Raw genomic sequence first — 142,263 nt, 5'->3', positions numbered from 1 at the left:
GAGAATTGCATACAGAAATTAAACTTTCATAAATACAGACTTCAATTACACGATGGGGCTCCTTCCAAAGCAGATAAGGTTGCATACAGAAGACAATTGAACTAAATCTTCATAAATACAGACTTCAAGCATGCCAAGAAAGTAAAAAATGACCCCAATGAATATAACTTTCAAAGACAATAGCATAAGCCCTTACCTTCCTTCACCAAATTTAATCAAGTTCACAGCCTCCTCATCAATTTACTCAAAGCAATTTACTCAAAGCAAAACTCAATCAGTGTGTGCGGCTATGACGGTGAAGGTGAAGAAACTAGGGTTTCTTCGACTGCCTTAAGATTGTTGGGTATTTGGGCCGTGAGAGTGTGAAGTGTAAACTGCCGGAGATGAACGTGTTCTACCAGCCGGATTGGAGGAGAACGGATGGGATTGAAAGAGGGCCGCCGGTTTCAGTGAGAGGATGAAGAAGAGAGAGTTGGGTTAGGGTTTAGTCGAGCGGGATTTGGGAAATGAAGTATTGTATCAGGAATTCAGGATTCACTTTCAGGATGAGGAAAAGAACCAAATCCCTTCTTTATCCGGCGACGTGGCACAATCTTGACCACTGATAAGATATTACCATTATAAATCCAACGGCTTAAACCCGTGTGCTATCAATATAACCAATAACATTTTATCATCAAATTGGACAATTATATGATTATATCTAAAATAATTTATTTGAGTAATATAAATATTTTATATCAAATATTAAATATTTTTTATTATTGAATTTGGTCAAATTACATAATTTAGGCTATTTAATTCAAAGTAACAAAAAAGGTGGAGTACTACACTAGTTTCATTTACTATAATCTATAATAGATCGAATTATGATAAGTGAACTTTGAATTACGAATCTACGATCGATTATTAATAATAGCCTATAAATTACTTTAGAGTTTAGAGTATTCAAGATCAATAATAACTAATAACTAATAGTAATAAGTAATAACATTGAGTTAACAGTCAAATGTCAATGATAGTCTATAAGTCTATAACTATAACTCTATAAGTATAACTCTATAAGATAGTTTGTATTAGTTTTATTCACTCCAATAGATATAGTTCCAAACATTATTAAGCTTTAAATTACATACGAATATACGATCAATTATTAGTGTAATAGATTTATTATTTTAAAGTATTCATGGTCACTAATAAGTATAAATACATAATATCATATAAAATGGTTATGATTACTATTAATCTAATTCACTTTATTATATATAATAAGTTTCAATTATCAAACTTAGAAATACAATCGATTATTAGTGTAATAGAGTAATGTATATTCTAATAGCTTATACTCCCTCTAATTAAAAAACAAATGTCTCATTTGGAATTTGCATAAATTCTCCTCTAGTAATATATTCTAAATTTCTAATAGGTTAATTACAAGCCTAAAAAGAAATCGAGATAATTACTCTGAATTGAAGAGACTATTAGTTTATACTTTAGAGTACTCAATAAGACAATAAGTCAATAACGCTAATAAGTCTAAGTACGTAACTAATAGCCTACGAGATAGTTTAGATTATTCTTATTCATTCAAACAAATCGAGTTTCGATTATTGAGTTTTAATATTCAACCAATTATCAAAAGTAGCAACATGATGCATTATTAAATAAAAGTCTCATATATATATATATATATATATATATATATATATATATATATATATATATATATATATATATATATATATATATATATATATATATATATATATATATATATATATATATATATATATATATATATATATATATATATATATATATATATATATATATATATATATATATATATATATATATATATAAACTAATTGAAATAAATTGATCTGCCATAAAATGAGCATACATCAATTAAAAATCCGACTATTAACTTATTTCGATATTGACCCGATCGATAGTTGTCCGTAACCGATAACTACTCGAAAAATAAAGCTCGAACCCGATCTGTACCCGAAAAAACCGAACCAATTAGTAATCGATGACAACCCGAGACCGATTGACACTCGACACGAACTTCAACCGACACCGAACTGATGCTAACCCGATAGCTTGAATAACCAATCTCCAACCGAACCGTGACTAACCGACTCGACCCGCGTGTGACCCGTTGTAACACACAGCCGAAAAATAACCGATTTGAAATGCAACCGAACCGAATAACACCCGTCCGAAACCGACCCGATCAACCGAATGAACACCTCTATATATGATTAACATTTGATGATCTCTATTTATCTTATAAGAGACATAAATAATTTCCTATAAATAACAAAAAGATATATTACAAAACTAAAAGATATTAACATTAAGAAAATAATTAACTCTAATAATTTTATTTCTATTTTATCTTATTTTCTAACTCGGGATACAAGAATTTGACTACGTACATCACGTCTACATATATTTTATTTCTTAATCTATCATTTTTTCATTTTTGTTTAAAAAAAATCAAGTCGCAAAATGTGCAACTATACCTACGCAGTGTTTTGTGCATTCCCACTTATTTTGAGTCTCTCATTTTATACATTCGTACATAGGTTCAATCACATATTTTATACAATTCCTTTTATTTTTTGTGTTTATTAGAGAGTTTTTTGTTCCACAAAATGTAAAAAATTTCCAAATCAAAATCGTCCAAATATCAAAAGGCAATAAAAAAATAACGACCTATAGTAGTGACCTAACTCTTTTTTATGTGACATATTTTTGAACGAAAAATTGGACAAAAATGCTTTCTAAAACATACAAAAATGAGAAAAAAAAAGTTGAGTCCAATCTCACACTTTTTAAAAATTAGGTACAATTTTTATATTTTTAATTATTATACTCCATTCAATTCGTATCAATTGCCCTATTTAGTTGTGATATTTAATTCAATGCACTAATTTAATTCTAAGAATATCTAATTATACATAATTAAAAACTATAAAAATTTCATACAAATAAATTTACATTGAAACAAATTAAATAAGATCTCATTTGACTAAGAGACGTTTCTTTTAAAAAATAAAATTTTGTAAGCTCGCTTTGAAAATGTTTTAAAAAACCTTATTTTATTCAAATTTTCGTACGTAGAACCTACGGATCCATAAATGTTGGCTAATCTTACATGATCCATACAGTAACACATGAAGAAAACACGAAAATTTGAAGAAAATAAGTCTATTTGGGATAAGCTTTTAAAAATTTATTTTTCAAAATAAGCACTTTCTATTTTAATTTGGTTGTGTTTATTGTTATTAACAGCGAGCTATTACTAAAGCTGAATTAACAAAAGTCAGGCAAAAGAATCGCCCACTGTTAGAAACAGCGGGCCATACACAAACAAAAGCCAAGATTAAAGTATATGGGAAAACAATGGTTGGTTGTTATTAATAGTGGGTCATTAATGTCTAAAGTCAATAACAGTAAAAAAGTCAACAAAAGTCAATCTAATCGCCCCTTGTTAGTAAGAGCGGACGATTACTTGACTAATTTTTTTGACTTAGTTTAAGTAATTGCCCACTGTCAGTAACAACGAACACAACCAAACCTTAACATTGGACTAGAAGACACTTATTTTGGGAAATAAGTTTTCCCTAAGCTAAGAAAATCCTAATCAATGGATCACCATAAAAATAAAAAAAAATTAATAATAAAATAAATAAAACAAGAAAAAGAAAAAACAAAACACCAAAAATCCCCCCAATAAAATTAGGCCACATAGTGGTAATTTATCATTTCTCCAAATAATCGTGATTTACTAAGACTCTTTCCCCGAAACTTATTTTGAGAATTGTTTTCCCAAATAAGCTTATTTTCTTCAAACTTTCAAAAAATAGAAGTACAAAGTTATCTATACAGCTAGAGGTGTAAATAATTTGGTGAAAAATCGAACACCGAACCAAACCAAATCGAATAAGTAATTTGGTTTGACTACATTTTAAATTTGGTTTGGTTTGGACTGAATTTTAATTATAATTTAGTGTTCGATTTGGACTCGGTCTAGGGCCAACAAAACCAAAAAAATTGAAAAAACCGAAATATTGAAGGCATGTTATATCTTCCATTTGATTTGTTTGAATTTTTTCCCTTATTTTTAGATTTTTTAAAAAAGTTTTTACTTATTTAAATTAAAAACTCTAAAATTATTAATATCTATTTAGGAGCTTTAGAAAGAATAAGTTTGAAACAATACATACAAATTTGATCTTCGTGCAAAATATACAAATCGGTTCAATTCGGTCTATTCGGTTCAATTTGAATTAGTATTTTAAAATTCAATTCGACTCAATTTAAATTATAAATATTATAATTTGAATTTAAACTGAAAATATCAAAATCAAATTTTATTCAATTTAATTTAAATTTATATTAAATCCAAACCAAAAACCAAATTTTCACCCCATATAGAAGCCATCATTACAAATGAGTATTAAAGTAGATGTGGTGCGTAATCACTTGAAACTTCGATACATCCTCAACACTCAACACTAGCTAGTAGGTGTCAGCAACACAAACCAAACACGTTGGAAATTTATACTCTAACTAAACGCTTGCATCTACCGGTCAAAACCATGAGTTTGGTGCAATTCCACTACTTATTAGACAAAACTAAACAAGGGATTCTTATTTCTTCTATTAGCTAGCTTGGAAATGGAAGAGATAGTATTGAAATGGTACAGTATAGTATCAGTGTGGATAGTATTCTTATCAGTAGTTGGGTCAGTGTATGTGTTGTGGAAGAAGGAATGTAATCATGTTTCATCTGCTGCAGAATTACTAGGCAATCAAGTACCTTTACTTGATCAACATCAAAATGATGATTTCCAAGAGGTTTATAGTTGTGGGTCCCAATCCCAGTCCCACTCCCAGCAGTTGTGGACTAGCTGTTGGCGTGGGTTGCACCCTGGCTTCTTGCTTTTGGTTCGGTTACTGTCACTTTTTGTTCTTACTTTCTTCTTGTCCTGGGATTTACATCAATGGGGTGCTTCCATCTTTATCTATTACACTGAGTATGCTCCTATTTACTCCTCTAGTAGTTTAAATTAATGGCTATAATTCTTTATTCACACTATTATATGCTATATTTTGATCCTTACTATCTTATACGAGTCAATATTATATTATGAAAGTGGGTATGCATTGAGACAAATCTGTTAGAAAAATAACCCACGTATAATTTTATATTGCAGAATTGAAAAATTAGAGAGATGTTGGCTAAATTTGATAAACTACTCATCCTATTACCAATTGATTTTAAGATGAACCTCAACGAATTTCCTCTTATGCCCAATAGCAAATTTATAAAAATCAAACTTAATCCATCTTGAATCTTGATTATGATTTTTTTAATATTAGGAGTAAATGTATTAATAGATAAATGAAGGCGGAGAATATATATCAAATTGATTGTTTTTAGCTCAATAGTATTAGATAAGAACAATAGAGTATATTTTTTGTTAACAATCAATTTATTTTGATTTATGAAAGTTATCATATTACTAAAATAGCTAAAATGGTGAATTGTGGATTTACATGTAATATTTGGTGGGTAATTTTTATAAAAACATATGATTTTTGAAAGGAATGAATCTGTGTGTACGCAAATTAAGTCTTAGTTACCGCGGGTCTAATCCCACAGGTGCCCTATGGATTTGATGAAGACATGGTCTGAAAACTGTGCACCCGATTGTACTGTGGTTTTGCAAATTGTACTATTCCAAAACTCAAAACCTTGAACATTTATGTTATTGGGGTCTAATTTCCATTTTTGCTACTTTACTAGAAGGGATGTTTTTGGTGAATCCTCTGCTGTATTTTTTAACAAAGACGGTTTACAATTTTCTAACTTAAAACTATTGTGTTTAGTAACTTGTAAGAATCCATCAATGATTAGATTATATAAAACATCTTTTAAGCCTCCACTATCACCATAAGCTTTTGGTTAAGTTGATTTCTCGATATCGTAGTAGAATCCAACGTAACAAAAGGTCAGGAGCTAAGAATCTAATCCACCCTAGCTCCTTTCGAGTGGAATTAACATTTCTAACCCAACGGATTCTCATCTAAGAGGCATGATTGAGTATATAAATATATATAAAAGTTTAAACTTTTGGTTGAGTTGGTTCTTTGTTAATTTACTCATCACTCAGCACATGCAATTTTCCTCTTTTAGATGAAAGTACATACTTTATCATAGATGATTCTACTTCATCATAGTAATTTTTTCCGACTTGTTCAGTCTAACTAATACCTTTGGTGTATGATTGAGATGCAGGTGGACTTATGCATTAGTTATGGTCTATTTTGCGGTACGCACCAATTTGTATCGTATTTACTACTTCTATACGTAACTATACTTTGGACCAACGATATCTATACTCGTGTACTTAAGTCATGTAGTATAGATTGATCAATTACTAACATGACGGTGTCTTCGAGCAGATAGGCAGTGTTGTATCTGCTCATGGTTGCTGGTTATACCATACACATATTATTACTCACTCAAGAAACATAGACGAATCTCCAGGAAAGGGCGACTTAGAAGATAACTCTGCTAATATAACCCGGTTAATCACAAAGAAGGATTCTGATAGGGAATCTGTTAAGTTTCAAAGACAGTATTACCAAGAACAGGACATTCAAAAGGCTGGATTTTGGGGTTTTCTTATGCAAATTTCATTCCAGGTTAGTCTCGAGGATATTATAGTTGGCACCTATGTTACTTGGATTCGAGTACTGATGTCGGATACTGGTATGTGTCCAAGAGTCGGATACTGGTATGTGTCCAAGTGTCGGATACGTCTAAATATCCAATTTTACATCTTGAATGAAGTGTCTAAGTGCCATACCAATGTCCAACCATCAAGGATCAAATAATCAGTGCAGGCGCCGCAATATTGACTGATATCATATTTTGGTGCATTATAGTCCCATTTGTATCAAATGCGCATCTTGGATTGAACCTCGTAATCACTCTGCTTCCTTTAACCTGATAGAATATTTTAACATATTTTGGGGCAACAACCTTCTGCTTAAGCTTTTAGTTGAGTTAGTACCTGATGGCTGTAGGCCCCGGATATGTTATATTATATACTTTGTGGTCAGGTATTCTAAGTAACACAGATTACATTTGATACTATGCTGCATATACTCTGTCTTACAGTTGATGGGCTGCATGCATACAGTGAATATCGTCTTTCTGCTTCTAGACACTTCCATTAATCGCCTTGTAAGTTGTTTTCGACAAGCACCAATATATGTTCTATACTCTATATTACTTAGTTGACGATCTTTGTATGGGATTCTATATGTCCACCAATATATGAATTGCGACGCGCCTATGTAAGATGTTGACACCGGTTATGTGATTTGATATTGTTTAGCCATTTCCTTGGTTTCGGCTTGCCTATTTTGTGCTATGGAGCGCTCTATACGTGATCTTTCAATGGATTATCCATCTTTGCGGTTTCACTTGGTGAGCACTCTAGACTCCTTAAGTAATTCATTTCGTCTTTTCGTATGATCCTTACAAATACTATCATGGCTAAACCTTCGTAACTATCAGGTGGCCATATCCTTTTCTCGAGCTGTCGACCCCATCGGCCCCTTTGTGGTATAATTTCAGTACTTAGTATCATACATACAAATTAACCAAATGATTATTGCATTTGAAATTGTTTCATATAACCTTGCAGGTACTTAGTCCTGGCTGCATTTCACATTGCTTGTTATGGAATGTATGCACTCATTGTGAAAGTTAAGGATTTACTCTTCTCCAAATTGTTTACTCGTTCATACGTGAGGTCGTATTAAGCCTTTTATTGTTGTTCCAATTTGCTCTTTATCAATGCCAACAGAAATATTCATAAATGTGATTGTCGATTTTGTGTTGAATTAATCTCAGTTCGATGATTATTTAGAGTACCCGAAAGGAAGCAATTTAGCTAATATACCAAAATGCACCGGTTATGAGTATGATGTTTTCGGGTTTAAGACGAACAAAAGAAATCAAGGAAAGGATACGAACTTTCCAATCCTTGTTTTAACTTGCAAGATTTGCACCAAATGTAGACGTTCTTTGGAATACATAGCTTTGCTCACAATGGCTTTCAATTCGAGTACACATAAGTATTACACGACTCGTTGAATCGTGAAACAAACCCTCGTAGATAAGTGTAAACAACGACTCATCGCTTCCAAGCACTAAGTCGATATTGGTTTATTCAAGATTTCATTATTATTGTTGCGTTGGTCGGCACTTGGTCTCGTTTTTAGATTGGCGTCGAGTGACGAGTAAGTCTTTGAATGATATCGAGTCGACATGATTTAGGCCGATTGCAGGATGCCAATTTCGTACTTCAACCAACATAGCTATCAACCCCAATCTTGAAATCCTTTTTTTTTTGTTTGCTTTGTCCAAAGTTAACATATTTGAGCCCTCCCTTGGTGGGGTTGAATCATGAACATACGTTTCAATTAAACTAGTTGGCGGTTGATGGTAGTATTAAATGTTGATAGTGATATGAAAATAATTTATATGTAAATTTTCATAAAATATATTATGTTACTTTTATGGTGATATGATTTTGATTATAAAAAATTTTTCTTGTAGTGTTTTTTCATTATCATTTAATATCATCTTTTTTGTTGATAATACATTATAATAAATTTTGTAAAAAATATAAAATGATTAAAGTCGAACAAGCATGAAAATTAAACTCGTAAAGAAAAATTTCTAATAAATTATTTTAATTTTTCATTATTATTTCTACTATTTAATACCATTCTCTATATTTAGTAATCAATTCATCACAACTCAATTTTGGTGTTTGATTCTATTCGATCTAATTCAATGCATATCTTTTGGGCCTTGTCAATTCACCTTAGCTTGATTAAACTGACTTCAAATATTTTATTATTTTATTATTTTCTACACTATTATTTTATTGTTTACTTTTTACTAAATTAAAGTTAATTTATTATTTGTTACACTATTAATTGTTATTAGAATGTTGCATACATTTTAATAATTTATATCCTATTTAGATAGGTGGCAAACTTAAAAAATAATAGTTCCTCCGATTTTTCTTAGTAGTCTTATTTACCTTTTTCATACTTGCCGAGTTAATATTTTAACTCTTAATATATATCTAATTATGCATAATTAAACATTATGAAAACTCAATATTAATAATCTTTGTATTTGAGAACAATGAAACAAGATTTTCATTTGAATATATTTTGTTGATGACATGAGCATCTAAAATTAAAAACATAAAATTGTGAAAATTTATTAAAAAAGAAAATATAAGAAGAAAATATAAGAAGAAATTAAGGAGAATGCTAACGACATAAGTACTAATAGAATAATTCAGAGAAATTTGAGAAGCAAAATGGAAAGAAGGAATTATGGAAAAGTTTAAGATGAAAACATAAGATTATTACATGTATGACATGGGGTGGTGACATAAGCACCAATGATTTAAAATTTCGGAAAAAGAAAATATTTTTAAAATGACTAGTGATATAAGCACAGTCCACAAGATGATATGTTACAGATGAATAGTAGCTGGAAGACACTTGGTAATAAGAATACCAGCAAAAAACATAAGAAGACGAATGCACTTTGATGACAAGGGACAATTGGTGATATAGGTGTCAGATTAGAAAACCCAAGATACGAGATTGCAAGTGTGGGTGACAAGGGCATCAACAATAAATTAAGGTGTTTTTTATTACTAGGAGTATTGAAATAATAAAAAAACAAAATAACTGGTATCTAGAATAATCTAGCATCAAATGCTAGATAGAACAATCTAGTACTTCCTTTTTTTTCTTGCACCCAAGGATAGTTTTACGCGTCTTAATGCACTAATTCAATCGTTAGTATCTCTAATTATACGCCATTGAAAAATTATAGAAACTGAAAATTAATAAAATTCACATTGAAACGATTTTAACAAGATCCTACATAACTATGATTTAACCTATAAATTAACGACAATATGAAATTTAAGTGGCATTAATAAATAGTGTCAAATTATGTTTAGGTACAACTAAATAGAAACGGAGGAATTGTGTTGTAAATAGAAACGGAGGAATTGTGTTGTAAATGTCGGCAATAGCATGGCAAAAGAATTGCACCGATTTACGCTAGCTATAAATATGTGTTGTATATCATTTGTTAAAATATAGACATAGAAAGCAAACACAACAAATACAAAAAAGTTAAGCCACTATCCCATAATAATACGATATGAGTGTTAATTAAAATTTGTGAGTTATTAGAGATAAATGAGACATGAATTCACATAAATATATAAGTGAAGACTGTATCGGTACGAAGTAAGAGTCCCACCAATATTCTTGTACAATTTATGATGTAATTAGATATTTGTATTTAGTTAATGTAATATAATATTTAATTTGATCCAACTACAATTTCACGTGCGCTTCAAAACTTTTATCAATTTTAACTTATAGATTAAAAATAAAATTCAAATTAAGAGCAATAAGTTGATAGTAACCAGAAAATATATCTGACTTGTAGCAAGAATACAAGAAGTAGAATATTAGTATTACAGTGAGAATTTTACTAAAATGAGTTTTTCTTTTTAAATAAAACCTATTTTTTCAGTTATTCATTTCTCTTGCATTAAACTTTAAACTTATTATTACTAAACCAAAATTTATTTTATTGATTAAATTTATTTTTACTGAAATTATTGGATTGAGATGAGTAAAAAAAAATTCAAAGATGTATTTTCATAGCTTATAATGTGGTACTGGACTTATTTTCATTGAGCTTCTTGAATTATTTTTGATGCTTACAGTATAACTAAAAAGAAGAATCGAGAAAAATCTAGGAGAATTTGGGATGAGCAGATTAAAATTGACCTGCACAAGTTACACCTCTTTGTGGACCTGACCCGGGATAGGGGTAGTTGGAGGTGCCTTATCCATGCGTTAGATTAGACTACTCATTTGCTCTTTACTTAATAGTAGGTGTTCTTATTCTTTGGCTTTTATTCGCTCTATTATTATTATTATTATTATTGTTGTTGTTGTTGTTGTTGTTGTTGTTGTTGTTGTTGTTTCATTTTAATTGTTACTTTTACTTTATTTTATTTATATTTGAATTGTATTTATCTTTTTATGTTTAAGGGCCACGCTTGGGTAATACGACGCAAACCTGCGGAGTCAGCTTCAGCCTCACTCGCACCTAGCCGTTGCAGAAACTGCTTCTATTCTCTCTCGAGTCAAGGGACTCTTTGGCCGCGCTCTTCTTTATGGGTATGAGTTGCCGCCATCCTTCCCTCCCCAGACCCCGTCCATAATTTTTTATGGGCTGAATACACTGAGTATGATGATGGGTGTTTGGCATATGGAAATGAGGTTGAAATTTGTTTATGGGAAATGGCATTAGACTTTTAAATGTCAAATCTCCAAGTTTTACCTTTGAATGTCTTAGAGGGTAGGAGTCTAGGAGGACATTTATGGTGAGACTTAAATTTATTAGAAAATAATATTTTTACCATTAATGAAATAAAAAGGACAAATATATAATAAGGGTAAATTGATAACTTTGTAACTACTTTTAATTATTTTCCTTTCTATTTTAAAATTTTACCAAACAAAAATATAAGATATTTTTATAGTCGCATTCTAAGTTTCATCTCAAATCTCACATATAAATCTCAGAATTATAATTCCCATACATCAAACATTCACAAGAATTGCTTAAGTTTGCTACAATTTTTATTAGATATTCTTGCTTTCTATATAACACTCCCTTTATTCCACCAAAGGGGTATTGGAATGTTACAATTACATCACCTACTAGATTACCCTACCAAACCCCACCAACCACTCAGTCCTCACCAACACTTTCCCTACAAACACATAGCTTCATAGGAATAGAACCTGCAAGTACACACAAAACATCATCAAATACTATTGGTTTGTTCATTTATTGGTCCCACTACTCAGTTTTACCTTAAACAACTCCCTCTTTCTCATCTCACTTAATGCATTGAACAGATTCAATGCCCAAAACGTTGGAGCTGAGAAGATGCAGAATTCAACAGAAAAAGAGGTGGGTATTAGTCTTGATTATTGGATGAAATGGCAAGTCCCTGTTTGTGCCTTCATAATTCTAGTCCCTGCTTGTGTTTCTATCTATTTGATCAAGAATAAGTCCAGAATTCCTGAAGCACAGAATTCCAGTGAGTTATTATGGGTTCCTAGCTGGAGAAAGCTGAGCCCCAAATGGCTTCTATTTTACAGAGCTTTAGCTTTCCTTATTATGGCTTTTCTTCTCTTCCAGATGATTCTTTTTTCTGGTCTTTTTGCTTTCTATTTTTATACCCAGTAAGTATTCTTCTTTGCTTTCTTTTTACTCTTTCTTTTCCATTTTTATGTCAATTTTTACTTTGCATTTTTTTTCGCGACCTACAGACTTATTGGGATGATGATGATAATTTCATTTCATTTTTCTGCTTCACAATTTGGTTTTAATTTTTACTCTGAATGGAAAGTTTCCAAATTTTCATGATTGAAATTAAGTTCAGTTTCTGAAAACTGAAATTTAGTTCAATTTTGGTGTCTGAACCCTGAAATTGACTTCAATTTTGGTGTCTGTAATTGAAATCAACTTAAAGTAAAGAGCTTTGGTTGGTGAAAATATAAATAAATTTTTGTGTTAATTATCAAAAGACCAACTCAATCAAAAGTTTAAGTATGGTTAAAATCGTAAAATATATTATATAATCTATCACGTTTCGTTTGAGTGCCCTCTAAATTAGAATTATAAATACAACACATGTCTCCTCATATATGATGCTACATATTCTAGTTGCATCAAGGAGTGGATGAGATTTTATGTGAGGTGGCTTCTGATACGATGTTTAAAAACCTAAGTATACTTATAGTTTAATTTAACTGTTGAAGTCCCGTAATATATTTTATTGTCTATTAATAATTTGATTGAATTTCACCATGTAAATCCATGATAATAGAGCTCTTATGCTCAAACCAATATTTTCTTCATAAAAATATTTATTACAATCTAATACCAGGTCGTTTTCAAGTACTAATGAAATATGGTGATTAGTATTGAACAAGTGTACTATAACTTTTATATTTTCTTTACTATTTAATATCAACTAACAAGCAACTATAAAGCAATTACATTTATTGATGTTCACATCATCTTATAACACTAAAAAATTCTCTATTAGTTACTATTATGTCTAGTAATTTAGATCCCGTTTATTTTTTACATGAAGATTAAAAACTAGATATAGTATTTTAACGTAGTAGAATATTTAGAAACAAAATAGAATATCGAGAGTCAAAGTTGTGATCTCATATCCAAAATAACAATGAGATAAATTCATTTGGACAAACTAAAATGAAAAATTATGTAAATTGAGTGAGACAAAAAAAATATTAATTTGGCTCAACTATGACATTCCATGGGTTTGAATATACTAAACTCTAGTAAAGTTTCCGAGGACCCATCAATATTTTTATGATCAGTGTCGGTTTAACTTGCATAACATATAACACCACTCTTAAAACTCATGATTTCTATTCTTTAGGCTTTATGTTGTGTTGAAGCTTATAATTAATAGATTTCGTTGACTGTTTTTACAGGTGGACTTTTACTTTGGTTATGGTGTATTTTGGGGTATGTCCTGCATCATTCTTTGTGTATAGTTTGATTCACTATTCTTTTCAGTCTATTGAACCATTTGCTGAATAAAAAAGGTCACCTTAATCACGGGAATCTAGGTCTGGGCTTACCTTGCCCATATCCCGGGTCATTTTGATTATAAACCTATTAATATTATACAGTGCAACATATAACACTAATAAATGATAGCCGGATTTCTGTACACATATAGAGGTGAATATTTGGCTCATTATCTATCAGTATCCTAAATTTTCCCGTTGCCTGAATCTCTTTTCAAATGTTATCTTGTGCCTGTAGATTGGGACCATTATTTCAGCCCAAGGATGCTTTAAGTCTTCCAATAAAGCCCATCAAGGCGCAGGACTTTTGGGGACTCTTATGTTAGTCATTTATCAGGTGAGTTTACCGCGTGCTGCCTCTTTTCCAACAGCCAAAGCAAGTCGCAGTCTTGAGTTATTACCTATTACCCATAATATAATCTCGACTGATTCATTGTCTTATCTTCCGATCCATCAGACTTCTGCAGCTGCTTCCGTGCTCACAGACTTGGTTTTTTGGGTCATACTGGTGCCCATGATGGCCGGAAAACAATTTGAGCTGACCTTGGTATGTTACGTCTTAGCAATGTTATACGCAATAAACTCGCCCAAACATGATTGTTAACAACGTGCAATACTCCCCGCAGTTAATAGGATGTATTCACTCGCTCAATGCTGTCTTCCTTCTTATCGATTCTCTTCTTAACGCTCTTGTAAGTGATCAACCGAACTTATCCTGTGCACACACCCTTCTAAACGATTATTAAGCTAATGAAATCGTTTTCTTACTCTCGTAGCCTTTTCAATGGTTCGGCTTCAACTATTTCATACTTTATAGTATCATCTATGTGACATTCCAATGGATTCTTCATGTTAGTGGTTCCAATTGGTAATCTAATTCTTCTGCTTTCGGGATTATACACAAGTAGTTCAGTCATTTACCGATGTGTTTGTCGCAGGTGGCCTTATCCGTTCCTTGAGTTAGCAACCCCAACCGCTCCTCTATGGTAAATCACGAGCTATTTATTAACCTTAGCTTATTTGTGTTAAACCGCAATCTCTGATGATCAAACTACTGAAATTTGTAGGTATCTTGGACTGGCTGTCGTCCATGTTCCATGCTACGCGGTATACCTATGGTTCGTACGAGGAAAAAACTGGATGTTTTCGAAGTTGTTTCAGCAAGCATTCGTGACCAGGTCGTTATAGCTTGGTTGATCGTATCTTAATATAGAAACTTTATCGGTACTTGCTAGAAAACGAGATGGTTCAGTTCCCGCAAGTCATGATCGTTATGTTTCTTATAAAACAACTGGTGTTTTACAGATCACAGCAGCAGAAAACTTCCTAATGTGGTGGAATGGTGAAGATATTGGGAAGGCAGATAACAAAGAACAACATATGGTTTCCAACTTTTGCTTTACATGTTCTTGGCTATTGACACTATAAAGAGACTAATCCTAGCTTTTAAATTTGGTGTGTCCAATAATTGGATTCAAATACTGATTACTTATTTGTTATCCACGTCTAAAAAAAAAAAAGAATATATATAAATTAATAAATTAGAGGAGTAATTCCTATTATTACCAATTAGTTTTAGTAGGAAACTTCTTTGAATTTGTAAGTGGATCACCTCTTCTCCTTTTTATTTGGGTTGCCTACATCTATTGTCTAAATTCTACTCCCTCTGTTCCTTACCTTAATAAAGTTCCCACAAGGAACGTTCACGGGAATTAAGAAAAATAAAATCTCTTACAAGTGGATATATTATTTTGTTGAATAGTAGATTTGATAAATGAAAAATGAAAATAATAAACAATAAAAAAATTTTTAAAAAAGTAATGGTAAAAATACGGGGACACAACTAATATATTTTTTTTATAAAGTTAATGAGAATCATATGAGGACATAAGGAATATAAACATATTAAAATAAAATTAATGAATATATGTGAGGACTAAAAATATTATTAAAATATTAAAAAAAGAATAAATAATGTAATTTTTTTAAAAATTTGTGATATAAATAAAAAAATTTTATAAGAACAATTGAAACATTTTAAAATAATATAGGAGAACTTTTGTAAAAACGGAGGGAGTATTATTTTAATATAAGGCTATTGCTAGCTTTTAAATTTGGTGTGTCCAATCATCGTATTTAAGTATTAATGCAAAGGAGTTTAGAAAGTTGAATTTTTGAAAAAGGTGAGTGAAAAAAAAAAAAAATTAATTGAATAATCTATTATTCAAACTTTTTCCAAAACTAAGCGTGAAAACTGAAAACCCCAGACCTATGATTTGGAGCTGTTCGCAGTTAGTAACTGCGAACAGGTCAAAAAAAGACAAAATAGCTGTTCGCAGTTAGTAACTGCGAACAAAAAAAAAAAAAAATTTTTTTTTTAGGTCAAATCGCTGTTCACAGTTAGTAACTGCGAACAGCTATTTTGTCTTTTTGCTGTTCACAGTTAGTAATTGCGAACAGCTATTTTGTCTTTTTTGACCTGTTCGCAGTTAGTAACTACGAACAGCTCCAAACCATAGGTCTAGAGTTTTCACGCTTAGTTTTGGAAAAAGTTTGAATAATAGTTTATTCAATTAATTTATTTTTTTTTCGCTCACCTTTTTCAAAAATTCTAGAAAGTTCTATTCGTTATTTTGTATTTCCACTAATAAAAGTGAATCTAATTGTTTGACAATGTCCATTTTAATCAAAGATTAATTTTCGGGTCCAATAGAATTTGTAGGTATATGAAGAGTTGAAGACCTTTTATCAATCACAAATTGTTAAGAGAGACATACTTTAAATAACTAATTCATATACCCTAAAAACCTACCTAAAAACTTAAGTGTAATTTTATTTGTATTATTTTTAAATTTGATTTTGAGATGTAAACATTATTAAATTCATGATTAAATCTTCTATATCTATTGTAGTTGATAATTGATTAGAAATAAATGTTGAAAAAATAAATTGAGAACAAATGTAGAGAGAGGTTTTGCATGACAAAGGAAAAAAATTATTTTGAAAATCGTATGCATAAAGAAAGTTTGTCTACAACAATTTTCAAAAAGAAAGAATATTCTTTTTCCAAAAATTTACATAAAATTAGAAAATAGCGATGCAAAATAAATATAGGGCTTCACTAAATGTCGCCTCCCTTTTCATAATATCGTCATCATAAATACATTAAATTTTCAATATTGACCTTGACAATTTTCATAATATATAAAAGGTGGCGATACAATAAAAAAGGTAACGACATTTGTAAGACTCATAATTTAATGTGGTGGAAAAAATTAATACACAGTGAAAATATAATTCAATTGGAAGAAGATGGTTTAAATAGTGATGCTCATTAGTCATTACCTAAAATAAAATAGGAAAATTCAATACTGATAATTTAATCTTTCACCCAGTGAATAATCACATTTTTCTTTTATTCTTACTTTGCTGTTAGCATATTAATAGGGTATGCTAATAGCAAACTAAGGACAAAACTTGATTTATTATAAATAAAATGTTATACTGCCAGCAAACTAAAGAAAAATATTAAATTATTAAAAATAATTCAAAAATAAAAATATTTATAGCGAATAGGTAAAATGTTGCATTATTAGTATCAATTTTTCCTTGTTAAAAGAGATAAATACAAATAAAAATTAGGGCCAAATCACACAAAAACCGAGCATAAACCGAAACTAGTACAACTTATATGCAGGGAAGTTAGCGGAGAGCCGGAGAGGAGAGTATGTTCCTTAGCCAGCCCTAGTTCGGACTCCAGAACATAAACCGACACGAATAGTCCAGTTTCATTACCAGCGGTGCCAATCGCCATTTCAGCTTTCGGCTTTCTTAACCATTGCAAAGAAGGTAGATACACCGGCTACAATGGAGACTCATTGCCAATTTTGGTTACCCAAGAAGAACAGATTCTGTGCCAACACCCCTCTCAATCTGTCTCAGTAAGTATTACATATATCTTCATTAACATCCTTTTTCCTTTCTTGCCTGATTTTTATTTCATGAATTAATCCTAATAACGAAGCTACTATTATCAATCCTAGATTCTGCGGGAATCATACTACGAGGTCCAATGTCAAATGGGTTCCTTGCCCAATTGACCCTTCCCAGTAATCATTTCTTTCCTTGTCTCTTTTTTCTTGCATTACTACCAATTCATGATCTTTAATGTCCCACTTATATGTATCTGTATTGTTTGATCATGTGTTAAAGCTCTGTGCTTGATGAAAACATGGAGGGACACATTAAAAAATGCCCATTATTGAAGCAAACACAGATTTTATCTGTTCAGCCTTATTACCAGAAGGGTATTAATCAAGGCAGAGATGATTCTGCACCAGACACACTTGAACAGGAATCTGACTTTACTTCTGAGAATAAGAGGAATTGGGTTTATAATATGACTGTTCCTCAGTTTTCTGAGTTACTCTCCAAGATCAGGTCACTTCACTGTTCCATTTGTAAGGATATTGGGTTTTCTTATAGGATGCCTCATGCCTGTGATCTTTGGATTAAGAGACAAATTGACAGGTGTGTGATTCTATGAATTCTTTTTGCTACTTGCATATTTCAGTGTTTTTGAAATTGGGTTTCCAATTTTGCAAGCAATATTTATTTTATGTTACTTGGACCTGTATTATGTTCAAGTGTTTGATTTGATATTACAATGAAAAACTGGATGCTTTTATCCTAAAATGATCCCACATATTGTCTACCTGCCGTGAATATTCCCTACTATTCATTATTCGATATAATCCAACCTTTTTATAATTTTGCTGACAGTACCCTCGCCACATTTTTACCGGCTATTATAGGTACCTTATACTCACTTCTTCCTCCTTATGCTTTTTTGTTGATCTACCCCTACTGTTGTTTGATGGTAGGAACCAATAGTAGCCGATTAAATTGTGGCAAGGGGCGCTATCAACAAAAAGACTACAAAAGTTGGATTATTTAGAATTAATTAATAGTAAGGATTTTTCCACAACAAATGAGCACTAAGTGGGATTATTCATGATAAATTTTTTTGAACTTTTTTATGATCAAAGATTCATTACATGAATGACTTGGTACATTTCACGAAAATTTACATCACAGATCATTTTCATTATCACCATTTATAATACCAACTCCCAAGAATCAACGGGCCGTTAGGGTAATGCTTTGTCAAATGCTTGTAGGAAACTGCCATACCAAGAGAAGCATGTCCTGCAACAGGCATCAATTCTCGGTAACTTGGAGGATTTGGGGGGCTTGAGTAGTTTGACTCAAGCTGTGTCCGATGAACAATGTGATACTTCTGCTGTTGTTGAGTTTGGAGCTGGGAGGGGTTACTTGACACAGATACTAGCTGATTCATATGGGATTAGAAAGGTCTTCTTGGTTGAGCGCAAGTCATACAAGCTGAAGGTGAGCACAAGTAAGTTTGTCGGGACATTCATCATGCATAATGCACTATAATAATATCAGATATCAGTGCTCCAAGCCAATTTTCAGATATGATATTAACCTTGAGAAATTTAACACTTCTAGGCTGATCGAAGTTTACGACAGAAAGAAAACATGGAATTGGAGCGATTAAGAATTGACAGTAAGATTTTCTGAATCCTTATATTTGATTCCTTCCGCCCAATGTTGTGCAATTTATGGAAATTTTCGGTTTCTTAGTTTGGGTGATTTGCAAAAACTTTTATGTTGTCCTGGTAAAGGTGTATGTAACTTTTTCTTGTTAACAAGTTTACCTTTGTCTTTCTCATCATGCTAATCAAGACCGCAATTATCTTATGTGGTTCAAAGACATTCAAGTAACAACTAGGTAGATCTCCGGTCCATTATCTCCATAGATGGAGCATTTTCAACTTGAGACAGCTTAACTTTATGATTAATTGTTAAAGAATGATCGCCAATTCACCATGTTAATTGTGCTTGAAAGTTGAATCTTGCCTTTAAATTGTCTTTTGACACATATTGGTGTTCATTGATGCAGTTGAAGATTTGAATCTGAATGCTGTTGAGTCATTGAATGGTATGCCGTACTTGGCTATCGGTAAACATCTTTGTGGACCAGCCACAGGTGCATAATTTGTTTTCTATTGTAAAATTGCCATCAATGACCATGTATCTTTTTAATCAAGTTCCTATTACTTTTTTATACTTCCAAACAAATAATAAAAAGGGAAATAGGACTGCTGTGATTTATGACTAAAAAGAGTTAAACTCAAGTAGGTTTACTTGTGTATGGCACAGTGCAGATCTGACCCTTAGATGTTGTCTTGGTGGGAATTACGGTGAAAAGAGTATTACAGAGCAGAGTACTCATCCTCGTCTCGTAAGCATTGCAGTGGCAACCTGCTGCCACCACCTCTGTCAATGGAAACACTACACTAGTAAGTTATAATGTTTCTCGATACCTTTTGAGCTAAATTATACGTCTCCTTGACTCCTTCATCCATGAATCACTGAGTGGTGACTGTAAAACTTTGCCTTTCCTCACACGTGCAGATAAACGATACTTAGAGAAGCTAGGGATCACTAAAGAAGATTTCCATGCTATTACATGGTTTACCAGTTGGGCAGTAGATGCTGATCATGGATCAGATCTTACTATTGATGTTTCTTTGCAATCTACAGTGCTACCAAGGTAAATTGTGTATACAATCGTTCAATATTTTGGGAATGTTTTGTTTAATGGAGAACATTTTCAGCTTGAAAAGCGAATTGAACTTGGTTTTTTTGTTTGGTTTTGATGGAAAAGTATTAAACTTGGGGAAAAATTGCCCATCTCCAACCAAACTACGGAAAATTGGAAAATGTGTTTGCCTTCGAATCAATCACCCTATCGGTTAACTTGACCCCCTCCTACGCTTCTTTGTAGCTCTATATTTTCTACTAAATCCTCAAGTTTCCCTTTATTTTCTCTATTTTTTCTGATGATTAATCTCTGCTCTTATAGTAATAACGATGAGTGTCGTAGAAATACTCTTGGAGTTGAAGGTATCATAAAGAATATGAAAGCAGCGGACAGAGCAACATTAGGGTTTATGTGCAAGGACATCATTGACATGGGTAGATTAATGTGGATTAAGGAACGCGGACTTGAAGCTAAACTTGTCAAATATGTTCCAACAGACATTTCCCCTGAAAATCGCTTACTGGTTGCGAAGGCAACAACACCAGCAGTGTCTATACCAACGAGCTAACATGGGAGCATACAGAAACACCAATTAAATGCAATGGAATAAATCACACCAGCAGTGTTCATGTACTATTACTCATTGTGTATGCTAACAATGTGAAGTTATGGCTCACTGAGAATTACATCTTCCCTCTTCAGGATCGTGTGCTTGAAATGTCTATGTTTACCGGTTCATGCTTGTGTACCCATGTTTACAACCATTTGGCTTAGTGTACGGATTTTCTATCCAAGAAGTTCGAAGGAAAGGAGTGTAAGCAAGTTCGGTATAACAATTTCTCGTTTAGGCCAATTCTCTTTATGAAACTTATAGGCATGATTATACCCGTTTCTCATTTCATGTCAAACTCGATTTTTGAGTATAAAATCTGTCAGTCCCATCTTTGAACCAGTTAATTTTGTTGCAAGAGATCTCGTAAGTTAAAAATTGAGTTTTATTCAGTTGGAGAACAAGTAAAATAATTATGGTGGCATTCTATACATGGTGTTGATATGCAGGTGTGAACATGAATATGTTTTTGAAGATTTTTACCCAAATAAGACCACATCAGAAGACATAATTGGATATGGACAAAATTTAGATCCTCGCATTTGCAGGGCACATTCCAAAAAATTGATGCGGTAGAGGTATGATATGTAAGTTTGTGGCTGGTCTCTTGCTTTTAAAGTCAAAAACTCGGAAATCTTAATCTTGTAATAGATAAAGTATAACCAAGAAATTAGAATCGTACAAAATTTTTTCACTAAAAAGTATGCCCAACTACTCAGTTCTATCCTTTGAAATTACTATACTAAGTATTTATTTAGCTTATCTCTTTTGATTTGTTATACTACCTCCTATTCAACTCATTAGTCCTATTTAATTTTTTACACTTGTTGAGGTAATATTTTAACATTAATAATTTTTTATTCTTAATTAAAAATTATAAAAAAATAATATTAATAATCTTTGTATTGAGACGAATTAAATAAGATCTTACATGACTATGTTTTAACTTATAGACTAAGAATAAAATACAAATTAAGAGTAATAAGTGAATAGGGAAAAAAAATAAATGGGACTAATGGGTAGAATAGGAGGGAGTAATTTTCTAATTTGCTTTTAATTTTCTTTTAATATTATACTTACATTTGAAAGCACCCTTTCAATTTTTAAAGTTTGTGTCAAATGCCCATTTTGTAATTTCAAACGGATCGAGATAGTAGTCGAGGAATCTTATGGCATTTTGTTTGATTTTCGTGTCATTAATATTTTTATGTCTCTTTTGAGATTGCTAGTGATAGTAATATTTTTTTTTCCTCACAATATGTCACTATTAATGGTAATATCAAAAAGAAAAAAAAATTTTAGACTCATTTTCACAACCCAACACCAGATATAATATTTTAGACAGTAATTATTCAAAATCCTTACAAGGCTTGTCAGTCCAACATGATCATGCACGATACAAAAGAATTATTCAACTGAAATAGAAATAAATATGCGAAGAGTCAAACAAACTCAATGTCACTTTCTATTAATAACAATAATTTCAAAGTGTTAATCCTAATAATATATAATCGATCGGATAAATGAAAAAATAAAAATGTAAATTTTGGTTTATAAGAATTAATCTATATATTACTCGCATAAAACATACACTAAACAAACAAGAATCCAATATGACTAAGAAGCCATTATGAGATGAAATTCCATTGCAACGTCACCTCTTACGCATCACATCATTATCACAAAGTTCACAATTACACGATCACAAGATAAGCCGATAGTACACTATAAATACCCCCAAAACATTATCCATTACAAACCATCATTCAACAAATTACAGTTTACACTACTACTACACTATCTCATTAGTCAAAGCCCGACCCGAATGGAATCCCCACCCACTGTCACCGGAACCATCATCTTCTCCACCGTCGGCCGAACCGACTACGGTTTCGATATCTTCTCTCTACCTCTCTCCAACCCTTCCAAATCAACCGAACACCGTCTCACTGATGGCATTTCCATCAATTTTAACGGTCACTTCCTTGATGACAACCAAACCCTTGTATTCATCTCCGAACGAACCGGGTCTCCTCAAGTTTACTTAACCCGACCCAACTCCTCTACCCTACCGGACCTACCGGATCCGCTCCCGTCTATTCCGGGTAGTCTCTTCCATGACCGTCCAATACTCCATGGAAATCATCTCATATTCGTTTCAGCTCATGAACAACCTTCTGGTTCCCTTTACAAAAGCTGGTCAGCTGTTTATTCCACCATTATTGATAAAAATCAAAAACCAGAATTTAACCGGTTAACCCCTGTTGGGGAAGCTGATTTTAGTCCTGCTATTTCACCTTCTGGAAACTTCCTTGCAGTTTCTTCTTATGGTTCTAAACCTTGGGGTGGTGAATTTCATGAACTTAATACACAAATTGTTGTATTCCCTCTTTCTGACCCATCTAAACGCACCGTTTTGGTTGAACGTGGTGGGTGGCCCACTTGGGGTTCTGATAACACCGTTTACTTCCACCGTCAATCTGATGACGGTTGGTGGAGTATTTACCGAGTTGATTTCAATTCTACTGAGTCATTCTACCGAGTCACTCCACCGGGTGTTCACGTCTTCACTCCTGCTGCGATCCGAGATGGTAAAACTAAAAGAATCGCTGTTGCTACTCGGAGAAAAGGTACGATTTACCGTCATATTGAAATTTTTGATACTGAGTCAGGCGAATTTCACCCGGTCACCGAGTTAATCAACCCGGGTCTCCACCATTATAACCCGTTTGTCTCACCCGGATCTAAGTTCATCGGGTACCACCGCTTTCGGGGATTGTCACAAGGAGTCAAATTAATCCCGAATCTCGAACCTGTTAACTCTGCATTCAACTCTCTGAAAATGATGAGAATCAACGGCTCATTTCCTTCCTTCTCATCTGATGGTAAATTCATTGCATATAATCATGATTTTGATGGAAACGGAGGGTTGGAGATCATGAAATCAGACGGTTCAAAAAGATGGACATTAATCAAAGGGCGAGTAGCTTTCTACAATTCATGGGCTCCATTAACATCCGATAAGAACAAGCACGTCATATTTACATCATTAGGATCCATTTTCCAACCAGCCCAAGTATCCGTCCAGGTTGCTCGGGTCAGTTTTCCCATTTCCAGTCTTAATCTTCAAACCAAAGAGATTGAGAATGTACAGATAAAAATCATGACAAAACCAGAAACAGGGAATAATGGTTTTCCGGCGTGTTCTCCTGACGGAAAACAAGTGGTATTCCGGTCAGGTAGGTCGGGTTACAAGAATCTTTACTTGATGGATTCTGTTGACGGAGAAGATAACCATATTCATCAGTTGACGGATGGTCCATGGACCGATACCATGCCCAGTTGGTCACCGGATGGAAAATGGATAGCGTTTTCCTCCAACCGTCATGACCCAAACAATCCGGTTACATTTGGGATATACATGATCCGACCCGATGGATCCGACTTGAGAAGAGTACATATTGACGGGTCCAATGATGCAGCAATGGAGAGGATTAACCATGTATGTTTTAGCCCGAATGGAGAATGGTTGTTGTTCACGACGAATATGGGCGGAGTAACGGCGGAGCCGGTGAGTTTTCCGAACCAATTTCAGCCGTATGGTGATTTGTTTATAGTTAAGGTGGATGGAAGTGGGTTGAGAAGATTGACATGGAATGGGTATGAGAATGGTACACCTGCTTGGCATGGTAATGGAGGAATTGATGTTGATTTTGAGAAATTGTGTTTAAATGGAGATGATGAGTTAGATTGTGATGAGTTGAAAGGTGAATTCATTGAACCATTGTGGATTACATGTAATTTTTAATACTTATAGTTTGATTGGATATTGTGTAATAGGACTGAGTAAGACTTTGTATTTGTATTTGTGATGTTCTTCTAAAGTCTCTTCGGTGTTGGTATTGAATCAAAGAAAAAGAGAATGATTTTAATGAAGTAAAAAAATCGGCCTAATGTGTATATTGATTCATTAAATTTGTTGAGATTAATAGTGATTTGAGTGTACTAATTGATTTGTGCATTTATGTGTAAATTATTTAATGAAGGTAATGAAGAAGTGCACTAATTGAAGGTAATGAAGTATGACTTATTTAATGAAGAAGTGCAAAAGAGTTTGTAGATGCTCTACAATGTTTAGTCGAGTAAAGTTGTCCCTGTACCTCGCTTGACCAAGGCGCTCGATCGAACGGGTTCTTGGATGGGTCGAGCAGATAGTCAGAATACTTCTAGTAGCCTCCTGTGCCTCGCTCGATTGAGCGGCTCTCTATTTTGGTTGAGCAGACCTTTTGATGTTCCTAGGATTCTGTTTTGACTCTTCAAGTTTTTAGAGCTTTTCAAAGTTATTAATTTATAGCTTTAATGTATTAAATGTTGATTAGTGTAATTTCACTTATAAATAGGAAACTCATTTATCCATCCAAACACATCAAACATAAACCCTTAAGCCTAAACACACGACCTTTGTTTTATCTCTTATTCAATTGTAATACTTCATTTGTAAGAGTTGTTTAACTCCATTGAAATAGTATAAACAAGAAGCTACGCACCACGGAGGACGTAGTCATCACTGGGTGAAACTCCTTAAATCAGTGTCAATTTTGCATTTTATGTTTCTTTCAAACGTTGTTAAATTCATTAAAACTCGTTATCGTTCATCAAGGTACTTCAAACTTTATCGATCTTAGCTGACATTTTAAAATGTTAAGGGTTGAAAACATTGGGGAAAGAGTTCCATACAAAGTTATTTAGAGATACTACTCCGGTATCCCATCTAGCAGGTAGGTGAACAACACAATTCCCACTTCGACAAAGATGATTACAATTTACATCTAAAGCTATTGAAATTAGACTTTAAACTAGTAATGCGATCATAAAAAAGAAAAACAGGAGCAAGACCATAGACTTGGTTAGAGATAAGAGTTTATGACCACCATAGCATTACCCTCTAGAACGATATCTGTAATTAAATCCCACAGGAACAGCCACTTTCACCGCAAAAGTTGCTGATGCCGCTATAGTCATTTCTATTTTTAACATCCCTATTCCCTATTTGTTTGACACCTCCTAGTACCCACTACCCACAGCCAGAAGCTTACCCTCCTCATCGCAAATAGCCAAACCAAGACCACGAACCATACCTTCACCAATGTGCGCATCAAAAATTACCTTGACCCATCCTTGGGGAGAAGGAGACCATCTGCGGCTGCTTTGTTGAATGGGCACGCAGTCGGATCCTATACACTTTAGCTGCATAAGTCTGGTAATCGTGGATAAGCTTTGAGAAACCAATAGCCACTTGCATAATATCTATTTACTCATTACCTAGGACTTGTTTGTTCCAAATGAACCAAGCTTCCCATAAAGTGGAAACCGAGGGATTGATTTCTCTTTAGTAGCATGGTCCCATAACCACATCAGTATGTAAACACCTAAAGTTAGTAATTGGGGCCTGATTTAACAGGTTTATGGCCGGATGCGATCTCCAAATACTTTCACAGTCGGGCACTGGATAAGAGCATGAATAAGAGATTTGCTAACTACCTCGCATCTGGTGCAATTATGGGTTGGGAAATTAGGAAAACACTTTCAACAGTTGGGCATTGTATTCAAACTAAAAAACACTTGACGTTTCCCAAATGTTTTTTCAGCTAGTCTCTTGAGATATCTTTAAGAGACATATTTCAATCCTAACCAATTAAAGATTGATGCCTATTTACTGTATTTTTAATGTCTATTTATATTATCCTTAATACTTACTTACTGTATCCTTAATGCTTACAACTGTATCCTTAATGCTTACTTTCAATATCGTAAATATCTACTTACATCATTCTTAATGCATACTTAAATCTATAATGGCTGGTCCAATTAGAAATGTTTTTTAATAAAAAAGATTACTCAGGTTTATTTGGGTAAACCTCAATGTTATAAAGTGAATGTTTAAAAAACTTTGTCTACCATGTGAAATATTTCATACCTTTAATCACATAGAATTCTAAAAACAATTATTTTAATATACAATATAAAAGGTGAAAAGTGACTTGAATTAAGTGGATAGAATTGATAATTTATTTACAAAATTTAAAAGGTTGAAAATACAATTGAATAAAGAGAAAAAATACATTGTGCAATTAAAATAGACATTGTCAATTGAAAATAACATGTAATAGTTGTACTAAAATAGTTTGTTAAGGAATGTGGCTCATGTGCCAAAATGCAATCAATAATCACCCACCATGAAAATTTGAAACCTAACCCATTTAGTAATTAATATTGATAGCATATATGCTCTCTATATTAAAATTTCTAGACCTACCCATTCATTTCATCCATACACAACATTCTATTATTCATGGATGAAACTAAAAACACCCTCCAACAACCCCTCCTTCCCACCTCAGTAACCCATGCAACCACCACAGAAACAACCACATCCAGCCATGACACGATCACCTCATCGAACTACGCTTTATCGGTCCGGCTCCTTATGTTCATATCCATCGGAGCCATGTCTGTATGGGCGAGCCATGAGGCCTCAAAAGGGTTCATGATCACAGTCAAAAACAGCATGATAAACACTTCTCTAGGGCAGAAATTTAACCTCTTTTATGTCTCCAACGACGAAGCTATACGTTTAGTGCAAAATTCCTCGAGTTTTGCTGCGAAAATTCTTTTTCCTGCTGATCATAGCAGGATACTCGAAAAGCTTATCGAGGTAGAGGTTCAATTTGTTAGTGATCATAGTTTAACAAATTATATTAACTCTTTTGAACAAAAGGGTAAGTATATAATTTTCATAGACTCTTATATAATGGAATTTAAGGATTTTAAGTATAGGATTAAGAAGGAAATTATGAAAAAGATGGGTGAAATATTGTTGATTAATTTAAGAAATAAAGTTCCTAATACTTTGTTAGATGGAATGGTTGAATATATAAATGATTTGGCTGGTTTTGGTGATCATTTAGAGGAGAATGTAATTAAGTTAAGAAACAATAATAGGGTAATTAAGAAGTGTTGGGAGGATAATGATTCAAGATTAGTGGCAAAGTTTTTGGGTTATGCTGATGAGGAGAAATGTGAAGGATTTGTTGGGAGATTGAATCAAGAAATGGGTAAAAATGGTTGGTTTGAGGAAATAATGGATAAATTACTTGGAATGGAGGCTATTCAACTGTGTTCATCCTTCCATGATTCCATGATTAAGAGTCAACTAGCTAGTTAAGATATGATACTATCTGTATGATGTACGATTTTAATATTTTTTAATGTTTATAAATTTAGATAATAAATTTTTAAGAAGTGAATTGTTAGTTTCTAAATTACAAATCTTTAAGATAGTGCAGGAATTGATGCATGCATGTTAAAAGTATCATGTATGTTTCAAATTTGTTGATGTAGTAAAATAAAGTATTTTTATTTTTAGTTTTTTGATTAAAAAAATTAGTGATTTCTATACTATAAGAGTTAATAATGACATTATTACATGAATTTGGTGGGAAAATTTTATGTGACAATGTGATACCTTTGCTGTTTTGAAAGTGGATGATGTAAGCAAAGTTTCTAGTTTAGTGTTATTTATTTATAGATTTTTGTTCTCAACCAATAAAATCATCTTATAAAGATGGAAAATCAATCCAATTTGACCTTACTTCAATTCTTTCTAATATAATAATATATGTTCTTTTGAAATTAAAAGTTATACATAGAAATTCAAAGTTTAGTAAGCTCTGAATGACAGGACAATAATTATAAATATATCCGATTGCTTGAAAAAGTCTTATTACTTGAGTCTTGAAGAGGACGGTTGAGGCTTAAGTTTAAGATTAATAACTCGTACTTAATTAACAAAATAAATTTTAAAATTTATCATATATATAATTATTTTTTCATTTTTAAATTTTAATTTTTAATTAAAAAGTTTTGAATTTTTAAAGTTATAGATATTTCATACTTATATAATATATCTCTTAGAGCATATATCAACCTTCCAATCTTTATTTTTTCGGGCTCATTGATATATGTTGCACAACACCAATGCATTTGAATGTAATCAAACAAAAAAAATGAGATTATTGCCATACGGTGCTGAAAATTTTGCACTACTGGTGCTTGAGTTTGTCCAACGATGATATTATTTCTCGTCCCCCTTTCTTTCTTATTTTTGGACTCTTAAAGTTTGAACCCTATGCAATCTTGAATAAATTTAAACCCAATCATACCAATAGATAGATAACTGAAAACTAACATTTTGTAAAGTTTCGGCTCATAGTTGATCTTGACACGTTCTTGATGGTTTATGTAGACGTGTTCTCAGGGTTTTTACATTTTTTTTTTCAATTTTATATTATGAGCAAACAGTGCGAGCTTTTTATGCAATTCTTTTGGAGATGACTCTATATACCTTGATGTTTATCCTACAAAATAATTTTTTTGAGAATGTCTGCTAATTAGCTTTTGTAGATAGCTTATAGCTTTCATAAAAGTATTTAGTTTTAAAAATAATTTAAGCTATTTTTTATGTTTGGTAAAAATAAATGTTACAAATAGGCTATAGGGATTCCTATTCTACCCCCGAATAAAATAATTATAAGATGGCGAAAACAGTCTTAGCTAGGTCTGTCAAATAAAATAGGTTGGCTTATGTACTTATTTTGGTAATTTATATACGAGTTGAAAATAATTTAGTTAAATTTGAACCTAACTCGTATAATTAATTGAGTTTAAAGTTACAACCTTAATACAGATTAAATCAATCTAATTACAATCCACTTAACCCATAAGATATTCAAAAAGGTTGTGTTGACATGTTTGTTTTAGGTCAATACAACACAATAATGATTTTTTTGGTTAACAAATTAAGCAGATAACAAGTCATAGATCATAGTACTTATTTTAGTAAATCACATATATTCGGCAAATGTTTAGATTTGAACTTGCAATTCATATATCGAACTCAACAAATGTTCACAATCTAAAATATAAACTAAGAAATCAGTATATGGTTTAGTTGACATCACAATTAATCACTTAATCATCACAATTTTAGGTCATACGGATCAACCTAAATCGAAATTAACTTGTTTAATTAAATCAGTTATACAAATTTTTTTTCAAGTTTAAAATTTTAACTTTAACCTAATCCATCAAATCGAGTCACTTATTTACTTAATTAGGTCAAAAATTTCAATTAAAAATTACTTATTTCTAATTTATAAATTAATAAATTTATATCAGATTAGTGGGTCGAGTCAGATTTTGTGGGTCTACTCTTAGCCCAACAATGCACAAGCTTGGCGCCCACGTCAAAAAAGTTGGTCTTTCTTCCTAGCACGGACACCATACATGACCGTCAAACATTAAATATAAAAAATAAAAATAAAAAAGCGGACAATTAGAGAATACGAATAAACCGGAATAATTAAATTAAATAAATTCTTGGCTCTTAAATTTCCTCTTTCCCTTTCATCTTCCTCCTCTGTCTTCCTGCATCCACGAACCCTAAAACTCAAAACCTCAAACTCTCCAAATCCTTAATTTTGTGATTTGCCCCTTTTTGATCTACCTAAAATCTTTGTAAATTCGTCGAATTTCTCAATTCTCAATTTCAGATGGATGATAGTTGTGCGGTATGTGCGGATACCCTAGAATGGGTTGCATATGGACCATGTGGACACCGCGAAGTCTGCTCAACTTGCGTCGCTCGACTTCGATTTATCTGTGATGATCGTCGCTGTTGTATTTGCAAATCCGATTGTAATGTCGTTTTTGTCACCAAGGTTTAACTCAATTTCATCTTTTTGTTACGTTTTTGGTCAATTTGTTATTTCTGATCATGTAAAATTTGGGGGGTTTTTGTTGGTTAGGCATTGGGAGATTATACAAGGGCAGTGAATGACTTTTCGACGTTTCCTGCGCAAGTGAAGGAGGGCAAGGTGGAAAACTATTGGTATCATGAAGATACACAAGCGTTTTTCGACGATGCTGAACATTACAAGATGATAAGGGCAATGTGCAGGCTTTCTTGTAGTATTTGTGATAAAGAGGAACACCCGCAGCATAAGAGGCAAAGATTTAGGAATATTGGTCAGCTTAAGCGTCATTTGAGCTATGATCATGGACTTCGTATGTGTGACCTTTGTTTAGAAGGCAGAAAGGTTTACCCTCTTATTTATTTTTTGTTTCCTTTTGTTTCTTAAGGTTAAGAAGTTGCTGTCGTTGTTGCTAAATTATGAAATGATGCTAATATGTTACAGTCAATTAAATGTTTCTATATATTTTGTGCTGATGTATAAGTATATGTTTCACGTTTTTCTAATGTAGTGTTACCATATTCACTAACCCCCATGTGAGTTTAAAGGCTGTGTTGGGAAACTGTTGATCCATATAGCAACTTACATAACGATTCTGTAACTTCAATGCTATGTTTTGATGGAAGGAAATGAGCGAAAGGAAGGGAAGGGGAGAGAATTGGAAAAAAGACTGGAAGATTCCTTCACAGTTTGTACCAAATAAATTCTTCAACATCAAAAAGATTTGGAAGTAAAAAACATCAACCCTTCCCCTTTCCATCCTTTCCCTTCCTTTCTTTCCTAAAATGTTATCCAAACACACTCTAACGGATAATAATAATTTCTTTGTGCAATTTTATTGCCACTTAAATGTTCTTTTTAAAGTAGCTTCTTTTGAGTGATTTGCCTGGAGTGCAATTTAATTTTATGACACTGCACTTTCAATATCATCTCCATTATTACTTCAAGATATCTTATGTCTATATGAATTTGTGTGGTTGGATTCTTGCCACATTTCTCACGAAAACGAATTCGTTTCGCAGGTTGGTTTCTGCTTTTGAGCATGTATAGAAGTTTCCCTTGTTGAGCACATTGGTGTTTCATTTATCAACCCCACTTTTCAAGATAGAAAAAGATTAAGATTTTTTCTTCTTGACCCAGCATAAAGGAACTTTTGCATGTTTTGCTTGTCATCATTCTCCGATACTATAGCTCTTCCTCATACACCTCCTTCACCCCCTTATTTGTGATCTTGTTTATTGATATTTTTTCAAATGGGTGTAAATGGAAAAGTTCTGTTTTATGTTCATAACACCATGAGGGCTATTGATGTCCATCTTTAATGTAGGATTGATTCATAGGACTGAGGCAAGGATCTGTTTGTTATAAATGTACGTGTTTCAAGGATGAACGGTATATTTCTAGGTTTGACTTGCAAACAGGTTATGTATAGTTTAACCTTAAAGTGTGTTGCCGATTGGCAGTTGGCACAAAACCTTCTGTTTCAAATCTGCCCCTTGTATTTAAGGAATTTTTAAATTTGTTTTTAGCACACAACCAGGAATTTTAGATTTACACGAGAAAGTATGTCATGAAAAATTGTATCTTGTTGTTTGAACATTTGTTGTCTTGCATTGATACTCATCAAAATTAAACATTAGGCTTTCTCTCCATTCTGAAATTATTCTGTTTATAGAGCCCAGGGTCGCGCTGAGTTGGGGGCTTAGATATGGCTGTTTGAGGCAAATTGTTAAGGCAAGCGCCTTAGAGCTCTTTTCAGTGCCTAAGTCAAACGCTTTAGAGCGCTTTGAGCGCCTTTTGTTCTTAGTCCTAGAAGGAGCCCATTTGAGGCACCCACCAAGTAGATTTTCTTTTATCTCTTTTATTTATTCTCTTTTTTTATTTCACTTCTAGGTTTTTTCTTTTTTTTTGAGTTTTTAATTTCTTTTTTTCCTGGATTTTGGGTCGCCTCACACCCTGTCCCCTAAGGATCGTCTGTGCCTAGAGCCTAAACTATAGGGACCCTTAGAGCCTTAAGGCACCTCTCGTCTTTTAAATTAAGGGGTCTTTTTGTGTTGTCGATTGTTTCTTATGCAAAAAAATTAAATGAAACAGGTATTTATTTGTGAGCAAAAACTCTATACTAGAGCACAGTTGAATCAGCACATGAAAAGAGGTGATTCAGAGGTGGATGGAACTGAAAGTGAAAGAGGAGGGTTTACTGGGCATCCTATGTGTGAGTTTTGCCGATCCTCATTCTATGGAGAAAATGAACTCTATTCTCACATGTCAACTGAACACTTTACTTGTCACATTTGTCAAAGGTGAGATAGGTCTTATTTTATGATATTACAAGTGTTATTTATTTAGATGGCCACAATATTATGAGGAAAGCTGATTGAGGAATGGACCTGTTAACATTTATGGTTCATTTTTTGCAGGAGAAATCCTGGGCAGTATGAATATTTTAAGGATTATGACGACTTGGAGGCAAGTAATTTTCCTCCTCAGTGGGTTTGATAATCCTTGTGTAGTTTCTGTTGATGTCTAAAATGTACTGTCCTGTTTGCAACAGACTCACTTTCGTCATGACCATTTCTTGTGTGAAGATGAAGCATGTCTTGTAAAAAAGTTCATTGTATTTCAAACAGAAGCTGAACTGAAGGTGATCTCTCTAGCATTCTTGTCAGATGTAATGGCTACTCATTTATTCCTCTAGAAAGTTACATTTTGTCCGTAATTCTGCAGAGACATAATGCTTTGGAACATGGGGGCCGCATGTCTAGGTCAAAGCGTAATGCTGTTCTGCAGGTAATGCAAATATTATCACACAAGAGTTCTAGTATTCTGCATTAATCTCTTATGTCCAACTGTGTCATATTTTCTTTCATGCAGATACCAACTAGCTTTAGATATCGAAGCGGTAATGAGTCGAGTGGGCATCATCGTGGACGGAGAAGATCTTTTCATCGTGAATTATCTCCTGATCATGAACTAAGTATGGCGATTGAAGCCAGTCTTGATAGAGTTAATACAAGTCATCGGGTTAGTGGCTCGTCAGCAGCATCCATCGCTGAACCGCTGAGTCATGTTGGGGCAGACTCAAGCGACATTGATTCTCTTCTGCAGCCATTTGACTCCTTGAATGCTTCTGATTCGGAACCAGCTTCTAGATACCGCCAGGCTGTGTCTCAGACTAATGTGTCTCTAAGAGAATCTTTTTTTCCGCCTCTTTCAACTGCCCCCAGCAGCAGCCAACAGAATTCTCAACAAGAATCCCAGAGTACTATGGCAGCTCGCCTACGTCGTAAAAACAATGCCACTGTTCTTAACGTTGCTCAGCCTAGGCCAGCTGGTAACCGTGGACCTGCTCCGTCCTCTTCAGCTGGTTGGCCTGCTCCTTCAGCTGCTCGGGTTGCTTCAGCTGTACCCGCTCCACCTACTTCATCCACTAGGCCTGCTTCGGCTAATGCTACTGCTAATACAGCTGCTTGGCCTGTTCCTGCTGCAGCTACTTCAGTAGCTAAGCCTGCTCCTTCTCTTGTTCCTTCTTCTGCTTCTGGTCAAATCAAGCCGTTGAACGTCAGTGGTTCTGGATCATCTAGTTATGCTAGGTCTTTGCATGCCCAGCCTATGGCTGAACCAGCCCTCGGAGGGGGAGCTTCATGGGGCTCAAAAAATGTGGGTAGTAGCCGTATGTTGAACCACTCATTCTCTGCTCCTAACCTCACTGAAAGTAGATCATTTGATCCAGTATCTGATTTTCCACCAGTGTCGGCAGTTCAACCCAACAGGACGCTTAATACTAATGTGCAAACAGCAAATAAATCATTGGTAGAGCGAATGCGAGCTGCCCTTGATTATGATGAAAACAAATATAGTGCCTTCAAGGAAATCTCGCAGGAGTACCGTCAGGGCTTGATTGGCACATGGGAATATCTTGATTATGTTAAGCAGTTTGAGTTAACACACCTTGTTCCGGACTTGGCTAGATTATGTCCTGATACCCAGAAGCAAAAAGAGCTCATTGAGGCCTATAATGTTTCTTGTAAGAGTAATGGTACACAAGAATCATCCAGTAGTTCAAAGGCCAAAGGTAAGAAGGTAATAAATGCTGAGAGCCACAGCTCAGGGGTGGCGATAGCAGATAATGTCATTGCTACGCTGAAGAATTTGCATTCTCAAATGACGCCGTCTGATGGAGAGATAGAGGTTTTAGAAAAGGATGGCTATCGTCATAGCAAGGGGAAAACAACTGTTGCAGCAGGTGAACTAAATGGCAGCAACGAGCTTCCCCCTTTCCAAGTAACTAAAAGTACAACTGGTAACACTTCAGCAGAAACAGGAAGCAAGCAGAAAAAGAAGACTTCAAAATTTCACAGAATTCGCTTAGGTGATAACTCTGCTGCAGCCGTTTTAGATGTCAGAAACTCTTCCAATCATAATTCAGCTGAGACCACTTCAAGTCTGCCAAAACCATCAGAAGGGTCATCTGCACCTAATGTTTGGCGCAACGGAAGTGGTCAGAGACTATTTGGAAAATGATAGATATTTCTGGCTAACCAACTATTTTTGAGACTTGAAAGGTGGTTCTTAAGTAGAAGTGCCTTCTTTTCAGGTTTGTATGCTGATAATCTGCATAGATACATTTTGACCTCTTTTGCTTCATGTCTTTTGGTGATGAAGATCAATTCCTCCTTGTGCCTATTAAATTTGAGCTCGTGGAGAAGGTTTGGCACAATACTACATAGTGGTGTATACATAAATCAATAGTACTGTGCGGTTTTTGGTTGTTTATGACAAGTGCAATTGGCAAGCGAAAGTCATATCGTTTTCATTTTGTGCGGAGTTTAAAGATATCTTGTAGTGTCTCAACGCCAAGCAAAGAGTGGATTCTTTTTGAAGAATATTGCTCTTTTAAATAAAAAAAATTCTTCATTATATATTTTTGGTGCTTTCATTATTTTGATGATGTTCTCTTTCATTATATATATATATATTAAAAAAAATTCAAAATTTAAAATTTGAAGCTTGACTTTAATTTTCTTGACGATAAATTTAGAAATTAAAGAGAAATTAGTACCTTCTCGATGAGGAGACAGAGAGGGAAATGGAGGAATTCAATGGAGAGAACCCTAGAGGAAGGAAATGTTGACGGTACATTGACGGCAGTTGTCATTAATGGTATTCTGTGCTAACGGACGTAAACTCAATGGTATATGGTGAATTAAAACATTTCATGTGGTATATGGTGAATTTCGAAGAAACTCAGTGGTATATTATGAAATATCTGTTGTTTTAAACTTAGATTAGAAGATGAAAATGAATGGAAGTAGTATCAGATCAGATTACTAGAACAAAAGAATTGGGTTTTTCCCTTGTGTCTTTTCTTGAAATGTAGTAATGACGATAAGGGGGAATGACTTGGTTCTTTGTTCACGTGATGTTGATGATTTAAGTTTCCTATTTCCCTTTTTTTTATTTTTTTTAATACTTATACACATTGCTATATTATTATTATTATTATTATTATTATTATTATTATTATTATTATTATTATTATTTATAATATTACTAGTCTAGTATTGTTACTATTATTACTTTCACAAGAGAAAAGATAAACTAAAAATTGACCTTAATATTAAAGAGTACTGCTTTATTTTTTTTTTCAACTGAATAATTTTTTTGTCATTTATTTTCATAATTTTATAAATACACATAATATGACCTCACTGTAAAATAATTTAAACCAAATAATCATTTCTTCAATTAATAATTTAAATGGTAAGTAAAAAAAAGTAATTTGAAACGTTAATTTTATTCATAAATTTTTAATAATTTTTGTTTAAATTGGTAGACAAAAAGCTTAAAATCGCACCTATTACAGTTAATCAATAGGTGGAAATATTGTAGGAAAATCATAAAAATGTTAGATTATTCTAAGTAATTTTTCCTAAATTTTATTATTCTCAAATTTTTATAATTTTTACTCAAGCACAATCAGAAATATTTCAGATTGAAACGTGTATTGACAAATGTATCATAACCAAATGGAACATCTAAAGAGAATAGAGGGTATATTCATAGTTCCTAGTCAATCACAGTGATTTGTAAATACAAATCACCACAAAAACACAAAGAAAATAAATAAAATATAAAATTAAAATAAAATATCAATATCTCTTCCCTATCAAATCATGTCACATAAAGGTGATTTATTAAGTTAACAAATAAACGTGATTTACCTAGACAAAATATTCACAAAATTGGATTTTTAATATCAATAATTGTATATAATTGAATTTTTTTAGAATAAATGATAAGTATATATTAAAAGTTATGAAAAGTTGACAATCAAGTCATATTGAAACATATATTTTTTTGAAATTTGAGTCAATTACAATCCACACTAAAAATCTATAGCCTATTAAAAATATAAAACATTGATATTATGAAAATATGTAAAACTAATAAAAATCAATTATAAAAATTAACTTGGCAATCCTAGTTAATTGATAATTATTTAATACAATAAACTAGTTATTTTATTCATATTTTTTATATGAATAGTTGTTTATTATTGAAATTTAAGAATAAATGATGATTATTTATTAAAAGTTATAAAAAGTTAAAAAAATGAGTCTTATTTCAATTAAAGCATAAATAAATTTTTTCTGGAAGTATATAACCTAGCAAAAATATAAAAAATTAATATTATGAAATTATAAAATCGGACGAACTAAACAAAATATTCCTTAAACTAATAAAAATCAATTAAAGAATGTTTAATCAAATTCAAAATGAGCTAAACAAACTACTTTATAATCCTATTATCTTAGTTCACTTGTAAATGTTGTGATTTATTTTATCATTATTATCATTATATTTAGTGTATCCCGATTATAAGAAACTATGATCAGGGTCTGAAAAGGAAAGAAAGACGACATCTCATAGCCAAAAAAGAGAATGTGATCAAAGAATCTCTTGGTTCGAGAAAGATCATTATAATGATAAGTTCAAGATAGATCGATTTAATTTTTTTTTTAAAAAGTAAATATTTATAATTTTCATAAATTGAAAAAATGCGATAAGCATAGATCAAACACGCAACCTTGAAATCTTCAATCTCATGCTCTCCCAACTGAGCTATCCCCACTAATTAATAATTATTGATACAATTAACTAATTATTTTATATAGATTTTTTAAATCAATAGATGTATATAATTGAAAATTTTAATCTATTAAAAATTATAAAAAATTGGTTCTAAAAAAATATATAAAAAGTTGACAATGAGTTTTACTTTAAGAAAACTATATATATCATTTGTTTTTGGAATATGATTTAATCTCAGCCTACGCTTATACGTTTGTAACCTGTTAAAATTCTAAAAGATTGATATTATGAAAATATATAATAAGATGGTTCTGGTCATGGTTATCATCTCAGTGTCCCGCATATAGTATTTAGGGTGAGAGCTAGAAATAGCGGAGAGTTCATAATCGTACCCTCATTAGAGAAAGGGCAAAAGAAATGCACACAATCCCGAAAATCCCCATATAATGAGACCCCTACAAAAAGAGAGATGATAGCACCAAGATGTCGTAGGAAAAATTACTAGAAAACACATACAACAAGATGGATTAGGGTAGGATTATTAGGTAGATAATCAACACCACATAGGGAAGAAAGAGGAAGGTGAAAGGAGACTATCCAATTACTTCTATCGATCGTGAGGTCCTCTGAGAGGTGCAACTCACACAATTCGATTTTTAATTATTCTTCCCATGTTCTCTTAGGTATATTCCGATTTTGGTTACCCTCTACTATGAGACTTTCCACCAATCCCATGGGTGCATCAGCTGTCTTTCTCTTCACATTTCCAAATCACCTCAACCTATTTTTGTGCAACTTTGCAGAGATAATAGGGTAACTCTAGCCTCTCTCTCACTTCCTGATTCCTTGTCCTATTCATCCTCGTAAGCCCACACATCCACCTCAACATTCGCATCTTTGCTACATCCATCTTTTGTTCCAACAACTTCTTAAGAGGCTAGTATTCCGTCCCATATAACAAAGTTGGTCTGCTTGCAACTCGGTAAAATTTACCGTTTAATCTTGTGGAAGACTATCTATCACACAACACTCCAGAAGCCGCTCTCCACTTAAACCAACCTATTGAGTCCGATGAGTTACATCCTTGCTGATCTCGCCCGTTACTTTGTACTTCCTCCGTTCTATGTTACTCGTTACATTACAAGTTAGTGCACTATTCATTCATCACTTTTAATTTGTGATTAGTTTTTAATCTATAAGTTAAAACATAGTCAGTTGGGATCTTGTTTGATTCGTCTCAATGCAAAGATTATTAATATCAAAGTTTTATAATTTTTTAATATTCATAATTAGAGATATTAAAGATTGATTTGGTGTATTGGCCTGCGTGAAAAGTCAAATGGTGCAAGTATTTTGGAACGAAGGAAGTATAATGGATTCTAAGTATTTAAACTTGATCCTACAAGCTACTACATTTTGTCCAATGGTCATCTCTTGGTCACTTTTCTGTGTATCCCACTGAAGTTGCATTTCAAATATTTTGTTTTAGTACAACTTATACACAACTCTTTGCTCTCAAGGATTGTCCTCCCCTCCTCTAATTTTTTGTTAGCTTCCTCGCTAGGTTCAGTTATTATCACAATATCATTAGCAAATAGCATGCACTACAGAATAAATTCTCATATAGATTCGGAAAAGCTCATCAATAATGATGGCTAAAATGAACGGGCTTAGTGCCGAACCTTGGTGTAGGCTTTACTTTTACTGAGAAAGTATCTGTCGACCCAACCGGTGTTTGGATGTTGATCTTAGCTCCATTATACATGTCTCGTATGACCTTAACATACGTTTGTAAAATACCCTTAGCCTCTAGGCTATTCCAAATGATGTTACGTAGTACACTATCATTAGTCTTCTCGACATCAAGAAACATCATATGCAAATCCTTTATAAAAACTTATATCACTTTAACTAATGAAAATCAATTATAAAAGTTTTATCAAATTCAAAATGGGCAAAACAAACTACTTCATAAAAAGATTTACTGTGGTGAGCATGGATCAAACACGCGACCTTCAAATCTTCAGTTGAACTCTCCCAACTTGGTCTATCCCCCTAATTCATAAAAAGATTTACTGTGGTGAGCTCTGGGCTGGAGGCGCTTACATTTGGAAATAAGTTGAAATATAGTTTAATGTATGTTTTTTTTTTTTTGATAATTTTACTAATCTATTTCAAAAATTCACGAAGCAATTGAATCCACCCGTTAATTTAGAAAAACAAAATGGAGGCTAAGTGTACAATCATACGTACAAATAAAAATATTGAAAAATGACAAATAACATCTTTAGGGAGTCTTGACAATTATACATAGTAATAAAAATGTTAAGAAATAACAAATGTCATCTTTATGGAGTCTCGACAAATGGAATTATTTTAGTGGATAACAATGTTTACCTAATTTAGAATCTAATTTTTTTAATTAAACTTAAATTAGGTAAAATATTTATATAATTATTATAACAATTCTATATACATAACATAGAATTTGATATATTTAATCAAATGAAAAAGTGATGTATTCGATAAATAATTTTTTAAAAAGCGGTATTTAATTTTTGTGTTAAAAACATCACGTATTCGATAAAATTAATTACGATAATATATACCTGCAACTTACATTATTCTTTGAAGTTATATTTTTATATATTTTATACTCATAAATTCGTATATTATAGAGATTTCTACATTAGTATACAATACAAACTTAAACTTAATGCGTCAACGGGTCAACAGGTATCCATTATAAATGGAGTAGTAAATAAGCTTGTGGGCCATAATCCAACCCGATTAAGGCGAGTTGCGCTCAACCCGCAACATATTTTTTAAAATTTCATGACCGGGTTTAGGAGAACAATACGAAGTATGGAGATTGGAGAGTGAATTGTGGGCAGTAACCTTGGAGAAATCTCAGGCTCTCAGCTCTTTTTGTTTCCTTCGCCTTCCCTCTCACTTCTCTACACTTCTTTATCTTCTTGCTGATACTTCTCCGTTTCTATGTCTTTATTCATCTCTTTCATTTTTGATCTTTTGCATGTTCTGATGTTGAACGTACTTAATGCTTGTATATACTTTTATTACTATCATTTAGCTTCTTCAATGAAGTTCCTTCTTTTAGGGTTTAATCGCTTTTGGAGAATATTAATTGCAATTTTGTATTTCATTGCAAAATAATGGGATAATATTATGTGCAAAAGTTTTTTGTTTTGTTTTTTATGATCAATAGCCAATTGTGATAGTTAATTAGGGGATTTGAATAGAAGAGAGGAAGACCAAAAATGATCCGGAGAGTAGGAACGGAAATGGGTATGAAAAAACCTTTATTTAGGGGTTGAGATGGTAGATAATCTAATGAATGTTGAAGTAGAATATATGTAGAAACCATTAGGACTGATTTTTGAGTTGTGTAACCAACCTCAATCTTTTGGGATCAAGGTTATGTCAATGTCGTTGTAATTGTTGTGACTTCCTTGTGATACTTGTTCATTGGTATCTTGAGGATGATTCCAGGAATTAGTAGCTTAATAGAATATTTACATCTTCCTATGGTAAGAAAATGCGAGTGTTTTCAAGTTCAAGGTATTGTTCTCTTACGAGTTCGAAATTGACAACGATTACTATAGAGCACTACAAGACTTGAATGTAAATTACAAATGAACAAATACACTTTAAGAAGAAATTCTAAGAGAACGATACAAACCAAAATAAAAGTAGGAACCTAGAAAACAAGAAGGACAAAGAAATGATTATAGAATATTGGTGCGTCGAGAAAGAGTCCCTGTCTTAAGAACGTATTTTGGGTGTATCTCCAATTCACAAAATAACACACTACATTCCCAAAGGTTAACACACCATCCCTTCTTGTGCGTGCTTACTATGATACCCCGGATTGAGATTTGGCTAGGATTGATAGACTACTCATATTAATAAGGTGCATCTTCTTTTCATGGGAGCCCATTTGCTAAGAACTCCACAGTTAGCGTGCTTAATGGGGAGCAATCTTAAGATGAGTGACCTCTTGGGAAGTTTACCTAGGTGCGCACGAGTGAGGTCAAAGTGTGCTGAAAAGACTTGTAGGGCCTGTCTACAGTCTCCATGAGTAGTCACTAGTGGTCTGAGGGGCCGGGGTGTTACACTTACTCAAGAAGGATTGGAGCAATCAACACAATAACCAAGTCGAATATAAAAAAATGTTCTAGAAATAATAAGAGAAAGAGTATAGATGAGTATATAGAATGTGTAGTAGGAAAAAGATATATGAGAATTGCCAATCTTGTAAACTTGAAAACTCTTTATATAGAGTATTCCCAACAACTATAAAACATCAATATAAATGTGTAATTAAAATGAAATCAAGGCTAATTACTCAAAGAAATAAAGGGGAAGTTTATAAAAGGATGAAAGAACAATTAAGAGAGATAAATAGCCATTGAATGCTCCTCCAACCCTTAAACTATCTTTATAATATAACAGGTATTTCAACTGTGACTGTCTCCTATTGGTTTGCTTTCTGTAGCTGCGGTCTAAAGCATAATGCAAAGCATCAGTCGCATTGTAAAGGTGACTGTTGTTTTCTTTTTGTTTTCTAATGTTTTGAATTAACTTCATTTGCAAAGTGCATGTTGTTCACTACAACTTGATTTTTACTTTCTGTGGGAATGATTAAATATTTTATTGTTCTTAGAAATGTAGTTCAACTTTTTTACCCGAAATTTGCTTTGTGCTGTCATCTTACAGTAGTGTGAATGTGTGATGAAAGACTCAGGTATAATCATGGAGATGGAACTAAAACTACCCTGTGATGCACATGATAATGATTGGAAATATCTAGCTGTTACTGCTTTTCGGTTAATGTTCTATGTCAAGGTGAGTTAATTTGATGGCTGCTACATTCGTACTTAAATAATACCCAATTGATGAATCTGTGACATTGTTTTATCTGCTTTCAGGTTTTCTGTCTGTTTTGTGTAGTGGCTTGCTCTGATGCTACCCTCACACTGCGTGCCCTTTTGATCTTCCTTTTCGTTATTGATCATAAACCTTATGCCAACCAGTTGAATTAACTCTTTAGATCTGTAGGTTTGTTTTATTCAATGTAGATTTAGCTGAAACCTTTGAAATTCTTTAGTGAAACCTGTGAGGTTGTGATTATAGCTTTGAAGAATTCAGCAAGATGAAACCTCTTTCCAATAATTTTCATGTAACACAACTTAGTGAAGCATAACAATTGGGATTCTTTTTATACACATAATGTAAGTTAAATATAGGAAACTTAAGATCATTACAAATATCTTCATGTGGCTTATCATGATTGCTATGGAAAATACTAAGGTGGAGAAAGACATATCTTTAGCCCATGGTCCATTGGCAAAATACTTCAAACTTGGACTTCTACTGTAGAGCTAGTCAGTGGGACATCAACAATCTGGAAATGAGGTTCAAAGAAACATAAAAATCCGTCAGAATTTGTTTACACGTGACTTCTGGTTTCATCCCAACATTGAGACGTCGCTTCCTGTTTCTCGTCTTATATTTCTTACGTTTTATACAGAACCATTATCAGATTGTTGTGACTGGTGGAGGAATGCAAATGCTTAAGATCCCCTTTTCTGACAAGTACAAGCAATGATTGAACTGTCGATATTTGATTTACTTATAAATTGGTAAGCAGAATTGAACTATCGATATTTGCTTTGCTTGTAAATCAGTAAGCAGAAGTTTATACCTGTTTTACATTCATCTTGAGTCTATATATGTGCATTGCTGCAGTGTGCCTTTGCTAAAACACCAAGCAATTGCATATATGATGAATGATTGAGTTCTGGTTTTTTGGTTGCCCAAATGATCTCACTAATTTTGACTTGATGGGTGATTTTTAGGATCATTGTCTTTGTATGTAGTGAAAGACTTAAACTTACCATCGTTGTTCTACTTTATACTTGATGATCTGACCTGAACTTACTTTGTCCGTTGGAATTTTTTAAAACTCCTAATGAGAATCATGATATCCTGTTAATAATAATTGAATCTCTCCTTGTATAGTATGATTAATTTTGGTTAATTTTAAGGAATAATTACGATATTTCTTTAATTGCAGATCAAAGTAGAAATTTCGACTATATAATTTACAAGGAAACAAATTCCATTTTTAAAATATGGAGTATTCCCCAGTGTTACATAATTCACTAGTTAATTCGCTTTTTGAATTCGTGATTCGCTCAAAATGACCCAAAAAATAGCCCAAAATCGACCATAATTCGCTTTTTGCGATTCAGGATTCTCGTGAAGATTAGCGAATCATGTGATACTGGTATTCCCTTTCTTACTCTTGGATTAATCTTATTTTCCGGGGACAAAGTTTGTGGCATAAGCCCATGCATTGTTGTTCACGGGGTCTGCAAGATGGTCAGCAAGGTTCTCCAAAGGACCCTTTCCAGTTACAATTGCTTGAACAAAGAAACCAAACATGGAGAACATAGCGAGGCGACCATTCTTGATTTCTTTCACCTTCAACTCAGCAAATGCATCTGGATCATCGGCTAGGCCAAGTGGGTCGAAACTGCCTCCTGGGTACAAAGGATCAACAACCTCACCCAGGGGCCCACCTGCAACCCTGTAACCCTCAACAGCACCCATGAGGATAACCTGGCAAGCCCAGATGGCCAAGATGCTTTGTGCATGGATCAAGCTTGGGTTGCCCAGATAATCAAGACCACCCTCACTGAAGATTTGGGAACCGGCCTTAAACCAAACTGCCTCTCCGAACTTGACTCCGTTCCTAGCGAGAAGCTCTGGGAAGACACATCCCAAAGCTCCGAGCATAGCCCATCTGCAGTGAATAACCTCAAGTTCCCTGTTTTTCGCAAAGGTTTCAGGGTCAGCTGACAATCCTGCTGTGTCCCATCCATAGTCACCAGGGAACTCGCCGGTCAGGTACGATGGGGCCTCACCAGAGAATGGACCAAGGTACTTGACACGGTCTGGGCCATACCATGGGCTTCCAGAGGTAACTTTGGGCTTTGCAGCTGTTTTCCTCATTGTGATTTTGCCATTGCTTCGGACAACGGCTGATTGCTCTACTTGTGAGTTCAAGGGGACAGCCTGCCCTGTAAATGGGGATGATAAAGCCATAGTTGCCATTATTTTGGATTGTTGAAGGATATTTAGGGTTACTTGGATGGTATTTTGGTTTGACGATGAATTTGTTACTCTTCTGAAGCCTTTTTATATAATCCAAAGCCGGTCCACCATTCTATCTTATGTGGATATGTTGAATGTAAAGCTTCTCTTTGATTGGTTATTGGATATGATGACTAGATTTTGGCTCTAATTTGCATTTTTTTGGCCATTCAATGCATTTTATGTTGATTATGTTCGATGCAATTATTTTGTCTCTATCTAGTTCTATAACAATTTATGAATTTTTTATTACTTCAAATTTGTTTTTATTTTATTATTTTGCCTAAATAGCTATCAAGATAGCTCAAATGGATAGGTGCAATTGAAATACTACGCTATCGAGCTATACTATAAGGGTTTGTTTGGTAATTGATACTAAATGGTGGGAATAGTAATAGAAAATTAGTATAATTTTGATAGAAATATTTCTTGACTAGTTTATTGGTCATGTTTATTCTTCTTCAACAATCTCATATTCTTTACGAAATTCATTCCAATGAATTACCATTTGAAAATATGGTATTAGGTGCTAATGAAAAATTGTAAACAAAAAAGTATTTTTATTATCAAACTTCATTACCATGGAATAAATGATATATATCATAAAAATTTACATTTTAAATAATTCTTATTACCACCAATTAGTATCGATAACCAAAGGGGCTGTCAAGATTAAAGGAAACATTTTATTGAACTTCACAAGATCAATAACACGAGTTAGAATGATTTGGATAAATTGAACGAAGAATGACATAAAAAAAAATAGAAATGAATAGAGCAGAAGAATATAGGTTGATGATTCTTGGAATTGATTGTTTTGGTTTATGTAACTTATTTTGTTTGAAATAAAATTATGACATATATTGTTGTAGAATACTTGTATGAGAGTAAATAGATTGCATTTTTAAGTTCATGATTGTTTGTTGGTCTTTTTAACATTTAACTGATTTAAGGCTAAGGCTGATTTTGAACCACTAAAACCCTTGTATTAGTCTTTCATTCACTTTCATCTCCATGAGACCTTGACAGTTTAAGATTCCCATCCTTGTCTTCTTGGATATGTGGAGAGAAATAAAAGATGGAGGGATAAAAAAAAGGCATGTATAATGAGAAGATAGGTTGAAAGAAACAAATAAAAAAATGTTCTTAAATGTGACGGACAAGTACACCTATTAAAATGTGATCCGACTAGAATTCACTCAAAACCCAATCGGAAATTTTGATTTGTAATTCGAAAATGACCAGATCCAAAATTGCCTAGAAAAACTATGTCAAACTTGACCTTTTGATCATTTTTAGTTTTATGTCATCATTTTCAATTCCACATCATCATTTTTAGTCAGATTATTTCTAGTCAATTTTTTTTATTTGCATCAATATTTTTTTTTATTGTAGCCTTACAATAGTTATATTGGTCCTTGTATGTAAGAAAATATTTTTATTTTTGGTCATGACACATAATACTCTTTTTTTGATTTTCATCCAAACATTTAACTTATAATTTCAAGTCAAAAAAAATTATTTTTTGGTCTGAAACAAATTTAATGGGAAAATTATTTTCTTAGAAAAACGATCAAGGTTGAATTTAACAAGACTAATTTTAAAGAAAAAACTATCTGAAATAATCCAATCTTTTCATGATTTTCTCACAATAATCTCACCTATCAATTAACCATAAATAATCTGAACTTTAAAATGTATTTTCCTAGAGTAAACTCGGTAACTTGATGCAAGTTTTTTTTAAAAAAATAAATTCAAATACAATGTTATATATATATATATATATATATATATATATATATATATATATATATATATATATATATATATATATATATATATATATATATATATATATATATATACATATATATATATATATATATATATATATATATATATATATATATATACATATATATATATATATATATATATATATATATATATATATACATATATATATATATACATATATATATATATATATATATACATATATATATATATACATATATATATATATATATACATATATATATACATACATATATATATATATATATATATATATATATATATATATATATATATATATATATATATATATACATACATATATATATATATATATATATATATATATATATATATATATATATATATATATATATATATATATATATAATGTTGGAGAAAAAATTCTGTTTTGTTTTTATCATTTCAAAATTTTTTATGTAAATTTTCAAAAGTTTTCTCTCATTTTATATTAATTTTCAGTTTACGTTTTTGGTGAATTACTTACTATAGCAGGTCATCGGGTTACCCAAGTTTATTCTAGGCAAATACCCCTTATAGTTGAGATTATTTATGGTTAATCAATAGTTGGGATTATTCATGATTAATCAATATTTGGGATTATTGTAGGAAAATCATGAAAAGATTGGATTATTCTAGGTAAGTTTTCCATAAAATAATATATATCCATCATCTAAAAATTTTAATTTTCTTAATATCCGTGAACATTCATTGTAGAACAACGTTAAGGAATGGAAGGAGTATTTGAGTATGTGACATTTCTTGTTCACGAATTCGAATCTTAATCACCCCTTCTTTAAAGAAAAATATTTTGCGTCAGGTTTAAAGAGAATTTGTGTTTATCTACTTTTCTAGCCTAACAACTCTCGTGTGATAAATCGTGTTAAAGTATATGAAATATCATACAATACCAACTAAAATATTAAAATTTTTGCTGAGTTGATTCCTTAGTTTATTGTTTTACCGAGTTAGCTCCTCGAGAGATGTCCAAAAATGATTTGAATAAGTTTTTTCTGGGTCAAATTTTAATTATTTCTTCTTGGTAATGATTCAACTATTTATATCACTAGACTCGGTACTCCCTCAATTATTTAATTAATTAATTGAAAAAAAATCTTTTTCTTCCCACTTTCATGAATTTGCTAGGTGGCCAACATGTTACATGTTAAAGTTTGCTCCATTAATTTGCTGATCCACACTAAATTTAATTAATTATTCAATATAATCTTTGTTCTATTTATTTATTGAATAATTTGCAAACTACGACTTTAATCTTTAGTAGTTTTACGAATTATAGTTTTAAAATTTAGTTTTTGCGAATTACAACCATCAAAGTATTTAAGTTTACATGTTCAAGCCAAAAATATAGAATTTCAACTACTTAATCTAAAATTCCAACCAGTGTTTTAGTATAAACTTTAATACTTTAATGGTTGCAAGTTATAAAAAATAAACATTAAATCTGTAATTCACAAAAATGCTAAATTTTAAGACAATAATTCACAAATTATTTCTTTTTATATTTTAAATATATAAACTTCATGGGTTATAATAGTTGTAACTTGTAATATCTATTTATCATGATTAAAAACTGATATATTTTCATTTATTTAATTATAGGGGGCCATTCGGTAAGCTTGTAAGGTTTGTGAAAGCCATTTGGGGGCCTATATATGATGGGAAGCACCTCCAAGAAATACTAAAAAATGATTTGAAAGAGAGAAGGTTGCATCACACACTAACTAATGTTGTCATTCCAACTTTCGCCATTAAGACGCTTCAACCCGTTATTTTTTCTTCCTATAAGGTTAACACTTTTATCAACTAGACAACATCAAAATATTTATTATTGGATATAAATTATATATAAATAAATGAATAAATTTTAAATAGAGCATCGTTCACATAAAATTAAATTAAAATAAATATCTTATGATTATGAATTGTCAATTTTTAAATGGGTGAATAGTGCTCAATATTAATATTACTATTTATTCATTTTAAATAAGAAAATAAATATTAAATGGTTTAGAATGAAACAAGATAAGGAGAAAGTGCTAATTTTTCAATACTCTGAACTATATGCAGATTTCAAGCTACCCTAATATGTATGCAAAATTATTGGAATATGTCTAGTCACATCAGCAACTCCTACATTTTTTTTCCTATCAATTCGAAAATGTATATGATGACGGAAAGACACGAAAATTCAACCTCATTGATGGTGGAATTGTCACCACCAATCCGGTACAGTCAACCATAAATACTTTCTATCATTTTTTGCGCTTCCAATCATACATACTAATAAAAATATTGGGAATTTGATCAATGACATCCTTAGGAAGTCTTGACAAATGAAATTATTTTAGTGGTGAATAGTTGTTTTCATAATAATATTTACCTAATTTAGAATTTGATTTTTTAGTCGATGATAGTTTATTACATGATAATATTTATCTAATTTAGAATTTGATTTTTTATTTAAATTGAAGGTAAACTGAGTAAAGTTTTTATATACATTATTAGAGCAAATTTATAAACCCGACCTATAATTTGATATGTTTAATTGAATAAAAAAGTAATATCATACATATTAATAAAAATGTTGAAAAATGACAAATAACATCCTTATGGAGTGTTGACAAATGGAATTATTTTAGTGGATAATAGTTGTTTACATGATAATATTTACCTAATTTAAATTTGATTGGAGCTAAATTAAAAAAGTATTCATATAATTCAGGGAAAATTACCTAGAATAATTCAACCTTTTCATGATTTTCCTACAATAATTCCACCTATTAATTAACCATGAATAATCTCAACTTTATAGGGTATTTTTCTAAAGTAAACCCGATAAATTGTTATAGCAAGTTTTATTTATTTTAAAAAAAGATAAATTAAAATAAAATGTCAACAAAAAATGTGAAAAAAACAAAAAAATTATGATTTTTTTAAGAGTAAATTATAATAAACTACCTATTCTATACCTCTGTTTGCAAAAAACTACTTTATTTAAATTGTTTTGTAAAAAATTACCTTATATAATACATTTCTTTGCAAAACACTACCTTATAACGGTTTTTACCGTTTGACCGTTTAACTTAACCGTTGACGTGACAGTCACGTGACCTTATAAACATTTGCTTCTTCTTCATTTCAGCCTGTTTTGAATCTGTTGTTGCTCCTTCAATCGAAGAATTGCATGGCCATTCCGGAATTGGCCGACTTCTGTTATTCTACACCCGTGCATTGTGCGGTCTGGTAGACCAAAATAATGGAATTGGAGTAGCAAATGCTGGAGTTGTCTATTTTAACAACAGACTTTTAGCAATGTCCGAAGATGATTTACCATATCAAATTAGGGTTACTCCTTCTGGGGATTTGCAAACTGTAGAGAGATATTCCTTTAATGGAGAATTGAATTCTACAATGATAGCTCATCCCAAAGTTGATCCAGTTTCCGGTCAAATGTTTGCTTTGAGTTATGATGTAGTTAAGAAACCTTATTTAAAATACTTTTATTTTAACCCAGATGGGCCTAAATCCCGAGACGTTGAAATTGATTTTGAAGCACCAACAATGATGCATGATTTCGCAATCACTAAGAATTTTGTCATAATTCCTGATTCTCAAGTTGTGTTTAAGCTTCAAGAAATGATTCGAGGTGGTTCCCCTGTTTGCTTACCTCGCCATTGCTGAACCATGGCCGAAGGTTTCGGGTTTTGCCAAGGTTGATTTCATCAATGGAGAAGCTAAGAAATTCTGTTATGGGGATTTTCGATTGAAGAAGGAGCAACAACACATTCAAAACAGGCTGAAATGAAGAAGAAGCAAATGTTTATGTGATAGTCAACGGTTAAGTTAAACGATCAAACGGTAAAAATCGTTATAAGGTAATGTTTTGCAAAGAAATATATTATATAAGGTAGTTTTTTGTAAAAAAGTTTAGATAAGGTAGTTTTTGCAAATAGGGGTATAGAATAGGTAGTTTATTATAATTTTCTCTTTTTTTAATTATTCAGAATTTTTATGTGAATTTTTAAATTTTTTCTCCAATTTTACTTTAATTTTCAATTTATTTTTTGGTGAATTACCTATTGTCATCGAGTTACCCAGGCTTACCTAGGACGATACTCCTAAAGTTGAAATTATTCATGATTAATCAATTAGTGAGATTATTGTAGGAAAATCAAAAAAAATTATTCACTTAATTTTTAAATTACCATGAGGATTCATTGAAGTACAAATACAAAGCAAATCCTGATTCCAACCTTAGTCGGTTACTCGGTCATCTGTCGACTCTAAGCTAAAAATATCTTAGTACAACCAAAATTGACTTAAAATCAGTTAGGCTAGTAAATAAAGAGTAATATCTATCTATAATTATTATTAAAACAAAACACTGTTGACATTATTATTATTTAAAATTGCTTACGTATTACAATTTCAATAAAAATTTTCCCTCTAATACTCAATGATGATGTCATTGCTATTATGACTACTATTTATATCTCTTATTTTATTAATTTTCTAACTATGACTATATGTAATGCTCCAGATTTAGCTTGAAAAATAATTGATAAACTATTCATATCAACAAGGAGCATCTTCTTTTCTAGGGAGCCCATTTGCTAAGAACAGGTGCGCACGAGTGAGGTCAAAATGCGCTGGAAAGACTTGTGTTGGTTTTTGGGGCTAGTCTACAGTCTCCAAGAGTAGTCACCAGCGGTCCGAGGGGCCGAGGTGTCACACTATAATACTGTTCATATTGGTAAATTTTGCTTTTTATGTCATATCCGAATTAACTAATCATATATATTATTTTCTTTTTCATTTATTTATAAATTTTTTTTAATTTTATTTATTAAATGTGTATTATTTAGTGTATTGGATATTTAGAGATGATTGAAAACATAATATACTTTTATTAAGATTTTTTTTTATTTATACCATTAGTTACTTAAATGCAATGCTTAATGCTTATGTGATTTAAGTTGTGATTATTTTTATGTAAGTCTTATTCAAAGAAAATTTTTATGTACGTCACTTAAATTTTTAATAACAAAAATTATTTTTTCGTTTAAATCTTTATAAAATAATTTTACATATTTTTATGTTAAATTTGGTATGTTATTTTTTATTAGAAAAACTCGTACTTTTTTATCGTATAACCCAGGTATACAAAATTATATCAAATCTATAGTCAATTTTTGTTTTCTTTTATTGTGATTAATTTTTCATAAACTAAATTTTCACACTTATTTGCTCGCGCAATGAAAAATATGATATAAATCATATAATATTACAATTTATGTAATGTATAACTACTTAGAGTGAAATAAAATATAATTATAATGCAAAATTAATTTCTTAAAATTTAATTTCTTAATTTATACAAATATATCAAAAAATTTAATTAAGCCATGCATCGCATATCTAATAATAAAACAATACAATACGGACCATAGTCAATTTAATTGTCAAACTTTTCAAGGATAATTGAGTAAAGCTTTAATGGGAAATAAGTTGAATTTTATGCAATTTTTCAACAAGTATTTTGAGTTTAATGGAACTTATACCTAGTCACCAAAGGGGACCCGCCTGGAGTTATTTAAATCTAATCTGATTGATTGACAGTAGAGGTGTTCGACGGGTCATACGGATCAAAATTTAAATGGGTTGGATCGGGACGAGTCATGTTAAATGTTAAACGGGTAGGGGTGGGTCAAAGATCGTTTAGATCTTACCCACTTTGACCCAGTTTTTAAAAGTTCATAAAAAACTTTTATTCTACTTTATGGCTCGTTGAGTTGGCCCACCTATATATATAATAATATTATACAAAGATATAAAAAAAGTGGTAAAATATTTTTTGCAACCAATTCCTATAACTATCCAACCTGGCCCGATCCTTTACACCAAAGGCCCGTTAATGACCCGGTCCGCCCATTAAACATCTCTAATTAAGAATGAGTAAGATCAAATCCGTATACAAAAATCAAAATAGAAATAAGTAAAAATAATTACGAATTTATCAGAACATCCCAATGTACATCTCTATCGAGTCTAGTAGCACTTAATTAGCTTCAGCTTAAGCTCAAGCCAGCTTAATCCCCTCCTTTTTCTTTGGTTTCAGGTTCAGCCATGCATGATTAAGAACATATAATCAAATTAATTAGCACATGAAATTTAATGGTTGGTGAGTAGTAGGTACAATATTGTCCTTATCTCAATTTTTGGTAGCATGACGCACCGACCTACTTGGGTACTCCTCCTTTGTTGGAATATTAGTCATAATTTGCCTTAATTATATTTATAGATATGACCCACAAATTTTATTTAAATTCTATTAAAATGTAAGCATAATAACTACAATAAATTACATATGCTATTAAAATAAAATAACCACCATGTAATTTACATAATAACATTGAATAAAGCAATATAAACAAAGAAAAAATGTTAATTAGGATGGATGAATTTTGATTAATGAAAATGAAATAGGATGGAGTAAAATTCGTTGATTTAGTAGGTAAAATATCCATGAGTAATACACAATTAAAATATACTTCATCTGTTTCAAAATACTTGTAATGTTTGACTTTTTTACACAATTAAATGCACTAAATCTATATTTTTAATATTGTATAATAAAAAATAACAAAAATTTAATATTAATTATCTTTGTATTGAGACGAATTAAAGAAGATCCCGCTTAAATATGAATTAACTTATAAATTAATGAGTTTTATTAATGTCTAATAGTAATAGTCTAATAAATTTTTTTATTAAGTAGGTAGATTAAGCAATGTACAATTAAAATTGGTGACAATGTAATGAAATTTGACAAAGGAAGGTCTCTCACTCTCGCTCACCAAACAAAGAAAGATAAGACGCACTTTCAACAACCCACCATTAAAAAGTAAAATAAAAGATGCAGCAAACCATAAACCTATTCATCAAGTAGCCGGTCACATTACCAAACAAATAACTTCTCTCTCCTCCTATAAATATGGAAATCACTTGGTGTAGTTTGTCCTAGTTAAAGTTTTATAGTGCCGCAATCCCATTTCTTCTTTAGATCTCCTTTTCCTCTTAAGGACTATTCCTACATCTTCCTTCTATCCCAATTTCCAAGGTACCCTTTTTTACTCTTCTTTTGTTTCTTTTCATTTTTGATTCATTTTTTGTTTTATTGTTTTGATTTGTTTGTTGAAATTCATGTTTTGTTATAGCTTCTAGATCTGATTATATACCCTATAAAGTAATGATCTTTATAGAAGTATTTATTCATTTTTTAATTTGGAAAACATAGATCTTTTAATCCCCTAGTGAATGTATATTCATTGTTGAAAGATCTGATTTTTTTGACCATTTTTATGATGGAAATGAAAAAAGATTGTGTCTTTTTGTTGGGCTTTTTTAGATCTCATTATTGAAGTTATTGTCATATTTCATCGTCACATCTCACATCTAATATAATATTAGTAGATCTGAAGATTTGGCATTATTGAATGCGTTTAAAGTTCAATGATATACTTTTTAAGGTTGTTCCTGCAATAATATTCAATTACTCCGATATCATTAAATATTGAGATTGTTACTGATAGAACCATGGTAACCAGGAGCGGAGCAATAAATGATAAATGATAAATTCTAAAAATTATGATGTTTTTCTTACTAACTTTATATCTTTAAAGTTTATACACTTAAGGTATACTACATAAATAATTAAAATTCATTCTCATTTTTCGGGATTTTGTATGGTCAAATATGTTGAACATGCTCGTACATGTTGAACATGCTATCAGTTTAGAAGGTAACTTAGCGTATGGTATCTCTGTGTTTAGAAGTTGTAGATTCCCTAAAAAGTTGCAAATTTGAAAATCTCATATACTATAATAATGATCTAACTGTATTTTGGCTCAGTTTAGGCCTCTAAAGTACAAATAGTAGGGCTGTTGGGAATCTTATTCCTCCGGATTTTGTTACCTGTATAGGAATTTTAATCATATTATATGAAATATTGATGAACAAACACTGGGTATTGGAATCTAGAGGAGGTGTTTCATTAATAAGGTCATGGGTTTTCTTTCTTACACTACATTTGTGGATATGAGTGGAGATAATTTCATTACTTGTATAGTTTTGACTCATGAGTGAACTTTGCTGAACTTGCTTGCTTGGATTTGTGCAAATGTAGGAAATGGAGACCTTCCTATTCACCTCTGAATCTGTGAATGAGGGACACCCCGACAAGTTGTGTGATCAGGTTTCTGATGCAGTGCTCGACGCTTGCCTTGCTCAGGACCCCGAAAGCAAGGTTGCTTGTGAAACTTGCACCAAGACCAACATGGTTATGGTTTTTGGTGAAATTACTACCAAGGCCAATGTAGACTATGAAAAGATTGTTCGTGACACATGCCGTGCCATTGGCTTCACATCCGACGATGTGGGTCTTGATGCTGACAAGTGCAAGGTCTTGGTTAACATTGAGCAGCAGAGTCCTGATATTGCCCAGGGTGTACATGGTCACCTTACTAAGCGTCCTGAGGAGATCGGTGCTGGTGATCAGGGTCACATGTTTGGATATGCCACCGATGAGACTCCTGAGCTTATGCCCCTCAGCCATGTTTTGGCCACCAAGCTTGGTGCTCGCCTCACTGAGGTGCGTAAGAATGGGACCTGCGCTTGGTTGAGGCCTGATGGTAAGACTCAAGTCACTGTTGAGTACTACAATGAGAACGGTGCTATGATTCCTGTCCGTGTTCACACCGTCCTCATTTCCACCCAACATGATGAGACTGTTACCAATGATGAAATTGCTGCTGACCTTAAGGAGCATGTCATCAAGCCCGTTATCCCCGAGAAGTACCTCGACGAGAAGACCATCTTCCACCTCAACCCTTCTGGCCGATTTGTGATTGGTGGACCACATGGAGATGCTGGACTTACTGGCCGTAAGATCATCATCGACACATACGGTGGATGGGGAGCTCACGGTGGTGGTGCCTTCTCTGGAAAAGACCCAACCAAGGTGGACAGAAGTGGTGCCTATATTGTGAGGCAAGCTGCTAAGAGCATTGTTGCCAACGGGCTTGCTCGAAGGGCCATCGTGCAGGTGTCATATGCCATTGGTGTCCCAGAACCCTTGTCTGTGTTCGTGGACACCTATGGAACAGGAAAGATCCCCGACAAGGAGATCCTAAAGATTGTGAAGGAAAACTTTGACTTCAGGCCGGGAATGATCTCTATCAACCTCGACCTCAAGAGAGGAGGCAACGGACGATTCCAAAAGACAGCTGCCTACGGGCACTTTGGACGAGATGACCCCGACTTCACCTGGGAGGTTGTGAAGCCCCTCAAGTGCGAGAAGGCATAATGTGGGAGGTTGCCACAGCCCACAGGTTACTGTTTTTAGGTCCTTAATGTTGCTTAAATATGGGAATTATGTATGCCTATATACTGTTTTTCTTGTCTGATTTTTTCCATTGAAATTGGTTCTGATTTCAATTTGATTCTTGTACTCATCCAAAACAAATGGAATATTAATTTGCATTTTTGGCATAAGGAGTAGATTCTAAGTTTCTAGCAAATACAATGCTATTTCTTACCTTTGACAATAATATTCTTTTTGATCTTTTGGCATGATGAACCCTCTCCCTATATATTATTATTTGCAGTTACTGCCAAAGTGTTGTCTGAATCTCACTTGGTACCAACTATTCTCTGTCCCATGAAAATTGCAACAAGTATAAGAAATTTGCAATAAGTGTAATTTTTCACTTTATTAGAGTGGGGAAAAAGTTGCTTCCTTATTAGGAGTAGGCAGTATTGTGTAGATTCGATGAAAAACAAGTCGACTGTGTAGATAGAATTAAAGAAAGTATAAAATTCTAATAAAACAAAATTATAGCAAATTCCGATTCCTAGACGGACAAAGTAGAAGCTAATTTGATGAAAGTTGTCTTCTTTACCGGATAGTTTTTGGCCAATGTGTACACAATGCATTGTGTCGACTCCTATCTAAGCTCCGGTTTGATATTTTTGTTGTGGATAGGAATAATGGCTATGTGGTTGTCTTGACTTATATTCTAATTGAGTTGATGGTTAATAACTTTTATTACAAATTAATGTAAAAATTTGTACAATGCATCGATGATGATTTATGTAACTCGTTCCTTTCTGTCCTAAATGTTAAGACTTCATAAATAAAGTAGCATTTAGCTTTCAACTGAACAACCCCCAAGCAAAACGGGTTCAATTACGACAAAATTTTAAGACGACATTTATGATCTTGACTTTGGGAGCTCTATATTTCTTTTATGCAGCTCATGTGGAGTCTACACCAGGATTTATCTAATATATCCTTGAAATAAAGCAGACTTAAGTAAAATAAAAATTAGAAGAGCCACACTATTTTTTTACCTAATATATAGGTGAGGGATCCATTGAGAAGGATAAAAAGGACTCTACACTCTTGATATCACTAAAATAAAAAAAAATTTTAGTCACGATTGAGCCAAAAACTCATAATTGTAAAAGTAAATATGTTACACAGAAAGATAACTATGAAATAATTTTTAAAATGTTCTTAATTTATAACATAGTATCTTTTTTGTATATATAATAACCAAACAAAATTAAACAAAATTTCTTCTCACCCTTCTCATTTTAAAATTCTTTTTATTTGATCATATATATATATATATATATATATATATATATATATATATATATATATATATATATATATATATATATATATATATAACGCTTTTTATGATTTTTTAAGAAATTAATTACAAATCATAATTTATGGTGGATCTTAGACAGTTTTAAGCCCCAATGTCGTTCCGCCACTACATGGGGCAGTTTGCTCTGATCTCCTTAATTGAGAATGATGATATGTCGCGTAAAGGCGTGCAATAAGAATACTTCTATATAAGCTGCAGTAAGCTATGGGTGAACCATCCCTCATTCGGTGAGATGACAATGTTGGCATGTTGCACCAATTAAAGAAAGGGCAACAAACAAGCTCTAATTTTGTGCTTGTGCCTTGTAAAAACCTTAGGTTAGGCGGAAAAGGCAACTACAATATTAGGAGTAGATTGTAGAACGGGAGAACTACTGCTAGTATACGCTACGATATTCAACAAAGTGATACACAGAACTTGTCAAGCTGAAAACGAGAAATAAGATTACGAACACAAAAATGATCTAGAGACAAAGATTCATACATTACCGGAACATAGTTTTTTTTGCATCATGGTAAGTTTAAATTAGTCCTTGGCTTACAAGAAAAAATCAAGGAGATGGAATCATTATTTAAAACTTAGAGAAGACGCGATAGCTAAGAGTGTTGATGTCCAAAGCCCCAAGGATTCTTTGTTCGAATCACTTGTATAACTGCTTGAATCTTCTGCAGGCTTCCAGAATATTTTCCCTGTGACCGAAAGCACTAACCCGAACGAAACCTTCGCCACCAGGCCCAAACCCACTACCTGGTGTGGTCACCACATGAGTCTTTTCAAGAATCTCACCGAAAACATCCCAAGAGCTTCGGCCAGGAAAGTGCACCCATACATATGGTGCATTTGTGCCTCCGTACACATTGAAACCAAGGGACTTGAATGTATCCACTATTATGTTGGTATTTTCCTTGTAAAAACCAATTACTTGCTTCATCGCCTGCAAAATTTCCGAGCACAAATAATTTGGTTTTTGCAGCAAAGAAAGAGGATAGAGATGTGAATCATGTAGCTAAGTGATGAAAACAATTCATCCATAAGCCTTGTAAACGTGCATATAAATAATAGTCCGTGTGGAGAAATAAACCGGCTTCTCTGTAGCGATAGCAAAGTATGCAGGTGGATGCAGTATGCCCCTCATACACATAACCACCTAAAATTTTGATAACCATCATCCATGGCGGGTAAAATTTTCACTCACGCATGCCCCACATGGGTATGCATTTAAACAGCCCCACCACCCACTATGGCCAACAGGATATACCGATCATGGGTATACGCACCTTAATTATACACGCTTCACATTCACTCCACGTCGCGTTATATACTTCATAAATCTTTATAAATTTAATTATACATCTAATTTTGTTTAAACCATTCAATGTAATAAAATAAAATTAATATCCTTAATTTTTTGAAAACAATTTTTAATAAAAAATATACAAAATTGATATAAAGTAGTACATTGTAGATATAGGGCAAACGGATGGGTGGCTGGGATGGTTGGGTATAGGACGGATAAGACCTCATACCCACCACCTACCCACTACCCATGGCGAGTAGGACTTTTCATACTCATATCCACCAACTACTCACCAAAGTTATGCTCATACCCGCCCTAATTGGGGCGGATGTGATGCGAAACCCATATAATTTTACCCGTCTGCCATCCCTACTTCTCAGTTTTCAACTTATTGAAAGAGCAATATTCCGTGAGTTAACCCTTTCTCCATAATTCTTTTACCGACAAGTTATTTTCATCACTTTTGTATTTCAATTCGTTGATGCAGACCATTAAGAAAACAAAGGGTAGATACTAGAGGGTGGAAAAGATTCAAGAACAAAGAATTCCCAACACCTTAAAATTACACTAGATATTTAGAAAACCAAGTCGTATCAACTTGTGGACTAAAGAAAAAAACTGACCTCAAGGCCTTCAGTAGATAGGCAAGCTAAACCACCTGCTTGGGATATGTTGGAAGCCCCATTGAAGCAAGTACACACAATCCTATTGAAGTCCTTTGCAACAGGAAATCCATCAGAAAATAAAAGCTCTTTGGGCACAACAGTCCAGCCAAGACGAACACCAGTGAATCCAGCATACTTGGAGAATGATGCTGTCTCAATAGCAACCTACACAGATCATGAGCACATGTTAAATTTCATATAAGACAACAGCAACCCCAATTATAGAAAGTACTAACTGAAACACCAAAGAGGCAAGATCCATAAAGACTTAAGATTAGTCCAGAGGACCAGAATAAAAAGTTTTAGCTTATATTGGATAATATTTTCCAAACACCAAATTTTATATGCCATCGAGTATTTATGGAATGTTAATCTTCCATGTTTCCCCTATATAAGGTTACAACTAGGAATGTAATGATGGACTTGTAGAAAAGCAGGGACCACAAAAAATAGAAAATACTATGAAAATTCACATTGCACTAATTATGGAATATATAAAAAAGGTGTTGGTCTGGGAAGAAATTGAGACTCAGGGTGGCTTTATGTTAACCTATTGCACTTGGAGTTAATTCCAAGCTAATAAGCACAATCAAATCACAACTTCATGATTTTCTGGAGACATCAGATTACTCGTAATTAAAATTGTGTACATACATATTTCCTTCCCTCTACCTCAAAGAGTGAACACAAGCATAAAATAGAGCAAGTCATAAACATATCAAATTGAAAACAAATAAACCATGCCCCAAATGAAGCATTTGGTAGCAAAAATGTAAGACCATGAACGTCAGCCACCAGTTCTATTAATTTATAAGAAGCAGCATTTATGTTTCAATATTTCACTTATTCTTTAAACTTCATTACCAAGCTACTAGAGATGTTTCACAAGTATAGGTTGAACCAGAAAACCAATGAACCTTAAAAAGGATAACCTAAGATCCCTCGAAACAGCTCCCAAAACTAGTAGCAAAAAAAACATCGTATAAATATTTCTTCCTCCAGACCTAGTCACCTAGATGATGTTCCTATTTGCTACAGCATCATCAACCAAAAGATATGGATCAACAGTCAACACAAAAAGATAGTTTGCTTTCACTAAAACCTTTACAGAAATGCTATCAGCACAGAAACTTGAAAACCTCCAGAGGACCCAAGATTTCCAAATAAAGCTAGGTAACAAAAAGGATCACAAGGAGTATGATGCCTACTACCTGACATACTTGTGGAAAGACAAGAACATCCCCAGAACCAGTGATTAATTTAGGATATTTCATAAAAAGAATATGGGAGTTAGCAAAACTCGAGCAAATTTAAATAAACTCCAATCTTAGGATACTGTCTTGAGTTAGAGATTTTATTAAAAAATCACTTTCTTGACCGTGAATTTTGACAATAAAGATTGATTACATAGATGGGGAAAAATTAAAAATTAAAAAAGGCTTCCTAGCCAAGATTCTTTCCACATCCCAATTTTAATTTAGCAGAAAAGATTTAGAATCGTTGTACAGTTGTACTTGATGAACTGAAGGTTTGGACTTCGCAACCAATATAAGCTTCAAGGTATGGTCAATAAAGTTGTGCATTTGCAAGCTCATCTGCATATTATTAAAGTTATTCTACATATTCTTGAAGTTATTCTTAGTAAGTTCTTGATAGCCAAGTAACTCACCCTCATTTATCAAAGTCCATCTCAATCCTTCATCAACTTTATCCAAGAGCTAGCTGTGTCTAAGCTTCTATCTATCTTTTATTTATCTTTTTATGCTTTTAAATCTACATTTAAAAATATTTAGTATTGTAGTTTGGTTAACCTTTAGTTATTAGGGGATTTTCATTAATTAACAAAATAATGTAATTAGGAGTTTAGACAGCATTTTTATTAGGTTGCAAAATAATCTTCATACATGGAAACTAAAAGGGACACATCGAAAACAACAGCTACAAAGCTACTGTTGACGATAAGATCATGCAAGAACATGAGAAGTTTTCAAGTACATCGGTGTTTACACTAGAGAAGTTGCTTAACTTCCCTTTGTAATTTTTCAGTCAAATTGTACAACCACCAGAATAAATTCAAGATAAACAGAGGCACACAATAAGGAGGTTACTCAAACTAAACTAAGTGGGAGGTTAACTAAGTGGGAGGTTACACATGAGCATGGGAAGTTATGTAACTTCCTGAATCATACGTGTGGAGTGAAGTTTTATTGGCTACTCCTTTTTATTTTCCCCCCTTAAGTTAGATACAATTTCAGAATTCAATTTTTCCTCTTTAAATTAGTTAACTTGGGAAGTTATGTAACTTCTCTAAGTAGTGGATCAAGGGAGCTAATTCTATTTAGAAGGTAAAGGGATTGTTTGGACGACTAAAATGTTGTGCAGACAACGGAAGCAATAACACAAAACAATAAAGATTTAATGCAAACAATAAGAAAAAACACACCAAGAATTTACGTGGTTCACTATCAATATGATAGCTACGTCCAAGGGCACCGAGATCAAAAGTTATACTATTAAGATCATAAATTACAAAGATGAATCAAGAAAATCTCCTTCAAATGCCTCACTTTTTTGTCTTGTGTTTCTATAAAACCCTAACTCTAATTAGAGGGTTGTTCATATAGTAAACCTCTCTTGAAGAGATATTAGGGTTTTCAATTCAAGAAAACCGGCCCAGAAAGAGAAAAATAGTCATCTACATGACATGCAAACTAAGTCGAGTCGGCTTTCTCCTGGGGCCAAGAAACGCCGACTCGGCATTTTCTTCTGGAACTTTGACGTTATGAATAGTACACAAAGTCGACTCGGCTTTTTCCCAAGGCCAGGAAAAGCCGACTCGGCTTTGGCTTTTGGAAACTCATCTTCAATCCAAAAACTTACGCCGACTCGTCTCCTATTCCAATCCACCAAACGCCGACTCGACGTTGGACACTGGAAACATGCCCCCTTTGATTCATCTTCCCATATTTAAGACTCTAGTTTGAGCACCAAAATACCAACATAATACACCAAGGATCAGAGTATTACTCGCTTTATTTTATTTCCTATAAATAGCTTAGGTTCTAATACATAAAAAAAGATTATGAAGTACTTTCAAAAATGGAACTTTGTTTTACCTGTCTTTTCTTTTTTGCAATTTACCTGTCTTTTCCATTTGTCCTTGGATTGAGAATTAAGAGAAAGTGTGTTAATGTTTGGTGACTTGAACTAGTCTAGAAAATTAGAAGAACAAGATGAATAGGCATTTCCAGAGACTTGCGACGAGTCGTCGCTTCTGGGAAGGGAGCAGACGACAAATCGTCGCTCACTTTTGTAGCTTTGGTGGTTTCCAGAAACTAGTGACGAGTCGTCGCGTGTGGCATTAGTGAAAGCGATAGTCGTCGCTTCCTGTTCGATGTTCAATTGACGTTCCAGTAACTAATGACAAGTCACTTAATTTTAACTCCTTTTGTACGTGGATGACGCCAAGTTGGTGTCTTTCTAACACAAATCTTCATTACTTGCCAAAAAAAAATAAATTCCTAGAGCAATTTAAGAGCCACAATCAAGTATTCACTCGCCATCATGACCAATTTACACCGACCTATTTACCAATAAAGTAAATCACCCTAATACTGCATTAAGGACAAAATTCCAAAAGATGGAGTGCAATCAAAACACTTAATTTTACCTCCTTGGCTCCAGGAATTTCAAAGATTGAGCGTGGACTGTCATCCGAAATATACATTGCATATGCAGAATCATAGACAATGATTGACCCATTGTCCTTAGCAAATTGTACTAATTTGGTTAGTTGCTCTCTAGTTGCAGCAGCACCAGTAGGATTGTTAGGTGAACAGAAGAAAATAATGTTCGTCTTGCCAACGGTAGACAAATCTGGAAAGAAATCATTCTCAGGAATACACCTCATGTACTCAATTTTACCATACTTCTCCAAATCCTTCTGGTACTGTCCAGTTTGGCCCATTATAACACTTGAATCTACATATGCCTGCAAATTTTTTAATAAAGTTTTTGAAGATTGATAGAAGTTACACTAGAGCTACAAACTAAGGAAAACACTCCCTGTTCTCATCAACTGCACAAATAGGGAGATAGGTCCAAATAGGAAACATAAGAAAGTAATGTAACAAACTAACAATGTTGCACCAAAACATAACATACCGGATAGGACGGGTCTTGCACAGCCATTGTGACATCTGATCCAAAAAGCATCTATCATAAAAGAATAAATCAGGAATCATCAATCTTGATAACAAATAGGAAAGAACATGAACTACTCAGACAACTCAACCCATGCGCTAAAACACTGCAGTAAGCAATGCAAACAGACAATAGACTTGCAAAATAAATGGGAACAACCAAACAAGAGGCACATGCACAAATCTCCAAAATTGTCAAAATTCAATTTCAAGTCCAAAGTACAAAATCCAACCTGAAGTCGAGCTATGTCACACTTGGCTCCATCTGAGACAAATATATCACCTTCTTCAATGCCGAGGTTCCCATAAAATGTTGAAGCAATTGCAGCTCTTACTTTCTACAACCATAATCATCAATGGTCAGATAACACATGGGCAATACATATATAAAAAGGTAAGAAGCATTCTATGCAACATTGGGATATTTCTATATGATTTAATTTCTAAAAAATGATGCACAATTACAGTATTGTTACACCAGAGCAATGGTGCCTAGTGCTCAAAGAGTGAAGATGGTAAATATTAGCTCAAACCCAAAAAAAGAGATGACCTACGCAATAGCAGCATGGGAACAATCACCATTCATCAAAATCTTTGAATTAAGAATACACATACTTATCACTTGAGCTCTCTTCCACTCTCAACCCTCCAAAAAGGAATACTTGGTATGAATGCATGATTATCTGAGTACGTGTTTGTTTAGTATGTTTCCTCTCAGTCCTGATGCGTGATGGAAAGGGTCATTCTTAGAGAGTTCAATTAATAATGACCAAATAATCAACTAATGGACAAACCCCAATCTTCTTTGAGTTTATCTAAGACGTGTGTGGACTATCCCTTAAATGTTCACTTGACATTGATAATTGTCACCACTTCCCTGACACTCAGAATATTACTTTGTAATTAAACAAGTAGATCCATAGTTTATTCTTTAATTTGAGCCCAACAATGATTTTTCATAAACATCAGAGATTCTAACCAGGACAAACACCGCATTTACTTTCTTTTTAGGATGCATATATACACAAATACACATACAAATTCTCAAGTTTCTTCTGATCTCCCACATTGACTAGCTTCAAAAAAACCCAACTTCTACCAAATAAGTAATCCTATCAATGAACAATCAGAAAATATGATAGCTTCGGTAAAAAGGCATGCATTTTATTCTAACCATAAATAGCCATAAGAATCAAGAGCATTAAACACGAAAGTTTCTTTTCCTTGACCCATCAAACTCCATAATAATATTTGCAACAAATTTCACATAGCATAGTCAAGGTAGTTGGTACATCTTTTGAATCTTCAGAATTCATCTAAGAACCATTCAAATAGGTATGCTTAATTCGTCGTAAATGTTGGTACATTTTGCCAAAAGCCATCTTCTTGCTAAGGCCAACTTCAACCAAAGCTCGTTTGGTAAAGGCTGTTATGACTTACGATAAAATATTATGTATCAAACATATATGTGAATTAAAAATAATGTAAATACATTAAGAAAAAGCTTTTAAGGGGCAAAAAAAAAAAACAAAGCAAAGCAGGGAACATAGAATGTTGGACACTGCATACCTTTTCTCCTTGTTCAGCTCCATAACCACTATAACCTTCTAGTGTGGACAAATCATGTGCTCTCTATAAGTTTCATGCAAACAACATCAGGATAAAAAGAGAAATGTCAAAAAATATATTTATGTATGATAGACACACGTTCCCTCATTTATTACGAGGACTGAGGGAATTGGGACTCTATGAAAGCTTTTAAATCATAGCCTAAGGCATGTCTAAGATTAGTAAATATGAGACACATGTAGGACAACATTAGCTAAAAGAGGATAGGACAACAACCAACTAGAAAAGTGTACCAGGCTAACTACTTTGTTCAGAACAATAACAAAGAAGAAAACAATACTTAAGGAGCTAAATATTGATGGTGAATATCCTCATGAACAAGAAACTTAGCATAAGTAAGAGACAAACCAAATAGGCGTCGATACAAATTTCCAAACATATACCATAGGATTCTAAATTTACAATTTTGAAACATAGAAATCGCTTGAGATTTGACGTACTCAATAGAGAAAGCACACCTTAGCCATCGCAGATGTTATGACGTCAGGAATGGGCTCAGTAGTGTCACCAATTCCAAGGCTTATCACTTGAGCATCTGGATATTTTTCCATGTGAGCTCCTCTTCTTTTAGCAATCTGACTTCCAAATAAGTAATTTACATGGTTTGAAAAAGAATAATAAAAGAAACAACACATAAATAACATACCAGGTAATAGTTTCACTTTAAATATGAAAAAATTATATAAGCATAGATGCAGAGAAAAAAGAAACTAAACAATGCCTTAATAAATTACACAACACAAAAATACGACAACACAGAGCACATAACTTTAATACAGAGAAAAAATATTGTAGATCAGCACATTGGTGAACCTTGACCTTGCACAACTAATATATAGCCAATCAATAAAACCGAAAATTATTACGTAAATTTTGAATCAAAAGTAAAGCTTGACGCTCTTTTAGCACTTTAAAATTGTCTATAATCTCATTGACACTGTATTTGCTATTTGTCTCTAAAAGTATATTACAAAACTATTAGCATGAAAATCGTCGCCCATTTTATTACGAAGTCTTGTCTTCACTATCTTCATAATTGATTGTTTTATTGTATAGGATTTCAGTAATTCAAGTATTCACTTATTCAAACTAATTATTAAATAAAGATAAGAAAATTCAATTAAAAATATAAAACAAACCTTTATCCTTCAATTGTGGATGATAAGCTTAATTTTTTATTTTGTCGATTTCTCTTAATCGCTTTCTTCTTTTTTTGTTTTTTCGGTTGTTAAATGATAGTTTCATTCCTAATTTGATACTCCATTATTACTTCTAAAATTCTTTTTTTATTTTATTTCAACTATTCATCCTCTTCCTTTAATTGTGTTGCTTTTATTTGTTCCCCAGAAATTTTTGAAAATATAAAATGACAATTGTATATCAAAAAAAATTGCCAAAAATCTTGGGGAGGCGAAGCCCCTACCCGCCCCAACTAAGTTCCGCCAATGCTGCCATATTATATGCCCTAGTCAACATGACACTCTTCTTTTGAGATATAGAGGGAAGCAACCTAAAATTACTGACTTTAACAAAGCAATGGCATACAAGAATTCTTGAGGTTTTTATATCATTCACAAAACCTTTCCCAAGGAAATAAATTTATTAGTTTATAAATCTAATTTTGTTAATGACTTTGAAAAAAAATACTGACATTTTAAAAAGTTGTCTTATATGGACTATAATAAAATGGTTCGTAAAAATATGTGTGCTATGTGAAGTTGCTAATGATACAAATGAGGTTTGTAATCAAAGGTCAATCCAAAATGCCAACTTTGTTAGCACATAAGTAAGGATTGAAGGTTGATAAATCAAAATCTCTAATAACTCGCCTAGGCAGAATAGGGCAATGTATAAGAGGGATTCAGTCATCAAGCTCTTGTTGTGTGTTTTTTAAAACCATAGAATGGAAATAGGAACTTGTACCTCGTAGGTGCACAAGAATTTTAAAAAAGACATTCCAAAATATTACTAGATAAATTACCTCCCAATTCTAGCTATTCTCTAATAATAAATAAACTTTAAAGTATTCACATCTATGTTTTTTGTTTTAATTTTAATGGACTATAAAATTGAACATTAAATCATATGCACTTTTCTTAATTCTTCTTTATGTGAAGTTGTTTATAGTATTTGCTTACAAGGGTCAATCAACTTTTTCATGCACTATTCTTATTTTTACGTGAAGTTGTTTATAGTATTTGCTCCAATCCAAGGATCAATCAGTTTCGTTATCACTGACACCTTAAAGTTGCCTAGGTGAGAGGCACCTGACTCCTGAGGGTAATAAAATGTTGTAACCAAGCCATTCTTAACAAAAAAGCAGAAGGAATAAACAAAGAGAGAAGTAAAAGCAGACCTCGGGGAAGAGATAACCAGCTTGAAGCTTCGCCATATTCAAATTTCGCGAAACCTTAGTCGTGTAAGCTTCAACAAATTACATACCAGCATTTCATTAAAGTATTCCAATAATGCACAATCCAATCACATTTCATTAATTTGAACCCCAATTATAAAACATTTTCAATCAAATTCAAATTAGAAGACGAGGAAAATATGATTAATACCAGTCTTTTCAGTAGGCGGAGTTGCAACACATTTACAAACTCCGACATTCTTAACCTTAACAGCAACTATCTGAGCTCTGCAATCAATTTACAATGTTATTACTTTAACACCACAAATTTTGTAACAATTGAGAGTTTAATCAAAGAAATGAAATGATGATTGCGAAAACAAACCTTGAGGAAACGAAATTAGAGCGAACAAAGAGAGAAGACGAGGAAGAAGAAAGAGGAGAAGTTGCCGTTAAGTGATGATTAGCGACTGCCATTTTCGATTGAGAAATGAAGAGAGAAGAAAAATGAAGGTTTCTGATCCTATCAGTGAGATAAGCTGTTGGACAATACTACACGACTTGAGTTTCGTAATCGTAATATTTTTGCTCCCAACTAAAACCCTAACTAACAAATTCAACAATTGACGATTGATCGAGTTGTGTTGGCTTTGCTGTATTTTGATATAATCCGACTCCAATGATACTTGACCCGATAATCTTGGTTACACGTGAGAATTACTCCCTTCCTCCGTTTGGTTGATCTTGTTAGAAATGTTTACAAAAATAAAAAAAAAAATCTGTAAACATATTATTTTATTGAATGATAAATTTAATGGAAAAAAATAAGAACTATACACATTAAAAAATATTAAAAGGAAATTAGTGGAAAAAATATAAGAACCAGACTATTAATATACACAACTAATATAAAAAATATTTTTGTAAAGTTAGTAAAAAATATATGCGGACCATAAGAAATATAGAAATGTTAAAAATGAAACTAGTGGAAGATATCTGGGACCTTAAGCATTATAAAAATATTCAAATGAGGATAAATAAGATTATTGTTTGTCTAAATTTTGTGATATAAATAGAAAGATTCTCTATGGAAACGATTATTGAAACACTCCAAAATAGCAAATTAGAATTTTTTTAAGGAATGGAGGGAGTACTTTTTTAGGGTATTTTTGTTAGAAAATGTTTTACGAAACACGGTGACATATATTTATAAGGACCCTAATTTATGGAGTATTTAAAGTGATTCTTTTAAACAATTACATATGTGTTTTAATATCTAAAACGTTAATTTATATAAGGAGCATCCAAAATAAAGTGATAAACATTGAATAACTAAACGGGATATTTTAGATATGAAAGTGGATGTTTTGACTAATTTAATTGGACTATTTAATCTAATATTTCTCATGGTGAGACCGCTTTAAATGAGAATTTATGTTATTCCCTGTGTTATGTTCGTTTGTTTACTATTGACTTTTGGATAAAAATTTAGAGGGGAAATATTTACTTAATATAGATATAGAATATTATTTTAAAAGAAAAAATAAAATATTTATTCATGTTTTGAAAAAATAAATCAAAAAAATAAATAAGACATGCTAATCATTACTCATTATTAATATGGTAATTCATGTATTACAATAATTTCACTTCTTATTGATTAGTGGTATATAAACATAGATTACTTAAGCATTGTGAGTGTAAAAGATTAAGCATGAGTAATGATGATAAAAGATTATCCAGAGAGGCTAAATTAATACCAATCTAGGAAGAATTGTTTAGGCCAGATAGTTATCTGGCAACATTCATCTGGGAAGGGAAAAAAAGGACATTGTACGAGTGAAATAATATTAATGCATGAGAAATTCACGAGTGGTTGGGAGACACCTGTCAGCTATAGAGAGGCATTATAAAGTAGCAGGACACATGTCCAAAGGAGAAGCAAAGAATGAAATATAATAGAATAAATGAGGGATTGACACGTCGAAAGCAAGTACAGTGGCATGCAAAAAGTTATGGGGATTAGAAAAATTCAGAAGAATATTTTGCAAGCACAATCATGAGCTATAAATACGGAAGAGAAGATATAAATGAGGTAACTTGAATTCTCCATAATCAACAGAAAAACCCCAAAAAGAACCCAAAATAATTTATTGTTAAAGGAATTATTGCAACTGAATTTCAAGAACCTACTTTGATTTTCAGAAAGACATTAATAACATAAATACAAAATCTAAGAGTAATTATAATTATTCTGATCAATCCTCAAAAGAACTTTAGCCAGAGTAGACCTCACGTCCAAATAAGTCCTAAGTAGTAATCCACCTGGCAGCCACAATGCTCCTGAAAGGACCTATTAAGCAAACTTTTCTTACACAGTTATTGACTTGAGCGTCGGAGTGGGTCCCCGAAAAAACATTCGGGGTCCTGCTAACCCCTTGTTGCTTTTTGTAGGAACAATCAACTTCTCAGACAGTCTTATTGTATAACTTAGCAAGATAGCAAAGACCAGCACTTAAGCTTTTAACTAATCACTAATCAAGAGCTTAAATCCTTTTGATTAATTGTTCTGCAAAACCAATATAGGAACACATGGATCGGAGTATCTCTTGTCTTTTATCAATGGCTGATGATGATCAACCACTTAGATTGATGGGTTTTCAATATGTTACTCACGAGTCCCGTCTTTCATTATCCATTCATCATCAAAATGTATGTTCTTGTGGTCTGAAGCCATTATGTGCTACGAAGCAAAAAAGGGGAAACATATATATCTATTGAGTCAAGCCTCAAATCTCAATATGATGGAGGTGAGTTCGATTACCTCGTAACGTACTCTTTGGCTTGCATGTTTGAGAACGAGGTTGTGAGTACAAGGAAGTATGAGAGCATATGTTTTGGGTCAATCAATGAAGTGATTGATGAGGATGATCTAGAATGTCTTAATGTTGAGAAGACACGAAGAATGGGAGGCATTGAAGAGGGCTCGACAAGTCGAGCACGTATGGCTCGGTCGAGCCTTAATGCAGCAGGTAGGCAATGAGTGCTAGACCTCTGCTCGACCCGAGCGGGCTTCAACACACGTGAAGTAGCGTTTCTGTTTTATGTTCGATTTTGTTTGGGCTTTTAAGCCTTTTGTCCTAGGTTTGTCTAATGTATTCTATGACTATATAAGGAGTCATAGAACCTCATTAGGTGTGCGTAAGAGTTTAATACTAAGAGATTACTAGGGTTTAGCCAAGAGATTTTTCTCCACTTTGTATTAGGGCATTTGAGGGAGATTGACATCAAAGTTCAATCTTTTGCTTTGAGAGTGTGTTCTTAAAACTTGTAAGGTGAGTCATTAATGTATATATTAATGATAAGATACTTTGATTGAGGGGGAGGTATCATTAGATACCTCATATACTGTGTGTTTTGCTTCTTCCATTGTTGTGCTATGTTTTTGTGGTTTACTTTCCATTAGTTTGTTTCTTGTTTCTTCGCCAAAGTAATAGCCCATTGCCTTCAATATCTTCAAGAATTTCGGATTCCTTTAAGGATGATTTTTGAATTGCTGGTTAATCTTGTGGGCTTCTTTAAAGCTATTGGTTCATGAAATTGTCTTAAGGTTTTGGATTACTAGTTAAAAGAAAAGCTTGAAGACAGGGATGCGAACATTTTCATTTTATAATTGAAGAATATGTAAAGAGATCAGATTATTATTGATTCGTGGAACAACTAATGATTAATGTTTGATCAATGAACCCAAGTGCAGGTAGAGGTCTTGTTCTTAATGCTTTGTCAAGTTATGTTGAATGATCTCTCTAGAAGATGATGATTCCTACAAAAAGTAATAAGGGGTTAGCAGGGCCCGGAATGTTTTTTCGGGGACCTACTCCGACACTCAAGTCAATAACTGTGTAAGAAAAGTTTGCATAATAGGTCCTTTTAGGAGCATTGTGGCTACAGGGTGGATTACTACTTAGGACTTATTTAGACGTGAGATTTTTTTGTATTTGATTCTGAATGGTTGATGTACTAAGTATCAATCAAGACAATTATTCTCGCTTTAGATTTAGCACAATAGTATTAATATCTTTTTAAAAATCAGTGTGGGTCCTTGAGATTTAGTTGTAAAAACTCCTTAGCAATAAATTACTTTGAGTTCTTTATGTTTCTCCCTTAATAGTAGAAATCGGTTACCTCCTTCTGTGCTCCTTGATCTGTATTTATAGCTCATGATTGTGCCCGTAAAACATTCCTTAGATACTTTACTAATCCCCAAAATTCTCTGCATGTCACTGTGCTTATCTTGGACGTGTCAATCCTCCTATTATTCTATTGAATTTTCCCATATTTTCTATTACATTCTTTGCTTCTCCTTTGAACATGTGTCCCACTATCTCATAATGCCCCTTTATAATGGACAAGTGTCCTCTAGCTGCACATGAGCTTTCCATGCACTCATATTATTATATATGTATAATGTCATCTTGACCCTCCCAGATGGATGTTGCCAGATGACTATTTAACCCTAGCAATTCTTCCCAGATTAGTAATGATCTAAGCTTCTCAGACGATCTTCTATCGTAAGTACTTATGGTTAATCTTTTACACACACAATTTGCCCCCCAGACCTATAAATTCTATTGCAAGAATTTGTGGGTCTGTCTTTTAAGTTGAACTCGGACTCAGAAGCTTTCACCTTCCAGAATTTATGTAAAAATCAATCAAACTTTCCTTCATTGTTCTTTCATCTTTAGTATCTGGCACAAGTTTTGAATTGACTATCTCTTCTCTCGAGCATTTTTGTTGTATCCACTTTTCTGGAATGTTTGAAAATAAATCTTTATTTTCTAAATTTCTGACAATATGAAAAATCTGGATACTTTTGTTCCTTTCCTATTTCTGGGAAAGTTTAGAGACTCCTTTTATCAATTTTTCTGTCTGTTTCTTTTTTTAGTGTGATTTTGAAAAATTGTTGAAGACGCTTCGAATGTTGTAGTATTCCTTCATCATTATCCCTATTTGACTGTACTAACATTAAATGCACATCCAATCATTGTTCCCTACATCTAAGAATTTGATTTTTTAACGGTTTATCTTGACAGTTGATTTTCCCTCTTAACTTATTTCGTTTCTTGATGATTGATCTTCCTCTTTTAAATTTGATCAAAAGCTTAAATCCTTTTGATTAATTGTTCTGCAAAACCAATACAGGAACACCATGTTTTAGTTTCAGCATTGTGAATTATATTATTTTAAGTTTAAGTCTACTTTAAAATAGTTGAAAGTAAAACATGGAGTATCTCTTGTTTTTTATTAATGCTTAGCCTTGGTTGATGATCATCAATCACTTCAATTGATGGGTTTACAATATGTTGCTCCTGTGTTTCATCATCTGAATCTGATGGGTTTTCTAATAAAGTGTTGAAAAAAGAGGTGCAGATGTATTAATGCATAAATTCTTTAATTTTTAGGCAAAATGTCAAAAAACTACCTAACATAAACCCAACTTTGCAAATAACTACCTTACTTAAAAAATTTTGCAAAAAACTACCTTACATAATACATTATTTTGCAAAAGAGTACCTTGTAACGGAATTAGACCTTTGACCGCTAATTTTGACGTTGACCAGCACGTGCCAGTCACGTGTCACCTTCATTAACCTAAATCTCCTTCTTTTCACTTCCCAGCATTCAATCCTGCTTCATCTTCCTTTCATTCCTCTTTTCTCCCATTTGCGATAAACCCTAATTCTCTCAAACCCCTCTTTTTCTTCCAATTAATCAGTTATGTCTGCTTCTTCTTCAAGCGAAAACTCTTCCATTGAAAATTGTGGGTGTGGAGTTCCCTTTGCAAGATGGGTATCATGGACCAAGGAAAATCCTGGAAGAAGGTTTAATACTTGCATTTTTTTCAATCCTGATACAAAATCGAGGGGTTGTAAAAAGTTTAAATGGGTTGATGAACCTGAAATGGCTGTATGGCAAAGAAAACTCACTAACAAGCTTGTGGAGGAAAAGCGTCAATTGGCAACCGAAATCAAGATCTTGACATCAAGGATATGTTGCTTGGAACACGAAAATGAACAAGCTCTTTCAGAAATTAAAATGTTGAAGAAGAAATGGTTGAATCAGAGGGAGCTTCGAAATCATATAAAAAGCTTTTTTTTAGGGTTTTTTTTTTGTTTTGTGTTGGTATTTCTTGTATTAATCAAGGGTGCTAATTGAAGTTTAGCACCTAGTTAAGCATAATTGTAAGATTGATTTGGATATTGTAACATGATGATTATGAATGAATGAAAGAACTTTATATTTTTTCCATTTAATTTTCTTTGCAGGTATTGTTCTGTGCTTCCTTTGTTTGATGTGGTGCTGTGTATGTTTGTTGTGGTGCTATGGTGCTGTGTGTTTGGTGATGAATGAATAAATTGAAAATTTAGTATTTGCTGATGAACTGATGAACATTCAGTATTTGCTGATATTTGCTGTGTTTGCTTTGTTTCAATGAACTGATGAACTGATGAATGAATAAATTGAAAATTTCATTGATATTTGCTGAATGAATGAATGAGGGAGCATTCAGTATTTGTTGTGTTTGCTGAATGAATGAATGAATGATATTGCTGAACATTGAACATTGAACACATATTGCACATGTTGTACAACATTGGTGATGTCTTGCTGATAATGTACACATATTGAACATTGAACACATATTGAACATTCAATTTGCTGATAATGTACAACATTGAACATTGCTACAAAATATTGCACATATTGCTGACTTGCTGCATAATGATTCAAACACATATTGCACATACTGATTCAAGTTGCTATTCATTCAATAACTTACTTGCTGCATACTGAACTTCAATGGGAACACAATGCTCACTTGCACACAATGTTACTGATTTGCTACTGATTTGCACAACATTGCACATATTGATTTGCTGATTTGCACAACATTTGCACAAAGAAATTGTTGCACAACATTGTTACTGATTTGCTACTGATTTGCACAACATTGCACATATTGATTTGCTGATTTGCACAACATTTGCACAAAGAAATTGTTGCACAACAATTTGTAACTGATTTGCTACTGATTTGCACAACATTGCACATATTGATTTGCTGATTTGCACAACATTTGCACAAAGAAATTGTTGCACAACATTGTTATTGATTTAACATTGTTGAACATTGCTGTGGTGCTGTGTGTGAAATGATTTGCCAAAATTTGCTGGTAAACAAACATTGTTGATTGACAACAGCTGGTAAAATGAAGCAAACAATCAGTAATAAACAAACATTACTGATTCACACATATATGCCTACTGATTCAACATGCTGTTTTGTTGTGGGTACTGATTAGTACAGTAATGTTAGATCAATACATGTTATTCAATTATTCAATATATACTTCAATCAACTTAAATACACATGATCAGTACAGCAACATTACTGATACTCAGCTGGGTACAAATAATTCACTGATACTCACTTTGATACACACACATTACTGATTCATCATCATTCTGTGCCTACTGATTCAAGATAGTGCAAATAATTCAATTACTGAAATCAAGGAACGTTTTATTAAGTTCAACTGGGTACAGCAATGTTAGAGCAACAGTACATTAAGGAACCACAACTTCAATACAGTACATTACATTTAATAGCCTTAAAACATTACAGGGTACATCATACACATAATTGAACATAGTACAAGTCTATATTTGACTATTTTGATCCATTATACATGAAGTAGATGCAGCGTTTTGCGTTTGTTGTTGAGCACTGGAGCTGGGCACATCATTGGTTGTAGATTGTTGAGTAGAAGAAGATCCCATTTTAGGCCGTCCACCTTTTGACTTGGTCTTTGTTGGTGGTGGTGGTTTAGGTTGATTTTTGCATCCCTTTTTGTAGTGACCAAGTTCACCGCAATTACCACATCTCCTTTGCTTGAATTCTGTAATAGCCTTCTTTCCTCCTTTACCTTCACCAACTTCCTTCTTTCTTTTCCTCTTGTTAGGCCTTCCAGGCATCTTTCTATATGGTGGAGGAAGTGGTTTGGCTAAAGTGGTTGTTGGCCACATTTTGTGTCCTGGCATACCATAAAACTTTGGACTATACGTTTTTCGATACGTGTCTACGAGGTACGCGTCGTGGACAAAGTCTTTGGCATCTAATTTTCTAAGCACAATACAAGCACAGTTCTTCTCCTTCCCACAAACACAGTTCACTATTCTACCTTTCAATTTCATGCAATCACATCTGTTGTATGTAGGATAGCTGCATATACCTTCCTCATCATCATTCAAGGCACTCAAATCATAATCATCAGACTGCGGTTCATCATCATTAAAGTACATGTCTGTGTTGTTTTGCTCATCCACCTCCTTATCTAATATCAACCTAACTTCCTCATCGTCTATAAACACATCATCAAGACCATAAACTACATTTTCCGCAAACAAATCAGAATCATTCTCATATTCATCTTCATTAACACATGTATAATCATCATCACTACTACTATCCTCAACCTCATCAGCATTACCATCTACATTTGCTAAAAACAGCTCAGAACTTTCAATCAAGACATCATCTACCCTTACATTACCCACATCAGTTGACAACTCACACTGCTTGTTTTTCGAATCAATGGCTTTTTTACGGATTGTCAATTTCTTCATCTTAGCTAATTTTTACGGATTGATATAGCTAATTTTAAGAACCCTAATACAGTATTCAGATACAACAACAATCAAATTACAAATTAAAAGATATGAAAACGAAGTACAAAACGAAAGATGCAAATCTGAAAACGAAAAAATTTAAAATTATAACTAAAAAGCAACAAAGAGGTACAAAACCATAATTAATTAGTAGTACATACCGGATTTGCTTAGAAATTCCAATGAAGGTGAAAGCTGGAAGAATGGCTGCTGGATGGGAGCGAATTCAGAAGGATAAAGCTTCAGGAATTAAGAGCTGGAAGAATGGCTGCGAATTTGGGAGAAAGGAGATTTAGGTTAATGAAGGTGACACGTGACTGGCACGTGCTGGTCAACGTCAAAATTAGCGGTCAAAGGTCTAATTCCGTTACAAGGTACTCTTTTGCAAAATAATGTATTATGTAAGGTAGTTTTTTGCAAAATTTTTTAAGTAAGGTAGTTATTTGCAAAGTTGGGTTTATGTTAGGTAGTTTTTTGACATTTTGCCTAATTTTTATTCTTTTGTAACTATAAGAGAATATTAACTATCATCAGTACTTATATGTAACCTTGAGGGTTACATATATCATTTGCCTTAATAAAAAAGGAAAAAAATACAATAAATAAAACTTGATTGATATCATAAATTATTTGCAAATAATTTCTATAATTATTTTGTTTTACCATTATTATTTATCTGTATTATTTCTTAGTTGATCCATGAATTATTGACTCTTGTGATGGTTGGAAATTTGTAATGCTGTCTTAATTGAGTTCACATACCATTTTTATGGAGGATGAAAAAGGAAGAAGATGTTCCTAAATTCCTTAGAAATCTCTAAAAACTTTTGTCACAAATCCATTATCTCAATTTTTATTTTAAAACCCCATCTCAATTTTTTGGTTTTTCTTTCTTAGTTGATTTAACAAACTTTTTAATGGATAGAGAAAAGTTAAAAGGAAGAAGATTTTAAGTTCATCAACCTATTTCATGGTAGATCAAGAAAGATGAAAGTACCAAGGAAGAAAATGAATGAGAAAATAAGTTATTTTTAATGATATTTTAAATGTAAAATAAATGTAAATTAAAAAATTCAGAAAATGTGGAAGATGATCTGTTGACTAGATTACAGGTCAAAATGACTTTTAAAAGCAAATACAGTTTAAAGTTGGAACCTATAAAAAATAAATTAAAGTTAGAACCTTTAAAAGCGAATGAGATAAAATTCATATATTTAAAATCAAATTTTCCTTGATATTATTCTTAATACTCTTAAAATTTTGATACGTTTATTTTATCACACTGTTCAACACATCAATTCAATCGTTATCATCTTTAATTATACATAAATTATAGAAGTTGATAATAATAATTTTTGCATTGTGATGAATCAAACAAAATCTTACTTAACTATATTTTAACTTATAGATTAAAAATAAAACGCAAATTAAGACCAATTAATGGATGGTATCGAAAAACAATTATTATCATAGCCATCGATTAGCAAGGGCAAAGCGGGCTACTGCTCAGGGCCCCAAATGTTCTAAGGCCTAAAAATTTTATTTTCATATACAAGGTTAATATTAACTTGAATAAATTTAGATGTAAATATATAATTTACATTCTTTTCTAAGTATATGAGTTATTAATGCTTTTTTGATAGACTAATTTAAATATCAACATTAAAAACAATAGAGTATTATATTATTAATTACGCCTTAAATTTTTAAGGACTATTTTTATCTTTTGCCCCGAAGTCCAAAAATAAACGGAGTCATTTTTATCTTTTGCTCTAGGGCTAAAAATAAACAGTCCCCCTATTCGAATTCAATTAGATTTAGTTCAACTAAGCTCTATTAATTGGAAGAATGTAATCAATTGAGATGAGACTCTATTAAGTAAAGTTGAAAGTGGAATTGACAATGATGTTAATGATGTTACACATCCATGATCAAAACCAAAAAATTGGTGAAAGTAGAAATTCAATAATATTTGCACAATTTTCACTTGTAACACAAATATTAAGAAAATAATTAGTTGATAATAAATATGAAATATTATTATTATCCTTAAATAATAACAAAAATATAAGAATTAATTAGATGTGGACAGTAATAAAATAGAGTAAATAAAACAATTTATAAATTAATTTATAACATACATAGTAATATAAAAATATTGTGAAACAATTATGGCAAATGTTATAGAAGTAAAATAGAGGAAGGAGGAAGGAATGAAAGGCAAATACTACTGACTACTTACTACTAAAAATGAGAGCACATCCACACTGCCCACACGGAAATGAAGAGATTAGACTACGCAATGAAAGAGGAGAGGAGACAACCAAGGAGGTTCGAGAGACACGTTCTGTGGATGCGGAATTGCGACCCATCAACCAACCCCACACCAATTCCTTTTATATTAGTGGGTGCATTTTTTCATTTTGTATTATTTTTTATTTTTAGATAATAATAATTATTTTTTTATCTTATTTATATATTTTATCTATTTTTTAATTTTACCTACACATATTCATTTTCTCTTTTTATTTATTTTTAATGTCCTACTTTATTTTAATTATTTTTCATTATTTTTTATTTTTATTTTTTATATTGCTCAGTCTCTTACTCTCATTCCATCGGTACATTTTACTACTACTACCATTACTTTGGATGGTGTAAAGTAGGATTTGAGACCTAAAACAGTTGTGAAAGTGAAAGTATTGTGCTAAATCAAATTAATCAAACTTTCGTTCATTGAATTTGATATTTTTTTGATTAAAATAAAGTTAAAAAATTCCTATTGTACGCAAGGAAGAGAGAAATTAATCTTTTCTAAAATTAGTAAATATGGACCAGTTAGAATCAAATCTATATTGTATTGGTGAAAAAGCTCTTAAGCTTAACCATTAAATTGAACCATTGAATAAATTAAATAAAGATATGTTTTAGTTTTATCTCTTATTTGTAAAAAAATTATGTTTAGAAAATTATAAATAATCTTACTCAAAATGAAAAATTACCTAGATTAGCTTTCATCCATAAACAGTTAGGAAAAATATAAAATACAATTAACCATTCAAACAAACTAACTAGAGTTGTTTATTAGGGTTATCGAGTCAATTTCAGGTTAGGTGTTTCAAAATCGAATCTTAAATTCATATTGATTTTTACATAATTGTAAATTTATTTTAAATCATATAAAATTAATTCAATTATAAAGTCGGATAATATCAAATCATTGAGTCCATTTTAAGCATATCTAAAACCATCCAATTACAAACAACAAATCATCAAATAATCATAATGTTTTTTTCGCGTTCACGAACTCGTGAAGTCGCAGTCGCACGAGTATTCTTCAATAATCAACTCCCTTTCAGCATCAAAATTCATAGGAGTGCGTAATATAATTTAAAAAAAAATAATAAAAAAGAAAAACAGCATCACCTACCTTTCCTTCCCATCTCCAATATTTTCTCTCTCCTCCCACTTAATTACAGTATGAGTCTACAGAGTACATTCATTTACATTATTACATAACATACCCAACTTCTATTCTTTACTTTATGCCATCTGCCGACTTCTTTCTTCTTCATTTTTCCCTTTTCAATTCCATAATTAAACTGCCCTTATTCTCAGGTATGGCTGCTTTCTACTTAATTTTGTTCTAAGATTACTTCAAGTTTTTGTTTTGATTTCTTGATTCCGGTAAGAACATTATATTTTGGGCTTTTTTTGTTTTTCTTGAATATGAAGGTGCTGATGTTCTTATTCCAAAATTGGTGCTGATTTGGCATGTGGGCAGCTACTAATTATTGCTATGGTGCTTTTTCTGTACTGTTTCTGGAGTTTTGGGGAAGAATTGAGAATGATTACTGAACCCTTTTTACTCCTTTATTGATTTTGTACATTTTTGTACTTATTTTATCTCAAGATTTGAACTTTGATCTGTTTTGGGGCTTGGTTTCTCATTTTTTGTTGAAATTGAAGTTTGGTAATTGTATGATTGTTTTCGGCAATTATTGATAGAGAGGTAAAAAAGATTCTAATTTGGTAAATAGAAGTATGTGACAGTGTTTTTTGGTTGAATTTAGACTGTGAGTTAATGGAACAAGCTCACCGTTTTCATGCTTTAGGCCACAATGAAATGAGGGTTATGGGAAAGAGGGGTTTAGAATGGGATTTGAATGATTGGAAATGGGATGGTGATCTTTTTATTGCTACCCCTTCCAATACCCTATCTTCTGATTTTCAAGATCAGCAATTTATCCCAGTTGTTCAGGTTCAAGGGAATTCGTCAAACAGCTCATCTTTGTGTTCTGATGATGTTCAGTATGGTGTTGATGATGGAAGGAGAGAATTGGGGAACAAAAGGAGGGTTATTGTTATTGAAGAGGATAGTTTGGAAGAAGTTGGTCCTTTGACCTTAAAGATTGGGGCAAACTCTTATGCTGCCTCGGATAGAGAAAGGGATTTGAGTAATTGGGAGAGTACGAGTGGGAAAAAGACTAAGTTAGCCGGGGGCTCTTCAAATCGAGCTATTTGCCAGGTTGAGGATTGTGGGGCTGTTCTTAGTAAGGCTAAAGACTATCACAGGCGTCACAAGGTCTGCGAGGTCCATGCTAAAGCCAGTAAAGCCCTTGTGGCAAATGTCATGCAACGATTTTGTCAACAATGCAGTAGGTCCGTTTTTTGTTTCATTGCAATCATGAAAGGCTTATTTGCTAGGAACTGTCATTCTATCATTTTTCTATAGATGACATGTTGTGGTGATGTTAGTGGTTTGGATGTTTTTTTCGCAGGTTTCATGTTCTTCAGGAATTTGATGAAGGTAAACGAAGCTGTAGACAGCGCTTGGCTGGCCATAATAAGCGACGGAGGAAAACACAAGCGGACACTGCTGTCCAGGGGAAGTCTATAAACGATGAGCAAACTAATAGTGTTCTCTTGATAAGCTTACTGAGGATACTCTCCAACATGCATGGTAAGTGATGCAGCTTATTACTGGCAAATGGTTGTTTAATGCTTGGATTAGTTTTTAGTTCAGTCCTATTGGCTTGTTTTATGGTATATTGTAGCACATTCTTGATTATATTTGCTGTTAAATCTACTATAAAATCTATTGATTAACCCTCCAAGTGATAAGTAACATTCACATATTTTAGATGTGCTTTAAATTCAGTTTCTTCTTTTTTGGTATAGTAAGAAAATCTATGAGATCTTTGTATTAATTGCTTGTCAGAAGTGCATCTCAATAATTATGTTCAATCATTGGGCTGGACCAATTTGAAGTACATCCTGTTATGTATTAGATTAGAAAGTTAGGTGTGAAGGTGTTTTTCATCTTTTTCTCACAGCACTTGCTAAAACAGCACTATATAGGTACTCGAATCACGTTCAAATGTCCAAGTCTTGTTCTGATTTTCCTTTCCTTCCTCCTTTTTTAACTTTTGCATGTTGTAGCTCTTTGTAGTTTGGACTAATTTTTTATGCCCGCGTACTCTATATCAACTATATTTTTGTTCGGTTGCATGGAAGATGCGTTTTGATGACAAGAAAATGCTTGTTGCAGCTAACAATGAATCGAACCAAGCAACAGATCAAGATCTCACTGCTCAGCTTTTGAGAAGTCTTGCCAACCCTTCCATGTTACACATGGGGAAGGACGTATCTGGGATCCTACATGAGTCACAGAAGCTGCTAAACGGTGGTGTATCCAATGATAATGTACATTCAGAAAAGATGTCAGCTTTTTTCTCAAATGATAATCGAAATCTTTCTAAAATCATTGATCAACATGCTCCATCGTCAAATTTAGAGATTCCAAGAAAGGAATTATATGCAGCTAATAGCAGGGTTGGAAAAATGCAGGCCGTGTCATTGCAAAAACCTGAAAGTTTGTTTCCAATAAAGAATAGCCCTCCAGGTTACTCTGAGAGCACAGCAGGGAGAATGAAGTTGAACAATTTTGACTTGAATGACGTATATATTGATTCAGATGATGGAGTTGAAGATTTGGAAAGGTCACCTGTTGATGGAAACTTTGTAACTAGTTCTGTAGATTTCCCTTTGTGGGTGAGGCAAGATTCACATCATTCAAGTCCACCACAGACTAGTGGAAACTCTGACTCAACATCAGCCCCGTCACCTTCTAGTTCGAGTGGAGAAGCTCAGGTACATAATCTTTCATTCCTTTAAACTATCCTTGCTCAAGTGCCTAGTATAATCTTGGCATTGCTAGGTTTTGTTTTGACCAACTACTTGTGAAATGAAGCATCTATGATCTTCTAATGATATAAGGAAAACTAATTTATTTATTCCATTTCCTTTATTAATGTTTTAGAGCCGTACTGATCGGATTGTTTTCAAGCTATTTGGTAAAGAACCAAGTGACTTCCCTATTGTGCTACGGGAGCAGGTAATATAAATTATGAAGTTTTGATATTCTGCCCTTAGTGGCTTTAGTTGGTTGTTGTGTTTAAAGATCATACTACTATATTGCGTCGAATTTTTGTAGATCCTTGACTGGCTTGCACATAGTCCAACTGATATCGAAAGCTACATCAGACCTGGCTGTATAATTCTAACAATTTACCTTCGCTTGGCTGAGTCCTTATGGGAGGAGGTAAGATCTCATTGTTGGACCGAAGTAGCTGTAATGGCTCTATCGACCGATGACATCAACTACTTTCATGTAACTGCTTTTTCAGCTCTGTTCCGATCTTTCATCCTGCTTAACTTGTCTCTTCAATGTAACTGATGACACATTTTGGAAGAGTGGATGGGTATATGTACGAGTACGGAATCAAATAGCTTTTGTTCACAATGGTTAGTTACAATCTGCCCGTAGGTCTTTAGTTTGGGATCTATTCTTCTATTATCCTAATTGGTTTATAAAATGGTATACACAATTATACATATAGCTGATTTTTTGGCCATGTGATGCAGGTCAGGTTGTTTTGGACACATCATTATCTCTCGAAAATAGTAAATGCAGCAGAATATTGAGTGTCATGCCTATAGCCGTGTCTATGGATGAAAAAGCACATTTCGTAGTTAGAGGTTTAAACCTCTCCCAGTCCTCAACAAGGTAATTTATACTGAGTTTTGCGGCTCGTATCTGTTCTTGCATTTGCTAGTTGCAACAATTATTTACAGCCGAAAAGAGATCTGCAAAAGTTTGCGTCAACCTAGTTTTCATTGCAGATTACTTTGCGCTATAGAAGGGAAATATCTTGATCAAGAAGTGTCTCAAGAATTAAGGGAGGATGATGATTTTGCTGAGGAGGATGAAACTGAGCATGCTAGTTTCTCCTGCTCTATTCCCAGTATAACTGGTAGAGGGTATATTGAGGTACTATCTGTGCTTGTTGCTGAATTTCAAGAATATGTTTTTGGCTTTTGCGCTTCTTTAATCTTTTATATTAGATTTTCTTATTCATCAGTTTGCTATATTATGAATTAGAGGTTATGTTAAAGCTTGTCTTCTAAAAAGATTTTGTTTCCATGAATTGTACTGTTGTAGTGCTTTAATTGATAGTTATGATTTTGTACTCGTTAGTTTTAGCAAAAGCTTCTGGGTTTAGATTGGCTTTTCCGTTCCAATTTTGAGACTTAGTATGGTTATTTATGTCCAAGCAAATTAATCTGAATGTCTAATGTTTCGGTGTTTTCAACTATTGTATTTGTTATTTTTCAACAATCCAGCGAAAATAATCAATTTGGTGCATTTCTGTTTTTTTTCAGTTTTGGATCGGGATTGATTTGTTTTAGTTTTGTTTCGGTTTAGGTCTAAGTTGGGTGAGCTAGCTATTTGAATTAATTGAATTATATAAATTTTTTAAATGTAATGTAATAAGTTTTAAGTCAGTAATTGTAGAAAATAAGGGTAAGAACAAGTAATAAATAAAAATATATCCTATTAGTGGACTTTTTTGATGGTATAGTTCACATAATTTCGGGAATGATTAGTTCGGTTGGGTCTGATTCAGGTTGGGTTTGAGTTGGGTCAATTGGGTCTTGGTTGGGTCTTTTTACTAAGTCTGCTTGGAGCTGTTATGTGTATGATCACTATGATGTTATGTGTATGATGGTTAGTATTAACATTGTGGCGCAATTTTTAATTTGTTTTTATTTATATCCCAAGAAAATCAGTTCATGTTTTAATATTAATGGCAACGTGGTAAACCTGAGATCAATCTCCTTTAGTGAACTTGATATTTACTTCATTTGTGAATTTTTGCTGTTTTTTGTTGTTGAATACTCATATGGAAACAGGACACACGAACTAACACTATTACTTTTGGATTTAGGTTGAAGATCTTGGTCTCAGCAGCAGTTTCTTCCCTTTTATAGTTGCGGAAAAGGATGTTTGCTCCGAGATTCGGACACTGGAGAGTATGCTCGAACCGAAGAAAGCTGATGAAAATGCACAAGAAGCAAATAAAAACATAGAATCCTGGCGGCAGGCCATGGATTTCATAAATGAAATGGGCTGGCTTCTCCATAGAAGCAACTTGAAATCTAGATTGGCGGACCTAGATCCTAGCACTGTCATATTTTCTTTTGGACGTTATAAATGGCTCATGGAATTCTCCATGGACCGTGATTGGTGTGCTGTTGTGAAGAAACTCTTGGACATCTTGATCGCTGGAACTGTGGGATCAGGGGAACACTCTTCGCTTAAGGTTGCGTTGTTAGAAATGGGACTCCTTCACAAAGCTGTTCGTAGAAATTCTAGGTCAATGGTGGAACAGCTTTTACGATATGTCCCTGTGCATTTATCAGAAGAATTCGCATCAGCTGTTGAAGGTAGCCAAGAGAAGTTTTTGTTTCGGCCAGATGCCAAGGGACCTGCTGGTTTGACCCCACTTCATATTGCAGCTGGCAGAGATGGCTCTGAAGATGTACTTGATGCTCTAATTGATGACCCTGGAAAGGTATGCACCCTGCACCATTCACGCTGTGCACCAGGGGTGTAGCAAAGATTTTGGAGGTCTAATTTATTTTTACGATGTCTTTTAAAATGGCCCCTTCGTTATATCAAAAGATAAAAAAATTTCTACTCCAAGAAAAATAATTCAAGACAAAATGTATTGTAACATGATATTCTAAAATCACTTTTAATATAAATAAAGTTTACAAACAAATCACTTAAAATTGTTGCTCAGAACCGGTCCTGCATAGCACCATTTAAAATTTGAGACCCTTTATTTTTGCGCCCCTAGGTGCGGCTACCCAGAATGGGCTAAGAACCGGCCTTGCTGTGTACTGTGCACCTTACACCTTACACCTTACACCTTGCACCTATAGTGTAAAGACAAGGTTGCGTCGCGTTGCTTCTGCCGTGTTGTAAATGTTTTCAAAACATACGAGCCGATATTTTCACACTATGCTTGCACCAAATTTGTGATGTGAAATTTGACATATTTAAGCGTTTCGATAACCGCATCTTTCCGTTACCGCATTAACGTTCCATTACCGCATTTTTACACAATGCTTGTAGCCTTGTACCATGTTTGTGATGTGAAATTCTCCTTCCCCCTGTTGAAGTATGCTGAATAATTATGTCGGCTTTTATTTACCATATTCTAATTCTTAATGTCCTTGCACTTGTTTAGATTGGAATAAATGTGTGGAAAAATGCTCGGGATAGCACAGGGGCTACACCTGAGGATTATGCTCGTCTGCGGGGCCACTATGCTTACATACATGCTGTCCAGAGGAAGATGCACCGGAGTTCAGCTTCAGGGCATGTAGTGCTCGACATCCCAGGAGAACCATCAATTCCCACAAAGCACGATGGGGCTGTGAGCTTCGAGGTTGCAAGAAGTGCATCATTTGCTTTGAATCAGGACTGCAAGCTATGTGATCAGAAGAAAATGTTCGCATATTACGTAAAAAGTGCAAGAACATCTCTAGTGTACAGGCCTGCAATGCTTTCAATGGTTGCTATCGCTGCAGTCTGCGTATGTGTGGCTCTTCTCTTCAAGAGCATGCCTAACGTGGTTTGTCTTTTCCAACCTTTCCGTTGGGAATTGCTTAATTATGGCTCCAGTTAATCTCCCATCCGTGTATGGTCGATAACTTATTCTAGTATAATCTCTAATTTGTATTTGGATTGCTATATATGTTGTATTCTGTAGTGATCTGTTCTAAGAAAGCAGTGAAAATCCTAAGGAGTACAGCAAGAACATAGAAGCATTATGGTTAGTCGATTAGTATCGACTGACTGTACGTAATAATCATGTAACTATTGTAACTTGAGGCATCTAAGTACTATTTCAGGTCGAGACTGCTTTTTGTGGCCTCCCAACTCTCAACTTCTATCTCGTCTTCGAATTTTCTGATAACTGTATGTTTTACGGTGGCACGAGGAAATGAAACTTGGGAAATGGGGGTGCGATGAATGGTTTACATCCCTTGAGACCCATGAATATTTCTCATTTCTATAGAGGATTCTGGCTATGTTTTGCAACTAACGGTTACTAACTTACTCCTACTTGTATTTCACAAATACATTTTGAAAATGGGAAGATTATCAACATAATCATCATATTTACCATATCCGCTCATATGCTCATAGAAGTTGTGATTAGAGTCTATGGAGGGTGATTTACCCGTATTCAAAGAGATAATGATTGCACCTACTTTTTTGAAGTTCAAATTTTTTTATTATGAAAGACTCATATGACTTGTTGACATCTACATGATCTGAAATATGAAGAAGCAAATAATAAAAATTGAGATCGTAACCTTTATGTTTTTAAGCGAACAATCTAACTTAATAAAAAGAATACAGCCCAAAATCTTGTATTTAATTCATGTAATTTAATATTATTTTTCTTTAGAAACATAAACATTTAATTATATTTAATTATTTTAACACTTATTTTTTCTTGGGAAGTTAAAGTCAATATATAAAATATTTATTGTTTTTTAATTTCTAGATTAGATTCTCTTGAAAATTTAAACTTATTAATAATAAAGATAATTTGATGATTTTTATTTACAACTCTAAGAGCTGTAAATATCATTACCCTTAATAAAATCATAATCTTGTAAATAATAGACACTTTTGCATACAGTTTTCGCATTGTTGTTTAATATAACTTTCAACGAGAATTCTTATGCTTTGATAATGTCGATTAGAATGAATCAAATACAATTTTTGGATGCGAGATTAATATCTTCATTAAGACTACAATGATCTTTATCAACTAATCAAAAATTAACAATTTTCAGTTGGTTTAATTACAATCATTTACTGTAGACGTCTTTGTGTGTAACAACGAAAAGACTTTCCTTCTTGGATAAAAACGTATTGGTGAACATCGTGAAGATTGGTCTGCAAAGCTTAAGTCACTTGGAAAACTTGATAACAGATTGAAGACAATAGCAAACTTTTCTTGTGTAATATTTTCCCTATAAAAGTACTTAAGTTCAAAAATAACAATTCACAACGAAATACTATCAATCATATAATAACTTTGTACAAACTTTTCTTGTGTAATATAGTTTAATTAAAGCTTAATTAGTAGTAGGTGAAGAAAATCATAATGCGAAAATAATACTGATTTTGGGTTTTAAATACTTAGTTTGTATTAATTACTAATGAGCATAATTACGTAGGAATTAACCAGCTAACTATGAAAACAAAATAAAAGAGAATAATTACCTTAATACTATAAACTAATTAAGGTAACTAAATATACTCTAAAATAAAACATACATACTTTTCAACAGTAAGACGGGGACTTAGTATAACTAGACCAAATTCAAACGTACTATTATTATACTTGTCCTTATTGACACTTACTTTTACATACATATATGACTACGTATAAAGGGACGAGAATGTTCATACTATATAAGTCCTTATTCACGTACACTTACTATTGCTCTATCCAAATGAAAATGTGAAACAAATAAGTAAAATTAACAAAAAAAAAAGTTTAAATGAGCTTCGGATAAGCTTAATTACAAAAATAAGCGTATTTATGTTTGAGCCTAAGGTTATGTTAGTTCGCGAACAAAAAAATTGGTCAAAATTAATAACTGCAAACAAAAGGGAGACAATGTCATAACATTAGAACGGACAAAAAAAACTAAAAAAATGTTTGTTCGCAGTTAGTGAACAAACATAATTTCAAATTTTTTGCCTCTTCTAACAGTATGACATTGTCTCCCTTTTATTTGCAGTTAATAAGTGTGAACAACAAATTTTGACCAATTTTTTTGTTCGCTATTAGTAATTGCGAACTAACTTGATGTTAGGCTTGGACATAAAGACACTTATTTTTGGAATTAAGTTTACCTAAAACTTATTTTTTTTTTATTTCTTTTGTTAAATTTGATTAATTTTTTCACATTTTCAATTTATAACAACATACATAAAAAAAACGGGCTGGTTCATATCTAAAAGTTGACGGACGATGTTGGTAGCCGGTAGCCGGTAGTTGTAGATGAGTACTACATAAAAACTAATTCATATCTAAAAATGGGGAGGAGAAGTTAATACTTTGAAAACCATGCGCTTATGTAAATAATATTTTAAAAAATTACAACCATGAGAGAATTGAAAAGGGACCATTTAGTGAGAACATTTACATAAACTATAACGAAAATAAAATAACAAGGACAAATACTTAAATAAAAACTGCTGCAGCCAGGATTCGAACCTGGAATCTTAATCTCAAGATTTAACCGGTGTGCTACTGCAGCTTCTTGTAATATAATTGTCAAATGATATATATTTATATTAGATATTATTCTCGTCTCCTGGTCTTATGTTTTTGATAACAAAAATGAGAGTTAGATAATTTTTCATAATTTGTTTTGGTAATAAAATAAACGAAAGACTACCTATAATATCAATTTTTGAATAAATTGTTATCATGAACTTTCCAATATCTCCATGTTTGAAAAAAAATTACTCCAGCTTTAAAATTTTTTCTTAACCATAAAAGGTAGTACTATTTTAATTATATATCTAAATATTTAGTTATAATTAATTTATACTCCTTTCTATCCTGCATATTAGTTCTATTTACTTTTTACATACTATTTACTTATCACTTTAATTTATATTTTATTGTTAATCTATAAGTTTAAAATAGTTATATGAGATTTTTTTTTATTTGTCTCAATGTAAGGATTATTAATATTAGAGCAAATTGCAAAGAAACACCTTATAAAACCAGTTTTTTTAAAAAAACACCTTTTAAAATTTATTTGTAAAAAAACACCTTTTAAAAGACTTTTTATTAAAAAGAACACCTTAAATTAGTTTCCGGTGACTTTTGTCAACTTTCAGGCGTTGACTATACCATTTGTCAACTTTCAGGTGTTGACTTTTGAGCTCAAATGGCATAGTAACGCCTGAAAGTTGACAAAAGTCACCGGAAACTGATTTTAGGTGTTTTTTTTAATAAAAAGTCTCTTAAAAGGTTTTTTTTTTACAAAAAACTGGTTTTATAAGGTGTTTCTTTGCAAATTTTCCTTAATATTAATTTTTCATAATTTGTAATTATAGACAATTAGTAATATTAAAAGTTAAAATGTTGTGAAAAAAGATAAATAAAGACTAATAGGTAAAGGTTGAATAGAAGAGAATATAATTATTTATACAACATGAAATCGTTATATTGGTATAATTATTCTATATCGATTATTACATTCAAAACTATTTACTTGAAATTGCATAAATTTCCATTAATAATGCCCAATAATATAATATATACAACTAACAAAATAGACCTAAATATATATAATATTACATTATATCCTAAATAAAATAACTTTCATATCCTACTCGGCTACTCATTTAACATCATTTTGAAGAAAAGTTCTTAAATCGTAATTCAAAATGATAAAATGATGTAAATAAAAATAAGTAAGATTATTTTACTTTTTCCGTTCCTTTTTGTTTGTCTATTTAAAATTTTTTCACTTTATGAGGGAAAAATATAAATTTGATTTTTAAAGTATATATTCAAGACAAAATATATTCATGTGGGATCTTGTTAAATTCGTCTTGAATTTTAATATATAGTATTTACAACTTATTATACATACTATATAATATTGAGGCTCAAAATTTGCATAAAAATACGTGAAAAAAAATAAAATGGACAAGCAAGAGACTATAAATTATAAATATCTATAAAATTTTCATTTTCATATTGTAAAAGATTTATTATTATGAAAATTGATATTGAAAATCATTTATTTATAGGATCTTACAATCCCACATTTCCCATTATCCCCATGATATGTACTAATATGTATATGATGGATGAGGTGGGATTAGAAAAAGTCTATATAAACCAAGTAGAAGAAGAGCAGTATTGCAACCCAAAGAGCACGTTAGGATGTCAATTTCTGAATAGACCTTAGTCTTCTTCCCTCTTTTCCAATTCTCATCGCATATATTGCAGGAAACGACCAGGAAGGTGAGAAAACATCAAGACCAAATCTTTCCATTATCATTGTTTAATATAATGATTCCAATTTCCTCCAAAAAGATAACTTCTACAGTTTACAGTAAATAAGGGAGTAAGTAGTAGAAGTTGATGTAGAAGAAGCAAAGGTGTACTACCCACCAACAAAATCATTCGTTTTTTTTTTTTAAATATAGTCTTGAATCTTTTCGTCTTATTTTGTTGGGTTTTGTAATTGAAGAAAATCGTAGAAAATTATTCGATGTTCATCATAATCTTAACCCTTTTCGTCTGAATTGTGTTGGGTTTTTGTAATTGAAGAAACCCTAGAAAAGTAATCGATTATCGTCAAATTTTAAACCCTTTTGGTGTTGATTTTGTTGGGTTTTTGGAATTGAAGATAAATCGAAGATGGGTGGTGAGGAGGGGGCAGATATGAATGGTCACATGGCGGATAATGATTACAGAAAAGCGAAGACATCGGTTTGGTGGGATATTGAGAATTGTCAAGTACCAAAAGGGTGTGATCCTCATTCAATTGCACAGAATATTACTTCAGCGCTTCTTAAACTTGATTATGGAGGTTCCGTTTCGATTTCTGCTTATGGAGATACTAATCGTATACCTTCTTCAGTTCAGCACGCCCTCTCCTCTACAGGCATCTCCCTCAATCATGTTCCTGCTGGTTTGTACTCTTTCTCTTTCAGATCTCGTTACTCTTATTTAATTTGTTTGCTACTATCCACTGGTTTTAGGGTTCTTTTTTGATGATTGTGTGCCCTTTTTATGAAACAGTTTTTGGGTTCTATAATTTTAGGTTTCAAATATATTATTGAGGAACTAATTTTCATGGGTTCATTGTTAATTTAAATTGCGCATTGTTAGCAGAATGAGCAAAAGGCATATTGCTATTTTTACATGATTCCTTGTAATTGGGAGGAAATCATGGGGTTTGTTTGATTAGTTTTTATTTTTATAGATTGGAAATTTGGTATAAGTAGGAAAATTATGTATTGAAAAGTTTTAAAGCAATAATCTTAACTAGGAGAATGTCTCTTAATAATTTGAAGTATGGAAATATAAGGATAATTCAACAAGTGACTACCTTCTTTAAACATGATGAGTTTTATAAGCTTTAATAAGTTGAGATGGTGATTTGATCTCATGATGGAAAAGACAGAAATTTGTTAAAAATATAGCAAAATCTAACTGTGTCTTGGCTACTTGCATCACTTTCGGAAGCTTAAAAACACCTCTAATTTGGAATGATCAGTAATCAGACTACCAATTAGTTGGGATTGTTCTTGCAAATAAGCGATCATACTTCTTTAGGGTGTTTTCTTCTCAATATGGTTCATTTCACAATAATGTACGATTTGAATCTCATTTCTTATACTATTATTGTTTGTTTTTTTATTATGTTTGTCACATGGTTTTGGATTCTTTATATGGGTATGATTCAGTGATGGATCTAAGATATGAGACATGGGATACACTCATGTAGGTGCAACCTCTTGGACACTTAGACTCAATTGATTTGTTGAATCTTTAGGAGTCCTTAAGTGTGCTTTAGTAATCATGGTCTTACTTAATTTACATCAATTTTTTATCTCGACTTTTATTAAAGATACATCTGATCGACAAAGATCATCAATAAAACTTACTCATACACAATAGTTCATCATATATAAACAATTTTAAAAAGTTAATCAAATATAAAGGTAAATAGTGGCAATTTATTCAATGCTCTTCCTTCAGATGTTGGTATACGACGGGTACTTATGCTCTCTGTATTGTACTATCATCATGATTTTCTTTTTAATTGTATTATGTTATATTGTCTTGTCTTGAGCACTCAATTTCTTCTTTGTGCAGCCTCTTAAATGCGTGTTTTGAATATTTGATTTCTCATGCTTTCATCAGGTGTTAAAGACGCGAGTGACAAGAAGATTTTGGTTGATATGCTGTTCTGGGCGGTGGACAATCCTGCTCCTGGCAATTACCTTTTAATATCGGGGGATCGTGATTTTGCAAATGCCCTTCATCAGTTGCGTATGAGAAGATACAATATCCTTCTCGCCCAACCCTCTAAAGCCTCTGCTGCCCTTGTTGCTGCAGCCAAAAGTGTGTGGTTGTGGACTAGTCTAGTTGATGGTGGCCCTCCTCGTACCGGAAATGATTCGCCCCCACCCAACAATGGTAATAATAATTCGAGCAATAATAACTTTAACTCTCGTATGCCGGAGAGCCACTCTGAACCTTCTCATTTGCATGCCAATCATCCCAACTCTCCTGCGAAATTTGACAACACTGGACGAACTGGGGCCGGGGATAACAAAAATAAAGGCTCTGTATATGTACGGAAGAATCAAAACCAGCCAAATCTGCAAAAGGCCCCTAGCATGCCGTTTGGGGTTCCAGAAAGTAAGAAAAATATCTGTTCTATTCAGTTAGAGCATGACGCGATAGCAGTTAGAAAAGCCCCCCATCATTTTTTTGATTCTAAAAATATATTTATCTCTGCAGGTTGGTCTGCCCCTGCCCCTGCCCCTGCCCCTGCCCCTCCCCCTGCCCCTGCCTCCAGTGGTTTCCCTGGCAACCTTGACCCTTCTAGTAGGAGCAGGTCGGATTTCGTTCCAAATCAACGTGCTCAATATCCCCATCCATCTAGGCCAGGCAGTGCTCCCATGCATCCTATTACAACTACTGGAAATCTGCCAGTTGCCGGTAACCATATCATCCATCATGTAGTATCCAGACCTGAAGGTCCTTTTTCATCAACTCCTTTTGCTAGTACCCCTGATTTTGCCAAACTAAGCATATCTGGACAACCAACTTATGTCCAAAATCCTTCTAGTTTTCCCCCACAAGTTAAGGGAGAGATTAAACACAATCTACACAAGCAGTCCAACTCTGGCAACCGAAATGCACAGAACAAACGCTCGAATATGCATACAAACCATTATTCTCACCGAAACGGACCTTCACCTTTGCCTGCATCCACATCGTCACCCTCAACTGCCAGTACTGGCACAACCTCAACTCCTGAATATGAGCTGGCTCTTGCCGGGCATATCTTACTTGCTATAGACAGCCTTAAAATGGAGAAGATGACGCCCACTGAGGCAAATATAACTGGTTGCATCCGTTTTGGAGAGCCAAACTCCCGTAATATTGACGTTAAGAAAGCCTTGGATTGTGCAATTAAACACAACAGGGTAGAGAAGCAGAAGATGGGTAAGTTACAGCTATATGTTATGAAGAATCAACGGTTATGGAATTGTGTGAATCCAATTGGGGCCAACCCTAATGAATACCCTAAAGAAACATGGGATAAAGTCTTGGAATTTCTTACTTCTGATGAACGATCAGCCATAATAGCTTCAAGATGCAGGTAAAAGTTACCTTCTATTCACAGTTAGGAAAAGCTTCTGAAGAGAAGTATAAACTTATTCTTGTCTTATGCAGGTACGAAGCTGCATTACTTTTGAGAGATTCATGCTTGAAGGATACTTCTTTGGGTAACGCAACTCAGATACTCAATATCTTAATTAATTCTAAACGTTGGATAAAACCCCATACATCAGGATGGCAGCCTGTTAAAGTTACACTAACTCAAAGTAATGGCACGACAAGTAATGAAACTGGTCCTTAATCGAGGATCTGCTAAAGAAAATGGTGGAAGGTAATGCAAATGTCTATATCTTGTCCATTGAATTTTCATTTTCTTCACTGGTGAACTAGGACAAAGTTTATTTTGAGGTGTTTTATGGATTTATCAGATTAGTTATCAAAGAATTAGGGGAAGTTGTGTATTGGGTTCAGGGTCGAAAAGGGTAGATGGATGGTATTGGTGTTTCGTTTTAGTTGGAGCATTTCTCAACACAGGGAGGGTACATCACTTGGCAATCTTGGAAAGTTAAAAATCAAAGGTCACAGAGTGTAACTCTGTTTTACCTTAAAAAGTATATCTTACGACAAAAATTACATTCACATATCGGTAACTCCGGGGCTTCAATATGGATTATTGTGGCATTTTTTACATTGCTTTCATCTTGATATCTTGGATATGTGATCGAGCACTAAAGATAGGTGAATCAAAACATATCGGAGACTATAAGAACATAAGGTTCTACTTATTGCGCCTGTTTTGGAAGTGCTTTTAGATTTTTACATATCAAAGGGTTTGATATTTTGGTCGACGGTAGCAATATCCTTACTATGGTCTAGTTTTTCGTGGGAATTATAAAATCTGAGATAATTCTTTCACGAAGCATTGGGGAGAAATTTAGAAGTAAAACCTAATGAAGATGAAGGAACGAGACTAAACTTCTTTGATAACTCAAAGATGATAAGCAGGACGATGTGTGGTAGCGGGGAACACATTAGGCATGAACATGATATTGGTTATGTGAGTTCATGTTGCAGATGGTGTTTGACATTATGGGAGTATGACTGTTTTTGGCTTATAAGTTGAATGCCTATTCTCTGAGGCATTGAGATTCAATGAATGGAAGTTTACGAGACCTGACTTTTTGGTTTCATGTTTGTATTTCATGTCTGTATAAGCATATACATGGTTGTCTGTTTTTCTTGGGTCCAGGGCAGGATAAGTTTCTTAAGGTTTGTTGAAGGTTTCTGAGATTTCTTGTCCTAGAGTAATTACTAATTACTGTCCTTTTGTGTTGGGCTGTTGTTCCTGTGTACCAAAATTATGATGCATATTGTTGTCAAAAGTGTCTCATGATTCGCAAGAGCTAATCTCTAGCGAATCGCGAATCGTGAATTGTAAAATGCAAACTATGGTCGGTATTGAGCTCTTCTTGGGCCAATTTAAGAGAATTGCGAATTTAAAAAGCAAATTAGCAAGCAAGTTATGTTACCCTAGTTGTGAATGTCGTGATGCAATGCTATACACTATATACCATCTATTGTATGATTGTCTTGATGAGTCTTCAACCTTATTTCATTGCGTTTAGTGGGTTCTTTTGATTTTGCCTTTTTGCTAAAAATTGTAAAAAATTTTGTTATAGTTAATGATTTATTTTCATTACATCATCACAATACCATTGAGAGGCTCTCACGTGAGGGGCTGATATACACAATCTTAATGTTAGTGATAATAAAGATTTCGATTGACCTTTGTTATCAAATGTTATGGACGTTGATTCATGAAAATATCAAGCATTGGCAATTCCAAATGTCTGACCAAACAAGGCAACATGAGCCAAGGAGGGTAGATTTATACATTAAGTACTAGATTGGGTTAAAGGGAATAGGGAGAGTAGTATCTATTTTTATCTAATATTAATATTTAGTCTGGTTTACGACCTTAACGATCTGATTTGATTTTTTAAATTATAAATACAATATCCAATCTAATCTCAATTTTTTTTATTTTTTGACTAGATCGAATCTAAAGCTGTAATATAATTAAAAACTGTAGTTTTCTTATTTTTAAAAATAGGTCGCTACTTTCATATTTCAAGATATAGTTTATTTATAGTAATATCTACTTGAATTATGTTATGCAATCAACTAATTATGAATGGAGTACTATATTTGATGATTGTAAGAGCAAATTTGCATAAATAATTATAATTAAAAAAAAACTATAAACCGAACAACTGCTGACCAGACCGTTGATCATATTCTAACCTGTCCACTATATGCTTCCGTTCAAATACATGATAAACTTGGTGGAAATGTGATACTAAAAAAAATGGAATCATCAAATAGTGAACTTGCAATTTGCAAATTTTCTGACCATAATACCAAGTTAACCAAAAAACTTTGATTCTAAGAACTCCAAACTCGTCTGCCTGCACTCAACAGAGTTTTAGGCAACATTACACCTGCAAAACATAAAATGATCCACCAAGAAAAATGAACCTCGTAGGATTTTTTCGTAAAATGGGATTTTAAGCGCTTAAAATGAGCACTTTTCCCAATGCAAAACATCAAAATCGGATCATAATAATGATACTAGTGGTAGTATTACATTAATTTTTTTCTTCAGCCACCAGAACGAAGTTTTTATGAACACAGATTGTAATGGAATTCGACCAAGAAAAAGTTTCCATGCGATCGTTCTAGTGTTTTGCGTCTAACTCTAGGCTCTGTTTCAATCGGAGGGGGGGGGGATAAGTATTTATAACGGGTGACTACATACATGTGCAAGTGCGTAACCATAAACCCTATAGTATTTGATGGGGTGTGCAGCAGGAATACGATCTTGTCTATAATAACTTCATTTGGTCGATTTTGGATCAAGGAAGAAAAGGATTATGAGATCTATTTGCATCTTTTTCCTTTTTGTAAGCCCTGAGGAAAAAAAAAACTGAAATCAGTAAACACAAGTCTGTTATTTATTATCTTCATACGTTCGAACAGCATGGAGAATATTTTAGCAGCATGTTTTAACCTGGAAATATTCAGACCTCCGAGTCCAACAGTTCCAAATATAATAAAAAGGAAAGGCAGGCCAACTGACAGGCAATGATGACTTCCACCTCCATAAACCCTCGGTACCGCAGTCCGCATGACCCGTGTGTATGAAGCTAATCAAAAATGAAGTAAATATATGCCAAATAAACTGATGTGTAATTTAAAAGAGTTGAGATATTTACCTGAATCAGAACTTACTCCACCTGCACACACCATTACACAATGCATTTAGATTTGTATTTGAACCAAACATAAAATTGTTTATCAGCATCCATCAACAATCCTACCTTGCTGATAACTAATTCTTTGTCATTTCAGATCATTGACGTAATCAAGCAAATCAGGGGCGCAATTTCTTTGAGATGTAAAAACCATATTATATTATTATATTATGGTTCTAGTCATATAGATGGTTAATCAAGAAGTAAGGTCAATTACTTCCTTGAAAGAGGCAAGTTTCCATGTAAATTTTTGTCAGTTCTTACAATAATGATCTACTTTCTAAAAAACAGAAAATGAAATAAAAGTCATATTTGACCATTTTTAGAGATGAAAAAGAACAAGGGTAAAGATATTGCCAGGACACTTTGATGGTGCCAAAGTTAAGCATGATGCAAAAAAATCTCCATATCAAGTGTAAATTCCCTGACAATATCATGGAGACTGAATGGTCTTGTAATATCTTTACACAAGAACAAGAAAAGGGAAATTTTTTATCAAAAATATTAAATAAAAACACGTCATAGAATGTGCAAGCAACACATGCAAATAAACAAAAGAGTATCTAATAGATTGAATAAATCAAAGATAACTTCGGAGAACCAAAAAAATCAAAGATATAGTCTCAAGCATACTACAAAATCTCATACACAGATGCAGATATGGTCGTAAAACCACTTTTGAGTCAATGCAGATAGTTTTTTGGATGTTGCAGCTTTATATAAGTCACATTAACCTCAGAAACCTTTATAATGCGGTGAAGTTCCACTACTCTCTCAAGACTCCTGGTGTAATCTAATTAGAACTTCCTGTCTTTTTTCTTATTTGTAAATATTTTCCTAGTAGTATTAATGTGCCCTATAAGTGTGCAAAGATTACAAGGACACTTCTTTAGCACCCTAGCACAAAGCGTCATCTAATGGCTTCACCGACATAAAGAGCATGCTTCTGTGGGCTGAAATCCATTTCCCGATCAAATAATAATTTATAATCCTTTCTCTCCCTCCCCCCCTTCCAAAAAAAAAAAAAAAATTTGAGCATTTCAAAAGTGCCTCCTCATTATGATATAATTTCCCACCTTAAGCAAAATAGGGGCTTTGTTCATTTGATATCAGGAAATTGGTGTTTTTTTTTCACATAACCGACATAAAGTACTTATCACCTCGGAAATTCAAATATAGATATCATTCAGAATCTAGAAGTGCGGTAAGCTTGAATAATCTGACAGAAACTTCTCATTGCTGTTATGTGTTGAACTAAGAGTGTAGGTAATGAATTCATGCCATAACTACAAAAAATTAAGGTTTAAAAACCAAATAGTTACTTACCAGGCAAGAGGCAATTGTAGGCTTCAGAAATCTGCAAGAGTATAAAGTAACAAAGTGAGATACTGAGATTAATCTCATAGTGTCATTTGCAATGATGAGAAAAATAATAATGTGCCCATCTAATTTGTAAGCATAAGGATTACAGACCCTCTTTTTTCAGCTAGTGTCTTCCTTTCCTTTAATTTTAGGGCATAGTGTTGACATGTGAAGTAAATCATCTAAGCAAAAGATAATTATAGCTCAGGAGCCAGACATTAACATTTGTAACGCACTTCCAAATGTAACATGCCTTGAATCCTTAGATGCTGGATAATTAGCTTGCAGTGATAGTAGAGATACTGATCATTGAACAAATAGAAGTGAAGAAAAGTTTAAAAGAGGCAGGCATGTGAAATTGAAGTACTTGTAAAGACAGCATTTATAATTGACTTCATGCTGGGTCACTGGCAAGTGATCAAAAATTCCATCTAAGGTGAAGGCTTGTTACATTTTATGACATAGAAAGCATCTGTGACAACACAAAGGATGGTGCTTTATGTACCATGAGCAAAATAACAACACAAAGGAAAATAGCTGGTGCATTATAACATTCCACTCAAAAACACTTTTCAAGAGAGGGGGGGTGGGGAGAAGTTGGACTACTATGCTTATATCATTGTTACTTCCTACACAATCTTACCAATTTGAATTGTGATTCAGCATAACTTCTTTTGTCTGCTGGAAAACGATCAGGATGTACATCCCAAACCTTCCTTTTATAGGCTTCTTTAACCTGAAATCATGTTCCATAAATCATTAGATTAATTATAAGAAAAGTACGGATTGTTGATGAAAAAGTTGGACACAGTTACAGGGCTGGGGAAAAGATAGGAAAGAATTAAGATAATTACAACCCTACATCGTAGGTTTTCACTGTTGAAAAAATCCAAGCACAGTAAAGATGTATAGCTTTACTTAAGATCAATTAGTCAAACTTCCATTTAAACAAGTGTAATAAGTATCAAAGCATTTGACTACATCTCTAAGTTTCTCCTTCATCTCAATTTTTTGTCATCATTCTCAATGGAAGCCAAAAAAGGTACCTCTAACAAATCTTTTTATCCTATTCTACTTGGTCACATATGCACACCAAATGTTGAGTGTGCCAAAAGTGAAAACCGCACAAACAGACAGTCCATGATCCCAATTCAAGTGCATCTTCAATGCAGACAGACCACTTTTTCTATTGAAACTCTGAAAGAAGAGAGGACTATCCTAGTTTTCATAGTGAGCCTTACAATTACAAACATTAACAAAGCTATAAAGGAAAATTTTATCACAAATCACCGGACTATAAGTTTAACGATCTAATACTAATGACATTGACACCCTATGTTCTTTATTCCGAACCTATGGGAGCATAAACGAACCAAATAATGGAGGAACCGGACGAGAGCCATAAAAACCACTTATGGCTTCTTGACAATCATAACAGCATTTGATAGAATCTGTTTAAATTAATCAATAATACTCCGCTAAACATTAAGAAAAATTTACCCTTATAACTTTAACCCATTGAATAATACAGATTAAGCATGTCAGAAATTATATATAATAAGAGAACCCCATTTTGAGTGAAATAAGAACAGAACCAAGCACAAAACTAAAAATTCGTTTGACAATTGTTACAACGTATTTTATTTCAGATAACGCAAATTGGAATGCCTGCAGGTATGAATGATCATATGAACTAGTAGATTTTGTTCATGGCAACAAAATGAACAATCAAATCCAGAACATCATACCAAAAAAAATCGTCATCAAAAATTATTCAAAAAAAAAAAAAACCAAAGCGTTAAATCCAATGCGGTGTTGAAATTGATCTCAATTACAAATAGCCGATGAAGTTGAATATTGAGAGAGAGATAAAGAGAAGCAATAGAATTAGAGTTAGGGATGACCTGAGAACGAGAAGGGCGAGAATTGGGAGACAATCCCAGCAAAAGCCTGGCTTCTCCACTCTTCATTCTCAACCGACAAGATTGCCTCCGTCGTGACCTTGACCGTTGACTGACACCACCGGCTTTTTCATTTTTTATAATCTTCCCGTATGTTGACAAATACAACTCTCATTCAATCTACTTGTCTCCTTTGCTTTTTAGTTACTCACTAATAATTTTTAATTTGTATTTTAATTTTAAATTATAAGTTAAAATATGGTTAAATAGAATTTTGTTCTATTCGTCTTATATATATTAAAATTAATTTTTTATAATTTTTAATTATGTACAATTAGAGATATTAACGGTTAAATGTTGTTTCGACAAGTGTAAAAAGATAAATGATACAAGTAGAAGGAATAGGAGGGAGAATTAAATTTTCTAAATTGACTTTTATTTGTTTCATTCTTTTATCTCTCTAACACGCAATAACTAAAATTCAACATTAAAATAATATGAATGATGAATTTAACTTCAAAAATATCGAGATATGTATTGATTTCAAATTTGTAATTAAATTTCGTAAAAGTTACGAAAAAACTATATGTCACGTAAAATGTGCGACTTGGCGTAGGTTAAGTCGCACGAAACAGACCCAGTTACCGGTTTTTTGCATATTTATTATTTTGTTAAGTTTTTTGTTACTTTTAATAATTTTTTAATAATACATGCAGGAAAACTTGAGTCTGAATTTAGGCCGTTGTTCGAGTCTAGTCAAGGTTTATGAATGATTTGAAATAATTATAAAGTAAAATTATAACCCATTAGTACGTAGTCTAATATGACCAATGACCATAAGTACTTTGTATTTAATTTGTAATTGTATTGTATGTTCTAAGGTTATGAGAAGCTTTTAGTAAAAATGGTTATTTTTGAGGTTATTTTTATGTGGTAGGATTTGATATAGTGAGAGTTTTGTTATTTTAATTTATTTTTTTTAGTTTTGTTTATTTTATTATTATTTTTTATCTTTTTGTGGTGATTTACAAATCACGGTGATTGATTACGAATTTTTGCTAAGTTTATAAGCTAGAATTTTATATGAACTTAATTTTAATTTGATTGTCAAGTTTTTTAAAAATGTAAATCATGTCTTAATTTTTTTAAAAAAATAATATATGTGAAAATTTTTGATCATAAAGGATTTATGTTTTTCAAAGTATGAGTAAGAAACAAAAGAAAAGTCATTTGAAATAAGATTTTAAGATATAATAGAAATTAATTGTGTGTAACAGATTTATGCTTAATTAAGGATTCCAATTGTCAATTTATTTGTTTGATGGACATAGAAAATTCTAAAAAATTATTTAAAATGACAACTTCATTTAGTATCAAATATGGATGACTACACAAAAACCAATGAGATGTGTGGGCGAGGTTAAATTGCTAATTTTAACATACTTTCTTTCTAAAAAGTTAATGGTTTCAAAAGTCTTTATATCATATATTATCCTAATTTTTTTAACAATAAACGTTGTGAATAAACAAGAGTTAAAAGAGGGATATAAAGGGAGGCAAAAGAATCTCTCTCTTTTATCTATCTTCTCTATTTTATCAATATTGAAGAGAAGATAGACACTTTATAATTTACAAAAAAAATCTATAACATTCATAACAAACAAGAAAAATGGGGGTTTCAAAAGGAGTGATGTTGATGATGTCTATATTCCTGATAATTGGAATACAAACAAAAGAAATCAAAGCGAATACATCATGTGATCGTAAAATGTTTATGAAGGAACAACATGTCAATCAAAACACCAACAATATAAATAAGAATAGGCATGGGCATGGACAGAGACACGGACAAGGACATGTGTACGCTCACGCCCATGCTGACGCTCATGAAGGTGCTCATCCAAAAGACACCGATTGTACAAACACTCAAGTACCCAGCACGCAAATCTTAAACGTGGATTCAACAAAAATAGTAAATAGCCTTTGCGCAACGGCGACATACAAGGATGCATGCATTAAAACCCTAACCACATTATCAACCACCACAATAAACAACAACCCAACAGAGCTATTTAAAAGTGGTGTAAACTTAGCTTTAGAGAATATAAAAAAAGCTTCTAGCCTCCCAAACACCCTACTTCCAAAAGCAACAACAAAAAGAGCAAATTCAGCCATTAAATCATGCCAAGAACTTCTAGAACAATCCATGGAACGTCTAAAAATGGTCTCAGAACAACTAGGATCTAGTGTTGATCTCGTAAAAACATTAAAAGATCCGAATAATGTATTTAATCTTCGGCTCGAGTTGGGTGATGTAAACACATTTTCTACTAATTGTTTGGATGAGTTTGGGGAGGCTGAAGATCCTCAACTACAAACAGTTATGCATGATTGTATTAACAATGTACAAGAGCTTGCTGTTAACTTGCTCGACATTGTTTCTACCTATAATTTTTAGTTTATTGAATTAATTAATTAATTAATTACTCTCCCTGAATAATTTTAGTTATTTATATTGCAATTACATAAAATGCCCTCTTATTTTCTTGGAGTTTTAAATGTTAAGATGTATGATTGAACACTTATATTGTAATTCTTTTAAATTCTCATAGTGGTATATCCTTCACCATTTCTTAATAGTGTTGAGTATTTAGACCATTTAGGACATATCCAAAGGCTTAAGACATGTACTAAGGCATAGACTAAGCAAGAACGTAACAACGTAACCAGTGTGCTCGTTCGAGCATAGGGGTGCTCGTTAGCACTTCCTCCGTGCTTGGATAGTTTGTTTTCTAAGCTTTTGTTTCATGGTCTGGGCATATATATATATATATATATATATATATATATATATATATATATATATAAATATATATATATATATATATATATATATATATATATATATATATATATATATATATATATATATATATACACATACATATATATATATATATATATATATATATATACATACATATATATATATATATATACATATATATATATATATACATATATATATATATACATATATATATATATATACATATATATATATATATATACATATATATATATATATATATATATATATATATATATATACATATATATATATATATATACATATATATATATATATATATACATATATATATATATATATACATATATATATATATACATATATATATATATATATACATATATATATATATATATATATATATATATATATATATATATATATCAAAGTGTCACCTAACTTTCTAATTTCTTGTTCCGAAATAGTGGTATGGTTCACATTGTCAATCCATTGAACTATTCTTAACTTCATATTCAAAAGAAGTAAGAAGTATTGACAATCGTTCAGTATCAGAACTACAATCTGTATATTATATATATCATTGAATCAATAAAATATCTAAAAACAGTGACTACATAAGTACCGACTACCTCTTAGTAACTATAATAACTAAAATAGTGACTATATAATTAAGTCAATCAATCATAAAAAATATCTTACCAGATCAAACTTAGACAAATCAACTTTATTGAAATCCACCCATTCGACCCAAGAATCATAAACTAAATCTATTTGTTGAGAACCACCATTAGTCATCTTAGGGATCATACATTCAAGCAATTCTAAAGGAATTGCCGCATTCGTATCTTCAAAACCAAAAAAAGATCTAAATTGTTGTTTCAAAGGGAAATCATGATTATATTTGTTGGCACACCTTGAAACTACTTCAACGTTTTTGTTTGGGTTCAATGGTAGACAAAACACATCATATACATTGTGTTCGAAAATTGGAAAGCACTTCAAAGAGTCTATGGAAAACATACAACTACCTGAATCTACAAGCCAACCAAGCATCCTAGTTGGATTTCTACATAACTTTAAACTGAGAAGGCCTCCAAAACCAATTTCTCTCACTGAAATTTTTTGTTTCTTAGTGAACCCCTTCATCAATTTGATCAACTGAAAAGGTCTACTTTTTGTTTGCAATGTAGATTTCAACCTGTCAATAACAAGAAAATTATACAATGTTCATAACAACACATATAAACAAAAGATAATTATACCAAGTCCAAAATTTAAATATATTCAAGAATTAAGGTACTAAAAAAAATCTTTGTTGTAAAGGTTAATGTTACTATGTTCTGTGAACAAGATACTATGTTATGACTAAAGGTTACTATGACTATGTATAGTTACTGTCTTAGAACAAGGTTAAAGTTTAAAAAACTTTGCAATAAATGCTAATGCTACTATGTTCTTAGAACAAGATACTATGTTATAACTAAAGGTTACTATGCTACTATGTTCTTAGAAAAAGATACTATGTTATCACTAAAGGATACTATGACTATGAATAGTTACTATCTTCTCTATAAAGTTAATCATATAGAATTACTAAATAACAGTCTCAACATTACGACAATTAACTAATATAAGCAAAAAAAACTAAAATTACAATGTTGGAATTCAAGATACTAGTGGATAAATTTACCTTATAGGCCTTTGTTGGACATTGTCACTTTCCTCACCCCTCCTCTTTCTTGTGTTGACATTTTTATTTTTCAAATTTGACACATTAGTAGAGGCGGAGGGAATATCAACTGGATTTCTATAACCTTGTTGACGACCTGACCTCGAAGTTGACCCACCTCTTATTTTTGCCATAACAACTAAAACAACATATAATAATTGAAGTTGAAGTCATCATCATAAAAGGCTTTAATACAACTATTACAATAATAAGTTGAAATTATTTGCCAAATAAATATGAGCACGCTCAGACAAAGCAATCTAAAGAAACAATAAGCATAGTCCTTCATTTAAACTTAAGCCTACTCAGAGAAATCGCAGAACGAAGAATAAAACCCAATGAAAAAAACCCTAAAATAATCTTCTGTGTGGAAACTATGATCCAAACAAACAAATCACAGAATTAAACCAAATGAAAATTCCTAAAAATCAAATACCAGAATAGTACTCAAATAAAAACTAAAAATAGAAGAATAAACCCTAAAAATACAAAATAATCAAAGAGGAAAATGTAAAATTGAAGATAAAGAAACGAGAGAAAATCGAATGAAAAGGTAAAATCGAACGAAAGAAAATCGCAGAATGAAAATCGAATGAATGAAAATCGCAAATGAAGATCAACAAAATGAACCGAATGGAGGACGAATGGAGGATGAATGGCGATCGAATGAAGGACGAATGCAGTTGAGAAAAACAAAGAAGTAAAGATGAGAGAGAAACAGAAAAGAAACCAGTCAATTACTGAACCGGTTTAATTTTACTGAACCAGTTCAATTTTACTAAACCGTGTGCATCTTAAAGTTAGAAACATCAGAAAATTTTGAGCGTTGATCATAACTATGGACGGCTGTAAATCATTCTCACCCTTCTCATTTTGAGACTCCTTCTCATTTGATCCTAAAAATCTATATATATATATATATATATGTGTGTGTGTGTGTGTGTGTGTGTATGTATGTGTGTGTATATATATATATATATATATACATATATATATATATATATATATATATATATATATATATATATATATATATATATATACACACACACACACATATATATATATATATATATATATATATATATATATATATATATATATATATATACATATATATATATATATATATATATATATATATATATATATATATATATATATATATATATATATATATATACATATATATATATGTATATATATATATATATGTATATACACACACACACACACACACACACACACACATATATATATATATATATATATATATATATATAGATGCAGGATCAAATAAGAAGGATTTCAAAATGAGAAGGATGAGAAGGATTTTTGTTTGATTACTATATATATATAAAAAATGATACTATGTTATGAATTATAAGTACATTTTAAAAATTATTTCATAGTTACCTTTTTGTGTAACATAGTTACTTTTATAATTATGAGTTTTTTGATCAATCGTGACCATAGATTTTTTTTTATTTTAGTAGAATCAAGGGTGTAAAGTTCTTCTTACCCTTCTCATTTTCAACCCTTTCTCAATGGATCTCATATATATATATATATATATATATATATATATATATATATATATATATATATATATATATATGCTTTTAATTTATTTTTGTATGAACTTCATATGTGGAAATTGATGAATATTTGCAACCATTAATGAATAAGGTGCAATCACATAATAATATCAACAATATTAATGCATAATTAAACTCATAAAACAAACTTTTAAGTTTTAAGCTTTATCTAGCATCGAACATTAGATAATTTGTTTAATACTCCCTCATTTTTACTATTATTGTCGTATTTGATTTTTTTTTTATAAAATCATCACGCACTCTTAATAAAGTTAAATTATAGTCAATTAGAATATTATTTGATTCATTTTAATGTAATATTAATATCGACATTTTAAATTTTTTAATTAAACACAATTTAAGATATTTATGATTGAATATATAATTGACAAACATATACAAATTAAATTAGACAATAATAGTGAATAAGATCAGAGAGAGTATAAATCTATCTATAAATGAAATTAAAACAAAAGATGCTCGCACCATCTCTTACAAAAATGAATATGCGTCACTTTGTCATGAAATGCATTCTCTTAAAAATGCATAATAATGTCATTATTATTATTATTATTATTATTATTATTATTATTATTAGTTTTATTATTATTATAATATTTTATATCCACCTTATTAAACATCATATAATTAGGGATTTAAATAAGTTTACTGTTATCTATGTTGATCACTCTTTAAAATTAAAGACAATTAAAACACTAATGTCTAGACAGACGTTAGTGTCAAATTTGTGCAATCTTAACTTAATATGTCACAATTAAAATCTCCCACTTTTACGATGAATTAATAAGATATTCCTAATTAAACAAAGAAACATATATAAAATATTAAAATTAGATGGTGCTATAACATTCGCTAATCCCTAAATCTCTAGCATGTATGCACATTTTGACAACTCTTAAGTTAACATAGGAAGCAAGATTAAATTTGGTTATGCCGCAACTTAAGGTTAATGGATGATTCTTAACCCAAAAATATAGCACCCAAAGTTGTGAACCACAAATAATGAACAATGTTGTAATTGCAAATTTTTAGTTAGAGGTGAAGAAAAATAAAGGAAGTCAGATAATTAAGGGTAATCTTTTGATCTTATTTTTGAAAATAATTATCAATATAAAATGATCGATTTCATTTGGATATTAGAGTTTAATTTATAATCTAGTTTTAAAATAAACACAGAGAATCGAGAGATAAAGGGTAAAGAACCCTTATTTCTCTCCGAATCTGTTGCATAAGTTTTGATTTCACGATATTCTTATCAAAAAGAAAAAAACGAGTATATCGTATAAATTGATAATAAAATTAAAGAGTGTAAATGGCAGGAAAGGTGGTAGTATCAGTTCTATCCGTAATTTTAGTGGTAGGAGTTGTAATAGGAGTTGTGGCAGTAGGAAATAGAGGTAAGGGTGGTCATGACAATGGTTCAAATAATGACGAGAAACTATCATCGTCAATGAAGACAGTGAATGTTCTTTGTGAACCTGCTACTTTCAAGGATGCTTGTATTAAGACCCTAGGTAGCGTAGCACAAAATCAAACGGCTACCCCGCAGGATTTAGTGAAAGCAGGAATCAAGCTAGCATTACAAGAGATTTTTAAAGCTAATAATCTAACAGATACCCTTGTTCCAAAAGCCAATTCTACTAAGAAACCCGAGCAGGCTAAAATGGCGATTGATAGTTGTAAGAATATGTTCGATCTTGCTGCTGATCGACTTGATGGGGCGATTAAACAAGCCCAAGATCCTACAATGTATAAAGATCATGATCTAGTTTGGAGTCTTCGTGTTTGGCTAAGCGATGTTATAACCTTTGCTAATAGTTGTGGGGATGAATTTGGAGAAGCTGAAGCTACTGATCTTCAAAAGATAATGCAAGATGGTGTTGTAAGTGCTACTGAAATTACTGTTAGTATGTTAGATATTGTTACTTCATTTAATAAAGCTCTTGCTGGATTAGACCTTTCAATGAATGCATCCAAATTGGTTGAGAAATTTAACCCAAATCGTCGTCTTCTTAGCTTGGTTAATGTCGATGAAGAAGGTTATCCAAGATGGTTATCGGGTTCTGATCGAAGACTGTTAGGAAATAAAGGTGGAAAAGGTATTGCTGGGGGTGGATCTGTCGCAGCACCTCCTGTTGTACGTGGTATGAAGCCTAATGCGGTTGTAGCTTTAGATAATAGTGGACAATTTAAGTCCATTGCGGCTGCTGTGAATGCACATCCAGGTAAGGGATTAGTAGGTCGATATGTAATTTATGTTAAGGCAGGAATCTATAAAGAAGAAGTTATAATAGGAAAGCAACAAAATAACATTTTCATGTATGGAGACGGGCCTTTGAAGACGATTGTGATGGGTGATAAGAGTTTTACAAAGGGTGTACAGACATCTAAAACCGCACCAGTTCAAGTAGAAGGATTCGGGTTTTTTTGTAAGGATATGGGTTTCCAAAACACAGCCGGACCACAAGGTCATCAAGCAGTAGCTTTAAGAGTAAATGGATTACAAGCTGTATTTCAAAATTGTTTCTTTGATGCTTACCAAGACACATTATATGCACAAGGTGGATCTCAGTTTTTCCGTGACTGTCAGATTTCTGGAACTGTTGATTTTATCTTCGGAAATGGTGCAACATTAATCCAAAACAGTAAACTAGTTGTAAGACAAGGAAATCCAGGACAACAAAATCTTGTGACAGCACAAGGAGGATTAGCAGCAAACGAAGCGACAGGTTTAGTGATTCAAGGTTGTGAGATCCTTTCAGGAAAAGAACTTTTCCCTAACAGGCTAAAGGTTATGACTTACTTAGGTCGGCCATGGAAAGTTTATGCTAAAACAGTGTTTATGGAAACTGTTATGGGTGATTTAATACAACCTGTTGGATATTATCAATGGGCATCGCCAGAAGGGAAGAACAATCACTTGACCGCTTTCTATGGCGAGTACTCGAATCGTGGACCTGGATCTAACTTTAATCTCAGGGTTAAATGGCCTCATGTAAAGCTTTTAAGTAAGCCTGAAGCACAACGTTACTCAGGTGCTCAGTTTTTAGCTGGTGCTCCATGGGTCGCAGCTGCTGGTGTACCTATCAATCTTAATGTTGCTTGAATTCATCGTATCATCATTTTTATTCCGAAGTCTAAACTATGCCCAATGTATCCTGCTCATAAAAATATTCTAATTTCTAACATATACATTATCGTGAAATAGGCCAGCTTTTGTTAATGTTAATGAGTTAGCTATCAATGTAACTCATTTTCAAAATGAGTTAGAAGTTTGTTATTTATTTTTCAAGTTATGTTCTTTGATAAAATATTAATGATAGAAATTATTTAAAAAGTTTTTTCTTATCCTTCTTGCTTATTTCTGGTTGTTAAATATTAATATTGTTAAACATTAGGAATATTAATATTGTTAAAAGATTTTTTAGAGGTAATTAATTATTTTTACTTATTCACCATATTTATTATTTAGGTTGGTCTACACTAGTACTAGTTGAATATAAATGGCATTAGGCCTATTTATTCACGAAAGAAAAGTAATGTAAAAAGACGTTATTCACTCACTACAACTATATTTATTTAACGTATTAGACAGATTAGTAGTTTACAATAAAATATAAATTTTTACACTGATTGAAAAATTGTTCTCTTACAACCACTCACAAATTTTACTGTTTGTAAACCTATTGAATAGAAAAATCTGACGGTAACTATAGTAGCATTGATGATGCATTTTCATTTGAGTTGCTCAACTCATGATATGTGCATCATGAGTTCCAAACCATAAGTTAATGCTAAAAGTTGGTGCTTCAATAATGATGCTCAAAAATATGGATTATACGGTCGAACTATACAACGATACACACTTATTGATTGATCATCTTGGCGATCGGATTATACAAGCACCTGCTTTACCTGGATCTAACATTGGTTACAAGGGTTTCATTCTAAGGATTACACTCACATTTTCAAATGGCTCTAAAATTTCAATTGTTTTAGAAGACAGTTTCCTATATCTTTGTGTTTTGTGATGATAATTAATAAGAGTTAATAATAATCAATGCTTCATATTAATTTGTTCCTACCTAAGCATATTTTTATTCATAAAAAATTTTACTCCTTAAAATAGTCTATCTGTGTCTATGTCATAACATCATTTGACTAAAAAAATTTCAAAATATGTAATTATTTTGAGAGAGGGAAGAACAAGTTAACAGCGTTTAGTGAACTTCTAATACACGACTACTCGTCTGGACGGCGGTTGTTTCTAGTGGGTCCTGGTGGCGTCCGCCGTACTCTAGCTTTCTATCTCCGACACTGACACCGACACCGACGGATACAAAATGGACGACGGAAAATCGTGAAATATATTAGTTTTAGTTGCAAAGAAATTCAATCTTTCGAAAGTATGAAGAATTACATAAAATTAGGGTTAGGGTTAGGGACGATAGCAAAGTGCAGAACTCATGCTGGAATATGTAATGGAAACTACTCTATTCATAATTCATTTACTTCGTCAAAAATGTCACCTCGAATAACATCAGCTGTTCTTGCGTCCAAGCTTGATGCTGTTGATTCTCTTCGCTTCCTCTCCACTCTAGGTTGTTGCTAATCAGCATAAATTTTCTTCTAGTTTGTTTTGTTTCTTTTTAAAATGTGGCATTATTGTTAATTATTTGCGTCATATTGGCGGTATTTAGGCTTTTGCATTGGTTGTATTGTTAATGTTTTTGTCATATTGTCAGGCGTTAGGCATTATTATTGTTTTGTTAGTTGCTTGCATGACTTTGATTCTTTTCCAGCAGAAAATCAACCTCATTTATCAACCGACATTATCAAGATAATGGAGCAAAGGTTGTCAGTTATTGAGCAGAGGAGTGCTTTACTTCAGAATCTCATCAACAAGGTAATTAATTGCTGATGCTTCATTTCTGTATTGTTTTCTAATTTCCTAATTTATCATTTTCTTTTGTGGATTATATATAACCCATAATTTCAAGAACATTGAAAGCTTTTAAGAATCCAGTGATTAAGTTGGCTCACTTTTATTGATCATTAATATTTGGAATGCCTTGTTTAGAGTTTTATACGGTTTTCTAGTACTTGTAATATTTGATTGTATTTTGGTGACAATTGAAGACAGCCGGACGTCTCACAGACGGAGTGTGTGAGAGCTAATAAGGAGCTTAAGAAACTCAGCAATTCTTTGGACTTAATACGCAGCTTAAGGGCCACGCAAAAGGTACATCATGCTTTCTTTGGAATACCTGTGTCTGTTAAATAGGTAAATGTTGAATTTATGTATGAATCTGTGAGTTTTTGAGAATGTGCGGTGCAGTAGTCCAAAATTATAGCAATCCCCTGTTGCTGTGGTTTAACCTTAAAATTGCCTTATGTTATGGGAACATTTCTATGTACTGAGTTCTGACACTGAAACCTTAAGTTGCAATCTTTGATACCAAAAGTATTTAAGAACATGCAAATGGTCATTATTTTTTGGGTGCAGTCGGGCCTTAATGTGAGTAGACACATAAAATCCGTAAATCCTAAACTTTAGAGTCTAGATGCTAGCCTTTGGGTGTGAGATGTCCCAAAACCAGTGGCGGATCCGACCAAAAAACAAGTGCGGTCCACAATTTAAGTAAAAAGAAAAATTATATTCAACAATGTTTAAACTATGCTAATTGTCCATGCATTGTTTTCATTAATCATTGATCCGTTATTAAACTATCAAACATTCAAACTTAATTCAAATTCACCATTACCTTTATTTACCAACACCACAAATACTATCAAACACAAGAAGTTTGAAAATGAAGATACCTACCCATCTCAGTTTAATCAAATCCAAAAAATAAAACATGTCTATTCAATCAAGTAAAACAAATAGAAACAAATAAAACAAATTGAACAATTTACCCAACACATCTAGTCAATTACCAATCAAATAAAACAAATTGAAACAAACTCAATCAAAAAAAGTTAAGTAAACAAATTACTCGTTTCCACACCCAATTTTGAATCACTTGACACCCAATTTTATTTAACTAGATATTCCTACATAAAATTTATATTGCTTCCTATTCAAACCTCCATTTCTATCAAAAAAAAGAGGGGAAGAACTAGAAACAAAGTCAATTAAAAAAGAAACAAATTGGAAAAAATAGAAACATATTGGTTCCTATGTCGTGAGTCATTTGTACTCAATACTCATTAATTTCAAAAAAAAAAAAAAATTGAAACAGGAGAGAAAATTGCTGGGCATGAGTTTCGATCCTAGGATGCCTTGGTATCATAGTCAATACTCTATCAACTCATCCAACTTCACTTGTTCTATACTACAACTTGTTTTAAAAAATTTAAGTGTTTTGCCCCACCCGAAAGCCAGAAAAAAAATATAAACCATAAAAAACTCAGTAGAAACCTAATACAACATTATTTCATCACGCCATTGCCAATAAGTGGCTCCCAAAGTGGGGTTTAGTGAGTCAGTTGTACGCAATCTATTCATTGTTCATGATAACACTATAAAGAGGTTGTTTTTGACAACAACATGGTGGATGCCTCCTTGCTTTTCCTATCAAGGCACTTATGGAATCACCTTGCTTGCTCTATTAGGGCGCCTATTTCATCACCCACTCAAGCTGCTAGCACTTTCAAATATAAATTTGGAATTATTTTTTTGTTTTGACAAACTGCAAGCTAATGTTTTGAAAGAGGTAATATATAAAGGTATGTGCTCTCAAGTATATTTCCTAGTCTTATTGATTTTTTCTTATGAACTTGACAAGGCTATCTTTATTGCGTCACAAGCACCGACCTACCTTTGACGTGTAGACTTAGCGTATTACAAAGATCATTTAACAACGATTTTGCTTTTACATTAAAGGAAATTGATGGTCTCAAGTTACTCATGACTGAATGTGCTGATGAAAAAGAGATGCTTAAGATGGCATATGAGGAATTGGATCAGGCAATTGAAGAAGAGAAGAGGCTGCAATTGTTGCTGTTAAAATCTTTGCTTCCAAAGGATGATGCTGATGAAAGGGACAGCATTTTGGAGGTGAGAGCAGGTAGGCAGCACCCATTACTATATGCATACAAATGGATTTTGAAGACGTGCTATCTTTATTTGGAACTAATATAAGTTGTTGATTTAGGTACTGGAGGAGAAGAAGCGTCTTTATTTGCAATGGAGATATTCAAAATGTAAATTTCTAGTCTTTGATTAAACCATTATGCTTATAAACAATGATACAATCATCTTCAGTTTTCATTGTCTGGTATTGACACTTGCAGGTATGAGAAGTACTCACTGAAGAAAGGATGGAAATTTGAAGTTGTTTGTGTGACAGAGTCTGATCTTAGGGGATTCAAGGTATGTCTGAAATTCTTAGCATTAGATTCTCATTGCTCTTATGATCAATCATAGTTGTTATCACATCAGTTGGATAGCTTGCTTATAGCAGCCGTATACTGTTGTTATTTCTTATGTCATGGAGTCTGATCTCTTTTGACCATCTGCCAGGAAGCTATTGGATTGATCTCAGGGCCTAGTGTGTATGGAAAGCTCAAGTTCGAGAGTGGAATCCATAGAGTTCAGGTACAAAAGTCGCGAGAGTGAAATAAAATGAACGGAGCGATTTATAATCATCCGACTTATCCTCGTTTTTTTTTATTTGTGTATATATTTCAGCGTGTTCCTGTGACAGAGAAATCTGGTCGCGTTCATACCAGTGCTGTAACTGTTGCCATCCTCCCTCAGGCTGATCAGGTGTGTTTCTGTTTCAATCATTTGTTTGTGCATAATACATTTATGATGTTGCCACATTCATATTCTTAAACCTCTTCAGAAACTCTTAATTTCATCAGTTCTATTGCAATTCTTTGAACCATAAAAAACTGGTGGCTTTAGCTTGAAGTGAACTTGAAGTTTATCTGTGTGATTGATCTTCTCTATGTTGTCCTATCATTTTAAAACTGACAAGGTTTGTAAGATTGGAGGGTCCGAGGGTATGATCTTTATATTTTCATGGACTTGTGTTGGTTTTGTTTTGTAGGTTGATGTCCAATTGAGAAATGAGGATTTGAGAATTGATACTTACCGTTCCGGTGGTTCAGGTGGTCAGCATGCTAATACTACAAATAGTGCTGTAAGGATAACTCATATTCCGTCTGGGCTGACAGTGTCTATTCAAGATGAAAGGTCACAGCACATGGTAAGCGATGGCTCTGCTGCAAGCCTGCAATTTTTTTTTTTTTTTTTTTGCTTTAGTCATGGGGAATAGTCCTTTGAATAAACATTTCAAACTCATACATGCCATAATATTGTTAATGGTAATCGTGATTCTTTCCTTGAAAGTTGAAACAAGGGAAACTCAGGTCATTAGGTGCTGAATTTTAGAATATATATGTTTGATAATCGAAAATTTAGGTAGCAAAGGAGAGTGAATGAATGATGGAGCTGTATGCTGTACATGGATTAATTCATTATGGATGGGAGATGAGGAGAAGAAAGTAAAGAGGGTCGGTCCCTTAACCCATTAGTTTTACTTTTGATCACATACAGTACCTGTTAGGAAGCCTTTGTGCAACTTTTTCAGTTCTTTGGTTTCGGATAATAATGGGCTATATCAGATTGGCTTATTGAGTCATGTTAACTCCTTAATCATGTATTTTTTGGTGACACTTCATCACGATGAGTTACATGCTTATTGATGTTATGCTCGTCAATATTCTTATAATCTTGTCTTCTGCTTGCAATTGCTTTGTAGAACAAGGCAAAAGCATTGAAGGTCCTATGTGCGAGGCTGTATGAAGTTGAGAGACATAAATATCAGATGGACCGATCGAAGCTTCGAGCAGAGCAGGTGCGTTCTCTACTAGCATCTACGTAATACTCCCTCCGAACCAATTTAGTTGTCCCATTTCTTTATTTGGCAAAGTCTTTTTAGTTGCCCCATTTCTATTTTTGTCAATCTTTTTTTACCTAAATATCCTTAGTTCACAAGTAATTACGAATATACCCTCATATACCTTACTTACCCATCTACCCTTCACTATTTACCCTTCGCTACTTACCCTTTACTACTTACCCTTTTTAATGGCCCCACACCATCCTTAATAACCGTGCCCAAGCAAATGGGACATCTAAATTGGTTCGGAGGGAGTATTATTTTTTTGATTTCGTCAGAAAGTTACATTATCTAGCATCTTTTACAGATCGGCAGTGGTGACAGATCTGAACGCATTCGTACATACAACTTCCCACAAGGGCGTGTCTCTGATCATCGTGTTGGAATTACACATCACTCAATAAATGAGATCTTGCAGGGAGAGAGTTTGGATGTGTTCATTGATGCTCTTCTCTTACAACAAGAAATGGATGCCATTGCAACCTTCTCAGAAAGCTAATATATTCTCCTTTACAAAGAGATCCGCGGTGATATGGCTGCTCATCGTCCTTTGAGATTAGAATTTTGGTGAGCTGTCATTTTTGTCATATTTACTTGTGAAATGATGGAAAAAGTTTGAAAGGTTCAAGACTCCATTCAAATGACGGAAAACTGGGATAGAAAATTGCACCTAGTGAACTTCTCTATACCTTCCCGCTTCTTTGCATTTCTCGGGCAAATTCAATGGGATGAAAGGAGCATTAAATTCCACTTCCTACACTCATGTGCTGTGTATGTAAGTACTCCAATCAGTTTATGATTTTTTTGGCATGGCATATTTCTTGCGTGCAGCTATCGGCACAATAAGATATAAGAGCTTGTTAATACTTTTTCTTTTGCTCACTTTATTACAACGCCTGTCAACTTTTATCCAAATACATCTATGTGAGAGCTTATTAGATCAAATGGTGCAAAGAGGACCGGACATAGGAATATTATCTTTTTTTTTTATCTCTATGAAATATTAGTTCTTTATCTTAATTTTCAATATGCATTTAAAATTTGTTTGGTTATTTGAAGAGAAAATAATTCATGAAGTTGGTTAATTTTGGTATTAGTCATATTGCATGTCACCTTTATCGTTGACACGAATTAGGTAATACTTGTTTTATTTAATTATTTGGTCTCCTTTCATTTTGCTTATTGTGTGTATTTCTTGTGTTTTGCTCTAGCCTAAGCGAAGTTTACAAAACCAAATCCTTTCTAAATAAAACAATTAAGAAATTATCTAATCTATATATCTAATTGTTAAAAACTATGTTATGTATTTTTTTTTTTGCAAAAAATTACCTAATATAATATATTTCTCTGCAAATGACTACCACTTAACGAAAAATCTTAATTGACCGTTAAGTTTGAGGGTTTGACCAACTTAAGAGGTTAAGTTGTCTATATGGTAGTATCTCATTGGTCTTCGTATTCTTAAATAATTAAAAATTAAAATACAGAAATTAACAAAATAAAATAAAATATATTTGATGTTATTTTTACCCATCATAACGATTTAAAAAAAACGTATGTCGCGATAACCCTTATGGAATAACTCTTTCAAAAATCCGGTTGAAACAAGTACTTATTCGCCTAATTTTCGATATGTAAACTGAAAAATATATTTAACGTCATTTTTATCCATCATAATGATATTTTTTCAAAACACCAAACATTGTGATTATCTTTATAGGATAACTTTTTCGAAAATCCCATAAGGGTGTTTAGATTGGATTTTCGAAAGAGTTATCCCATAAGGATAATTGCGACATTCGTTTTTTGAAAAAAATCATTATGATAGGTAAAAATGACATCAAATATCTTTTTCGGTTTACGTATCGGAAAATATGCGAATAAGTACTTGCTTCGACGGTATTTGCTTCGACGGTATTTTCGAAAGAGTTATCCCATAAGGATAATCGCGACGTTCGGTTTTTGAAAAAAAATCATTATGATGGGTAAAATTGACGTCAAATATCTTTTATTTTTATTTTGTTAATTTATGTGTTTTAAATTTAAATTATTTAAAAATACGAGTACTAATGAAATCTGCCATATAAATAAATTAACCTCTCAAATTAGTCAAATCCTCAAATTTAACGGTCAATTAACTTTTTCCGTTAAGTGGTAGTTATTTGTAGGGAAATATATCAGATTAGTTAGTTTTTTGTAAAAAAAAATATACTCAAGATAATTTTTTACAAATAGAAATATAAATTAGTTTGTTTCTTATAATTTTTCCATAAAAAATATATCTTGTTCGGTGACTAATACCCCTGCCTAAAATTAAGTTTCCTTTGATTAGAAATTTTTACGAAATATGTCGATAATAGGGAAAAAAAAAATTGTTAGTACTAAAAAAATTTAACATACCCTAAATAAGAGAAATCATCATCCAAAAAACAAAGTATTCCCCATTCTTTAAGGGCCATAATCTCATGGAACCATAGATTTAACTACAAAAATGGGGGACCTCATAAGAATTATCGCCTTATTTAGAGAAAATTAAGGAGATGGGAAAGACAGGTTATCGTAAGTTTAACATGATCTTCAAATGTTCATATAAATAATAGTGTGTATAAATAAAACATGGAGGAGGTAGAAAATTCTTTTCTGCGGCTCCGTGTCGCTTGAATGGATTCAAAGAAACAATAATTCGAAAATAAAATCCTTTCCCTTATCAAATATATTCCTTGATCATTTATTCATATATATAAAAAGTTAAGGAAATATTAATATCATTTATATTTTATTAATAATTATATATCTTTAAAATTCACAAGGGAATTAAAACTATTATAGGGGAAAGGAGAAATGGGAAGCAAAGTAGTGGTGTTAATAATATCCATCATCTTGGTGGTTGGGGTTGTGATAGGAGTGGTGGCAGTGGTTCACCACCAAAAGCAGAAAGTAGACTATGGGAATAAGGACGACGAGAGCCTCTCTTTGTCGATGAAGACGGTGAATGCCCTTTGCTCTCGATCCTCATTCAAAGACGAATGTATCAAGAGCTTAGGCTCGGTGGCGCAAAATCAAACTGCTACCCCTCATGACTTTGTGAATGCCGGTATTAGAATGAGTTTGCAGGAGATAATGAAGGCCAATGACCTTACAGACACTCTTGTCCCAAAAGTTAATGCTACCAAAAATCCGGAGAGGTCTCGAATGGCTATTGAAAGTTGTAAGAACCTTTTCAATTTGGCTATAGATCGCCTGAATGGAACCATTGAACGAGTTGAGGATTCTAAAATTTATGAGCACAAGGACTTAGTTTGGAATGTTCGTCTATGGCTTAGTGATGTAGTCACCTTTTCCACAAGTTGTGTAGATGAGTTCGATGAGGCCGAGGCTCCTGAACTACAAAAGACGATGCAAGATGGTGTTCTCAATGCAACTCAGCTCACTATTAACCTTGTCGATATTATTACTACCTTTAATGAGGCTCTTGGAGACTTGGATCTATCTCTAAATGCAACCAAATTAAACGAACTCTCTGCTAATGTTAATTGTACAGTGAATACATTTAGCAGCAGTCGTCGCCTCCTTGGCATAGCCATCGATGGTGAGGGCTATCCTACTTGGTTGTCTGCTACGGATCGAAGGCTTTTAGGTGCCAAACATGGAAAAAAGAGGATCCATCGGAAAAGGGGAAAGGGCAAGGGCAAAAAGAAAGGTAAGAAGGGAAAGGACAAGAAAGGAGTAATTGTTGGAGGTGCCATAGGAGCCGTAACAGCCCCTAGAATTGCACCTGGGATGAGGCCTAATGCAGTGGTTGCTCAGGATGGGAGTGGCCAGTTCAAGAGTATCGTTGATGCTCTAAAGGCTCATCCAGGGAGGAATATTCAAGGGCGATATGTAATTTATGTTAAGGCGGGTATCTATAGAGAGGATGTATGGATCGGAAAGGAACAACCTAATGTTTTCATGTATGGGGACGGCCCTACCAGAACAGTGGTGACCGGTAGTAAGAGTTTTGCTAAGGGATTCCAAACATCAAAGACGGCTCCCTTTAATGTGGAGGGTATGGGGTTTTTTGGCAAGGATATGGGCTTTCAAAACACAGCTGGTCCCTCAGGGCATCAAGCCGTGGCTTTAAGGGTCAATGCGCTTCAAGCTGTGTTCCACAATTGTTGGTTTGATGGCTTTCAAGATACACTATATGTCCAAGGTGGGTCCCAATTTTTCCGCGATTGTCAAATCGCTGGAACTATAGATTTCATCTTCGGAAACGGCGCTACCTTGATCCAAAACTCTAGGATCCTTGCCAAGAAGTGTGATCCTAACCAAATGAATTTACTTACGGCTCAAGGCGGAGTGTCTGCAAACGAGCCCACAGGGATTGTAATTCAAGGTTGTGAGGTACTTCCCGACAGGGAACTCTTTCCTCTTAGGTTTAAGCTCAAAACCTACCTAGGCCGCCCTTGGAAGCCTTATGCCAAGACGTTGTTCCTTGAGAATATGATGGGAGATTTGATTCAGCCTGCTGGGTATGAACCTTGGGCTGGAAATGCAAACATCGGGACTGCCTTTTATGGCGAGTATGCCAATCGTGGACCCGGTGCCAACACTGCTATGAGGGTCAAGTGGAAGAGTGTTAGGGTCCTAGATAAGGCTCAAGCCCAACGCTACTCGGCTGGTGTTTTCCTCGCTGGAGCCCCTTGGGTAAGGGCTGTTGGTGTTCCTCTCAACCTTAATCTTGCATAACATAATGTGTGTAGGAGGTTAATTAGTTCTGTAACAATCACTTTGTTATATGGGCATGAGGGTGAAGCTCCTTGTCTAAATATTGCATGTACCCTATGTTTATGGACACTCCAGTGTACTTGTACCCTACTAACAAATAAATCAATCAACATTGACCTACCCAAATTTTGAGTGTTATCAACTATGCTTTTATTTCTTACTTGTTATAGTTTAAACAGCAAAAGGAAAAAAGAGAACAAAATTTGAAAGTTGTACTTTTTTTGGACTCAAGTGATCACAAGGGCTCAAACATACTTCACTCTTTTTTATATCACAAGTTATATGTTGACATTGTTTAGTGAGTGGTCTTTAACCAAGAAATAGTCATGTGAGAGTTTTTCAATTTATTAATTTTTTTTTCAATTTTTACTTATATTAAATGTACGTTGGCATGTGGGTCAATATTATTGAGAAGTGTTGCAAGTAAAAAGAAACAAAGAAAGTACTTGTTTTTACTTAATACTGATGGAGCTACTCATGAGACTGATTGATCAGAACCTAGGCCATGAGAACATGGTCTACAAGTAGAACGAGGCTTCATCGTATAATCGTCGTTGTTGAAGAAGCTTGTGAACACGTTCTAAAGTCTTTTCTAATGAAGAAGCTTGTCAACATATCTACAACAAGACTGCATTGTAAAGTCACACGACAATAGTTGGAATAGTCCATTGTAGTTAATCACACACACCTTAAAAAGTTCTAGACTTGCATTTTTTTATTAGTCCATGCTCTTGGCTCAGTCAGATTGTTACACTTGAGGAAAAAAGCTCTCACGTAAGAAAGAGCAACGCAACTATTTGATTAGGACAAAAACACGTTATTGAACCTTTGCTTGAGCGCGGCAATGCCTTCATAAAAGATGGCTCACATTGGAGCAAATATCACATTTGTTTTAGTAATAAAAGAAAAAGACATGGCCATAATAGAATTATGATTGTGAAGCCCCCCTTTTTTGGGTGTGGCCAACACTTAATGTATACTCTATGTATCTTTAATGTGACCTAATTTCATTATACATACTATTCTTATGCTACTTTACCCAAAAGACCTTACATTAGTCTCTTGTATATTCATGATGTGATGATAACATCAAAGTCACTGACAGTCCATTCTGCTACCTCATCTTTGTTACTAACGAAAATTTCAGTCCCCATATCAATTGAACTCCATATTCGTTTAGCAGGCAGTGTTCCAGGATCCTAAAAAACGCATAAATGGTTAGTCTCAAAACGTTGTAATATACGAGTAACTCGTATTGAAACAAGGGGGGCATAAAATGCTAATTTGAGCTGGACTTATTGTGAATGTCAGCATATTATAGGGAAATCGAGATGCACACATTTTATAAGCCAAGAAGATATCATCCCAAAACCATATGGCAATTGGATGAAGGGCTCCAATGACTTACAAAATGTGCACACTATCTTTAACTCATCGATGTGGGATCAAAAGATGGTTACCTGATAGAAGAAGAGCCGACTAGAAAGGCCTCCAACATCCAACTCCCATGTAGTAGGATCGCCAACCCAACCTTGGCCTTTCTTGGTAGGATACCCATATTCAGCCCAAATAGGGTGAGGCAGCAACTGTAGTATTTCTTGTGCCTGAGGATTGCTGTAAGGGTCACATGAATCAGATGGTTGCTCAGCATGCTCTGCATTCCCAGGATGACAATAGTAATGGTAGGCTCCATAAGGGAAGTTGGCAGTATCATTCCGATGAATTTTGGTGTCATTGGGTGTAATGTGATAGGGTGGACAAGCCCCGAGGTTAGTAGGGCTGCACCAAGCCGGGGTTTCTGGGTTGATGATCATTTCACTATATCGAGTTACATCAGTGAGTACATCGCCATTGCATGGATCACCGTTGTTTTTCCAACAACTTCCTATATCAATCAAGTAAAACTGGCTCTTGGGTCCTCCACCTTGCTTAATATCCAAATGCATTCTCACTTTGAAGTTTGGGGATACAGGAAGCTGCATTCATGACGGTTTACAAGTATTACGTTTTAGCTTATCGCTTCCTCTAATTATGGGAGGTTCTGAGTACGTTCATTATGTTCGATTGCGTAAGGCCCTGAAAAACTGAGTGCCTTAATATTAAATTACGTAGTATATGTTAAGTGTTTAAAGATACAATTTGTTAGAAAAATATTAGTAATTTTTTGAAATTGCATTGGATTTTCAAAGAATTTGACAATTTTTGCTCCTCCTCTACTCCTACTACTGTTGTGTCGCAATAATGTTATAAAAAACGAAAGAACTCATCCAAAGACCGTCTATTAGGTGTGAGAGAGAGCTTATTTACTCTATAAACTCCACATTTGTTTAGAGAGCTCATTTACTCTATAAACTCCGTTCATCCCCAGAGTTTTAGTATATTTTTCATTTTAGTCCGTCTTATGAAATTGTTACGTACTAGTCATGATCTACACTTTTTCTTCAATTTTCATTCACATATTTGATAAAAATTTTCATCATATCTTTAAATTTCTTTAACTTTCTCATAAAGCTCAATTTTTTACTTAAATTTATTTATTTTTTTGATTTGCTGTAATTTTGTACTTATAGGAAATACTACTAGACATGAGAGAATGTGCTGGAACTATTATTAGAAGGAAAAACTAATTATATTAGACAAATAATCCAAATGGTCACGGGTAAACCCAATCTACGGCAGATACCAAAATCAGGGGGCAGGTTTCTGCAAACTTATTGTTGGTAGAATTTAGAAAATCACATGGATCTTACAAGCTTATAGTCAAATTATTGATGGTCCTAAACAATCTAAGCTGCACCCATTAAGACTAGGCCCCATTTTATTGAAATTCTCCTACCAACTCTTTTTTTTATATTGCTTTTAAGATCATTGGAAATTTGGAACATTCTATTATTTATATATTTTATTAGGTGACTTTTATCTAGATTTTCATCTACACACAATTTAAGACAAATGGGATTATCCCTTCCAAGTTGTATTAATATGTACCCACAATTATCATTTACAATTTTATTTAAATAAAAATATATATTTTCTCATATCTCATTGAATTCCCAAGAGAAGAACTTCCGGTTGACAATGTGAATTATTATTTTCTCATACAAATATCTTTTTCTTACATTTTTATTTTGCATAGCTTTTCATTTTAATTTATCTTACTAATTTTGCACTCTTTTTTTTTTAGCAATGCTCTCATTTTTTTTAAATCTTATTTATAAACTTATATTTTCTCTTCATCTTAACCGCTCATTAGTTATTTAAATCCTCTACTTGTTTTTTTGTCTCATTTTCCAATCCAATTTCCAACTCCACTAAATTTTAACTATTTTACACTAGGCGTAAAATGAGAGAAAATGAGTAATAACTTTTAGTCAAAGAATCACAATGTTAATGTAGAATTAAGTCTTTTACTGTTCATATCTAAAGATAATGACATCAACATCCAACAACTTCATTTTATTACTAATTTCATCAAGTTGCTCCCACCTAAACGAAATTTAAACGGGTCTTATCTTTATTAACGATAATAAGACAGTTATATTTCAAACAACTCTGATTATAATCAGAAACTAAAGAAAAATGAAAAAAAAAGGCAAGAGGTAACTTACAGTTTTGAGCATTCCTCTAGTTTCATAATGATACCCACCAGAGAAACCATGAGTAGCATCAGCCCTAAGATAAAGCATCAACCATGGATATTTCTTTGAAGTTTTAAGCTTATGTTTGAAAACCCAATTACCATTTTTTCCTACTTCCTTCTCCCAAATTACCTCATAATAAGAAATCCCATCAATAATCTCACTACCAATATCCGAACCCAAATCATAAGTACCCCTAAAGCTTCCGGACAGGGTCCCCAAACCCAATCCATTACCATTCGACAATGAAGTGGGTTGATGGTAAAAATCTGGTTGATTCATACACCCTGTTCCATAACATGGGAACCTGCCTGGTGCCTGAAATGGACCCACTTTCTTCCCATTTTGTGGGCATAAACCAGAAGTTGTGTCAAAGTTTCCATTTTTAAGCATAACCATCCAGAATTGCCAGGGTGAATCATCCTGTTTTTGGCATAGTGTTCCTAAGTAGAGTTCTTTTTGTGCTGCATAAAGATCTGGGTTTGTTAGAGCTTCATCTTTTAGTCCTGGAAATGGGGTCCCTACACCAAGCTTGTTTTGTTCTTCACTCACTTTGTGCTGGATTTTTATGGATGTTGATGATCCCCCTTCTCCACTTTCCGCTCTCATCCCTCCTGCATTGTATCAAATCCAAAACATCTCAATAATAACTGACTTATAAGTCTGTCAAGAAACTGACTCAATCAAAAACTTAAACTAATAGTTACGACTCAAGATATGTCATGTTCTTTAACACGCCCTGATACCAAGTCAAGAAACTAATGGTTACGACTCAAGATATGTTATATTCCCCTTTAAATCAAAGGTGAATCTTATTATGCTCTGATACCAACTCAAAGAAACAACTCAACTAAAAACTTAAACCGATGGTTAAGATCCTAAAATATGTTATATACTATAACAAAGCCGATACTTCCCGCTAATCGACTACAACCAACCAATAGACATTTATCAAACAAACCATAAAACCAAAACAATGATTCAAAATAAAGAAAATCTTGTACAATTAAAAGAAGATTATATTGTAATTACTCTTATTGAAAAATGGTAGAGAATTGAAGGATTGATTGGCAGTAATAAGATCAAAACAATCAGCTGCACGAGGACTACCCATAAGAGGAGCTTCATTCCCAACTTCATTACAGAAATTCCAAGCTTCAAAAGCCACTCTCAAATCATCATTCATCATCCCTGGATCTCCCAATGCTGATTTTCCCTCCTGGTTTCCATAGCCAGAACAAGCCAAGAAAGCTGTAACTGCCGCCATTACTAAAACCTTCCATTGTTCAATCATATCAGTAGATCTTAATTTTCTTTAATTTAGCAACAAATTAAGTGTTGGTACGAATCAGAAGAATGACAAAAGATGGAAATATAACTTATAAGGAACAAACAATGACAGGTACAAGTGGGTGGTAGCTGATTTAAAGCCAAGTTAAGTTATCTTAGCAGTAACCCTTACTTGTTTCTTTTTTTGTTCACATGTAGATGTAAGATACAGAATATATACGTTCCTTAGGCGGGTACACTTTCAATCTTTAGAGTTACAGCCTTAAAGGCGGGAAGATTGTGGGGAATTGGTGTGTTTTAAATGTTTCGAAACTCTGGTTCGAGAATTGTGGGTTGATCTAATGGTTGAAAGTTTTTTGCTTGTTTTTGTGACAAGAATTTCATTCTCATCACCTATAGGAAGAATTAATATTTTTTTTCCCTTGTCGATAAGGGATTTTCCGACCTTACATCTGAATATGAAAAAGTCTTTAAAAGATGCTGATGATATAAAAAGATAAGTCAAATATGAGTGAGAAATAATTTTGTAAAATATACTAAAATGAAAAAAGTTATAAACTTTGCGGAGGGATGGAATTTTTTTTAGAATTTTTTTTTTAAAGATTTTTGTGTAATCAACATAATTGAGATTTTTAGCTTTTCAAGAATGTATCTTTACTCTTACCTCTCCAATCTCCATCCTGTATTTAGTATAGCTTTCATTTTGAAAATGACAAAATCTGACTACAATAATTTCTCAAATTATATAAAGGAAATGTATTCATAAATTTTGAAACTATGTGAAAATGGAACAATCAACCATTTGTTATATATAGTTTGATGATATATTTTTATTTGATGTTATTTTAAATAATATAATTAGTTATTTTATATATTACACTTAAAAGTTATATGTATCTCATAATTCAAAATTATAAACTTTTAACAACCCAATTTTTATAGTAGTAACAATGTTCTAAAAGATACATTTAACTATGTTAATTTAGTTTTTTTATATCCTTTATCTAATTGGTTTTGCTGCATTATTTCTAAAAGCTATCACATTATAAAACAAAGTATAGTTTGGCGAAATAATTTATTAGACAATTTAAACCTATTTAGGTATTGATAGTCAAATAACCTATTGTTGGTGTCTGGTAATAATTTGTTAAAAAAATTTCTTATTATGAGTCAATTAAAACTGCTTCCCCTAGCATGTTAAAAATCTATTACTTCAATCAATTGTTATAAAACAATGGATAACTAAATCAGTCACTCTAATCAATCCGTCAGTTAATCATCTCTTTTAGACTCTTCAAACTTAAAAGGAAGGTTGGAAAAAAGAAAGTGTTGTCCATATACTTCATGAATCATATGATATGTAGGAGTCCTAACAGGTGTGGCACAATGCTCACAACACAACAGAAATGTCTCAACTGGCCCCTAATTTTACGGTCTTTTGTCTTGTCAAGCAAAAAAATCTTAGCTTCTAATGCTCTACAGCTGATCACCCATTACTAATTACAACTACCATATCCTCTTTTTCCCTTCCTTTCTGCCTTATTTTCTTGTCTTTTTATTTCGCCCTTGTTACCTTCAAATTATGGAGGGCTATATCCAATAACCAATTTATTCAAGTTCATATTTTCATACTTTTTTTGTTTGTCTTATTTTTATGACCATTAGTTTACATTATGAACAGCCCGACACTATTTGTTTAACTTTGATACGCTCTGATACAACTTGGGGAAGTCGAAACACGACTGGTGACTATAAAGTTGAAATGAAACACTTAAAATGAATAAAAAATATAGCAAAATCAAAATAACAAAAAAAGTAAAATTATAAAATTACGATGCAAAGTAAATGATATATAATTGGTAGTTGGGGCCTTTGCCACTTGTACTAGTTCTAGTATATACTCTTGTATTGCTCTACCAAATTGAGAAGGATGAAGAGAGTAGTCATGAAGACTAAGTCCCAACTCCTAAGTCCTCGATCCTCAATCCGACTCAGGTTCTAGAACCGGGAACAGTACATGTAAAGTGTAAACACATAACAGCTTGTAATCATCGTCGTCATCATCTTATCTAGTATATCCTGCTCATAGGAACTATGATCAGGGTATGAGGAACTTAACAAATTGTAAGTTCTAAGCAAAAGCTTTGAAGTATTGACATTCTCAGATGAATTCTAGGTGGTTAACAAACGAAACAAACACTCCAACTCAAGTCAGATCTGTGTTTGGTACAATCATATATGACAGCATCAGCAACATCAAAAAGCTTTTAAAACTAACAATTCTATTCTTACTTGTAACAAATCCAACACCATTTAATAATAATTTAAGAAAACAAAAGGGGAACTTTCAGAATCATGTTTGGTGAAGTGCTTCTGAATTCTGATGGTGGTTCAGGTGAAACTTCTTGTACCAGAATGAAATGTTATGTATCAACTATCAACTGGGTTGATGGACCTCATTTCGGCTACACCTTATCAGTTGACGCACAACGAAATATGATCGAAATCTCGAAACCTTGAAATCCCAGCTCGAATCTGCGAACACTCGAGTCCCTGGCCCCCAAGCTTAGCGATGTTGTGTGACCACACTTTCCGTCTTTGCGCTTTACATTCAAAAACAGGGTACACATGAACACACACTCCACAAACCTTATCACATCAAATAACGATCTGTGTCGCTTTGACATTCTTTTTTTTTCGTTGTTCTGCCTTGCGTGCACAAGACGTTGGTACCTTATTTCGTTCATCTGGAAAATCAATATAGAAGAATAAAACCTTCTCCTTGCAAATCCTGCCGACTAAACCACTCCTTTAATTAGATAAGAAGGTTAGCCAGAACCGGCCTCTTTTTTTATGTTCACAAGGAATAAAGTTGCGTATGCCCGACCTTTTCAAATCCACTGAGGTGGGAGTCACTTGGAATTGAGAAATTGGCATGTTATTTATCAACAATATTGTCTTTCAACATAGGAATAATTTTTTCATCTGTGCCAAAAACACAAACTGACTCTGCTTTAACTTACTACAGAATGTGTTGGCACTTGGCACGCTATGAAATCAATGCAAAATGCCTGCAGATTCATAAGCTACGCAGAATGAACAAGTCAAGAGCACAACAAAAAAAATTACAAGGATATTACTAGCTATCTCGCACAAAAAGAAAATGATAAGAAAGTAAGATAACCGGAAATTATTTAGTGTGAGCAGCAGACAGTATGTTTGTGAAACAGTCTCTCAAACCAAAAAAAAGATTTAATAGCAAGCAATTTCTTAGCAAGGAGATTGCAAAACAGAGAAGAGGGAGCTAGGAGGAGTTGTCAACCAATCACTCGAGATTCATATTGATCAATCGAATAAGTCAACCATGGTGTTTTGTTATTCAGCCAATCTGAATCTTGACTTTACCTAAAACATAGCATTCATGAAATGAATTAAGCAACAAACTCAAATCTATCCCATTTTCCACCTATGGTTAACAGATAGCTTAATAACTAGGTTCTGGACAGTGGAAACTATGGTAATGCAATCTAACTTCACAGTAATTCACATGAGATTCTAACCAAATACCTAAAAACATAATCTGAAACTCCCACTTCTAATTTCTAAAGAATCCATGCTCTACTGTGTATTTGGTGTGTTGTTTAGTTCACATAGCCTGAATGGACATTAGGTTCTGGGACATTTGTGGTTTTGCAATTCTAACTTCAATCTAATTTAGATGGCATTGTTACCAAATACCAAAACACACTTATATGCAATAAAATATAGTCTCATTTCCTCTAAAGTGTATCCTCTCAAAAAAAGCTTTGTGGCACATTTGCTTTATCTGTCTAATTAACAAACAATTCATTTGCTTGATAGACATCTCCCACGACTTCATATCCCTCCTAATCAGCATTGCACCAGATTGTGCAAAAACAAGGCCGTATCGTATCGACTGGTCGTATCATAAAGGTTTTTAAATTTACCGAACCAATATTACTTGTATCGTAAAGGTGAGAAAAAACCTTGTTTTAAGCTGTTTCAATCAATGTTTCATGGTTTAGGCCGAAATTTGGCGATATGATTAATGCGTCACCCCGTTACCGCAACCGCAACCTATACCATATTTTTGCACCATATTGCACCATGGAAGATGTGAGAATAACACAATTTTGATAACTAAAGATCTATTTCATGATGGATGATTTTTCAATAATTGACGTCAATTTGATTTGTCAACTGCCTTCGTAAAACAGATCATTAAGCAACACGTAAATCTAGAAGATTTCTCTCTCTCTCTCTCTTAAAGTCCTTGCTCCCGATCACTTAATTTGTATTGTGCATATTCAAGTTGACGAAGAAATAACCCCACTCTTTTTGGCCCATAGCCAACATATTCATGTTAAACAATCAATACATGCCACAATTTCTGCTTGTTACAGAAACCTGTAAACCCTGTTCTAAATTTCGAATCACTTCTTGCAAAGTATTTTCCCAATCCGATGAATGGAACTCTACAAAACATTACAAACCTAAAAGATCTGCAGTGCTCAAACAAAGAAAAGACAATTGAATCGTTACAGTTGCTATTATACTATGATCGATTCAGTATCCCTCTCTTGGGAACTACCAAGAAAGGAATCAAACATTTCCAACTTGTATCACGGAGTTTCAGCATGAAGCAATAAACAAAATTGTGAAACGACAAGTGCATTAATTTAAGTGCATACCTGTAATGTTTGCCAATTGCATAAGGACAATTAGAACCAAATTGAAAAGTGTTCCATCGGCATTCATCATTATATGGTCATCGTTGCATTGTCTCCTCAGTCCCTAGGTTGATAAGTTCCAGTACTTTCCTGCAATGAGCATTCCATTCCATTTTTCTTAAGAAAAATCATTCTCTCGAGTGATAACCAGTCACCAAGGCAAGGATGCTCCATGTACCCCATCAGGCAACATGAGTTGCACCCGCTAACATTTGTATAGACCTGTTAAGCATGCAGATGAGGTTGCCAAGCTGCATCCTGTACAGCTCTTACAGCCAAAGGAGGCAAACTAAGCTCCTTAAGAGGTAATCATCTCATCCTGATCTTCTCATTTTCTCAGAATGTAAGGTAAAAAAACACCTGAGGTGGAAATTTTGTTCCCTAAAGAATATTGTATCTATAGCCGCAGCTGATGAGCAGAAGGCAGAAATGACTACTGCAATGAATGGACCAGATATTAGCATCATGTTTCTGTAATAAATTTATGTAAGAAAGATACCACAAACTGAAATGAAGCTATACATATTGTTAATTTTTTTTGTATGAAAAAAAGAGGATCGGAACAATGGAAACTCAATTAGAATCTTACAGAATATACACCCTATGTTACTTGGACTCTTCATTTTGCTTCACGTACCCGTGTCGGATCCTTGATGCTTGGACATTAGTATGGCAATTAGACACTTCATTTTAGGCATAAAATTGAATATCTAGACGTATCCGACACTTGGACACGTACCAATATCCAACATCAGTACCGAGTCCAAGTAACATAGTATACACCACCCAAAAGCCAAGATCAACAGAGAAAAATGCTTAATGACATCAAACACTTCTGAAGTCCACATGCCATCGGCAAGGATTTAAAATTTTTGATGAAGCATAACAACACAACTCCTCACTCATTTTTAGCGTGGAATAGTTTAAAAGGTAAGAAATAGCATCATAATCATACATGAGAAAGACATTCTATAAAGGAACGATGTTTTACATCTTCATGCGATCTCATTGTTGTCCTTCGGAGCAGTGACAATAGATACAATGGTTCTTTTTATAAAGGGAAATAATTCTATAATGTGAATGTATATGCAAGTCTTGCATCTATGCATAATTTGAGGGATAAACTTTTTTAGCAACTTCACAGAAAAACTATGACTTTACAGTTTACAAAGACAAATGTTGCTCCACCCATAATTATACTCCTCTCCTACAGTGCAGATTCAATTTTAGCTTTTCACTTGCATGCATTTTAGGGCAAATCTTCCACTTTCAAGGACAATGAACGATTCTGCAATAGGTCAGGAAGTGTTATCCTCCCCATGTTATTTGTATCAAGTTTATCAAACTGATGGCAAATCTGTGATATATCTTGCTCTCCTATTTTTCCCATCTCTTTAAGCTTGAAGATAACATACTCTGATTTGCTACACGTGAAAGATGAAACAAGGAGAGTCAGTAGTCCTTCTTATCTTGAAATTGCCAGATGCATGCACAATAAAATTAGAAATTGTTTCTACTACAAGATAAATAAAAACTCAATTTAATCCTTTTAATAAGACAGCTCAAAATACTAGATTTTCCTCTTATAAAGTCAATTTTCACTATTCTCATGAAGTGAAATAATGTCCATTTACTTCTGTAGTGTGTAGAATACGCAATACCCTTATAAAGTCAAATTTTCACAATTCTCATGAACCACCAAGGCAAATTTTCAGGTTCTAGAAAGATGTATGCACTATATGATGAATAATCCACTTGGCCCTCCCTTCCCACCAGCTTACATTAGTCTAAGCTTATTTGCTGAATTAGCGTTCTGATCAGATAGCCTACCATGTTGACTAAGCGCAATGTTATTGTTAGTTGGTAGGTGCTTCAATCCTTCTTACAATGTTAGTTTCTCAACTCAAAGCAATGTTCTTCCAGCCAATTTCATTAATCTTTACCAAAGTGGACTAAACTCAATCAAGTAAGATAAATAAAGATAATTTCTAAGGTATGCTAGATGTTACACATCAAGCATTAGTATCACTTCTTAGAACCCTAAACTGAATCATCAAACAAGTAGAAATAAAAATTTTGTGATTGAATACTGAACAAAACATTGATATGTGTATTCCTTGAATACCTATACTATGCAGCTTGAAAACGACGATGAATTAGAGTTCGAACAATGTGTTTCAAACTCCAATATTGCCAAGATCGAGTGTATGAGGTTTTGTGACAAACAAATTACGCTATCAATAATATCGATGTTTGTAGGAGAAAATAAAGCAATAAAATGACACAAAGATTTAACGAGGTTCACCCAACTAAGGCTACGTCCTCCGGTGTGTAGTATCTCTTATATTATCAAAAGGAGTTCAAAGAACTCTCAAATATGGAGAATTACAATAGAGAAGAGATAGGCTAGTGTTTGGCTTGGGGTGTATTTTGTGGATGATTACAATGTGAATGAGAGCTCTCTATTTATAGGAGAGATCTCATTAAGTAATATTAAGTACATTAAAACTATGAATAAATGATAATGAAACATCCCCAAGTATATGAAGAGTCAAAAATAGCATCCTAGGAGCATCAAGAGTTAAACCTTTGCACTTCTTCATTAAGTCCCATAACTCCCATGAATAACTCATACTTCATTACCTCATCAATCCATACGTTTAATCACCATCATAAATCACAATCATCAAGACTCAACTTAATACACCCATTCATGACAAACTTATGGGATTTCATCCCAAGAGTCACTACATGAATGCACACACCAAATGTGCACTCAAGTCACACCATTCATAACACAGCTAATGCTAACTGTTTCTGCATTGGGAAACTAATTAGTCCACCAGGTTGATATAAACATCTATTAATTCAAATTTCAAGAGAAATGTAAGGATTATAGGTGACTTGGTTCACCAAGTAATTAGGACTTAATCAAGCAAATTAATTAAGTGTGTTAGTGTGGTAAGAAAAGGACTAAGTAATAGCTTGGGATTGATCGAGGGTGGATCAACCTAGTACTCTTGTCCCTTATATTCATTGGTTGGTTTAAATCCTTGGAGAGCAAGGCATGCATCAGACATAGGACATGTATAGGATGCCAAAAAGGAGCATTGATTTGAGGACCATGGAACACGTTGCACAAAAAGAGCAGAAGCAACCAAAGCCTGCCAGCACACCTATCCTCGAACGAACACAGGCCTCCAGAGAGCTACTGCCTCATTTTTGCTTTGTGTTGATGTCTTTCTCACTTGATACCTCTATGCCCTATGTTTCCCTATAGATACACTAGTCCTAGGTCACTTGTTCATAAGCCAAGTCTCATTTGTATAGTTCTCTAATTGCTTAAGTTTATTCCCCACTTAGCTTCTCTCTTTCTCTTAAAACCTCCATTGTAATTCCTTCAAAACTATAGTTTGTCCTTCAAATACATTATTACTATTATCCTAGCTAGATATGGTGGATGTCACCTAAATTTGGAGAACCACCGCAAATCTTGTGTCTTTATTTTCTTTGTTCATTATGTCTATTCATCACATACTTGCATATTTACTTCATACATTCATACACACTATAAACATTCATTTAAACTCCACTTTTGATATTTGGTGAGTGAGATAACTCTGTTAGAGTATATAACATATCGTGGGGAGGGGTGGTTGAAATTGAACCCGTGACCTCTTGTCACGTTGGCCTCTGATACCATGTCAAGGACTCAACCAAAAACTTATGCCGATAATTCAGGCCCCGCGATATGTTATATACTCTAACTAAATCATCACAACGTGAAGAACAAAAGGCATTGTAGTTGTGAGCATCATGCTAAAAATGAGCAATAATCTAATGAAGTACTACTAAAAATGGAGCCTACTTCAATTTAAAAAGCCAAAATGGAGAGAAGAGCAAGGAACAAACTTGATGAAATCATTGTTATTGATGTTGGCAGCAAACAAGTCAAGGGGAGTAATATCCCTTTGAAGAACCCACTTAGCAATGGTACGCTGACGCTTATGAATTCGAGCCTCAACAAGGTAAAGAAAAGCACGAGCGACAGCCAAAGTCGAAACCAGAAGCCAAACAGAAGCAAAAATACGACCAGTAAGTGTATTAAAGGCTCTATCCCCATAACCAACAGTAGTAACAGATAATGCAGACAAGTAAAGCGCATCAACCCAAGTAAATTCCTCAACAAAGTACAAGAAAATCGTCCCAACTCCAATACAAAGCACTAGAACAAACAATGCCAATCCAACTTTAAGACGAATCCTCATTCTCCCCTTCTGTACATCAACAATTCGAAGCGTAAGGAAATGCAGAAGATGGTTTTGTCGATTGTGATTATGATTGTGATTATTGTTTGATGCTGAATTAACATTATTAGCAAAAGTAGTTGTTGTCGTGGTTTGATGATGAAGAATATCAGAAAGAATGTTCTGTTCTTGAAGATCAAGCACATAATTAACAACCCCAGTAAGAAGAATATCAATAAAACCAAACCCAATTAACACAAACAAGCAAGCAAATATTTTTGTAAATGGAGAAAGTGGAGTGATATCACCATACCCAATTGTACACATTGTTACAATACAGAAGTAAAGAGCATCAACAACTGGGTGAGTTTCTACTCCTTTAGCGAATTGTTCTTGGTTTAATCCATACACTAAAACCCCCATTACTAAATAAATTACCAGTAAAATCCCAGCTTGTTTCGCCATTTCTTTCTTAGAACTACTCTTCAATTCTTCATCATCTTCTTCCTCGGAAGATGTGGGATCTTGGGGTTCGGTTTCGGTATCGGGTTCGGCTTCAGACTGTACTTGAGCTTTGAAATTAGCTTGGATTTCACGGAGTACAGCAGCCATATCTTTGGCTGGAGCTGTTTTACTTCTTTGTAATGATTTTGTTCTCGGAAGTTGCTCTGAATCTGATGACCCAATGTGTGGAATCCCCGATGAAAGTGATTGGGTTCTCAAATTAACCTCCATTTTTGTATGAGAAGACCCAATTTCATCATAATTGGTGTATAACAATGGTTGGAATTCTCCATCTTCTGTTTTTCCATTAACATCCATCGACCTTCTTCAAATTGGGGAGAGATGAATTTCGTCACTCCCCACAACCAGAAAGATTCCTGAGGAGATCACATGAGGAAGAACGCAGGTGAACAGAAGCGAAAAATTACGGTTACGAATCTGGGATTCTCACAAATGGCGACCTTTGAGAGGTAGGCGCAGACAATATAGGGAATAGTATCTCCCAATTTGGCGACTCTACATCCACATAATCCGAATGAATAGTACCGTCTTTGTCTTATCTCTTGTTGAAGTTAAATAAACATCAAAGATAAGTGGTTGGTTATTGAAGTTTTTTAGAAAAATTTAGTTATTTGATAATAGATAAAGAAGATCAATTGTTTTGTTTACTGGTATTATTATAAGTGAGTTTAAAGTTAATAGATGAAATTGAAATAAAATAATATGTGTAAAAATAGAAATTATATAAAATGAGAGGACTTAATCTAAAATAAAAATATTGAATGAGAAAGAGGAAAAGAGTATATAATAAAGTATTTTTAATCCACGATTTGGAGCCAAAATAGAATCTTAACAAAAATACTTCCAATTGAGAGTAGGTTTAGAGAATCCATACCTCTAAAAGGAAAATAAATTAATATATTATGTAAGTGGTGACAATAAACCTTTATCATAAGGGTGAAAACAAAGGTCCTCAACCACTAAGTTAATTTATGATTCTTGGATTTTACAAAATCAAAAGTTAGATAATGTTAAATGTGCACTTTAAGTCATGGAATGTAAATCATATACGATGATGATTAGAGTCATTGAAGCCATGCTCAAGCGAGCACTTATGTTTGTTCGTATGAGCAAATTGAGTTTCGTAAAGACATTAGATTTTGGGGCAAACGTGCCTTGACGATCAATTCTAATGGGAAGCGAAGTTTTAATCTCTTTCAATCATATTAGATTTAATAACTAACCTAAACTAATTAGGAGATATTTATATAATTAGAAACCAATAACCATCAAATTAGAATCATCACTAGAAAAAACTCAAGTTCTCAAGTTGAATATGTTAGAGTATATAACATATTTTAGGGCTTCAACCAAAAGCTTAAAACTTATGGTTAAGACCCTAATCATGTCAAAGAACCAACTCAACCAAAAGTTTAAGCTTATGGTTAAGTGTAACAACCCTACTTACCATTGACTGAATAAACAAGGTCATCACTTATCACAGGATTTATTTCCCAAGAAACTTAAATCACACTTCCAAAACTTGAGCAAAGGAGTCACTAGTTCTTTAACGTAACTAACTCAGCTATTCGCAAACCAAAAATTTTACTAAAACAAAAAGTAATTATATACTCTATAAGTCTAATATAACCAGCACAACCAAGTCTAATATACATTATATCAAAAACCTAATACAATACTAAACTTCTAACTTACTCAGCTAAAATCTAACATCTCTGTAACTCTAATCATCACCGCTAACCCATCGTTCCCCACCGGTTCCGATCTGCAAACAAACTAAAAGATGAAAACAACATGGGTCAGGTGCCGATATGTATATATATATATATATATATATATATATATATATATATATATATATATATATATATATATATATATATATATATATATATATATATATATATATATATAAAAGTTAAAAATATAGTTACGATTTCTTAAATAAAGAGGTTCGAATCAAAATGATTATTTTATTAAAATGTGTGAGCCCACGAAGGTGAGTTTCTTAGTTGGGTCTCGCAAGAAAATAAATCGAGATAAAAATAAATAAATAAATAAACATAATAATAAAAATAAAAATAATAATAATGATAATAGCAATAACAAGTATAATACCCGTACAAAACCCTAAACGCTCAAGCAGAGCCGTCACTTTCCTTCCTCCCCCTTCTCCTTCTTTTTCCCTTCTCCTCTTGCACCGCTAGTGAGCAGTCGTGCCACCACCAGCCTGCTGCACGGCCCCACAAAAATGCTGGCCTGCCTTCTTTTCTCCACGGCAGAAACCAGCAGCCTCCCTTCCCTCCTCCCTCGCACTGAACAGCCGGCAGCCAACTCACGAGCAACCGCCAGCTGCTGGCCGATTTTAGGCTTCTCTCCAGCTAGTTTTGGCCCTTATGCACTACCACTACAACCCTCATTCACCTCTTCACCATTCTTGCTAGTTTTAATCCTTGTAAGCCATCTCCTCCTCTTCTACTTGACTCTTGTTGTTTACAATTAAAAGTTTTATAAAGTTTTGAGTGTGATGTTGATTTTTATGTTATTTTTCATTGAATTCTTTTGTGAGTAAGAGTTTGATTGATGAATTGAACATATTCATGATTTAAGGTTTGAAGTATGATTAGAAATTATAGGATGTGTGTTGATTGTGTATTAGTTTGGTTTAATCTTATCATAGGTAATAGAAATAGTGTTATCTTTGAACATGAAATAATTAGAGTTTGATTTAGAAATGAGATTACTAGTAGTGTGTGTTGTATGCTACTTTGGTGGTGTGGTGATTAATTAAATAACCTTATAAGCTGTTTTAAGACTTGGTTGATTATTGTTGTGGTAATTAGTAATGATTTTGATTATAGTTGACTATAGAAATGATTTTGGTTGTTAATTGGGAGTAGTAGTTGCTAATTGTTAGTGATTTAATTGTGAGAGTTACTAATACCTCATTAGGTTGTTATTAAAATCATAAATACATAATTGTAATAAGCCATGAACATAGTGTCAACTGTTGAGAATTATTAAAGTTACTTGTATGATGTCTTGATTTTAGTTCTTGCTAGCCTTGGAGAATATAATAAATGATATTGCAATGTGATAACTTTAAGATTCGTCCTTGTCATCATATTAGCACTACATCAACATTAAGTGTGAATCGAGATGATGTGAACCGTTATAACTCAAAGTTAGTTGGTGTAATGAAACAGTCGACATAATCCTTTTATTCTTTGTCGATGGAAAAACTTGTGTTATTATTGAATTGACGATTATGCTTGGTGTTGAATGAGATGTGTACGTGCTAGAAGTAATTGAAAACTTGTCGTGAATGGATGATAGTGGTTACTTTGGTTTCTAGCTGGTATGACAAAGTAGTTAAGAGAACTTATAAGTTCTATTCTTAACTTGTATAGGTTCCCAGTTTATAAGGGGAAAATAGACCCTTAGTTGGGTGATTTTTGTAACTTGTGGTCGTGCAGTGACGCTTGCAGGTATGCACACGCAGTAATTTATTATCATGTTTATCGTTACAAAGTATTATCAATATTTCATGATTATATACATCATATTAGAATTATAGAGCGCCAGAAAGTAAACTATGTTAGCGTATAGTCATAATAGTGATATAGGCAAATAAAATGAAAGCATTAGGAGACTATGAGAACAGAATTCTAAATAGTAGAGAACGCACCATGATTGTGTGTGGTATCGAAGTGATTTCCTACTTATTGAGCCTTGATTTATGATTAGTTTTCTAAACTGGATTATGTTCGGTTGATTTTATAGTCCCCTAGGTAAGGTTCGAAGGGACCACCGTAAGGGGGGTATAGGCATGCTTGGGTCATTGGGCGCCAGGTGGCCGATACCGCCCCTTGACCGATGTGTTACCATGCGGGCCTTACAAACCCCAATATAGTGGCCTCTTCATTGGTTTAGTACCCCAGTGTGTTAGTTTTTCCCGAAGCTAGGACCCAAGTTCAACTGGAGGGGGCATGAGCTCATACTTTGCCATGGGCGCCGAATGGCCGATAACGCCCTTGGCCGTGTCACTATGCCATGAATAGAGAAAAGATCCACTACCCTTGAATATACTTCGAGAGATTAGTAGTTTGAAAGATAAAATTATGAGTAAATAGAGGAGTTTAGACTGATTAGTAAACTCGCTATTGTCATACTATATCGTTGTCTATAGTTTTGTTCAATGACTCTAATTGTTATAAGTTCATTAATTACTGACGTGTATGTGTTTATTGTTGGTTGCTCATGACTCTCTATGATATTCCTGATATGACACATCTGACTATGGTCATTATGTTGAGCAGCAGAGGGATCACAGCTTGACATGACAGGTATAGGAGCTTCTTTTGCTTTGCATTGGGGGAAAGAGCGGAGTACGGTCGTAACAATTGTGTACAAATTGTCTAATGCTTGTAGCTTCTATATTATTTGTAAAGTTTTCTTTTAGGGTTGTATAATTTCTTTTGTATGGAGCCATGTGACTCCTTGTATGTTCCATAGTTCCGCTGCGTAGTTTTTGGATGTATAGTATTGAAAATACTCCTTTAGTATCTATCAGATCGATGCGTTAACACTGGAACCACGATCCTCATTAGAGTTGATGATTTGAGAAGCCGATGATGATTCTTTCCGTCGCGACATATTCTTGAAAGCATTAAAGGCCTTAGATTATTATAGTTATGTTATCCAATTATATATTCTTGTCACATCCTCAGTTTTCAGCAGAGATGCTGACGAAATTTTCACTTACTCACCTTTTTAATTAATCTTTAACGTTTATTTTAATTATGTTCCCTTTTTTTCATGTAACATCCGAATTTCTTCCCTTCCTTTACGATTCTGGTTTCGTTTAAAAGGTTGGAAAGTCAGGGGTGTTACAAGAGTGTAATACGACATTAAAATAATACTCCCTCCGAACCAATTTAGACGTCCCATTTGCTTGGGCACGGTTATTAAGAATGGTGTGGGGTCCATTAGTAAATAGTGAAGGGTAGTTAGATAAGTAAGGTATATAGGGGTATATTCGTAATTACGTGTGTGAACCAAGAGTATTTAGGTAAAAAAAAATTGACAAAAATAGAAATAGGACAACTAAAAAGACTTTACCAAATAAGGAAATGGAACAAGTAAATTGGTTTGGAGGGAGTATATTTCCCATAAAGAAAATATAATCAATAACCACAATTGGAATTTCTATGGAAGAAGAGAAAACGTGAGAAAGAAATCATGGAATTATTGAATAGGATATATACCTTCTAATTCTTTTTAGGCAACAGAAAAGATGGAGGAATTCCACAATCAGAAGGCTGCCAGCATCTTCTTTCAGCCTAAAAAGAAAGCTGGCAGGTAGTGTAGGCTGCTGTATAGGCTCGGGTTCCGGGAATGAGGAGGGTTCTACATCGCCTGTTTGAGGGCCAAGAACCGAGCAAATGAGATTCTGGATTGGTTCACAAATCAGAAAATTAGATGGGACGAAGATTGTACCTGTGTTGCTGAATTTCAACAATAATTTCAGTGAGAATGTCAAATAGAGAAGTATAATAATCAAGTCTCTGTACCAGTAATGTGTGGTATTGAAGACCAAGAAACAAGGTAATTGCTGATTTTCGGATCCAAATAAGGCAAGAAGCCCGCTGCTGTTGGTTGTTGTTAGGGTTCGAAATTAGAGGAACATGAAGATGAATGTAGTAAATGTGCTCAAAAATTAAAAAAAAGAAGGGGAAACTATACCTGATGTTGTTCTTTTGTATTATTTTTCAGAAAATCAAAGGAAAAAGATAGATTTTGTTCTTCGAATATCCAAAGCAAGAAAGAAGAGAACACAAAAAAAAATTGTTATACCTGCTATATTTTCATCAAAATCGAAGGCAAGGAGGGAAGGGTCTGCTGTGTTTTCTTGCGAGCATCAGAGGTTGAAGATGAGTAATGTTTGCTTTACTATAATGTGCGAAAAGAGGGAGATTCACCTTGATCTGGGTTTCGAAATCAAGAGGTAAGGGATGAGGGGGTACTGGGTAGGGTTCGAAAATCAGAATGAGATTATGTTTGGGGAAGATGATGAATGGTACATGTGGGGAAAGAAACTGGATTTTAGGGAAATAAAATAAAATAAATTATCAAGGGATAATAAATGAATTATTATGTTGGGTATCCTTAAGTCCAATACCACTTCTCTTTTCTTTATGTTTAACTCAATAAAATTCTAATCTTAATATTTATTTTAAGTTCCCAATTCTAAATATTATTAATTTTCCAAATGTTACATTAAGGCTCCAAGATATGTTATATACTCTACCACACCCCCTCACATAAAGTGTGGATGCGACACAAACTCTCCTCATATATTCTACTTTATATGAGGGGTGGTTGAGATTCGAACCCGTGACCTCTTGTTTCACTGGCTTTTGATACCATGTCATAGACCATCTCAACCGAAAGCTTAAGCTTATGATTAAGGTCCCAAAATATATTACATACTCTAACAAAATAGCTTCATTGTTTACATCAATCAATACAAGGAAACCATCAAAGTGGACAAAGCCCAAGTTAAGTAAACCTTAATAACTAACAATTTGCTAAAATAATAATTCTTCATTCTTTATGACAATGTTAAAAATAATGGGAATAAGTTTGCATTTCATGTTAGTTATTAGAGCTATGTGCATGAATTGGATTTGTGGGTTTCCTTCTAAATTATCTCACGTGACCTTATTAATCCATATTTGGGCTACCTACGGGATTACACGACTTTTTGTACGTGCTAATTGCGACCGTAATTTCTAATTTTGTAGATTAATTTATTGCTTTTGGTAAAATTTCTAACTACTGAAACAAAGTGGCTTGTGTCATGTTAATCTTAAATCATGTGTTACATGACCAATTAAAGTGTTAAAAAATTTAGACTTAAAGGTTAGAATTAACAACTTGATTACTAGACCTTAAGCATATGTTTTGATGAATGGTAAAAAGGAGATATAGTACACACACTTGGTGTGTATGGAAG

General features: G+C 33.1%; 19 protein-coding genes across 27 annotated transcripts; 14 read left to right on the top strand and 5 right to left on the bottom strand.

Annotated features, from left to right (window-relative positions):
- Positions 1–4,521: 4,521 nt before the first annotated feature.
- LOC130798700 (uncharacterized) lies at positions 4,522–8,625 on the top strand. Its single transcript, XM_057661800.1, has 8 exons — positions 4,522–5,051; positions 6,317–6,350; positions 6,484–6,726; positions 6,918–7,007; positions 7,205–7,270; positions 7,425–7,516; positions 7,607–7,654; positions 7,737–8,625. Exons 1-8 carry the CDS (start codon positions 4,693–4,695, stop codon positions 7,852–7,854), a joined length of 1,050 nt encoding a protein of 349 aa, XP_057517783.1. The 5' UTR covers positions 4,522–4,692; the 3' UTR covers positions 7,855–8,625.
- A 3,146-nt stretch (positions 8,626–11,771) lies between these two features.
- On the top strand, positions 11,772–15,393 carry LOC130798701 (uncharacterized). Of its 3 annotated transcripts, none has more exons than XM_057661801.1 (9): positions 11,772–12,411; positions 13,699–13,732; positions 14,036–14,134; positions 14,255–14,344; positions 14,424–14,489; positions 14,574–14,665; positions 14,736–14,783; positions 14,865–14,975; positions 15,103–15,393. In XM_057661801.1, the coding sequence occupies exons 1-9, from the start codon at positions 12,113–12,115 to the stop codon at positions 15,125–15,127; spliced, it is 864 nt and encodes a 287-aa protein (XP_057517784.1). In that variant the 5' UTR covers positions 11,772–12,112; the 3' UTR covers positions 15,128–15,393. The 3 variants fall into 3 exon arrangements, with proteins under 3 accessions (XP_057517784.1, XP_057517786.1, XP_057517785.1); XM_057661802.1 differs by having other exon boundaries at positions 11,797–12,411; positions 14,865–15,021; XM_057661803.1 differs by lacking the exon at positions 15,103–15,393 and having other exon boundaries at positions 11,796–12,411; positions 14,574–14,648.
- Positions 15,394–17,463: 2,070 nt separating this feature from the next.
- LOC130798699 (uncharacterized) lies at positions 17,464–22,639 on the top strand. Its single transcript, XM_057661799.1, has 9 exons — positions 17,464–17,738; positions 17,841–17,906; positions 18,010–18,327; positions 18,978–19,206; positions 19,330–19,387; positions 19,784–19,870; positions 20,049–20,183; positions 20,299–20,437; positions 20,750–22,639. The coding sequence occupies exons 1-9, from the start codon at positions 17,665–17,667 to the stop codon at positions 20,994–20,996; spliced, it is 1,353 nt and encodes a 450-aa protein (XP_057517782.1). The 5' UTR covers positions 17,464–17,664; the 3' UTR covers positions 20,997–22,639.
- Positions 22,640–22,773: 134 nt separating this feature from the next.
- On the top strand, positions 22,774–25,624 carry LOC130798698 (uncharacterized). Its single transcript, XM_057661798.1, has one exon. The coding sequence runs from the start codon at positions 22,864–22,866 to the stop codon at positions 24,844–24,846; it is 1,983 nt and encodes a 660-aa protein (XP_057517781.1). The 5' UTR covers positions 22,774–22,863; the 3' UTR covers positions 24,847–25,624.
- A 1,766-nt stretch (positions 25,625–27,390) lies between these two features.
- On the top strand, positions 27,391–28,263 carry LOC130798774 (uncharacterized). Its single transcript, XM_057661870.1, has one exon. The coding sequence runs from the start codon at positions 27,391–27,393 to the stop codon at positions 28,261–28,263; it is 873 nt and encodes a 290-aa protein (XP_057517853.1).
- A 2,188-nt stretch (positions 28,264–30,451) lies between these two features.
- LOC130798697 (uncharacterized) lies at positions 30,452–35,772 on the top strand. Its single transcript, XM_057661797.1, has 7 exons — positions 30,452–30,817; positions 30,905–31,195; positions 32,945–33,153; positions 33,271–33,319; positions 33,405–33,494; positions 33,578–33,640; positions 33,725–35,772. The coding sequence occupies exons 1-7, from the start codon at positions 30,650–30,652 to the stop codon at positions 35,372–35,374; spliced, it is 2,520 nt and encodes an 839-aa protein (XP_057517780.1). The 5' UTR covers positions 30,452–30,649; the 3' UTR covers positions 35,375–35,772.
- Positions 35,773–44,027: 8,255 nt separating this feature from the next.
- Positions 44,028–45,248, bottom strand: LOC130798696 (chlorophyll a-b binding protein of LHCII type 1-like). Its single transcript, XM_057661795.1, has one exon. It carries the CDS (start codon positions 45,083–45,085, stop codon positions 44,285–44,287), a length of 801 nt encoding a protein of 266 aa, XP_057517778.1. The 5' UTR covers positions 45,086–45,248; the 3' UTR covers positions 44,028–44,284.
- Positions 45,249–47,673: 2,425 nt separating this feature from the next.
- Positions 47,674–50,644, top strand: LOC130798773 (9-cis-epoxycarotenoid dioxygenase NCED5, chloroplastic-like). Its single transcript, XM_057661869.1, has 3 exons — positions 47,674–47,690; positions 48,563–48,749; positions 50,066–50,644. The coding sequence occupies exons 1-3, from the start codon at positions 47,674–47,676 to the stop codon at positions 50,642–50,644; spliced, it is 783 nt and encodes a 260-aa protein (XP_057517852.1).
- Positions 50,645–53,916: 3,272 nt separating this feature from the next.
- On the top strand, positions 53,917–56,593 carry LOC130798695 (S-adenosylmethionine synthase 2). The gene is made up of 2 exons (XM_057661794.1): positions 53,917–54,083; positions 55,149–56,593. The coding sequence occupies exon 2, from the start codon at positions 55,152–55,154 to the stop codon at positions 56,325–56,327; it is 1,176 nt and encodes a 391-aa protein (XP_057517777.1). The 5' UTR covers positions 53,917–54,083; positions 55,149–55,151; the 3' UTR covers positions 56,328–56,593.
- A 1,529-nt stretch (positions 56,594–58,122) lies between these two features.
- Positions 58,123–68,556, bottom strand: LOC130798694 (LL-diaminopimelate aminotransferase, chloroplastic). The gene is made up of 10 exons (XM_057661793.1): positions 68,234–68,556; positions 68,060–68,136; positions 67,852–67,919; positions 65,954–66,070; positions 65,436–65,498; positions 64,100–64,204; positions 63,829–63,879; positions 63,335–63,655; positions 59,623–59,829; positions 58,123–58,636 (listed from the first exon to the last, which is right to left on the bottom strand). The coding sequence occupies exons 1-10, from the start codon at positions 68,323–68,325 to the stop codon at positions 58,343–58,345; spliced, it is 1,395 nt and encodes a 464-aa protein (XP_057517776.1). The 5' UTR covers positions 68,326–68,556; the 3' UTR covers positions 58,123–58,342.
- Positions 68,557–73,626: 5,070 nt separating this feature from the next.
- On the top strand, positions 73,627–74,259 carry LOC130798772 (uncharacterized). Its single transcript, XM_057661868.1, has 2 exons — positions 73,627–73,961; positions 74,175–74,259. Exons 1-2 carry the CDS (start codon positions 73,627–73,629, stop codon positions 74,257–74,259), a joined length of 420 nt encoding a protein of 139 aa, XP_057517851.1.
- Positions 74,260–79,954: 5,695 nt separating this feature from the next.
- LOC130798692 (squamosa promoter-binding-like protein 1) lies at positions 79,955–87,169 on the top strand. Of its 2 annotated transcripts, XM_057661792.1 has the most exons (12): positions 79,981–80,195; positions 80,313–81,239; positions 81,359–81,540; positions 82,129–82,283; positions 82,428–82,730; positions 82,900–82,974; positions 83,074–83,181; positions 83,267–83,384; positions 83,505–83,646; positions 83,763–83,910; positions 84,869–85,495; positions 86,177–87,169. In XM_057661792.1, exons 2-12 carry the CDS (start codon positions 80,662–80,664, stop codon positions 86,615–86,617), a joined length of 2,877 nt encoding a protein of 958 aa, XP_057517775.1. In that variant the 5' UTR covers positions 79,981–80,195; positions 80,313–80,661; the 3' UTR covers positions 86,618–87,169. The 2 variants fall into 2 exon arrangements, with proteins under 2 accessions (XP_057517774.1, XP_057517775.1); XM_057661791.1 differs by having other exon boundaries at positions 79,955–80,195; positions 82,129–82,730; positions 86,177–87,167.
- A 3,667-nt stretch (positions 87,170–90,836) lies between these two features.
- On the top strand, positions 90,837–98,179 carry LOC130798690 (uncharacterized). 2 transcript variants are annotated; one of them, XM_057661789.1, is made up of 5 exons: positions 90,837–91,682; positions 92,921–93,421; positions 93,524–94,391; positions 94,466–94,682; positions 97,763–98,179. In XM_057661789.1, the coding sequence occupies exons 1-4, from the start codon at positions 91,409–91,411 to the stop codon at positions 94,650–94,652; spliced, it is 1,830 nt and encodes a 609-aa protein (XP_057517772.1). In that variant the 5' UTR covers positions 90,837–91,408; the 3' UTR covers positions 94,653–94,682; positions 97,763–98,179. The 2 variants fall into 2 exon arrangements, with proteins under 2 accessions (XP_057517772.1, XP_057517771.1); XM_057661788.1 differs by lacking the exon at positions 97,763–98,179 and having other exon boundaries at positions 94,466–95,884.
- Positions 96,777–101,087, bottom strand: LOC130798691 (uncharacterized). The gene is made up of 6 exons (XM_057661790.1): positions 100,932–101,087; positions 99,671–99,763; positions 98,992–99,022; positions 97,627–97,647; positions 97,422–97,557; positions 96,777–97,321 (listed from the first exon to the last, which is right to left on the bottom strand). The coding sequence occupies exons 1-6, from the start codon at positions 100,995–100,997 to the stop codon at positions 97,267–97,269; spliced, it is 402 nt and encodes a 133-aa protein (XP_057517773.1). The 5' UTR covers positions 100,998–101,087; the 3' UTR covers positions 96,777–97,266.
- A 7,106-nt stretch (positions 101,088–108,193) lies between these two features.
- Positions 108,194–110,336, top strand: LOC130798689 (pectinesterase). Its single transcript, XM_057661787.1, has one exon. The coding sequence runs from the start codon at positions 108,422–108,424 to the stop codon at positions 110,213–110,215; it is 1,794 nt and encodes a 597-aa protein (XP_057517770.1). The 5' UTR covers positions 108,194–108,421; the 3' UTR covers positions 110,216–110,336.
- A 924-nt stretch (positions 110,337–111,260) lies between these two features.
- Positions 111,261–117,078, top strand: LOC130798688 (peptide chain release factor 1, mitochondrial). The gene is made up of 11 exons (XM_057661786.1): positions 111,261–111,710; positions 111,915–112,015; positions 112,253–112,351; positions 113,999–114,182; positions 114,270–114,318; positions 114,409–114,487; positions 114,638–114,712; positions 114,806–114,883; positions 115,170–115,328; positions 115,884–115,979; positions 116,332–117,078. Exons 1-11 carry the CDS (start codon positions 111,518–111,520, stop codon positions 116,521–116,523), a joined length of 1,305 nt encoding a protein of 434 aa, XP_057517769.1. The 5' UTR covers positions 111,261–111,517; the 3' UTR covers positions 116,524–117,078.
- Positions 117,079–117,863: 785 nt separating this feature from the next.
- Positions 117,864–121,482, top strand: LOC130798686 (probable pectinesterase/pectinesterase inhibitor). The gene has a single exon (XM_057661783.1). It carries the CDS (start codon positions 118,866–118,868, stop codon positions 120,753–120,755), a length of 1,890 nt encoding a protein of 629 aa, XP_057517766.1. The 5' UTR covers positions 117,864–118,865; the 3' UTR covers positions 120,756–121,482.
- Positions 121,483–121,614: 132 nt separating this feature from the next.
- LOC130798687 (uncharacterized) lies at positions 121,615–126,303 on the bottom strand. The gene is made up of 4 exons (XM_057661785.1): positions 125,465–126,303; positions 124,403–125,046; positions 122,255–122,770; positions 121,615–121,993 (listed from the first exon to the last, which is right to left on the bottom strand). Exons 1-4 carry the CDS (start codon positions 125,724–125,726, stop codon positions 121,865–121,867), a joined length of 1,551 nt encoding a protein of 516 aa, XP_057517768.1. The 5' UTR covers positions 125,727–126,303; the 3' UTR covers positions 121,615–121,864.
- A 1,599-nt stretch (positions 126,304–127,902) lies between these two features.
- On the bottom strand, positions 127,903–135,830 carry LOC130798684 (two-pore potassium channel 5-like). 5 transcript variants are annotated; one of them, XR_009039096.1, is made up of 4 exons: positions 134,386–135,812; positions 131,063–131,897; positions 130,435–130,909; positions 127,903–128,808 (listed from the first exon to the last, which is right to left on the bottom strand). XR_009039096.1 is itself a non-coding variant. In XM_057661782.1 (2 exons), exons 1-2 carry the CDS (start codon positions 135,540–135,542, stop codon positions 131,723–131,725), a joined length of 1,332 nt encoding a protein of 443 aa, XP_057517765.1. In that variant the 5' UTR covers positions 135,543–135,812; the 3' UTR covers positions 127,903–131,722. The 5 variants fall into 5 exon arrangements, 1 of the variants encoding a protein (XP_057517765.1); XR_009039098.1 differs by having other exon boundaries at positions 127,903–128,793; XR_009039097.1 differs by having other exon boundaries at positions 131,465–131,897.
- Between the last annotated feature and the right edge of the window lie 6,433 nt (positions 135,831–142,263).

Source organism: Amaranthus tricolor, chromosome 13, assembly GCF_026212465.1.
Source record: "Amaranthus tricolor cultivar Red isolate AtriRed21 chromosome 13, ASM2621246v1, whole genome shotgun sequence".
Taxonomy (NCBI): Eukaryota; Viridiplantae; Streptophyta; class Magnoliopsida; order Caryophyllales; family Amaranthaceae; genus Amaranthus; species Amaranthus tricolor.
This window is presented reverse-complemented; position numbering and strand designations above follow the sequence as displayed.

Excerpts from the sequence above, each read along its gene's own strand:
- LOC130798690 (XM_057661789.1), top strand. The coding sequence starts at position 91,409 with ATGGGTGGTGAGGAGGGGGCAGATATGAATGGTCACATGGCGGATAAT. Across the intron at positions 91,683-92,920 it reads CCTCAATCATGTTCCTGCTG|GTGTTAAAGACGCGAGTGAC; the intron begins GTTTGTACTCTT and ends TGCTTTCATCAG. Across the intron at positions 93,422-93,523 it reads GCCGTTTGGGGTTCCAGAAA|GTTGGTCTGCCCCTGCCCCT; the intron begins GTAAGAAAAATA and ends TTATCTCTGCAG.
- LOC130798773 (XM_057661869.1), top strand. Across the intron at positions 48,750-50,065 it reads TTATTTTTTCTTCCTATAAG|TCACGTGACCTTATAAACAT; the intron begins GTTAACACTTTT and ends TTGACGTGACAG.
- LOC130798684 (XM_057661782.1), bottom strand. The coding sequence starts at position 135,542 with ATGGATGTTAATGGAAAAACAGAAGATGGAGAATTCCAACCATTGTTA. Across the intron at positions 131,898-134,385 it reads AATAACAATGATTTCATCAA|CAAATCAGAGTATGTTATCT; the intron begins GTTTGTTCCTTG and ends TTTCACGTGTAG.
- LOC130798688 (XM_057661786.1), top strand. The coding sequence starts at position 111,518 with ATGAAGAATTACATAAAATTAGGGTTAGGGTTAGGGACGATAGCAAAG. Across the intron at positions 114,319-114,408 it reads GCAATGGAGATATTCAAAAT|GTATGAGAAGTACTCACTGA; the intron begins GTAAATTTCTAG and ends TGACACTTGCAG. Across the intron at positions 115,980-116,331 it reads CGAAGCTTCGAGCAGAGCAG|ATCGGCAGTGGTGACAGATC; the intron begins GTGCGTTCTCTA and ends CATCTTTTACAG.
- LOC130798687 (XM_057661785.1), bottom strand. The coding sequence starts at position 125,726 with ATGATTGAACAATGGAAGGTTTTAGTAATGGCGGCAGTTACAGCTTTC. Across the intron at positions 125,047-125,464 it reads TCTACCATTTTTCAATAAGA|GAGGGATGAGAGCGGAAAGT; the intron begins GTAATTACAATA and ends GATACAATGCAG. Across the intron at positions 121,994-122,254 it reads GTCGGCTCTTCTTCTATCAG|GATCCTGGAACACTGCCTGC; the intron begins GTAACCATCTTT and ends TGCGTTTTTTAG.
- LOC130798696 (XM_057661795.1), bottom strand. The coding sequence starts at position 45,085 with ATGGCAACTATGGCTTTATCATCCCCATTTACAGGGCAGGCTGTCCCC.
- LOC130798698 (XM_057661798.1), top strand. The coding sequence starts at position 22,864 with ATGGAATCCCCACCCACTGTCACCGGAACCATCATCTTCTCCACCGTC.
- LOC130798701 (XM_057661801.1), top strand. The coding sequence starts at position 12,113 with ATGCAGAATTCAACAGAAAAAGAGGTGGGTATTAGTCTTGATTATTGG. Across the intron at positions 13,733-14,035 it reads TGGTTATGGTGTATTTTGGG|ATTGGGACCATTATTTCAGC; the intron begins GTATGTCCTGCA and ends TTGTGCCTGTAG. Across the intron at positions 14,135-14,254 it reads TTATGTTAGTCATTTATCAG|ACTTCTGCAGCTGCTTCCGT; the intron begins GTGAGTTTACCG and ends CCGATCCATCAG.
- LOC130798692 (XM_057661791.1), top strand. The coding sequence starts at position 80,662 with ATGGAACAAGCTCACCGTTTTCATGCTTTAGGCCACAATGAAATGAGG. Across the intron at positions 81,541-82,128 it reads GATACTCTCCAACATGCATG|CTAACAATGAATCGAACCAA; the intron begins GTAAGTGATGCA and ends TGCTTGTTGCAG. Across the intron at positions 83,182-83,266 it reads CTGAGTCCTTATGGGAGGAG|CTCTGTTCCGATCTTTCATC; the intron begins GTAAGATCTCAT and ends CTGCTTTTTCAG.
- LOC130798694 (XM_057661793.1), bottom strand. The coding sequence starts at position 68,325 with ATGGCAGTCGCTAATCATCACTTAACGGCAACTTCTCCTCTTTCTTCT. Across the intron at positions 67,920-68,059 it reads TCCGCCTACTGAAAAGACTG|CTTACACGACTAAGGTTTCG; the intron begins GTATTAATCATA and ends AATTTGTTGAAG. Across the intron at positions 58,637-59,622 it reads TATCTACTGAAGGCCTTGAG|GCGATGAAGCAAGTAATTGG; the intron begins GTCAGTTTTTTT and ends GAAATTTTGCAG.
- LOC130798700 (XM_057661800.1), top strand. The coding sequence starts at position 4,693 with ATGGAAGAGATAGTATTGAAATGGTACAGTATAGTATCAGTGTGGATA. Across the intron at positions 6,727-6,917 it reads TTATGCAAATTTCATTCCAG|ATCAGTGCAGGCGCCGCAAT; the intron begins GTTAGTCTCGAG and ends AAGGATCAAATA. Across the intron at positions 7,271-7,424 it reads ACACTTCCATTAATCGCCTT|CCATTTCCTTGGTTTCGGCT; the intron begins GTAAGTTGTTTT and ends GATATTGTTTAG.
- LOC130798772 (XM_057661868.1), top strand. The coding sequence starts at position 73,627 with ATGTCTGCTTCTTCTTCAAGCGAAAACTCTTCCATTGAAAATTGTGGG. Across the intron at positions 73,962-74,174 it reads AAAATGTTGAAGAAGAAATG|GTATTGTTCTGTGCTTCCTT; the intron begins GTTGAATCAGAG and ends TTTTCTTTGCAG.
- LOC130798686 (XM_057661783.1), top strand. The coding sequence starts at position 118,866 with ATGGGAAGCAAAGTAGTGGTGTTAATAATATCCATCATCTTGGTGGTT.
- LOC130798774 (XM_057661870.1), top strand. The coding sequence starts at position 27,391 with ATGGATGAAACTAAAAACACCCTCCAACAACCCCTCCTTCCCACCTCA.
- LOC130798695 (XM_057661794.1), top strand. The coding sequence starts at position 55,152 with ATGGAGACCTTCCTATTCACCTCTGAATCTGTGAATGAGGGACACCCC.
- LOC130798697 (XM_057661797.1), top strand. The coding sequence starts at position 30,650 with ATGGATGATAGTTGTGCGGTATGTGCGGATACCCTAGAATGGGTTGCA. Across the intron at positions 33,154-33,270 it reads ACTTGTCACATTTGTCAAAG|GAGAAATCCTGGGCAGTATG; the intron begins GTGAGATAGGTC and ends CATTTTTTGCAG. Across the intron at positions 33,320-33,404 it reads AGGATTATGACGACTTGGAG|ACTCACTTTCGTCATGACCA; the intron begins GCAAGTAATTTT and ends TGTTTGCAACAG.
- LOC130798691 (XM_057661790.1), bottom strand. The coding sequence starts at position 100,997 with ATGAAGAGTGGAGAAGCCAGGCTTTTGCTGGGATTGTCTCCCAATTCT. Across the intron at positions 99,023-99,670 it reads CTGAATCACAATTCAAATTG|ATTTCTGAAGCCTACAATTG; the intron begins GTAAGATTGTGT and ends ATACTCTTGCAG. Across the intron at positions 97,322-97,421 it reads GGAGGTCTGAATATTTCCAG|GGCTTACAAAAAGGAAAAAG; the intron begins GTTAAAACATGC and ends TTTTTTCCTCAG.
- LOC130798699 (XM_057661799.1), top strand. The coding sequence starts at position 17,665 with ATGGAGACTCATTGCCAATTTTGGTTACCCAAGAAGAACAGATTCTGT. Across the intron at positions 18,328-18,977 it reads ATTAAGAGACAAATTGACAG|GAAACTGCCATACCAAGAGA; the intron begins GTGTGTGATTCT and ends AAATGCTTGTAG. Across the intron at positions 19,388-19,783 it reads GGAGCGATTAAGAATTGACA|TTGAAGATTTGAATCTGAAT; the intron begins GTAAGATTTTCT and ends TCATTGATGCAG.
- LOC130798689 (XM_057661787.1), top strand. The coding sequence starts at position 108,422 with ATGGCAGGAAAGGTGGTAGTATCAGTTCTATCCGTAATTTTAGTGGTA.